At 38.1% G+C, this 134385-nt stretch overlaps 1 protein-coding gene and 1 pseudogene across 2 annotated transcripts; both read left to right on the top strand.

Annotated features, from left to right (window-relative positions):
- Positions 1 to 10700: 10700 nt before the first annotated feature.
- On the top strand, positions 10701 to 14583 carry LOC306863260 (patched domain-containing protein 3-like; annotated as a pseudogene). Its single transcript has 6 exons — positions 10701 to 10918; positions 11539 to 11634; positions 12249 to 12394; positions 12654 to 12666; positions 12776 to 14140; positions 14536 to 14583. The product of its transcript is annotated as a patched domain-containing protein 3-like (transcript).
- A 5024-nt stretch (positions 14584 to 19607) lies between these two features.
- Positions 19608 to 131950, top strand: gpr158a (G protein-coupled receptor 158a; the record flags this gene model as incomplete). Its single annotated transcript, XM_079406478.1, has 12 exons — positions 19608 to 20452; positions 35803 to 35914; positions 73387 to 73489; positions 76450 to 76679; positions 80018 to 80086; positions 116657 to 116766; positions 124074 to 124312; positions 125457 to 125595; positions 129007 to 129112; positions 129203 to 129349; positions 129500 to 129583; positions 130010 to 131950. The coding sequence occupies 12 exons, from the start codon at positions 19608 to 19610 to the stop codon at positions 131948 to 131950; spliced, it is 4125 nt and encodes a 1374-aa protein (XP_079262604.1).
- Between the last annotated feature and the right edge of the window lie 2435 nt (positions 131951 to 134385).

Here is a 134385-nt window from a genome sequence, read left to right as displayed (position 1 = left end):
CATGCCGACAAATCTCTTTTCTCTTTTCACATCGTGAAGAAAACTGGCCAACCAGTAAGATTTGCGCTTTTTGTGGCATGCTTATAGCTGCTTCTCTTACATAAAATGGTGGCACTCTCAAACATTATTTTGCTAAATGGCATTGAATCCCAGGTGAAAAACAAGTGCAGGTCCATAATGTATTTTCACGCACTAATTTTGTACTTAATGTACTAAAAATGATTATTTACTACTTTTTAATATAAATGTAGGTTATCTAAGTGTACTAAACTGTACTATTTTGGGACACCATGAATATGAACTAAAATAAGAATCCGCAACCAGCTCTATTGTCTCTGTATTCGGTTTTGTTAAATCAACACCATAGCAAATACAAAAATCTAAATGGCTGTTGGAAAACTTGTAAATGCTATTTGATTTTCTGTCTCTGTGACAAGCGGGTGTCAGAAAAGTTGGACAGTGCTTTGTGTATCGGGGTCATCAGGGGGTATTTCTGCTTTTCTATAAGCACCTGTCAGAGAGTGAATTTGCATTTTCATTCAACCTGTCTGCAGTTTGTAAGTTTAGGTCTGAAAAGACGAATTGTATGTGAAAATCAGGATGAATTTTTGTGCCAAACATGCATGTTGGTGTGAACAGGCCTTAAATTGAATGAATGTCCTTAGAGCTAAGATTTCTCCACTTTTATTTTCCATCCCCATGTCTTTTTTAAAAAAAAACAAAGTATATATAAATATGAATATATATATTATAAATATAAATTGTATATATCTATATGTATAGGCTTATAAAAAAGTAACTGGAGTAATTGTAACAAAGTTAGTTTTCTGACTCAATGTTTTTGGATCAGTACTGGAGCTATTTTCTTGAAAGCTAGTAATATATGCATGACGGTGAAGTGGCCTGATATTCAGAGGCTGTACAATACCAATGTATACTGACTGCCTCGACAGCACAATTTGTCTGACTTTGACAGACATGCATTTGCAAAACTTTTACTGAAGGATACTAATATCAAATGAAAAAAAAAGGCATCTCGTCCAAGGTTAGGTTAAAATAAAAGAAAACTCCTGATGTTACTTATATGAAGAATGTAATATGCTTGCTGTTATATTGACTAACACGTAAATTGCTTGTTGCAGTTTTCATTAGTGAAAAAATTTAAATAATGTCTGTACTTGAAGTATTTTTTTGTTTATTATTATTATTATTTTGAAGGTTAGCCTTGATATGGGCTGTTTTCTGAGCTGTGCGCTGTGGAATTCCCTTTTACAGTGTATCATAACAGCCAGACATAAACGTGGAAGAATTAAATCTTTTTATATTTCTACAGGATTGTGAAAGTAAGTGCTAAAGTGAAAGCACCAGTAGCTGTACCAGGCTTACTGGTATTGTCATGTTGAACCATTTTAATGCAAAGTATAACCTAACAGCAAATAAGTAATAAAATTACAAGGAATTCTGTTTCCTCACAAAAAAAGTGCCTCAACTGGTTCTGGTGACAGGAAAGGTGCCATTTCTTAATTTTGTCATTTGTTAATATGGAATATGTATTGTGAATGAACGACTGAATTTTATTAGAATAAAAAAAAAGTGTTTTATACAAAACGATGCAAAAGCAGACCCAGAGCTTCCACTGCTTCATCAGTGAATAGTCAGAAGTCATCTCGTGCTTTGCCACTGGATTTATTTTTACCCTGGTATTTTAATGTGGCAATATCTTAAATGTGTATATTTCTTTTTTGTATGTTACCTTTGTCAAAAAGTCATATTTTGTCCGAGCTGACCAGTGTAGTAGCCAGCATGTGATTCCTCGGGAGAGTATGCATGACTTCATACAGATTTCATCTTACCTCTGATAACTCACATGTGTGACTCCCAACTGCAAAAAAAAGAGAGAAAAAACAAAACAAAAAAGCACTGGAAATAAATGGTCTTTGTCAGCTTCTTCTCATTGTCATTGGTAATCTATGTAATGTATAGACTCAAGGTCTAGCAGTCACTCAGTTATTATTTCCCCCAACAGTATCTGTTTCAATTTCAACATTTTAATTTTAGTTTTTTAAAGAGATTTACAAGTAGGTAAAATTAAACTAATTTCAGCATTTAGCCTCTAGATCAAAAGATTTATGTCATTCAAGGATAATTTAGATCATGAGAAAAAAAATTAGACCAGCAAGTCCAAAGCTTTGGTTGGTAAGGTAAATGCTTGTGTAATTTTTTATTAAATATATGTTCAATGTTGTTCACTTTCTGAACAGAAGAGGGCATTGTGCAATCATAAGTGCCTCGATACAAGGAATGTGTTGCATTATCATCTAGCAGAATGGCCTATAGATATGACAGTATATGGTTGTTGTTATTATTATGTGGTTGTGGTGTTTGGGTCATCCCATTTAAGTGGAGATCTGACTGGGCTAAGTCCAAAAACACCTTGCAGGGTGGTTATTGGATAACATTGTGTAAACCCTAGTTACTAGTAAATGTTTATGTTGCCTGATAATTTTTTTTTTACAGCTTGAATACCAGTTTAAGAAACTTTTGAAGCATGAAGGGCAGAGACTTGATTCTTATGAACTTCCTGGACCTGGTGGTGCCAGTAAAGGGAATTACTGTAACGCCAAAGTGCAACTATTTCCTTATCGACATTCAGGCACTTCTAACATATAATAAAATAGTTTGAGTGCATTATTTTTTTTCAGCTGCCTGGGCAACAGAAGTATTTTTCCAATTAATTCTCTGCACAGGCATTTCAAAACAATATTCAGTTATTTAATTTAAAGAGCACTAAACCTTGAACCAAACAAACACTGAAATAAATTTGAAACAAGCCAAAACATCTGAAAAAGGCTGATGTTCAAGACATTGGTAACACTTTATTTTAAGGACCAATTCTCATTAACTAGCTGCTTATTCACATGCGTATTACTAGCATATTGACTGTTTATTAGTACTTTTATTCTGCATGACCATTTTAAATCCCTTATCCCATACCTAAATTTAACACTACCTTACTAACTATTAATAATTTGCAAATGTGGAGTTTATTGAGGGAAAACTCTTAATTAATAGTGAACATGTGTTCCCTATTCCAAAGTGTTACCATTTAGTTTGTTGTTTTATTAGGAAAATAATTATTTTAAGAACAAATTATCACTATTAAATAGCATGCATAGTACTTATAAAGCACATAATAATGTCTTATTCTGCATAACCATATTTTAGATCCCTTAATCCACCCAATATTTAACTACCTTATAACTATTAATAGGCAGCAAATTAGTGAGGCAAAAGTAATAGCTTGTTAAAAGTGAGAATTAGGCCTTAAAATAAACTATTATTTTGCTATTAAAGCCTTTTTCACTTGTAAGTCACTACTGTAACCAGTAATTTTAGCTACTGATAAGGATGGTTTGATTTTGGTTTGGTTTATTTATATAGCACAACTAAAAGACCATGCGGGTTAACCACAGTGCCACATAAAAAGCTGAAAAACAAAAAAAAACAACCGCACACATATTGACAGATCAAACAATCACATACACCATGCTATAGGCTGCCAGCACAAAATGAGCTGTCAGCAGATTCTTAAACACTGACAGAGATTTAGCAGACCTAATATGTAAAGGCAGCTTATTCCACAATCTCAGCCCCTTTACTGCAAAAGCTCGATCGCCTTTTGGATGACGGTTTGTCCTAGGCACTAGCAGAAGTTTATAATTTTCTGAACACAAGGCTCTGGGGATTATAAGGTATCAAGAGGTTTGTAAACTACAAAGATGCCTGATTATTTAAAGATACACATATTAAGATTTAAGATGAACAGGGAGCCAGTGCAGATTTGCTATACCGGGGAATCGTATTTCTTTACTCTTTTTAAAAGCAGATGCGGCGGAGATGCCACCATACAGCGAGGTACAAACATTAAGGTGTGATAAGACTAATGTGTGAATAACCTTTTTTTTTTTTTTTTTTTACTGTCAGGCAAATCTGACATCCTTAAACTTGGCTAAATTATTGGTTTTATTGTCTTTTAAATAGGCCTATTTGTTTATTACTGTGGGAAAAGCTATAAACCATAATGTACTGTATATCTGATTCAATCTTTTTCACACACACATACTATATATATATATATATATATATATATATACATAAATATTTTATTTATTAGTTTTTTCTAGTAATCGATCAAATCAGTTACAAGCGTTCTTGTTTCTTTAATTTTTTTTTCTTTTTTTTACACCCACCACAAACTTGAACATATTTTTAATAAATGTGATATTTATTACCATAACACAATAAATGAACATCTGCTCTTTCCTGCTGAATGAACAAGATATAATGAATGAACCAGCTCCGGCTCAATGGGGACAGGAACAGAAATGAATCCGTGCATAGAGATATGAATTCCGGTTGCTAACTCAGCAGTTGTGCGCCTAGAGGAAAGGGGCTTTCGTAGATCTCCAGGACTGCTTATGACAGCAATAATATCTGTTAAAATAACTCCACATTTGTATTTTTAAACGAGGGCGTCTGGGTGCCCTTCTTAGTATTTTAGACAAATATAGCAGAATATATATTCAGCAATTATTTAACCAGTTATTTTATTCCAATGCATCCTGACTGGGCACTGCAGTTTTAGCATGGTAAGTACAATGTAGCAATGCAGGGAACTTTTGTGATATTTGCAAGGTATTGGCATGAATAATTAAATGCTGCATGACATTGTGAGGCTGTCTTTGTATATTAGGCTTGCATGGGAATGTTAAAAAGTTTTGTGTGCTTGTTTGTACAGGTCTGTTAGTCATAGTATTTAACCTTTACTGGCAGATGTGTGTGTGTGTGTGTGTGTGTGTGTGTGTGTGTGTGTAAGGAGGAGTGTAGTGTAGGGAAATAGGCCCATGGCTGGATGAACATGGATAATTGCAGGTGCCAGTCTGTCTCCTGCTCTTTAATGTAGACCTGCGGGATTAAAGCAGAAACTGCAGAGAAGACTGGACTGGACACAGCTGCCAATAATTTGTTACTGTTATTAGGGACTATAAATTAGAGTGCCAAGGCCTGAAACATAAAAGTTTCTCTCAGACTTTATTTTGTTTTCTTTTTGAGCAAAAGTGTCAAAAGCTAAATGGAAAAACTAAGCTAAACACAATTGTCTTTCGAGGAACATAAAATGAGTTCTTGTTCAGTCAGTCATTTCAGCGTTGTATAAAAGTCTGACACTATGTGTAACTCTTGGGAGCCCAGACACCTCTGACACTATTGAGAAAAGGCCAATGAAATTGGCGAGCAAAATTTGTAGAACTTGCCATGGAACCAGGGAACAAATCTTGTTGGTGGCTCCATATTTCCCAAACAAGACTTGGTTCTCGGAAAGGGGGGGAGAGGTTCAGGGCCCCTTCTATGAGGTGTCTATACGACCTGAAATGGCGCATTTCCATGAATTGGTATTCTTCCCATGGGAAGGATCCCCGGAGTTGTGGCATTGGGTCTTTGTTCTCCTTCACCCGAGAGGGCCTGTCTACATACTCTCAAGGTGTATGTGGCCACTATTGCAGCAAACTATTTTACACTTTAGATGGCATATCGGTGGGGAAGCACAATCTGGTTATCATATTCCTAAGAGGTGCCTGGAGGTTGAATCCTTCAAGGCTATGCCTCATCCCCTCTTGAGATCTCTAAGTGGTCCTTCAGGCCTTTCAGAGAGATCTGTATGAGGCCTATCAGTCAGTTGGATTCAGTGCCCTCTCTATGAAGACTTCCTGACTGCACTCACTTCTATCAAGAGGGTGGGGGATCTCCAAGCCCTTTCCGTTGACAATATAATTTGGGCCTCGATATGTGCCTTTTTAGTGCCTTCCTTCTCTCTGAGGTGGTAATTTGCCCTCATTGAGTCCAGTTCAGTTCTTTCTCATGAACCCTGGACTACCTTTCCATCACTCAAGCACTCCTTGCATGGCTGAGTTTAGCAGAGTAACTCTCTACAAGAATCCATGACGGGGAAGTATTCCTTAAGTAAACTCTTGTAATGGATAAGTGCTCCATATGTTGTGGCTCCCGCTGGAAGCCCCATACAGTATGTGTATTAATCCCCTGCCCTGCTCGTTTTTTAGGATTCAGTGTTTTTCCGGCCTAGACAGTCAGTCTGTTGCTTGCTTCTGTGTTTGATAGCTCTCCCCTTATGTGGGGCCCACCACAGAAACCATTCCTATATAGTACTCCCTTTCAGTAAGTCCATAGGATGTGGTCTCCATAGTGTCCTTTACCCATTCAGGAAATGGACGCTTCATCTGCACCCTCATGGACTTGTATCACAGTTCAGCGGCTGTGGCATTTAGTATAGGCATTCCTAGTGTCAGACTTCAACAAAACATCGAAGTGACCGACCAAAAAGGAACTTTTTTATGTATGGTAACCCTCATTCCCTGAAGGTGGGAACAGAGACGTTGTGTCCCTTATGCTACATCTCTGAACTGACACCGAATGGGCTGAGACGCTTCTCAACTTGTCAGGACAAACCAAGTGAGCAAATGCCATGTTGGCCTATTTATACCTAGATGTCCAGGGCATGGCCAGCTATGCAAATTTTGCTCACCAATTTCATTGGCCTTTTATCAATGAGGTCAGATGGGCCTGGCCTCCCAAGTGCTACCCTCCATCAGGGAACGAGGGTTACCATACATAACCGATACATTTTCTTTCTTTCTTTCTTTCTTTCTTTCTTTCTTTCTTTCTTTCTTTCTTTCTTTCTGCAGAAAAAAAAAAAATAGATAGTTACCTCCTCAAAAGAGCATCAAAGATTTTCTAGAAAGGTTTTAAGGCTGTATTTTGGGTGGTGTTTTCTTTTCCTTTTATTTCTCTTTGACGAAGAGTCCATTTCTTATATTGCATCTGGGAAATCACTGACCCTGAGCGGGTTGTGTGTGAAATATGATATTAGACTGTTCTCTGAGGGCCCATATGGGCCTGGACTGACAGCTGAGTGACAGGGGCCTGGAGGGCTCAAAACCACGGCCTGTTACAGGCTGGAACAACACTCAACCATGCAGGGAATAAAAAATCTTGGAATGGGTTAGAAGAACTGAGCATTTTATGAGAAAGTAACAGAGGCAGAAAGCTTTGTCTTCAAATTGCAAAATTTCCTAGTGAGGTGACACGGATGCTCAGGATATGCAGCACAGTTGTGGGTTCCACTTCATATTTGGTGTCCTTAAAGAGATAGTTCACCCAAAAATGAAAATTGTGTCATTAATTACTCACCCTCAGATTGTTCCAAACCCGCAAGACCTTCCTTCATCTTCGGAACACAAATTAAGATATTTTTGATTAAATCTGAGCGCTTTCTGATTTTGTAGTGCACTTGCCGTCCAATAATCACAATATGCTTTGTGCTCTGTTGACTTTAAATTAGAAAATACAGTACAGTACAACTTACTTAAATGTCTCATGTAATTGCTCATTTTATTGTTTCAAACTGCGGAAAATGTGTAAAACAATGCTACCTCAGAATAACCATTTGGCGTCCATGAGCTCATTAGTCAGAAAAAAATAAATACTATAAAGCGGAGTGTTTTGCTAATATGCATGCTATATTGCATATTCATATTTCTACTTAATCTGTTGTCTACATGATAAGAAAGAATGCAAGTAGCTAAAGATAAAATTCAACTCCTTCTATATAATTTCATGTCACTACTGAAGAAAAACAGACTGGATATGTGCCAGACATAATGACAACATTTATAAGATGCATTGAGGAGGAGCCCAAACTACACTCAGTGGCTAAGTGATATTGGCACAGATTCTGTGTAATAATTCTTTGGGACTGTTTAGTTCCTACTTTAAGTGAACCTTAGTTCCCAGGAAATCTACACAATGGATTAATATGCTGATGCTGTAAAATGAAGGGAGACATAAACACAATAGAGCATGACTGAAATGCTAAAGTGTTAAATAAAATAAAATAAAACATGTTTATTCTGTGGCACCTAAAAATATAATGTGGAGCCAGTGTTTTTTTGTTGTTGTTGTCTGGAGCACTGACTGAAAGATTGGATTTTTTTTTTTTTTTTTTTTATTTAACTTCAAACTGACTCAACTTTTGTCATAATTGCATGCTTGGTTTTAATTATGTTCTTGATGCGAGTCATACAATAATTACAGTTTTTTTTCAACTGCTTACACACAAAATCTTTACTTGTCACACAATTTCTGAAACCTGACACTCAAAACCATATGCTAATTCTCGGCCTTTGACTCAGTTTTCAATTTCATAAAATCATGCATTCAAATATACACTTACACCAAAAGAACAATGTTTCTTTTCTTTTTCTTTCTTTTTTCTTTTTTTGTGTTTGTGTGTGTTTAATGTCTTAAGTTCCTTTAACTGTGACCTTGCCTAATGGCCAGTCAAAAATATCCCAGTAACCATATTCCAATAATCAAAACACAAAATATGATATTTCCATACCTTAAATAGATTATTAATTGTGCCAAATTCAAAATTTGGAATCATTCAAATTTCCCCCTCAGATCATTTCATATGATCAATATCTAGATCTAGTATTTTCTTCTAGGCCTAATCATTTTAGGTACAAATAAGTCTTGATGTTTGAAAGTTTAAGTAAAATTATTCTATCTAATTGATTTATTACCCGTATTAATAGATTCTATTCAGACTTATACTCACTCATTATTTTATTGCGTTTTATCCCCTCATTCTTCCTGTTTTGGTTATAGATTAAGCCACTATTTTTATTTACTGATTTCCTCCTTTATTTAATTTAGATTTTTTTGTTTATTTTGCCATTTATTACTTTTAATTTGACTTTTTCTCACCTGAGCCTTATTAGGAAACATTGTTATCCCTCACTACGAGTTCAAATAAATTAAAGAGAAATTTATTTTTGTTGATTAGCTGTGGAGCAACTGACAACAACGCTCTACTCGTAGTCAGGCATAACTGCTTGCTAGTGGACCCGATCCACTCAACTTACTGTCTCTTTCTCTTCTCTCCTGTTCTCTTCTGCTTTCTTTCCTCTTCACTTTTCACATTTGTGGGGACCTGTAAGGACCATCAATCAATTCTAAGTGAATGTGATACACAATCTTGTCAAAAAAGACTAATCATCTTTACGAATTTGATTGTAATCAAACCCTCTTTCGTTCTTCCTAACCTCCCTATATTAAAACGCAATCCAAATTTTTACATCTCATGCAACGCTGAGATCAATTAAGTGTTGAGCAACTGTCGCCTTCGCAATCCAACTGTAAGGTGCTTTGTCAATCCTGTCAGACTAAGAAAAGAGATATCAGAATTTGAAAAAAAAAAATGGAATTATTTTAATTGAATTTGTTTTTCACCTTTTCTCTCTTTTCCCTCTTCCTCATTAGAGTGATGAAGTCTTCACATCTTTAGTCTACTACCTAGACACCGAGACCAACACAGTCATCACCACGCTACACTAGTGGTTCAAAATCACTGACACAACACTTAGTTGTCGCACCACACATAGGCTTTTACTCCACACAGATATGCAAATGATACATTATCAAATTAAATATGCACTAACTGGCATACATTTTCAGAAAAAAAATAAATCCAGGTTCAAAATTCGGTCACACTTTAGAATAGGTAACACTTGTTAACTATTAACTACGACTTTTCCCTCAATACATTCCTAATTTGCTGCCTATTAATAGTTAGTAAGGCAGTTGTTAAGTTTAGGTATTGGGTAGGATTAGGGATGTAGAATAAGGCATTAATATGTGCTTAATTAGCATTAATACATGGCTAATATTCTAGAAATATGCATGCTAATAAGCAACTAATAGATGTAACCGTAATATAAAGTGTTACCCAAAATTCTTGTTTCATGTTGTTGATAGTGAATGATTTTTAAAGAAAAGAAAAGAAAAGAAAAAAGACAAAAAATAAATCTTCACAATATTTTAGGAATAAAATGTATAAAAGCAGCCAAATGCAAAAAAAACCTTCTGAATATAGATAATAATAAAACTGTGAAATCTGCTGTAAGTGCTACTGAAGTTGATATTTCTGTCTCGGTGCATCATAAATAAAATATTTTTTATATGTATTGTAATTGTAAACTACAGATACAAACAGATAAAGTGGAATAAAATAAACACTTATGAGTGTATTTGAGCCAAATAGCCCAAAATCTCAAAACTGACCAGTGTGTGAAACAAAATGTTTTTTTTTTTTTTGCCATAATGTCTTGCCATAAGTATACTAGTAGTCTGCAACTCGCAAATATAATTAGGGAAGTAAGCCCACACCAGCCTCAGTTTTTCTGAGGTATTTTTTTTACTGACTTCAATATATATTTTTAATAATCAGCCAGTCAGAGGCCTGAATAACACCACTTTCACATGCAACTTGGTTTATCATATTGCATTTACCTTCAGATGTTTAACTTTTACTAACTGTTGCCACCAACTGATTCCATAAATACAAACTTCCTCCATTCATAGTTAAAATGTACTGGAAATTCCAAAAAATACCAGTATTTCCTCTGGATAATTATTACAAAATCACCCTCCTTATACTGTATGAACACACCTCTGGGCAGGGTTTCAGCAAATGTGTAGACTAATAAATAGAGCAGATGAGAACATCATTCAGAACACATCACATTTGAGTCTAAAACTCTGTTTTTCCCCTTACCTTGAAGACTATGGCATTTTATCGCACAGACTGCATTGAGAAACCTGTTTCTAAGCTTTTTGAGAAACTTGGCCATCTGGTTGGTTCTTATCCGGGTTGGTTTTTTGTTATTCCTCTGATAATGTCTGCTGCTCTGGGAGAAGGACTGTACTTCCTCAAAGACTGCGAGAACAATGACGTTGAGAAGCAGTTCACACCTATCAATGGACCTTCCAAGCAACCCAGAAAGTTTGTAAAATAAACTTTTCCAAGAAACGATTCATTGTTTTCAAAACAAAGACTCTATGCTGAGGGAAACTATTCAGTGATAATATTTTCCGTTGTGGAAGGAAACATTTTAACAGGTGCCCTGTTTGAGGAAATCAGTGAGCTTGATAAGCAAGTGCATGATCTCTCTGTTAAAGTCAATCACACTCAGACAAGTTTTAAATATATTTGTGCCAGAGAAAATGGGGACTGTGTCTCAAATCCCATACTGGACATTATTGATAATAAATTCACCAATTTATCATTTCCAATAAAAACATGGAAAGGGAAAGATATTTTTCTTGGCTCTACTGTAGGAGGTGTTGAAGAAAGAGGAGTCATGATCCAGCAGGCACGTGCCATCAGACGTTTTGCAGGATAACAATGGAACCTCTGAATGGCTTCAACAGTTCCAAAATGTTCTATCCAAAAAAACATTCAGCAAAGGACTCAAGGTAAGTAGCCTGTGAAGGAGTTGTTCACACATGCAGATATATTGTAGATCAAATTATACTATATACGGTATGTACTTACTCCATAAGTAGCATATATGTAGATAATTTTCTCAATCTGCAGGTGTCTCATTTTATGTCGCTCTCCAGACAAGAGGAGATAGAGAAACACACAACAGATGGCATTCCTCTCTTTTCAATAACTTATTCACTCGCGATCTCCTTCTCAGTGTTATCTTGCATGCGGTAAGCAACAGACACTACAGGGAGTAAACATAAAAACAAATAATAAAAAATAATACAAATATGTTTAGATATATATAGATACAAGATCAAAACTATTTAAAGACACAGCAAGTGACAGTCAAATATATTAACATTTTAATTTATTAATTAAACAGTCTTACTGTTTTACTGTATTTTTTATTAACTGCAGTCTTGGTGATTTAAATTTTTAATTACGTGTGTGTGTGTGTGTGGTATTCCCTACGTTATTGAGGATCAAATGTCCCTATAAGAATAGTACTAGTTACTTTTTAGCTAATAAAAATAGCTTATACTGTAAATCATGCAGAATTAAATTTTCTGAAAATCTGAAAATGACGTTTTTTGAGAGAAGTAGGTTTAGGGTATGTGGATAGAAAATACAGTTTGGAGAGTATAATCCATTACGCCTATGGAAACCTGTGTGTGTGTGTGGGAAGTTTTATAATTGTAATACATTAAAACAAATAAATGTGTTCATGTCACCTTAAGTGGTAGTAAGCAAAAGGGGGGGCACATTTTGATTATATATTTCTATGGAATGAGAAAAAAAACAAATCACTAGTGGTTATGAATTATTTTACATTTGATTTTAGTCGCGATAATGTGAGGAACAAGGTCTGGGTTTCTTTCGTGGGAGTTCTGTCTGCGGGTCTGGCTGTGCTCTCCAGCTTTGGCTTGCTGCTCCTTTTTCGAGTGCCATTCGTAATAACAGTGGCTCATTCACCTTTCCTGATTCTGGGTAAGTGTGTGTCTGTACAAATTAGAATATTAATTTAAGTTGAATTACATATTTTTATATACACTTCAAAAAACGAACATTTTCCTTAATATTGTTGTCTTGTTTTCGATTAACACAAAATAAGATGGTCATGGTGTTATTTTTCATACAATAAAATTAGAAGGGAATGGGCGCTGTCAAAAAAAAAGAAAGAAAGAAAGGAAAAAGCTCTATAAAGGTAGCTCAACTCTTGTTGTAATTTCATGACTTATTCATTAAGAGTTGTTTTCAAAGTATGCACCTTTCATAAGTACGCTCCCAATCAAAAACGTTTGTTATTTTAAATAAATGACTTTTATTCAGCAAGGAAACATTAAATTGACCGTGAAAGTGACAGTAAAGGTACACCAGCACATCCATTATTTTCTGTTACGTTTATAACATCCTCTTCTTTGGAAGTGTTCTAGCCCTAAACGGCAGGAGAGAGCAGAGGAACAGACACTGGCTGACCTGCTGCAAACTCCCAACACAGACTCCTGAAGGAAAGTCGTTGGCGTATCGCCTCTGCTGTGTAGGTGGCGACTATGACCAAAGAAACGGTGCTGAGAAACAACAGCCCATAGCACACTTCTTCAAGTTCTATTATGGTCGGTTCCTGACCAAGCCCTGGACCAAAGTCTGTGTGATGCTGCTCTATTTAGGTTATTTGGCTGGAGGCTTTTATGGATGTTTTCATTTACAGCAGGGCATTAATATGAGGGACCTGGCAGCTGATGATTCGCATGTCGTAAATTATTATGATGATGATCAGAAATTCTTCTCCAGGTATGGTCCAAATGTCATGGTTGTAGTGACTGAAGAGTTGCCATACTGGAATAAGAGCAGCAGATCAGAACTAAACCACTGCATGGAAAATCTCTACAACTTGACATTTGTCAATCAAAATCTGTCTGTCTCCTGGTTAGACTTTTACTTACAATTTGCTCAAACCCAAGGCCTAAATCTAAACAATGAAAGCATCTTCATGGAGAATTTATCATCTTTTTTCCTGCACTATCCAGAGTTCAAGCTTGACGTTAATATCGCAGAAGGCAAAGTCAATGCTTCAAGATTTTTTGTCCAGACTTTAAATATTTCCAATGCCAGTATGGAGATAATGATGTTCAATGAACTCAAAGCTGTAGTGCAGCTAAACTAATAGTGTTCCACCCGTTGTTCATCTACTTGGACCAATATTTGGTCATAGTGACCGGCACCATTCAGAATGTGGGCTTCACCACAGCTGTCATGTTGGCCGTTTCCTTGTTATTAATCCCAAACCCAATCTGTTCCCTGTGGGTCACGTTTTCCATCGGCTCAGTCATCACTGGTGTCACTGGTTTCATGGCCTTATGGGACGTTAACCTAGATTCCATTTCGATGATCATCCTGGTGGTGTGCATTGGCTTCACTGTCGACTTCTCTGCACATATTTCATATGCATTTGTTTCTAGCAAAAAATCGACAGCCAATGAGCGAGCAGTTGATGCATTGTTTTCTCTGGGTTATCCGCTGCTACAAGGAGCTGCCTCGACAATAATAGGCGTACTCGTTTTGGCTGCATCCAAGAACCACATCTTTAGGACCTTCTTTAAGATCATGTTCCTCGTTATGGTTTTTGGTTTGGCTCACAGTATAATCTTCATCCCAGTGTTTCTGACCCTACTGTCCTGCAGTTCAAACGAAGATAAGAAGAAAACAACAACTGTGCCTGATGTTATTCCAAAAGTCATTATGATTGAAAGCAAAACCACTGCATATCATAACTATGCATTTACTAAGAACAATTTCCACATGTGTAGACAAACTGTTAAAACACAGAGTACTCAAATATATTTTATTACAAATAATAAGATGCTGTGACCCGGAGTGTACTTTTATTATGTAAATAAAATAGTCTGTATTAGTTTCTTTGTGATGACAGGTTACATGTTCTTATCAGGTTCATTTAGCAGAGAACGTGAGTATTATGTATTGACACATAATTATGTATTGTGCCATGTGCTCTCATGTCTATTGTCTAACGCCACCCAACTTGTTACCTGATTTGGTTCAGTTACCCCACCTGTTGTCCATCATTGCCCTTCTTGTTTGCTCCCTGTTTATTCTCCTTTTGTTTGCAGTCCTGTGCCAGTTTGTTGTCAAATGTACCCCTGCTGTTTCTTGCCTGATCCTGTCTTGCCTTGCTGTGCTGTGCTCTGTCCTGACCTGCTTGCCTGTTGTCCCCCTCGGGGTAGTTTTTGTTGGTTTTTGTTTTATTTTTGCTATTAATATAAGCCCATCATTTCTGAATCACTGAGTCCTCGTATGATCCCTTCACACAACCCTGAATATATATATTATGTTTGTTGTTGTATGTATCATGACAGTTTGGAAAATAAAGGTCCAGTAACTGGCGCTGAAAGGTTAATGCTCTATCACACAGAAAATAATGCAGCACATAAACTAAGCCCTACCGTAAACCCAGTGTTGGGAAGGTTACTGTGGAAATGTAATAGGTTACAGATTACAAGTTACCCTATTTGAAATGTAATAAGTAGTGTAACTGTTTCAATTACTTTATTAATGTAACTAATTCCATTTGATTATTTTTTATTACTTTTCTAAATGACTAACAAATGTTTTAAACTGTTAATCATTTGCAAACATTTAATTTTAAAGCACAGCACTGGGACGCATTTTTATTATTTGCCATGGTTGCAACTCTTCAACTTCACCCTTATTTCATGAGACTCGTTCCTCAGCTCTCTACATCCCAAGTGCAATCTGTACCAGGCGGGCTACCGATTAAGTTTGCCACATCAGAAAGCTATTAATTTGGTTGTATGATAAAAACACTGAAATGTATTATATAACATATCATGTGCTATGGTAAACCATGCAGAAATAAATTGATAATCTGCCAAAAGTTTAACCATGGAAACAGCTTTCCTGCCTCTAGTGTTCATTTTAGCTGGAAACTGCAGTGAATTGCATCTATAGGTATGTTTTGAAGTTTTGCAAAATGTAGGAAGAGTCATTTCTCAATTAGTGTGTTTACATGCACCCTCATAATGCGATAATAATGGGAGTTAGGCACCCTATAGGATGTTAATTAGTGGTCTCTGCTAAGAAAGCATCATTCATTCAAGCATTTTATTGAGAAATTTAAAGATAATGGACATTAAGAATTACAGACTTCTGAAAAGTAAAATTATTCAAGGTTTAGATTAATCTTTAGAAGTTTAAATCTGAATGGAATGGAAATTTCACAATTCACTTAATTTAGAAAATGTAATTAAAAAAAAAATATTACTTTAACCCAGGACATTTGTAAATATACCTCAGCAGCACAAGAACGTTGTCATATGACATAATAAAGATAATGTAAATATTGCAACTTTGTAGTGTGGGATAACCCATGTAAACTCTAGATTATCAATAAACCGAGTGGTTGCTTTAGAAGCTGTGACTTCCTAATCTATAAAAAGGTGGCTATTTGCAAATATAACTGCAGGGCACTTTGCCAGATAGCTTTTGCACACAAACCTAACATTTTACAATAGCAGATATCAGTCATTCCCAGAACAAAACCCTTTAGAGAGTTCTGAAATATAAGAAAGTCCTAATCTGAATGTATCCCTTTTACAGATCCTTTCAAGGCAGGTCAGTTCACTCAGCGGCCAACTTGGTCAGCTATTTCGTGAAATACAGCTCCTATCTGTTTGAATAGGCAAAGTCTGAAATCTCTGACTCTGTTTGTAAAGATTACTTTTATTCTAGAAGGTCACTGGAAGAAAGTGTAGCAATCACTTCAGAAATTAAGACAGAAAGTTCAGTATAATTTTATAATTTTTTTTTACTGTTAACTAAAACAGAAATAAAAAAGGCTCCTAACAATATTCACTGATTGGTTCTGGCTTCCTAAAGTGTACACATTCAGTGAATATGTTGTTTAATGAAAATTCATATAAAAATGTACACATTTGCTAAATTATTGTATAAACTGTTCCTTATTAAAAAGTGTAAGGCACAGCAGATGTTACAGCAAATGGACATATTCTACCCCATAGTTGCCAAATGCACCTGATCAGGTTGTTTATAAGGGTCTGACACATCCCCTCTGTGACCACACACTCCAGTCAACCCTGGGCTCGCCTGTCTTCTCCCTGCATATGATATGATGAGACGCCATAAAACTCCTAAAAAAGACAAAGAAACAGAGGGAAAAACTCTGCTTTATAGAAGTGCAGTTTTCAAGACTAAACTCCCCTGAGTCAGTCCACACAACAGTGACATACGATCATTAATGCATTCATTTTGCTTTGAATGGATCATGTGAGAAGCCCATCACCTCAGAAGCTCGTCACAACAGGAAACACTGTGACAACCTATTAATGCATGCCACCACACACTGTAAAAAAAAAAGAAAGTTGAGCCAACTTAAAGTTTTAAGGCAACCAGCCTCAGCAGATTTTTGAGTTTTCTCAACTTATTTTTTTAAATTTCTCAATTTAATTTTTTTTTTTACTGTGTATACTTACATGTCTGTTAAGAGATATATGATATTAACATGGTACATGGGCCATATTTGGACAGAGTGTATAGGCACAGTTTATATTCATGTACAAAAATAATTTCTTGGCAAAAACAACCAGCTGCTAGCTTAGCATTCCCTGGCCACAGGCAAGCAGCTAGGGGAAACTGTGAAAATTTCGTCATGCAGAAAATAATATTTTTCAATGAACACTTTTTAAATAAATGAAAGCAATATAATAAATTACATACAATGTTTTTTTATTTTTTATTTTATTTTAAGTATGATCACATTAGAGGCATTTACATTAAGTACACACATCGCTTCTTCACATTTGCAGCAGTTGTCATTTGAAATATTAACTAACTAACTAGCAAACTAACTAACTAAAATTATTCCCTCTGTATTTTACTTCTCTATTTGGCTTTTCATCTATGAAACACAAAACACTTTATTTGAATTACCCAAGAGCTACTATATTCCAAAATTGCAGAATTGTTCATTCTGTAAATAAAATTTAAATAAGGATAACATTTCTATACAATTAATTTAGGTTCATACAACAAGACTATAGTGTATAGTGCTTTCCCATGTGACAACAAGCCCGTGTTCCCCTTTTATGTAATTCCTATCAGGAGATAAGTTATGCTTGGATACATCAGTATATTAAAATCAGTATATTAAAACAACACTAAATGATTGTGTCAGGTTGAGATTTATTAATAATGTACAAGTATTTCCATTCATGAACATATGTTTCAGAGACATGAATTTTTATGAGGGGCTTTGGTAAACTTGAGTCGTGTAGCTACCTCTGGTGGCATCACCGATTGTTTGCTCTTATGTCCCATTTCAGTTCATTTAGTCGCCTGAGTCATTTGCGCCCCAGACGCACGCGTTTAGACTTCGTTCTGAACATCTCATTGTTTATAGATCTGGATTAAGCGCTCGTGAGGTGATGATGACTCATATTGCACCATGATTCACATCGCATGCATTCATCCTGTGCTGTTCGCAACACTGCAGTATTTCCCCCAGTGCGCGCACTCCATGTCTCCTCGAAGCAAACAGCTCGGTCCAGCTTGTATATGTTTAATTCAAGAAGTCATTCTTGATGGGAATCGCAACACTGACTTGTATTTAGATCAGCGTTATGGACCGTTCGCACAGGACGCATTCTTGCGTGGCGGAGACGCGTTTTGAAACTGCTTAAAACTTGATACGGCGTACTAAGAGACGCGTGCTGTGAGCGAGAACGCGTTCGGATGTATGTCAAGACTCGTTTTGCGTTCAATACCAAACAGACGGAACGCAACGGGATGGGAAATCACACAATTATCCCGAGACGCCGTTTTTGCTACTATTTTAATTGGACTGGCGACTGAAAACAAAAAAACAGAAAAACGCGACTCTTTTCAGGCGAGAACGTAACAGGGGGACACGACACGACGCGACGCAACGCTACCAAAGCCGGTTATAGACTCACTATATAAAAAAAGAGCGCAACCGGGCGCTCTGCAACGAAACCGAAGTTACGCTACGCTGGGGTTTTAAAGCACGTTTTGAAATAATAGCCAGACAAGACAACGGCGAAAAACATCCGTTATACTGATGCCATAGACCAACAATTAAAAAAACAACGCAGACGGAAAACAAGAGCGCGATCTGTTTATTATGATAAACAACCACAGCAATTCGTTTTTATTGTTACTTCTCAATTTTAGCTCATAATTCAACCTCTTATCTCAGCGCATGTGCCTTTTAAACAGCGTCGCCCTGTTAATGTTTATGCAGTAGGCTACGTTTATAGCCGAGCTGTTATAAATGCACTCCTGGCCATCGAGCGTCTATTTTTACCGAAACCCGAACCCTTAATCGTTGTTTTTTTCGATGTATGTTTTTCTCCTTTCAGCACTGGATAGCTCCTTCAGTTTTACAAACACGCCCTCCGTCAGATGACTGACAGCAGAAATGACCATACACCAATCAAGGGCACTTTCCTAAACCCTATAAGGTGATGAAGAAGACGGGATGTTAGTAGCGTTGGGAAGTCCGACTCATTTCCCCGAATCGGTTCCTTCGAACGGTTCAGTTCAGTGTAGCCGATTCGCAAGCCGAGAACTGTATGAGCGCTCTGACCGAACGAGTCTGTTTTGCGAAATAGTTCGTTGAAAAGAACCGACTCAATGAACGATTCCTAAGCGAATCGGACTTCACTAGATGTTATAGCAAATGGTTTCTGCCGTTCTCATGCTTTAAGACTGGAGTGGACGAAAGAGGGCGGAGTGTGTTTGTCATCCAAGTGTGAAGTACTGACTCCGTGCCTCCGAAAAATAGGATTTTCTATCTCTCTCTCTCTCTCTTACTCTCATTCGATCACATCTGTTGTGGTCCAGCATCACATTGGGAGGAGAGCGTCGGGAATCCTGTACATCTGCTGCGCTCTTGCAAGGAGATACAAGACCGAATCAGCATCACTTACACAAACAACACCAATGCACCTGAGGGGAAGGGGATTACCGATGCAATAACTGTCTTCTGGCCAGGAATCGGGTGTCAGAAATGCGTGACAATCCACAGGTGAAAATGCTGTGCTGATTTGATTCATCCCAGCTGTGATTTCTCGCATCAGATTTGGTGAACTGAAGCTGGTAAGGTAAAAGAGCGGGCTTGAAGGATATGGCCATAATCCGGATATCGTTACTCTTGCAAGTGGGATTTGTTATAGGATCAAATTATAGATATGTGGAACATGATCGGGACCTAAACGCAAAGCTGCCCATTTATAATACGCTCGGCAACCAGCAAGCGCACCTCCGGAAGCCCCATTCGGGTTTAGCGCAAAAGATTGAGGAACAGGTACCCAGAGTGGTGAGTGCGTTTCTGCACACGGGGGATTCCTCCACCTTAAAACACGGCAACTGCTCCAGGAGATATGAGCTGGCGGTGTTGCGGGGAAGGACGCGCGGAGGCGCGCATCACTCCATGCGCAGCGTCCTGGACACGGTCCTTCACGCCACAAACTTCCTCAACATGATCCTACAAACGAACAGGTCCAGAGATCACAGCCCCAGACGCGATATGGAGTGGTACCACGCTCTGGTCAGGAGTATCCTGGAGGGAGACATCAAGATCCATCGAGCAGTGGTCACCTTGAGCACCGAGTCCCCTCCTGAAGGGCCACCTGTTTACCTTCAGGCCACACGGGAAGGTGGAGAGATCATCCTCCAGGATTTATCCAGCACTGCCCACCATGTATTGAAGAACAGAACGGCTGATACGGAGTGGTACCACGAGCATAAAAGTAAAAAGAAGACCCATCTCCAAAAACGAGTGCTGAGTCAAGATTTTGCCTCTTTTGACGCGTCTGTGCGTAATGGAGAAAGTTATATTACCGACAAAACTCAGATTCACTGGTCAGCTCCGTATTTGGAGTGTAAAAATGGGAATTTCATTCCCAGATGGCTCATGACACTGTCTGCTGGCTTCTATGGCCTTAAACCCAACCGGAATCCAGACTTCAGGTAACATGGATGGATTGTTCAGTTGTTCATAATGCACACTGAAAAATGTATGCCTTAGAAACTGTTTTTGCTCAGAAATTGCCAAATTTCACAAACAATTATAAAGAAACCACAAGTAAAACACTGAATTATATGTGGCATTTCAAAGTAGAATTTTCTTGTAAAACATAATATAATAATCTTTATTTTCAATTTTGAAAAATTATATTTTTACAGTGCAGACTATACACACATAATCTGTTATTATGATGTTGATTATGTTTTGTTTAGTAGGAATTATTATTTTATTTATTTATTATTTTGAAAATTAAATAATTACTGTAGAATTAATTCAGGTGTATTTGTATAACGTTTATATATATATATATATATATATATATATATATATATATATAAACATGTTTCAGTGTGCATTTCAGTGTGGAAGTATTTTGTTATCGGTTAGAGATGAGTGTGTCAAAGCAATTTATTACAACAGAATTGACACGTTACAGTAACTAATGGTTTTTCATAGTCTTATTGTTCACGTTTTTATATTTTATACCACGAATGCTGTTGGTTAGTATGGCAAACCATCACTGCAGGTTTAGAGAGTGCTTCTAAAAATAGTCAATGCTGGTTGCATAGCAAGAAACCTCTTGGCCCCCAAACAATCAGCTCGCTTCTCAATATACAACCGCGGTCATTGGAGATGTTTAGACTGATCAGGCTAACGTGGTGGAGATGTTGTGTACAAGGATCCTCGACTCTGTTCAAAGATAAGTTAAGGGGTGCCAGTAACACTGGAGCTCAGAGACAGGAATAGGGCTGTTTCCTGTTTACTAATTAATCCCACAGGCACCAGCACCATGGACTCAGATTTTACAGCCACAATTGTTCTTTAAAAGCTGTAACCGGTCCTGTAGCTTCTTTCTGGCAAATCCTTTATGTGATTGCTTTAAATGTGTGTAACAATTCAGGGACCGAGCTCAATTTGCTTGCGTATAGCAAAATGGTGTTTCCATTTATATCTGCCATCGTCAAATTCTCCAGTCTATCGTCTAAATGAGGAGAGCCAGCGGAAGCCAGTGTCTCACTGGGTTTGTTCAGTAGTTATGCTGTAATTTGTAACCTCTCTGCACAGGTCGATATTTGGCCAAGGCTTCATCTTATGATTGCTTGTATCTCCTGGGTAATGAATTCTGAAACACTTGCTGGCCATGACATTAAGGTAGATCCATCCTGTTGTCTTTAGGCCCACTCTCTGCCACCTACACATATTTATAAAGGGGCAATGGAGGGGGGGAGGGGTGTTCTGTAACGCAATGTCTCCAGTCTTCATTCTCAGGATACCTTTCAGTCAATATATTAATGAATAAATAATGAAAGATGTACAACAGCAACTAGAGGCACCTCTCATACATCTGCAGACATTGTTAGATTAATTTTGTGTGTCGGAATGTTAAATTTAGACTTCTTATTGTGACGGACAACCTCATATTTGTGTAGCGAAATGTCTGGGCCATGCAGGCGAAAAGTTAATTACATCTAGTCGAGTCTTTCTTCACTTTGAAAAGTTCCATTATCTAGTGTAGCTTGAGATAAAGGACATGCAGAGCACACGTATGATGAATTATAAATATATTTGTGACCCTGGACCACAAAACCAGTCTTAAGTCGCTGGGGTATATTTGTAGCAATAGCCAAAAATACATTGTATGGGTCAAAATGATCAATTTTTCTTTTATGCCAAAAATCATTAGGATATTAAGTAAATATCATGTTCCATGAAGATACTTTGTAAGTTTCCTACCCTAAATATGTCAAAACTTAATTTTTGATAAGTAATATGCATTGCTAAGTACTTAATTTGGACAACTTTAAAGGCGAATTTTTTCCACCCTCAGATTCCAAATAGTTGTATCTCGGCCAAATATTGTCCTATCCTAACAAAAACAGACCCTTATAACTGGTTTTGTGGTCCAGGGTCACATTTGTACTTTTTTTGGAGGACATTTGAGCACATGCTCATTGCCACAATGCGAGGGTGTTGTGGCTGGTTGCTAGAATATTGCTATGTGGTTACTAAGGTGTTCTAATGCACATTGCTATATGGATGGCTAGGGTGGTTTGATGGTTTCTAGGGTATTGTTAGGTTGTTCTGCGTGGCTGCTTATTGGCCCAAGGGTCAATGATGTGATGTTCATTACTTTGTTTGGATCTATTCAAATTTAATATATTCAAAAACACATTAAAATGCAATTCATACATACAGTGACTTGAATAAATCTCTTGCAAAATTTTATATTGATATTTTTTTGTCAGTGTGGTACAATGGTCTGATATTAGAATGAAGAGAAAAAGAATGAAATTAAAAGTCTTATGGTGCAACCGACATATAGAAATATGAAGAAAATAAACTTAAGACAGCAACGTTTTATGACAAGAAAAGGTTAGTTCAAGTTGTAAAATGTCATGTCGTGCAACTCTCCAAAAATGTAGTATTATAGATGATATTGATGAATTCATATTTTTTATAATAATTATAATAATTAAATATAATAATTATATAATTAATTAATAAAATAATAATTTTATTTGTAAAAAAATATTTGGGGGTCTCTGAAGGTTTTAATCAATTATTATGAAATTAATAGATTAATAGCATCTGAGGCTGCTGTTTGTTTTAAATCATGTGGAAAGGAGTTTGTTGATTATAAGCATTCGTCTGGTATAGGACTAATTATCAAATGAGAAGTGCTCATGAGACAATGACACGCAGTGGCAAAACATTCTAGAAGATTGAAATTCATTTTATTTCTTGGCTTCTGATGAGCAACAATAATTGTCTGTATGGTGAAGGCTATGTCTTTCTCTCACAGATGCTGCTGTTTTATGTAGCTGTGCATTTATGCATTGATTTCTCTCAAGTGTAATGGAAGATTTACTTTTGAACTTTTAGAAATGCATTTCTCAGTTTTTCCTTGACTGCTACCATGTAGACCTTGATTTGCACACTGGAGTACTGTCCCCAAAATTCAGAACTTCACAATTCTTTAGAATGTCAGTGTATGGGGTAACATTAAGATTTGCCCTCTCATACGTTTAGTTATTTAGTGTACTTTCGTTGCATATTTTGTATTTAAATAACTGTACATTAAATAGATCTTAAGGTACCATAGCATGCAATCTTTATCCTTTGTCAGGTGTGAGTGAGGTGTTGGATGGAGAGAAAAGTGAACTCTATTAAGGCTGTCCAGTCTGCCAGGGGCATCTGGGGATACACAAATCCACAATGTCCTATTATAACCCACATGGGCTCTAGGTCCTCTGCCCTACAAGCTCCTGCCAAGAGCCCAAGGGAGGCCGAGTTTGGAATAGGCCAATTACTACTGGCATGGTAGTCTTAAAGAGACAGCGCCATTTCGATAACATCATGTTAAGCTTTAATTTTTCTATACATTAGAATATTTTGCCATACATAAGGATGTGTTCCATTGTATGTATTTATTTGAAATAAAATAAAATATTTTTTTTTTCCATGACTTACAGTACACATCCACTAAAATGTAATTTAGTGTAGCAATAGTCTATACAATAAAAATCCTGTGAGGCATGTTTAGAACAATAATCATTAGATGATATTAAAAAGAGCCCCCCAAAATGAATTAATTTTAAATCTTTACCAATTTTTGCCTCTCTCCTTCAAACCACTAGGTTTTTACCAATTTGTCATTTTGTAATCATTTTAAGTGTAATACAATTTAGTTTTACAATCTTTTATTTTCTATATTTTAATAAGTACAGGCAATGATGAGTATGTTGTTTCATCTTTACATAAATATATCTGCTATGCTGAATAATGATGGAACATTATTTTACCCATAATTTGACATTTTATTTTCACAAAAGTTATTTGAAACATTACAGTAGACACTTTACTTGCATGAAATATTATTTTTATGTATACAAAATCACTTTTGTAAGTTTAATTTGATGCAGACAACAAAAAAGGATGTCTCACCCAATTTTGACGGTAACACTGTAATATTAGATTTAAAATATAAAATAATAAGATCCATCCTTTTCCTGTGTTGGCTGGAATTAGCGTGGACACGGTTTCTTGCTGTTCTGCTCTATTTGAATTGAATTTCAGTTTGGCATAAAAAGGGGGAGCTCATTAAAAATAAAACTCATGGAGACGGATGTCACCTCTTTTCATCCAGCGCGAAGCTGGATCTCGCCACAAGCGCTGTTATGCTAATGTAGTCCAAAAAGAAAGGAAGACAGTTAGATAAAATTCAATTTGCCAACAAAACCTGCACAATGAAACAGGAGACAGCTATACATACTCTCTAAAGAGCAAACTGTCATTCTGCCGTGGACTTCATGAAATATGGATGGACGAAGCGTAGAGTAATTTTTAGTATTTGTTCAGGCAGCGACAGAACCTCAGCTAGCTTCAAGGCACATGTCTACTGAATGGCAGACGGTCTTAAGAGCATCCTCTTAATAAATCAAGTGCACTGAAGCATTATGTTTTAGTATGATCTCAATGTTATGTTGTGCTTCTATTTTAAGGAAACAAAATGAGGGAAATGTGAGGGAAATGCATTAGTTTGACAGGACGAGTTTTGGCTTATGTGACTCAAGGCCCTGCTTGTCGTCTGTACTGTGACACTGGGGTCATTCCGTCTAGTACTGTCGGCCGTTATCAAAGCAGACAGCCCAGCGATCTTTAATGTCAGCTTCTCTTTGTACCCTCACATTTCACCCCTTACCCCACTGCCATTACACAACCCCATCAGCAAAAACTATCTCCTCAGATATTGTTCCTTTACAAGCCAAACCTAACAATAATTTACGTTTAGTAAACTTCTTCTGTTTTCATCTGTGATAAGATATTTTCTGATATATACTGATGACTTAAGCAAAGGGAAAGCACATGCAAAGTACTAGATTATAATTTTGACTGAGGTGTTTTTTGATACTATATTTACAGTTTTAAAATATTTTAAATGTACCAAATTGCAACTTCTTCATTATAAAAGTATAATTGCAAATATATTTAAGTAGGTGATATACAAGTTTCAAAAGAAATTGCATGTTAGTTTACCATAACGTCTTTATGGTATTCGGCAGTATTTGCATGAGACAAAATAAGTATAATATAATTATGAAATTACTTATAAAGATTACTTAGTCCGACTGAAGTGGGTCAGAAAAGCACTCTAGAGTTCAACTGCATTTAATATAAATTTAAATTATAATACATTTTCATTAAATTGCAATTAACATTGCAAATAAGCATTGGAAAACATTTTCCGTTCATATTTGAGTATTTTCTTTTAAAGTATTTGGTTGTAATATGTACTAAGTATGTTAAAGTTTGATTTATATGTTAAAATGCATTTGTAATACAATTTGATTTTGCAGCACTGACACTAACTGCGTCTGTTGTAAAAATGAATGAATTTTAATTAAATTAAATCTTTTGAATTTTAACTGAAGTGTTATATAACATTACATAAATACCAATTTAGCAGTTGCAGTAAAGGAATAAGTTGCAGCAACCAAATAATTGTTTAGCAAACTTTGCAGGGTCACAGTAAATGATTGTTCATTGATAATAATGCTAGATTTGCATAGCGACTTTTAGCCTTCACGATTTGAAGACTGCTTTGTTGATAATCAAACATCTGAAAATGTTAATATCTAAATTTCCTGGATTTATTTCAGTCAGAAATATTATTAATTATCACTGACTCAATGCATATACATTCATTTATACCACCAAAACTACTTTACATTGCTTAAATCAGTTAGTAATTGCAGTGTAGGATTAATATTTTGTATTTTCAAACCATGGAGCAATGAAACATCCAGAATTAGGAGATATCATATCTGACATCCAGCTTTAAATGGAATGCAACATCGTTTGCTATTCTCTCTGATCAGCTGTTTGGACATACAGGGCCCAAAATAGTCCTCAGAATAGAGATCTAATTAACTGCATCGTCTGGGTGCCATCCAGCGAAGACATGTCTTATCTTATTTGGCCCGATCGCTGATATTTTGCTTCATTCCTACAAACAGGATTATACAATAAAAAAAAGGATATATTTGAGGACATTACGGGATTATAATCTAACTTGGATTAGTAGAGCAGATGGCTCTTGGTCACCACTATGTGACATGGTATTACTGTTATGACAGTCATTGCGATGGTAATCACTAAATGCAATTTAGACTTATTACACAAGTCGTTTGACTAACCTTTGCCAACACTAACAATAGCCTAAGAATAAATAATAATAATAATAATGCTTCTTATAATAATGTTTGTAAGAAGACAATTGTACTGTAACCACTGATGATAGCTGTGTAACGGAGTAGATGATTCATTATGATAAAAGTACACTTTTTCTACAAATATAGGTTAAAATTGGCGTCTCATTTAAGCAATAAAAATGCATCTTTTTAATCTAATTTACATTTACATTTAGTCCTTTGGCAGACGCTTTTATCCAAAGCGATTTACAATTGGGGAATACAAGAAGCGATTCATCTTGAAGAAGCAATCAGACAGAGAAAGTGCTCGTAACACCAAGTCTCAGTCATTGTTCAAATAAGTACAAGCTAGTAAGGGAGGAAGAGAAAGATATAGGGAAAGATTAAGGTTTTTTTTTTTTTTCAAGTCAAGTACTGCCGAAAGAAATGAGTTTTCAGTTGTTGCTTGAAGATTGACAGGGATCCGGCGTTCCGGATAGGGGTGGGAAGATTATTCCACCAGCCAGGAATGGTGAACGAGAATGTTCTGGAGAGTGATTTTGAGCCTCTCTGTGATGGTACCACAAGGCGTCGCTCACTAGCAGATCTCAGACTTCTGGAGGGGATGTAGGTTCGTAATAGTGAGTGGAAGTAGGAGGGTGCTGAGCCTGTGGTAGTTCTGTATGCAAGCATCAGTGTCTTGAACTTGATGCGAGCTGCCACTGGTAGCCAGTGCAAGGAGATGAAGAGAGGTGTAATATGCGCTCTTTTGGGCTCGTTGAAGATCAGTCGTGCTGCTGCATTCTGAATCATTTGTAGAGGTTTGATTGTGTTTGATGGCAGACCAGCCAGAAGAGCATTGCAGTAGTCCAGCCTAGAAACGACAAGGGCCTGGACAAGAAGATGTGCAGCATGCTTTGTCAGAAAGGGCCTGATCTTTCTGATGTTGTGTAGTGCAAACCTGCAGGATCGAGCAGTCTTTGCAATGTGCTCTTTGAAGGTCAGCTGGTCATCGAAGATTACACCAAGATTTCTGACCGAAGTTGATGGGGTAATCATTGATGAGCCTAACTGAATCGTGAAGTCATGCTGTAGAGTCGGAGTGGCAGGGAAGACAAGAAGCTCCGTCTTTGCCAGGTTGAGCTGTAGGTGATGTTCTTTCATCCATGCCGAGATGTCCGCCAGGCAGCCTGAGATCTGTGCAGCTACCGTTGGGTCATCTGATTGAAAAGAGTGATAGAGCTGTGTGTCATCGGCGTAGCAGTGATAGGAGAAGCCATGTGCATGTATGATGGGACCCAGTGGTGTAGTGTATGTGGAGAAGAGGAGGGGTCCAAGAACCGATCCCTGAGGAACTCCAGTGACCAGTTGATGTGGTTTGGATACCTCCCCTCCCCAGGCCACCCTGAAAGATCTACCGGTGAGATAGGATTCAAACCAGTGAAATGGAATCCCAGTGATGCCCAGTGATGAGAGGGTAGACAGGAGAATCTGATGATTGACAGTGTCAAAAGCAGCAGAAAGATCCAGCAGAATGAGGACTGATGATTTGGAATCAGCCTTTGCAATTCGCAGGGCTTCAGTGACTGAGAGTAGCGCAGTCTCTGTTGAATGGCCACTCGTGAAACCTGACTGTTTAGCATCCAGTTTGTTGTACTGTGAAAGAAACCGTGAGAGTTGGTTGAAGACAACTCATTTGAGTGTTTTCCCTACGAATGGAAGGAGAGAGACAGGTCTGTAGTTTTCTAAAAGAGAAGTGTTTAATGCAGGTTTTTTGAGCAGTGGCGTTACCTGAGCCTGCTTGAATGCTGTGGGGAAGATGCCTGTGAGGAGAGATGTGTTGATAATGTGTGTGAGTGCCGGTAAGAGTGTGGGAGAGATTGTTTGGAGAAGGTGTGAGGGCATTGGGTCGAGAGGACATGTTGTAGGATGGCTGGAGAGGAGAAGTTTGGATACTTCTGCCTCGGTGAGGGGACAGAAGGAGAAGATGGGAGTTAGAGCAGTGGATGTGGTTGATTGGAGGTCTTGTGGAGTTGAGAACTGGTTACTGATTGTTCTAGTTTTGTCTGTGAAAAAAGTGGCAAAGTCGTCAGCGATTATCGAAGTGGTGGGAGGTGGAGGAGGGGGACAGAGGAGAGAATTAATTGTTCTCATGTTAAATGAATTCATCAGTCTCAAGTGTAGCTTTACCAAAGGTAACACAATGTAACAAAAATTTGTTTAACTTATTTTTTTTAAATGTTTCTTATGTAATTGTGTGGTGCTAATCATTATTACACTATTTATTTTCATGTAGCAGCATCAATATTTTGTTATATATTTAGGTCAGATACATTTTTAGAAGTTCTATGATTAATTATGAAACATCAGTTTATTACAGATACGTTTTCGTACTATTTTTGCATGTTTTTTTAAAGATATTTAGCAAGGATGGGAACATTCTAGAAGTTTCGGTGACATTCTGTATAATATTCTTGTGCTTTCTGGAACATTCCAGAACATTGTGGAACTAGTCATAAGAAAAAAAGAAAATCATCCAATGTAAACTTCTGAAGTTTTAGACAACTCACTTTTGGTAACTGTTTATGTTAAACTGTTGTTAGGTCAGTATTATGCATGTACAATGTCAGTTTTATGTAAGAGTAATAACATATAGTAGATTTTATGGGCACTGTTAATGATAGACAAAAAGAAAACTAAAAAAAAATTGTTTGGCACTGTAATGTGAGAAAAAGCAAATATAAAATATTATTTTTCTTGATTTATGCACTGTAAAAAAAAAAAGAAAGTTGAGCCAACTTATAATTTTAAGGCAACCAGCTTCAGCAGATTTTTGAGTTATCTCAACTCATTTTTGTAGGAGCTTCTCAACTTTTTGTTGTATAAACTTAAAACAACAAGCTGAGAAAATGCAAAACTCTGCTGAAGCTGGTTGCCTTAAAATTTTAAGTTGGCTCAACTTTTTTTTTTTTTTACAGTGTGGTAAATATAAATGTATCAATTAGGCATGTACCATCTCTCATCTAATAGGTCAATCAGTGCTTCAACCCCAGAAATTATGTAAATATTAGAGCTTGTGAACATGGCACTTAAAGTAAGGTTATCTCAGGAAAGTTATTCAGTGTTTATAGTTCATTAGTTAGCAGAAAAAAAATCACTAGAGGGAGCTTATTTATGGTTAATTATTTATGTGTGTTTAAATAAGTAGATCATGAAGTTAGGTTTATATGCAAATTACCTGTGTTATTGAAATGATTGGATACAACTCTTTTTAGATGACGCAAATACTGTAAATGAAGATGATTAGCCTATAATATCTGAAAATGAATAGCATTTGAATATAAAAAGTTTAGTCTCTGCTGTTAATCTATAATATTATTGAAATGTACCAAATGAGGGGTCTCCCTGTTAGGTGTGCAGCAATAGTCATTTTCTTAAGAAAAAAACTGACATGCAGACCTACATGAAATTTTTACAAGTTAATCAGTATTGAATTGAATTGTGTAATACTGTATACCTTGATATTTTCTAAAATGCTTACCTTACTGTATGCACTGTAGCTTAAGCATTCAACAGCGTAAACAATTGCAAGCACAAAAGTACAAGACATTACCATAAAACTATTTATTTGTATGTTCATGTTATTTGCAGGGTTGTCAAAATTTCTAATTTATAACAAATAATAAAAATAGTAAATTATAATAATAAATATAGTGCATTTAATAAACTGATAACAATTTGTTAAAAAAAATTAAGAATTAGTCCTATTTGTAAAGTATAAAAAGTAAATTACAACATTTTATGTATTACTTCTCACTCTATAATGTATTAGTCAAGCAAGCTAATGTGCTCTGAGAAGTCAGAGAAAATTGTTTACAATTATGTTGTGCATTTTAACAAGATATAGATGTCTTGGTTGAACATTGTTGATTAAGATACAAAAAAAAAATCTCAACAGATCTTGTCAGCGTCTCCAGATCTCATTTCAATCTCAGGGAAGACTGAAATACAATCCGATGTCACATAGTCTGCCACAGTAATTACAGTCAATTTATTACTAATCACAATAATCATCAGGCTTTTCATCATCAACACAAAATGATAACAGCTAATGTCTTGCGAGCTAATAACGGCAGTACAGAGCCATAGGTCCTATTTGACCTTGGCCGAAGGATGTGGCGTTGTGACGCTTGATGAACACGGCTGCTAAAATTTAGCACACTTGCTTGGCCAAGGCTTCAATTAAGGCGAGCAGAGGCTATTCCATGACTGCACCTTCTGTGTCTGTCTGAGAGGAAGAAAGAGAAAAAGACAGGAAACAGATACAGTTGGGCAAAAAAAGTATTTAGTCAGCCACCAATTGTGCAAGTTCTCCCACTTAAAAAGATGAGAGAGGCCTGTAATTTTCATCATAGGTAAACTTCAACTATGAGAGACAGAATGGGGGGAAAGAATCCAGGAAATCACATTGTAGGATTTTTAAAGAATTTATTTGCAAATTATGGTGTAAAATAAGTTTTTGGTCAATAACAAAAGTTCATCTCAATACTTTGTTATATACCCTTTGTTGGCAATGACAGAGGTCAAACGTTTTCTGTAAGTCTTCACAAGGTTTTCACACACGGTTGCTGGTATTTTGGCCCATTCCTCCATGCAGATCTCCTCTAGAGCAGTGATGTTTTGGGGCTGTCGCTGGGCTACACGGACTTTCAACTCCCTCCAAAGATTTTCTATGGGGTTGAGATCTGGAGACTGGCTAGGCCACTCCAGGACCTTGAAATGCTTCTTACGAAGCCACTCCTTCGTTGCCCGGGCGGTGTGTTTGGGATCATTGTCATGCTGAAAGACCCTGCCACGTTTCATCTTCAATGCCCTTGCTGATGGAAGGAGGTTTTCATTCAAAATCTCACGATACATGGCCCCATTCATTCTTTCCTTTACACGGATCAGTCGTCCTGGTCCCTTTGCAGAAAAACAGCCCCAAAGCATGATGTTTCTACCCCCATGCTTCACAGTAGGTATGGTGTTCTTTGGATGCAACTCAGCATTCTTTCTCCTCCAAACACGACGAATTGAGTTTTTACCAAAAAGTTCTATTTTGGTTTCATCTGACCATATGACATTCTCCCAATCCTCTTCTGGATCATCCAAATGCTCTCTAGCAAACTTCAGACGGGCCCGGACAGGGGGACATGTCTGGCACTGCAGGATTTGAGTCTCTGGCGGCGTAGTGTGTTACTGATGGTAGCCTTTGTTACTTTGGTCCCAGCTCTCTGCAGGTCATTCACTAGGTCCCCCCGTGTGGTTCTGGGATTTTTGCTCACCGTTCTTGTGATCATTTTGACCCCACGGGGTGAGATCTTGCGTGGAGCCCCAGATCGAGGGTGATTATCAGTGATCTTGTATGTCTTCCATTTTCTAATAATTGCTCCCACAGTTGATTTCTTCACACCAAGCTGCTTGCCTATTGCAGATTCAGTCTTCCCAGCCTGGTGCAGGTCTACAATTTTGTTTCTGGTGTCCTTCGACAGCTCTTTGGTCTTGGCCATAGTGGAGTTTGGAGTGTGACTGTTTGAGGTTGTGGACAGGTGTCTTTTATACTGATAATGAGTTCAAACAGGTGCCATTAATACAGGTAACGAGTGGAGGACAGAGGAGCCTCTTAAAGAAGTTACAGGTCTGTGAGAGCCAGAAATCTTGCTTGTTTTTAGGTGACCAAATACTTATTTTACAATTTACCAATTAATTAATTAAAAATCCTACAATGTGATTTCCTGGATTCTTTCCCCCCATTCTGTCTCTCATAGTTGAAGTGTACCTATGATGAAAATTACAGGCCTCTCTCATCTTTTTAAGTGGGAGAACTTGCACAATTGGTGGCTGACTAAATATTTTTTTGCCCAACTGTATAGTCGCAGACAGAAACAGAGAAATCTCTGTTACCTCAGGCAGTCCTTCTTCTCAGTGTTTTCTGATCTATGTTTGCATGCCTGCAGGACCAGCGTGCACCACAGTATAGCTTATAATGACTTTTCACCTGCAGTACATGAGAAAGATGGAGTATAGAGGATTATTATCATTCTCATATGCCTTTGAAACTATATATCCACATCGAATTCCTTAACCCCCACAGACCACAGCATCGATACGATTTATGGAATTTTCATAAATGGTTTCAGGAAACAACTGGTTATATAAACCATCATATTTATGCAGATTTTGAATTAGTATTTGATATGTAGTATCTTCCATATCAAATTGTTATAGGAATAGTTCACCCCCAGGAGATCCGATATGTAAATGAGTTTGTTTCTTCATCGCAACAGATTTGGAGAAATGTTGCATTACTTCACTGCACCTAATGGATCCTCTGCAGTGAATGGGTGCCGTCAGAATGAAAGTCCAAACAGCTGATAAAAACATTATAAATAATCCAAAAGTAATTCACACAACTTCAGTCAATTAATGTCTTTTGATGTGAAAAAATAAAAAAACGACTGCATCTGACATTGGTTATGATCACTAATATGACAAAGATTTCAAAGGTTTATTCTATTTATTTTTGAATGAATGAACAAAAAACAAAATATATGTTAGAAAGTGAGGTAAAATAATGTAATTTTAGTATGTTATTATTTACAGGTCAATTGGAATTTTGCAAAATTTGATCTGAAACCATCAACAATGGTTTCAGTAAGCAATCAGCATGTTTGTGTGACTTTGGCTTGCTGGAAATTTCAAACAGAAAATATCTTACTGCCAAAACTAATGCTATGATACATTTATTTTAAGTATATTGTGTTTTAAGTAGAATTTAATGCGACACAGGTATGCGATTAAGCAGAAATGGGTGTTCAGTATCTGATCTTTACGGTTATTCTCTTGCTGGCTTTCTATGTTATTACAAAGCTCCACAACCACTTCATCAATCAGAGCCAAAACACAAGCATGTGTGATGATTGGTTTACTGTAGCTAATGTCCCCTTCTTCCTGAAACACATTGGAAATGTGTGTTTGTTAAAAGTAATATATGAGTATAATAATGTCATTAAATTAATATATAATAAAATCTGACATGTTCAATTTACAAACACGTTAACTACCCCTTGGCTCAGTTCCAAATACCAACAACCTTGTCCAGAGGTCATCAATTAGCAGACTGCAGTCTAGATCAAGACACAAGATTTCTTCCACCCAGACAGCAAATAATTTATTATTTTTTATTATAATTATAAATGAATATAATTTATTATAATTAGAACTTAATATAATTATAAACAGCTATTAAAAAAAAATAATTTATACAATGAAAGGAGTTTAGCTGTCTGTCTCACTAAGGGTTTGCAAGGCATTGCGCAATAAAGATAATTCGTAGAGCAGCTCTGGAATGAACTGTATTTGGAAAATATTGAAAATGATGTGTTATTCTAGAGAAATTGTCAGTCTGAGAGACTTTGGATTAGATGTATGATTTATTGCTGACAACATGAAAATGTATATTATTGTCTTTCAAATTCATAAAATTGTATTTTATATCATCAAGATCACTATACTCTGTAGATATCAAAATCAGGCAACTTCACAGACAATAATGATATTCTTTAATTCATATTGTCGCTATATTGGTATTTATGTTTATACAGCCTACAATATTGTACTGAAAATTAACATGTTATTTATTTCCCCTGTGTATGCATAGAACATGTAATAATTTTGATGCATTTATGATTGTGTCAAATTAATAATAAAGACGCCTATATTTATGTTTGCAGTAAATTGGACAATGTCCTATACGAAGTAAAGGAATTCTGTCTAAATCCTTTCTGTGTTGTGAAAAAGCTATGCTAAGGCAAGACTGTAACAGAGAAATTAGATCATTTTCTGAAGAAATCGAGAGTGGTGCCTTTGCAAAGCACAATACTGTACTGGTGGTTGCTTACTGGTAAAAGCTCTTGTTTCTTATTCAGACCATGTTCCATATACAAAGTAGCCTATTTACAGTACATTTTCATGAATTTAGTGTTCCAAATTCAATACTATGCACTTATTGTATGCATTATGTACTCTACTAGTATATGAAGTTATTTTGTCATTCAACATCAGTGTATAATAACCAGTCCCATTCCGGTACATAACTGAAGCTGCAACCAGAATCAAGCCATGGCACAGTATCGGTATCTTAATTTATGCTTTTTCTTAAGTGGCACCTTCTGCCTGAGAGTGATTTGCATATGTATTCAGCCCATCTGAACAGACAGATCGCATGAGCAAATCAAACCAAATTTGTATTGGTGTGAACAGGCCTTTAGAGCACGTCTGTGCTTCATAATGTGATTTCTCGCAACTGAGACTAGGATTTTGCACAAGCCTGTTCTTAATGTTCCAGCACGTTGACAGCAGATGTGAGAATGCTGGTGCAGACAGCTGTGATGAGAAATAAAACTAAACATGTTGAAGAGAGATGCCATCAAAGATCATTCAGTGTCAGTCAACTTCATTCTTTGAGTTCTTAACTCAAAACTCCATTCAGCCAAATGATGAAGCCATCAACAATTATTTTCTGTAAGAATTTCTATATCTGATTTCATAGTACAGGTTATTTGTTCAGGATGCTGCCTCTCTATGAAGAGAGACTATTACACATTATGTCTGTAAGGTTCTGGATGATTTGATGTTCTTTTCTTCCCTTTATGAGTGCTGATGAGAATGCAAAAGCTTCCTCTCCTCTGCTGACTGAAGAGGAAGACCAGACTGATAAAGAGTGTATTGATCATCTTATTGATGATTTGTTGTTTACTGGGTGAAAATATCAATACGGAAAATGCTTAGTCTTAATGGATCCGTGTAGACACACATCCACATTGGCTGTTATGTCACTTAGAACAAAGACACAATTTAGGATTTGAATAGACGTGTCAATCAATGACTTTTCTGCTTAGCAATCAAAGCTAAAGAATCATTTTAGCACACTTTTAGCATTAAATGTACATGTGTGAAGTACTGTAAGTGTATATCTAAAGTGCCAGTGTTTTACTTTAAACATTTACAGTTATCAATAGATTAATTTCTCTTTTTCTCTTGTGCTCTATCATATCATATAGGGGTGTTGTTCGAGTGGATGTCAGCCTGCAGGATGTGGATATTGATCAGTGCTCTGCAGATGGCTGGTTTGCAGATGCCTGGCCACACAGGTGCAACCTCACCACTATGGAGGTGAGTCCAACTTCAAGCTTTTGCTTCAGTGTCATGATTGCAAACACTAAAGTTTTATTTATTTTTTCTTATTTAATACCAGTCACACTTCAGTGGATTACAAATATAATTAGAATATAACATTAAAGGAAAAGTTCATGTGGCAGCCTTTGTGAAAATAGATGCACATGATTCTGTTGAATGAGCACCTGTAGTGTATTTCAAAATGTAAAAGTATAATATAGATATTATTTATAAAATAAAAGGCCACTTAAAGGGTTACTCCACCCCAAAATGAAACTTTTGTCATTAATTACTCACCCTTATATCGTTCCAAACCCGTAAGACCTCTGTTCATTTTCAGAACGCAAATTAAGATATTTTTGATGAAATCCGAGCGCTTACTGACCATGTACTTGGTAATTATGTCAAATTAAACAAATTACATTTTAAATCATTATAATATTTTGTTGAGCTTTAAAGAAGTACATGTATTTTGATGTGTTGACTAACATACATACATCTAAAAGCACGTTACTGTAGTGTGCTATTTGATATTCAGTATTTTAAATATTCAGTATCTAAATTCCAAACATATAATTCCAAATATACATGGCACGTTTCAATAGAAATTACATATATATATATATTTGTTAGTATTTCAAAGATAATAGTAATAATGATATTATATAAAAATGTACATAAGTACGTCAAAAAGTCACTCTAAAGTTCAGCTAATTGCATTTATAATATAAATTAATTATATATTTAATTTAATCAATTTAAAATATAAACTATAAATTATAAATTAAACTATTTAAATTATAATTACATTTTCATGTAATGCAGTTACAGGACAGTTAATTGTCAAAAAAAAAAAACTAACAGCGGGATTTACCTGGGAGCCCCGATCACCTCTGATAAGAGAAAACGCCAATGAAATTGGCTAGTGGATTTTGCATACCTGAGCCACTCCCCGTGCATACGGATATAAAAGGGCGACAGGTGCATCCACTCATCAGGTTTTCCACTGAGGAGCCGAGAACTTGTCCCTGCCAACCAGCGATGATTCAAGATTGTGGCATGGGGACATAACGTCTCCGTTCCCTCCATCAGGCAACGAGGGTTACGTACGTAACCGAGACGTTCCCTATCTGTCGGTCACTACGAGTTATGTCGTGACGACATTAGAGGTCTATGGAAAGCGCTACAACCTGAACCCCGTCACAACCTTGTGGCATGCAGATGTTGACAAGCTAGCGCGTGTCAGACAAATGCCATGCAAAAGGTCGCAACCTTCCCATCGCCCCAGTGCAAATTTGCTGACCTTGGTACCCGCAGGGACCAGAGGTGAGTACATCACTGCTGGAGATGGCCAAGCCGCTGTTCCTTTCCCCACAGAAATTGGAAGGGATTTTGACCTTCAACGAAAGATAGCTTCAAGTCTTTCCTATTTGTTGTTACAGCTTGGCAGTAATGACTGGGAAGTGGGCCTTCCGGAGAAGGGTGCTACGAAGGCCACATCCTGCCCGTAGGGAGGTGACATGTGGAGACACTGATATGGACTGACCCAGGCCTGGGGCAGTACTACATATGACTGGACTCTGTGGCAGATCCTACCTAGGTGTAGGGAGGAGGGCTGCCAGCAGAGCCTGACAGAGTTCTCTGTCAAAGGGAAGACACGGGTTTACAGAGAGGGAAACCTTACCGTGGAAGAATACACATATGGGATTACCCGAAGGGAATCAAGCCATATGGACACCTAGCCCAGTCCAGGGGCTGACCGGAGACCCGGGCAAGCTAACACCAGTACTGGGCCTGGCGTCAGACTGCTCCGCCCAGCCTGACTGCCGGGGGTGCTGGAGGAACTCCACCATGTTCGCCGTCCAGGGAACTAAACTGGAGGAGGAAAAAAGCGCTTGTATCCCGGGTGAGGGGGAATGGCGCAGCAAGCGTGACACCGGCCAATGCTTCCCGCCACTTACCTGTTACCCAACACACGGGAAGAAACTGGCTCAACGCGGAGACTGTAAAATCTCGTGAAGTTGTTCGGTGTCGCCCAGACCGCGGCTCTACAGATGTCTGCTAAAGAGGCGCCGTGCGCCAACGCATGGGATTGGTATGCCAAGGCGATGGCATCCACTATCCGGTGGGCCAACCTCTGCTTGGAGACAGCCTTCCCTTTCTGCTGATCTCCATGGCAGACAAAGAGCTGCTCAGAGCTTCTGAAGCTCCGTGTGCGGTCCACATATATGCGCAGCGCTCTTACGGGACACAGCAACGCCAAGGCTGGGTCTGCCTCCTCCGAGGGCATTGCTTGCAGGTTCACCACCTGAACGCGGAAGGGCGTGGTGGGAACCTTAGGCACGTATCCAGGCCAGGGTCTCAGGACAACGTGAGAGTAGACCGTCCCGAACACAAGGCACTCTTCGCTTACCGAAAATGCTTGGAGGTCCCCGACCCTCTTGATGGAAGTGAGCAGGATCAGGAGCGCTGTCTTAGCAGACAGGAACTTCAGCTCAACTGAATCCAGCGGCTCAAAGGGACCCCTCTGAAGTCCAGTCAGGACGATAGAGAGATCCCAGGAGGGCACCTAGGAGGATTTAACCTCCTGGCACCCCTCAGGAACCTCACGTGCTTTCCCAGGGACCGGCCATCCACTGCATCGTGATGGGCCGCAATAGCAGCCACATACACTTTCAAGGTGGAGGGCGACAGCCTGCGCTCCAACCTCTCTTGCAGGAAAGAAAGCACTACTCCAATCGTGCATCTTCGGTGGTCTTCTCGACGAGAATAACACCAGTTTGCGAACAGACTCCACTTCAGTGCATAGGCTTGCCTAGTTGAAGGAGCTCTAGCCTGAGTGATGGTGTCCAACACAGCCCACTCAAGTCTGCCACGTCCCATCCAGGAGCCACACATGGAGGTTCCACAGATCTGGGTGCCATGTGGTGCCGAGCCCCAGAGAAAGGAGGTCCTTCCTCAGAATGCGCCAAGGAGGGGCTGTCGCGAGGAGCATGAGTTGTGGAAACCAGGTCCGGGTGGGCCAATATGGCGCAACCAACAAGACCTGCTCCTCGTCCTCCCTGACCTTGCACAGAGTATGTGCGAGCAGGCTCACTGGGGGAAACGCATACTTGAGCAGAGCCCGAGGCCAGCTGTGTGCCAGTGTGTCCGTGCCGAGGGGGCCTCGGTCAGGGAGTAATACAGCTGGCAGTGGGAGGACTCGCGGGAAGCAAACAGGTCTACCTGAGCTTCCCCGAATCGACTCCAAATCAGCCGGATCGTTTCGGGATGGAGTCGCCATTCTCCGGAGAACGTGAGCTGTCGTGAGAGCGCGTCGGCTGCTCGATTGAGCTCCCCCGGAAAGTGGACGGCACGCAGCGATTTGAGCTGTGTCTGACTCCAGAGGAGGAGATGGCGGGCGAGCTGTGATATGCGGTGTGATCGTAGACCTCCCTGGCGGTTGATGTATGAAACAGCTGCAGTGTTGTCCGTACGGACCAACACATGCTTGCCTAACAGCAGTGGCCGGAACTGCCTCAAGGCCAGATGCACTGCCAGTAGCAGTAGTTGATGTGCCAAAGCAGTCGAGGCCCTGTCCAGAGCCCCGAGGCTGCCTGCCCGTTGCATGTAGCGCCCCAGCCCGTGCTGGAGGCATCTGTTGTGACAACAACATCCCGGGACACTTGTTCTAAGGGCACCCCGGCCTTTAGAAATGCAAGGTCCATCCAGGGGCTGAAAGAGCGGCGACACGATTGCATGATGGTCACACGATGTTTACCGCGGCGCCATGCCCATCTCGGGACTCGTGCGTGTAACCAGTGCTGAAGTGGTCTCATATGAAGCAACCCGAGCGGCGTGACTGCGGCTATGGATGCCATATGCCCCAGGAGTTTCAGCGGAACCACTGTCCTGCCTCTGAAGGAACTCAGGCAGTTCAGCACTGATTGGGCATGCTCGTCCGTGAGACGTGCCGTCATACTCACGGAGTCTAACTCCACACCGAGAAAAGAAATTCTCTGCACAGGAGAGAGCTTGCTCTTTTCCCAGTTGACCTGAAGCCCCTCTTTTCCCAGTTGACCTGAAGCCCCAACTGGCTGAGGTGCCGGAGCACCAGGTCCCTGTGACCACACAACTGTTCTCGCGACCGGGCCAGGATGAGCCAGAGATGGCGCTCTTGGGCCACGAGAGTGGACATCGCCTTCCTGAGGGACCGTGCCGTGACTTTCGTCGCCCGGAGGGATGCAAGGTAGAGGTGGCCTGGCCCGCAGCACTGTAAGCCTTGGCCGCGAGAGGAGCCGTTAACTTACAGGCTTTAGATGGGAGACGCGAACGATTCCTCCAAGTGGCGGCGTTTTGTGGGCACAAGTGCCCCGCAACCGCTCTCTCCACCTGGGGAATGTCCACGTACCCCCTAGCCGCCCCGCCATCGAGGGTAGTGAGGACGGAGGAGGGAGACGAGCGGCTTCTGGCCGTGAAAGGGGCCGTCCACGACTTCATCAGCTCCTCATGCACATCCGGGAAGAAAGGCACCGGGGCAAAGCGCAGTTCTGAGCCGCGTCCCGCCCCGATAAACCAATCATCCAGCCGCGAGGGCTTGGGACTGGGCGCATGAATCATCCATGAACGCATCTTCAGCGTGTTGGATGCCGAGACACTGAAGACAACAATCGTGTCCGTCATCCGCGGACAGGTAACGTCCTGCAAACAAGAGACCACACGGAACGGCATCTTTAAAAAGACGCGAAGCATCCGCGATTTGGTCTTTTAGAATTTGCTCTTTCAGTTGAAGTGCCCAGGGGAATCGCTGCTGGAGGGACACCGCTGATTGCACCGTAACGCCAACCGGGAACAAGTAGAGGTAGAAAAGGCTTAGTGGAGATCAGCAAACTTCTCATCCACTCGGCTCCGAAGCAAAAATCTGATGAGTGGATGCACCTGTCGCCCTTTTATACCCGTATGCACGGGGAGTGGCTCAGGTATGCAAAATCCACTAGCCAATTTCATTGGCGTTTTCTCTTATCAGAGGTGATCGGGGCTCCCAGGTAAATCCCTAATGTCGTCACAACATAACTCGTAGTGACCGACAGATAGGGAACTATACATTCAGGTCTTTAAGAACTTTACAAAAAAAAGCACACTAAAACTATTACTTTATATTATTTTATATTATTCAAAAATATCTTACTTTTTTCACAGAAAATCAAGAAACAAATTGTCAACAAAAGTCATATGATAGCTGCTAAACAGCTCAAAACTTAAGACCTAAAATTAAGTTATATGTAGTAAAAATGGTGCCATTAACGCTAAAAGGCATTGTTGATATATTTACTGCTTTGATTCTTAATTTTTTAAGAAAAACTATTCCTTTAATATCCCCAGTTTGCAGTAGAACATAAATAATTTGAACTCTTCAGGACCTCTTACAAAGCAGTCCAAAAATCACATCAGTGCAGAGCAGCATGCCAGCTCACATTGTGATTTCCGCTCTTGATTCATGGCGTTCATCCTGCTGTTATTTTGAATGACAAAATACATTTTTATATGTATCTTTGACCTTCTGGCTCAACAGTGAATGATTTTGTTGTGTCTTAATGCTGTTAACCTGATGCTTGGAGGATTGCAGTTATAAAGAGAATAGATTTTTAAGGTCTGGCTCCTTCATAATGAATGTGATGTAAAGATTGCACAGGGTGCACTGAATAATTGAAGAAAGCTCTTTGTGTGCTCGGCCTCCTGATGGACACTGCACAGTGTGCGTGTGCGAGACATAGTCGAGCATACCGCACATAGCAACACAGCATCTTCACTATATTATGCAATTGAATTGTGACCTCTGTCATAATAGCTTTCATCCACCCCTCGTAACAGGTCTGTTGACGGTGACGCTGACTATAAATAGAGCTCAAAACTGCATTGCAATCAAGAGTTTTAATGTAATGTGATATAGCGGCTTTGTACCAGTGGGCCCCTTGTATGCAAAAAATCTGTAATTCACTCTCATTATCTTGGATGTTTGACGCTGAAACTGCAGCCCACATGTCACTGAACCTGTTTAAGCCAAACCAGAGATTTCCGACTTCATCAGATTAGGGCTGTAGTACTCGAGTCCGGTCTTGAGACATTTTTCTATCGTCTCGGACTCGTTGGTGTTTGCACTCGGACTTGTCTCAGACTTGGCTATTGGACTCGCCAAATGTTCTCGTTGGACTCGACCGAGTCCAGCATTATGCTTTTTTTTCTCCTTCCAAATAAAACCATATTCGCATGTCGCGCCTAAAAACGCGTGGAAAAAGCTAGGCGCGCGGCTTTCTCCTTCTTTCCAAAGCACTTTGTAGCCTACGCTCTATGCTCACGCTCCTGTGGCGTCTGCCATTGCTAAGCAACCATGACCTGTGTTCTCCATGAAGACGCGGTTTCAGCAAAGGATAAATGGATTTCCAGCACTAAAAATCCCTTGCAGTAGCTCTGCAACTAAATTTATTTTAAAAATGGCTATCCTTGTACAGCTATGATCAGCTGTCTCTCCATCTTGTCTTAGCTTTCAATTTTGTTACGGGAAAGGATGGAATTGTATGTTGTAACGCTCACCGCTGTTAAAAAAAAAAAAAAGTTTTTTTGTTGGCTCTAATATGCACAGTTAATTATTCATTTATTTATCACAAGTAATCATCATTGCAAAAAAAAAAAAAAAACTCCACTGTTACCACACATCACAGAATTTCCTCATTTCATGCAGGACTATTATTACAAAGGCAAAATCAATGCAAATCAGTGGATATGTCTATGTTATACACAATTATTATTATAAAGCAGTATAATACATATAATATTGTATAACAATACTGTTACACTATAATAAAAAGACTGAAAATGTGAAGTTGCACTTCAGCTTGTATGAAATAGTGAAATTAACTCTCGTGGGAGTACATGTGAGACCACACTCAAGAGTGTGAAATAAGAGTGTTAAATTAACACTGAAGCAGAGTTAAAGTTAATGAGGTAATTAAGAGATTCATTGAGTGGTGATTGACCATTATTGAAGACACCTGATGTTAACGAGCAGAATCACCAAAGACGAAAATCACTCTGGCTGTGTCCAAATTCAGGGTCTGCATCCTCCTTAGGATCCTTCCTACCCGGTTGAAGGAGGAGGGATCCTCCGACGTCCGCAAAACCCGGAAGTCGGTGTTTGTGAATTTGGACAGCCTACCCTTCTTTCAGTTCCCTCCCTTACCCGTTGCTCATATCCTGTCGCCTAGCAACCGTGACAGCGCCAAGCAAGAAGTGGGAAAATGGACAAACAAAGAGTTATTCTCCTCATTTTAATTCTTTTGGAAGAAATAAAGCAATTAAATAAATTAAATACTTTCTTTGCTCGTTGTCGGAGAGTTTTTTATATCAGACTACAAGACAGTCACATCCAGGTAAGCCATTATAGCCTATTTTTATTTGTTTTTAAGTATTCTACTAATTTCTCCTACAAATTCATTGACCCGAAGCATAAACTTTAGCTTGTTTTGTCAGAGAAACTCCTCTCCCACTCCGCTACCGCTCGCTTCGTCCGCCATTACGCTCTGCCGAAAAGAATTATGGGATAGGTAGGACGGGAAAGGATCCACCACACCCATCCTTCCAATTCGGGGAAAAGGAGGACGTATTTGTGGGCCGCATTTGAAGGATCCTACGAATTTGGACAGCCTTCGTCGCGGCGCTGTGACGTAACATCCTTCAAATGAGTACTCCGAAGGATGCAGACCCTGAATTTGGACACAGCCAATGTCTGTGTCACCATTATAGTGGTCAGCGTTTACTTTAGTTGGGCTCTTGACCCTTATGTGTTCTCACATGTACTCCCAGGAGAGTTAATTTCATCCTGGATTTTTTGCTGTGTACCTAAAGTATATAAAATGTAAATAAAGTAAATAAAAATAATTTGATCCTACAGCTCCAAACTTGGTCCTAGAGGGCCGGTGTCCTGCAGAGTTTAGCTACAACCCTAATTAAACACACTTGAACCACCTAATCAAGCTCTTACTAGACACACTAGAAACTTCCAGATAGGTGTGTTAAGCCAGTTGGAGCTAAAGTCTGCAGGGCATTGGCCCTCCAGGATCTAGTTTGAAGACCCCTGTCCTACAGAGTTGTTACTTTGCACATGCTTTATGATCATTACAAATAATAATGCAAAATAATTTTCTTAGAATAGAAGATATGCTGTCTCTCGCATCACATACATTATCAATAATTGAGTATGTGGTCTTGAAGAGGATCCTTTTTTTTTTCTCTCATTTGGACTCGGTCTTGACTTGGACTCAAAATTTTTTGACATGGACTTGAGCCTCTTTGGACTCGGTCTTGACTCGGTCTCGACTAGTCCTGGTCTTGGACTTGTCTTGGACTCGACAAAGCTGGACTTGACTCCAGCTCTACATTAGACCAAGAATATCATTAGCAAAGACTTCCGGAATGTGTAATACTCTACAGCATATGCATTTAGCCATTGTGGTTGAAGGTTTGGTTTTGGTTTGACTGTGGATGCTAAAACATCCTACTGTGTAAGACAAGCATCAATCGTATTTAGGGTCAGTGCAAATTCTAACCCTCAGTAGAAAGCTTTGATGTGTAGCGTTCATGCATAACCCATGGCCTTGCTAGCACCATACTGTGTGTGTACAGTGTGAGCTACAGGAGTGCAGTCCTTTGGTAACCTTCCAGAAGCCTAGAAACTTCAAGAACATCCTAGCAGCGTATTTAAATGCAAAGCATTATGAAAAGCTGGAGCCATTGGAGAGACCAGTATAAACAATGATGACCAGGAGTAGATTTTCAATCAGATGAGAGGGTTTACTGAAGACAGTGGACTCAGCACTGACAGTGGAAGAAGTCAAAGTCAGCAATACAGCAATGATCAAAGAATACTTAAAATTAGAGAAATCTTGATCATCATTGACCCACTTTGTTCTTCAATCTGTCATAGGTTGGTCAGAGGTTAGTCTTAAATCCATGAAGATTTTTCTTTCTGACATCTCTAAAGTTGTGTGGTCTCTCATAATAGCAAACAACCTCTGCGATTTTTTTTTCCTATTCAAAGTTTTGTCATTTTGATTTTTGGACGAACTATCCCTTTAATTCTAAAAAGGGTTTTAAATGCTAATGTATGTGTTACTGGAAACGTGCATTATTGTCATTTATAAGAACTGATAGCAAACACACATCTTCTGAAAATGTAAAAATGTTGTGGCATTTGTGGTTTTTCTGTGCTGTACACCCAACCAGACAAGAGAAAACAGCTCATTCTCTAGTGTTTGTAGAGTTATTCATACAATCAGGCCAAAATTAGACAAGACAGACAAATATCCGCCAGGGTATAAATAGTCTGTAGAAAAGCAGACAAACATGCATGATTCAAAGACGTGCACACATTGTCTATTGGACTTTCCATTTGGTTATTTTGGTGAAATAGCTGTGCTATTTTCAGCAGCACTTTGAATTGATCTTTTCTTGGTGAGTCACACACCTGCTGTTTTGCATTGATCATACACTGCTGTTATTGCTACTTTAAGCCACTGAACTTAACAGTGTGTTTGAACCCCCTCTGAAGTTTGATATTTAGAAATACATCCACCGGTGGAGTAATTACTTTTCCTTCCATTTATGTCTCTCTGTAGGTTGTGTTAAAGAAAAAAAAGATTTAGTGTGAGATGAAATATCCGTTTAACTCGCTCGCTGTATGACAGGGATGTATGGTTTCGATAGGCTGCGGTACTAATGAGGAAACAAGGCAGAGAGAGGCTCAGAGGAAGTGGCATTAAAGAGAGCCATCGTTTATAACCTTGTGCCTCTACAGGCCTGATATTCCTTACAAAAATCCCAGTATGGACGCTATGAGGAAACTATGCTTCCTTATGAATTCTGCTCTAAAAGTAGAAGCACAGATTGAGTTTGCTAATTCATAAAGGACGTGTGGGAAGAAATTCTCGGGTTTCAAAGAAGCAGGAAGAAGTGGTTTTAAAAGTAGATAAAATATGTGAGTGGTTCTTGCTAAACTTGCCCTCACAATAACACGATAGGGTGTTAACAATGGCTGCCTAAAGATGTGGTCACATTAGGGTCATCATATGTCAAAATCAACCAAGTTTCGGTAGCTTCCCTGGCTCAAAGTTTTGATTTTGTCAGTGTTAAAAAGACAAACATACATAGTTATGAAAGACAAATATTAAATGTCATGGATGAATATTTACAGAGTAATCCACTATTTTGTGGAGGGAGTTTTGACAGTTTTCACCTGAGATTTGGAGCCGAATTACAAAGGGATTAAAAATGACTTCTGAAAGAAGGCAGCGTCTTTATGTTGTCTTTACACAGAGATTGGTTGGTCTATTAGTAAAAACAATTGACTTAAGCAATCTTTGTTGTATTATATGTTAACAGTGAAATCCTTATATCTCTAAAAAAAGATTGGGTAACACTTTATTTTAAGGTGTCATAATACAGAGTAATTATCTAATTAAGTACTTAGTAGTAGCCGTTGTACTTACATGAATCAAAATGTACTTAACATTTAACTAAGTTATGGAACAGCCTGTAATTACAATTTGTATTTATGTAGCTATAATAGGCAGCTACTGTTACACATATTTAACAGACCGAGTCTGTTACACAGCTACTTGTACACTTAAGTACAATCTTGATACACTTTATTTTAAGTAGCGTATGCCTATGTAATATTCTGTAATTCTAATGTAATTAGAAATGTATTACATGTATTTTAGCTGTGTACTGGCGGGTTAAATCAAACTAAAGTGCAGCTAGATAAGGTGTAAAGTATAGATACACATAGTACACTTAAGTACAATCTTGATGCACTTTATTTTAAGTAGCTTATGCCTGTGTACTTACATTTTTAATTACGTTGTATAATGTGTGCAACACATGTAACAATCTTTTGGTTGCATAAGTTGCTGTGTAAACAGACTCGGTCTGTTGCATATGTGTAACAGTAGCTGCCTATTACATCTACAAAATTACAAACTGTAATATTTAAGGTATAAATATATGATATTTTAAGGTCCTTATATATTTTTGGGTCTTTTTTGTGGTATGTTCATTTTTAAGGCCCTATATATGTTTCAGTTCCAGAGATATACATAAAAAAAATTATTTATGGCACTCAAACAGGTATATTCTACGCAATTGTTGTGATCGAGGAAAAGACAATGCATTTCTAGTTTTAACATTATTTGTTCTTCAGTCATTTCTTTTTAAAGTTCCACTGGAGTATCGTGAAACAGCTTTTATGCAATATGTTGACATACTTTCAACAAAAACAAGAAAACAGGGCAGGACATATCAAGCGATCCCACCTTTTTTTTTTTCTTTTTTAAAGCCAGTAACATTTCACTTATGTCACAACTCAGCCAGAGCTGTTGATTCAGCTTGGTTCTTGATTCTTGTCACAGGGGCCGGTGTTGGGAGTTCCTTGTCGTCACGTAACGTTAACGGCAGATGCGTCCCTCACTGGTTGGGGTGTGGTCATGAGTGGCCACCCTGCCTGTGGTCTGTGGAGCGGCCACCATCTCAAGTGGCACATCAACTGCCTGGAGATGCTGGCTGTGGTTCGAGCGTTAAAACACTTTCTCCCAGTCCTAAGAGATTGCCATGTGTTGGAGCACACCGACAACACAGCGGTGGTCTCTTATATCAACCACCAGGGAGGTCTGTGTTCGCACCCCTTGTAAAAACTGGCGTGCCAGATCCTTGTGTGGGCTCAATGGAAACTCCTTTCAATCAGAGCAGTTCACATCCCTGGGCATCTCAATCAGGGAGCAGACAACCTGTCGAGACAGGGGCTGAGGCCCGGGGAATGGAGACTCCACCCAGAGGTGGTGTGTCAGATTTGGAGAATGTTTGGCCAGGCTCAGGTGGACTTGTTTGCGACTCAGGAGACATCGCACTGTCCCATCTGGTTCTCTCTGACTCATCCAGCTGCTCTCAGGCTGGACAGCATGGTGCAGACTTGGCCAAGGCTTCGTCTATACGCTTTTCCCCCAATTGCTCTGCTCCCGGATGTTCTGGAGAGAGCGCGCCAGGACGGGGTCCGTCTGATGCTAGTAGCCCCGTTCTGGCTGGGTCAAGTATGGTTCTCGGACCTGATTTCCCTTCTCAACGACTCTCCATGGGAGATTCCCATCAGGAGCGATCTCCTCTCACAGGAGGAACGTACGATCTTTCACTCCCGCCCGGAGTTGTGAAAGCTGTGGGTGTGGCCTCTGAGGGGGCACAACTCGTAGCTTCAGGTCTCTCAACTGAGGTTGTTGAGACCATCCTCCAATCCAGAGCTCCCTCTACGAGGAAACTAAATGCCCTGAATTGGAAACTTTTCACTTCCTGGTGTAGAGATCGCTAGTTTGACCCAGTTAACTACCTGGTCGGTTCAGTGCTAGAGTTCTTGCAGGCTCAATTCTCTGCAGGGTTGACCCACTCCACCCTGAAGGTGTACGTGACAGCTATAACTGCTTACCACGCCCCTCTCGGTGGCCAGTCTGTGGGAAGACACCCCCTGGTTACATGTTTCCTCCGCGGTGCGCTGAGACTGAGGCCTCCTATACGACCTCATGTTCCTCCATGGGATCTGGCCGTGGTTCTGGAGGCTCTCTGCAAACCTCCGTTTGAACTTATTGAGGAGGTTTCAGATCGAGTTCTGACACTTAAGACTGTCTTCTTGTTAGCCATCACTTCTTTGAAGAGAGTCGGATATTTACAGGCCCTGTCAGTGGCCCCCTCCTTTCTAGAGTTTGCGCCAGGCCTGGCCAAAGCTTTTCTGAACCCCAGGCCAGGGTACGTCTCTAAAGTGCTCTCCTCAGTACCACGGCCACGGCCTGTCGTAATTCAGGTTTCTGTCCTCCTGCCTTTAGGGAGCCTGACCAGCAGAAGCTTAATTGCATGTGCGAGCACTGGACACATACTGTATGTCAACAGAGCTGCCATGTGGAGGAAGTCCGACCAGTTGGTTTTATGTTATAGTCCTTCCAAGAGGGGTCTGCCTGCTACTAAGCAGACCCTCAGTTGGTGGATTGTTGATGCCATTTCTATGTCATATGAGTCCTCTGGTCTCCCCTCACCCTTGGGGGTCAAGGCTCACTCCACCCGAATGAACTGACCTGAATGACCTGCATAGCCACACCCGACAGGAAGGCCTTGGAGGACGCCAAGGCCTTCCTGTCGGGTAGCCTTGGCGTCCTCCAAGGCCTTCCTATCGGGTGTGGCTATGCAGGATATATGTAACGCTGCGGGTTGGTCTACGCTGCTCACCTTTGTCAGGTTTTACGACCTTGACGTTCGTACCGCTCCTGGTACCTCCGTTCTCTTGCCGTAGTTGTGCTCAGTACATACACTACGCAGGGACTTGTAAGTCTGGCAGCATGGGCATTCTCGTTCCCAAAGCGTTCGACGCAGCTCGAGTTCAAGGTTACATATGTAACCCTAGTTCTCAGAGGGAACAAGACGCTGCATCTCCTGCCATACTTCCGGCATCCCTGCGAGCGCTTCCTTCATTCTACCAGAAGCTGCCGCTGCCTCCACCGCACAGGCTTTTATAGCTTTCTGGTCACACAACACCCTGTCCGTGACGTTGCGCCCATCCATTGGTCTGATTACACACGTTTCAGAGCGTGGTCACACTGAAGGCGTTTCCAAAGCGTTCAATGCAGCGTCTCGTTCCCTCGGGGAACTAGGGTGACATTTCTCAGTTCATAACCCCTTTAAGGCTAACATATTCATACTTAAAGTAAAAAAAAATATAACATTTTGATTGCATGGGGACTTTAAAAGTAGAAAAGGGATCAGCTGAATGCAAAATTGGCCAATATTTGGTTTTTGACCACTGAAAATGTGTACAATTTAACAGTTTATTCATAGAGACACAGTGAAATCCCTAGGCTATATCTCTGAAAACAGACCATGCAGGGCCTTAAAAATTAAGATACTGAAAGAAAAGTTTGATAAGAACTAAGATATAACAAGAAATTAAGATATCTTTAATAGTTCCTATATGCATGCAAACTTCAGAAAAAAAAAATGTCACCATTGGCATTTAATGTGACAAATATAGCTAAAGTCAGCAGAATTTACTAAAAGGCCTAAATACTTACTAAATAAAAAGTCATTTCTAAAGTCATTTTTACTGCCCATCCACCAAATAGTGGATTACTCAGTAAATATTCATCCATGCCATTTAATATTTTTGGATTTCTTTGCCATTTATGTATTTCTTTCATAAAACATAAAATTATTAATAATAATAATAATAAATAACAACATAAATAATCTGAGCCAAGGATCTCTGTTTGACTTGACACATTAGCAAAACGTTAGCATGGGGGAATCTTTCACCCTCACATGTGATTGGGCCCTAAAATTCTAGGGCTTTGTTCAAATCAGTGATCCTAAGTATGAGAAATACTAAGAGTGATGATTGCTTTACTTTCCGAATAGGCACTAGGCAAGGTTTTGTTTTTTATAAATATTTTTTTTTTCCTACTTATAGCCATAGGGTCATCATTTCACATTATATTTGTGAGTTCTGGCTGTCATGGTGATCATAAAGTATCATGTCAGCTTCTGCTTCATTCATGATAAATTGATCTCCTTTTTCAATCTGCTGTGATAATGTCACTATTTATAGACTGTAAATGAATAGGATGCTGATATGAAAGAATTACAGAGAGTGGAATACAGCTCCATTTATAGAGAGCACGTGAGGGAATGTGTGCCAGAGCTATAACCAGAAAGACTCATGAATCACATTGATTTGGTCATGGCAAAACTACTGCTGCCACACTCAATATGACAATCAATTCTATCATGATGTGTGGCAACAGGCCAGCAATACCATTCAATGGCTGTGCTGTTTTTTTGGTAACTACTTAGAGCAGTTTCCTCTCGTGTAAATTAATTAGTCCAATCGTAAGTAGATTTGATATGATGTGATTTTTGGTGGCTGCTGTCCAAAAATTAATAATGGTATCACAAAAAAACAAAAAAAAACTAAATAAAATGTGTCAGCTAAAATGAAATATTAGAATAGTCACCAAAAACCTTAGATGATTTATGTATTGCTGTAAATGATATATTAACAAAGTATATGTTGTACATATAGTTTTACTCTGAAATCTGATTGGAAAAAAGTCTACAAACCAATGTTATAAAAGCAGACTATTGAGAGGTAAAAAAAAATTATAAATTAATTAAACCCAAAAATGCATGTAACAAACAAATACACTTTTAAAGAGGAAAAAAGAAAAGAGAAAAAAAAAACTGCATACATTCATATACTTACTAAGGCCAGTTTTTACTTGTATTTGGCACTTGGCGAGCATTCATTTTAGGCCCTGAATATACACACAACTAGTCAAGTATCATTTACTTTGTTTAAGCACCTTTTGCTTTTATAGCAGCCAGTTTTTTTTTGAACAAGAGTCTGCGGCATTAACTTAGCACATTTTGATTTGTCTTTTTTTTCTATACTCTTCCTTGCAAAACAGCTCCAGACAAATCTCTTCTAATCATTCCACGTTTCTTTGATTGGAATTAGGTCTGGTCTGTGAAGCTGTGTTCACACTGCCAGCAACTTTATCTCTCCATGTCGCTTGTCTCCGTACGTCAAGTCGCTTGTGGGCATTCCTATAGTGCTGTTGCTGTAATGTTATCATTAGACTACATCTCTGAAATTATCTTTAGAAAATGCGATCACAGATGATATATATTGATGATAAAACTAAGATATTATAATTTGACAAGGAAGTAGTTTTCTCGATGTTAAAGAAGTAATATTTTGCTGTTGGAAGATTCATTACATAACTGTAAATTGAATATGTTTTGGTCAACAGCTAAAATACTAAAAATTGTGCCTGTGTCCAAATATATATGGACTTAACCGTGTGTGTGTGTGTGTGTGTGTGTGTGTATATATATATATATATATATATATATATATATATATATATATATATATATATATATATATATATATATATATATATATTAGTGCTGTCAAATACTGTCTATCGTGATTAATCGCATCCAACATTTCTTTTATGCCAAAAATCATTAGGATATTAAGTAAAGATCAAGTTCCACGAAGATATTTAGTAAATTTCCTACAGTAAATATATCAAAACTTCATTTATGATTAGTAATATGCATTGCTAAGGACTTAATTTGGACAACTTTAAAGACGATTTTCTCAATATTTAGATTTCAAACCATACATCAATGGAAAGCTTATTTATTCAGCTTTTAGATGATATATAAATATCAGTAAAAAATTTACCCTGATGACTGGTTTTGTGATCCAGGGTCTTGCACACACACAAACGCAAACACATATACTGTATCTTACAATGGCGTTTTAGTATAAAATAAAATAAAAAATAATATAAAATGTAAAAAAATCTAAAGTGAAAAAATTGTCAAAAAAGTAAAAATTACGAGAATAAATATTTAAATATTTATACTTTATTCCCATAATTTTGACTTTATTCTCAAAATATTACGACTTTAATCACACCCATATTCAGTTGCCAGTGATCACTGTTGCTCGTGTCACTGCAAGTCGGCAGTGCTCCATTGAAAAAAAAAATACAGTCATGTCATTTTGTTGCTGTGTTGCTGGAAGTGTGAACAGCCCAATTCCAAAATGTTCTTCTTATTTTGAAGCCATTAATTTGTTGACTCGAACGGCTCAAAAGTCATAGTCACAAGTGGCAATGTGATGTCAATATGGAGCTTACAAAAAGCAATAGAAATAGAGCAGACATCCTGTATTTCAGTTTATCTGAACAGGTTTGTGAGCATGTGTAATGCTAAAGCTGTGGAAACACGAGAGAGCATCAGTCCTCGTCACACAGCGACTGCAGCAGTCTGCGGCTCACACGGAGAGCATGAGTTTTGAGCGTGACTGATCACTCAGCTGGCACACACTCCACTTCTACCCACACGTGGGACACACTCCCACACTGCTGGCCGCTTGTGCTGCCAAATAACTTACACATGGCAAATCCCGACTTCCTTCAGCTTATCTGAAGAACCACTCACATTGTAATAGACAGATGCTTAGAGCCAAAATCTACTTTTTCACAGTGTATTCGTAGAAGATCTGTTTTAAAGTTGAAGCGTGTGAATTTTTACTTTTGATGAAATGTATGCTAGTTTACTAAAATGCAAAAACATGTCCATGTCTGGCTCAACATGAGTCTGTAGTGTTTGGAAAACATGAAACAATTTTTTTCCTACTTTTGTTTTGCATTTTGGTCACACTACATATCTATGATTTGGCGGCTTCAGTTTTTTCAAACGTTTATAATATTTTAATGGAATTGCTTTAGTGCAATAATAATAATAATAATTATAATAATAAAAGTGTCTTCATTATGATAACAAGACAGTTACGGATATGTAATTAATTAAAAATATAATTACATCACTGTTTGTGTTTTAAATACATTTCAGATGTATTTTGAATAAATTAATAAACCTGGACAAAAAGAGTTGCTAAAGTAATAGGGATGCTAGGTTAATGGTGGCACAACTTTTTGTTTACGTTTACTATTGCTCATACTTCGTTAACCTGAACCATTAAGTATCTGCTTGTAATGCCTCAAAATACCCAGGAACTATCAATGCCATGGCAACTGCAGTAATGTGCAAAAAAATCACTCAAACACCTTTGCATCTGCGCAGCAATGCCCTGACAACCACCTACAAGTGGCTGGTGCCCCTAGTGGAGTACAGATTGCACACTTCACCTTTAAGCAGTTGTTTTGTCTGCTGTGCGTGATTACCGTGACCTCACGCTCCGCCAGCTCGCTCTGATGTTCCCGTCCCATCCTCAGATCGGCTAGTGACGCTGATGTAATGAGGCGCTAGAAAATAGCCAAGGATAAACATGTTTGTTTGCTCTGGGCTTCAGTCCGTTTGACCGAGCCCCACTTAGCCAGCTTAATTTCCCCCTCTCTTCCTCATTTCATTGGTTGCGCAGCTGTCTGGCTGTAATGGTGAATGACGGTGTCCTCGGCGAGTGCTAGGGCAATTCATCTTCATAGAGGAGAGAGAGACTTCATCTGCTCGATGGCAAAGGCAGCAGCTGCCCCGGCCGTATTAAAAAAGGTGTCAACAGAACAGCGTGTAATTGAATAATGCTGTTTCAATCTGATACCTGCTATCTGACTGACCACCCGGATGAGAGCAGTGTTTCCTGCCCTCAGAGGGTGGGAAGTTTAGGGTTTGTAATTCCTATTCGTTTTACTTTTTATTTTTAAACCATTATAAACAGTGTATATTACATTTGATAATTTAAGAAATTTTTAATGTAATAGTTATGTAATATTTTTAATCTGTAATTTATTTAATTTTCTTATAGTTTTGCCAATATTAATTATGTAACACACACACACATATACAGTCATGGCCAAAAATATCGGCACACTTGGTAAATAAGATCAAAGGCAGCTGTGAAAATGAATCTGCATTGTTAATCCATTTGATCGTTTATTTAAAATATTCACAAAAGTCTAACCTTTCATTGGATGATAAGAATTTAAAATGGGGGGAAATATCATTATGAAATGAATGTTTTTCTCAAATACACATTGGACACAATTATTTGCACCCCTAGAAATTCTTATGAGTAAAATATCTCTGAAGTATACTCCCATTCGTATTCACAATTTTGAGCACTCCAGGGTGATTATGAACATGAAATTATCCAGCCATGGCTTGATAATTTGGCACAGAAATATAAATAGGAGGTAAAACAAAGCACCAATTCCCTTAATCATCCATCACAATGAGAAAAAACAAAGGATATATTTCTGATGTGCAGCAAAAGATAATTGAGCTTCACAAATTAGTGAAGTAGCTTTAGGAAAAGTGCTAGAGCAGTGAAAATTCCCATTTCCACCATCAGGGCAATAATTAAGAATCTCCAATCAACACATTTTTTTTACGAAACTGCCTGGAAGCGGACGTGTGTCTATATTGTCCTAATGCACACTAAGGAGGCGAGTTTGAGTGGCTAAAGACTCTCCAAGGACCACAGCTGGAGAATTGCAGAAAATAGTTGAGTCTCTGGGTCAGAAAACCTTAAAAAAAATTGTCAAACAGCACCTGCATCACTTGTTGTTCGAGAGGGTTTCAAGAAAAATTCTCCTAGCTCATCCAAAAACAAACTCCAGCATATTCAGTTATCAGACACGACTGGAACTTCAAATGGGACTGGCTTCTATAGTCAGATGAAACTAAAAAAATTGCTTTTTAACAGCAAACACTCAAGATGGGTTTGGTGAACACAGGGATAAAAAGTACCCCATGTGTACAATGAAATATACTGCTGTAATTTTGATGTTGTGGGCCTATATTTCTGCTGGAGGTCCTGGGGCCTCATTTATAAAGTGTGCGTACGCTCAGATTTGATCTTAGAGTGTGCGTACACTTAAATCCACGCCAACGTTCATATTAATAAAAACGATCTTTGACGTGGAAAAGTGCTTAGCGGCACGTCAGGGTCTGAGCAGACGTACGCACATTTTATTGTCAGTGTATTGCAGGTTTTTTTTAAATATAAGCTGTGCTTGCAGCTCGCTGTTCTAAATTATGATGATTGGTGATATTTTATATGTTAATGATATTAATTAGGAGTCATTTACAAGGCAGAGAGCTGAAACCATTCAATTGCAAACAAGCTCAAGATCATTTGCGATTTCATAGATTTCACATCTGAAAGAGACGCGTACGCACGTTTTCTGTTCGTACGCTCATTCTATGAATCGCACGTACGCCTATCTTAGAAATGATCGTAAGATCAAATTTAGGATGGTTTCTGTGCAACATTTTATAAATGAGACCCCTGGATATCTTGTTTAGACACATGGCATCATGGATTCTATCAAATCTATTCTGTCTCTCAGACTGCAAAGAGAATTACACTTTGGCATATTTAAAAAGAGTACTAATTACAAAATGTAACTGCTTAAGTGTTCATTGAAATGAAAATATATTATAGTTTAAATGTGTATTTAATGCAAGTTTTTGACTCAATGAAGTAGAATTAAAGTGCATCATTATATGTGTCACGGTGCACACAGCAGGGAGGAACAAGGAACACGCATACGAGGATGTAAACTCAAATAACATATTTACTAGACATCAGGCAGGGCAAGACAAGGCAGACACTGACAGGAACACCGCGGAGTAACGAGTAGACCAGACAAAATGGCACAACACAGACAGGACTATAAATACACAGGTAAATTAACAGACACGGCTGGATTCGAATAAACTACTAATGACATGAGACAAGGACAGGAAACAAACCAAATATGGGCACAAGAGGCAGGAACACATGACACACACACACAACAGTTCTCTTACATTACTCCCCCCTCCCGAAAGGCTCGTCCCGAGCCTTAACAGTTCCATCGGGGAGGGGGGGTGGGCGCTCTGGAGGCCTCTCAGGACAGACACGGACCGGAACACAGGACAGGGACCTCCAGAGCGATACAGACAGACGGAGACATCGGAGAGCTGGACGAGACCAGCGGAGACACAGCGGAGCTGGACGAGACCAGCGGAGACCCAGGAGAGCTGGACGAGACCAGCGGAGACCCAGGAGAGCCCAGGAGGCCATGGTGGAGCCAGGGGCTCAGGTGACCATGGCGGTGCAGGGAGCACAGAAGGCCAAGGCAGATGGTCTACGGAGCCTTGGCCTCGGACCCCTCTCGGCCCGGCCCCTACAGCCGGAACCCTACTACCCCCCCAAAAATTTCCCTGGGGATGTTGGGGGTATCAGGAGCCCTCCAGGGCTAGACACAAGTTAAAAAGTCCTCGGTCACTGGTCAATACGGCGGCAGCCGGCTGCCACTACCACAACGGTGGCAGCCGGCCGGCTGACCATCCCAACGGCAGGGACCGGTGGGCTGGAGGCAGCCCCAACCGGTGTCGGGCCGAGTGACCTCGGACGGCGGGTTGGCTTTCCCCGCGAAACAGTGGCCAAGGTGAGCCGCGAACGGCGGCGTGATCTCCCGCGAACGGCGGGGTCCTTGAGCCGCGGACGGCGGCATGATACCCCGCGCACAGCGAGCTGGAGTCAGCGGCGATCCGGCGGGCATTGAGTCAGCGGCGATCCGGCGGGCATTGAGTCAGCGGCGATCCGGCGGGCATTGAGTCAGCGGCGATCCGGCGGGCATTGAGTCAGCGGCGATCCGGCGGGCATGACTCAGCGGCGATCCGGCGGGCTTGACTCAGCGGCGATCCGGCGGGCTTGGCTCCCGCAAACGGCGGGTAAAACAAAAAACACAGGAACAAACAAAACACTGGAAAAACTGGACAAAACAAAACGCGGTGAAGGGACGACGCTTACTGTACTGGTCTGGTCTTCTGTCACGGTGCACACAGCAGGGAGGAACAAGGAACACGCATACGAGGATGTAAACTCAAATAACATATTTACTAGACATCAGGCAGGGCAAGACAAGGCAGACACTGACAGGAACACCGGGGAGTAACGAGTAGACCAGACAAAATGGCACAACACAGACAGGACTATAAATACACAGGTAAATTAACAGACACGGCTGGATTCGAATAAACTACTAATGACATGAGACAAGGACAGGAAACAAACCAAATATGGGCACAAGAGGCAGGAACACATGACACACACACACAACAGTTCTCTTACAATATGCATTCATAATTCATAATTACATCTGTTGTCTTTGAAATATGTTTAAAGTGTACTGTCGCACTTGGAAGCATCTATGATAAATTAAAAATAGTTTATTTTATTTAATATATTTTTAATTACATATTTGTTATTTCAAGTTGCAATTCAGTACATTTAAAATACCTTAAAATATAATAATTAAACATTTTCTGAAAAATATTATCTGCAAGTACACTTTTTTTAAACAAAATATACTTTTAAAATGTTTAATACTCTACAAGTGCACTTCTTTTTTTAACAAGGGGGGAAGTTTAATAACATTATACTACTAATATCAGTTTTGATTTCAAGACCTTAAACTGACATGCTTAGATGCAACATTCATTGAAACTGTCTTCATATAGTTTATGTTCAAAAAAGAATAATGCAAAATGATTGCAGTTTCATATTGATCCTTGATACTGATTCTTGTATTGGGAATCTGATCCAAGGCTGTCAAAGTAAACTTGAGTTTTATTGCACAGCCAGCCCGGTGAGTTCAGTCGAGTGTTAACACAGGAATCAAGGGAGAGAGGTCAGGAGAGGAGAGATGTAGAAAGAATCCTCCAGCGACACGAGGATGAGAAATGATGTCATCTCCCAGCATGAGGTCACATCACGTGCAGAAGAAGAGCTCTGCTGTAGCAGTGTTAGCAAGCTAAATAAATAAAAACATGAGCCTCAGAAATACAACAGACAGAGGACGGATGTACACTTAAATCATCAAATCACTGCATCCTGTATGTTTCAGGTTTATCTAGATTTAATCAGATTTTCTATGCGTAATCAACATGTTTTCTTGTTTGAGAAGTAGAGGTTCAGAAAATTCAATAAACAGTTGTTAACAAAAAAAATAAAATAATAATAATTGTTTTCTATTGGAATATTATATTAAAATTACAGTTATTCATACAGTTATAAAAACGTTTGGAGCATCTTTTGTTCATTAAATACGTTTTTTTTTTCTTTCTTAAAGTAACGACCAAGCTGCCAGTGTCAGACCGAGAGGCAGGTTTGATCAATTTAGCCTTCTCAAATCATCATGACTTGCCTAAAATAAAATCTATAGATATACTAAAACAGTTCAAGCATATAACAATTTTTAAACGTTAAACCTAGATAAATGTGCGCTGCATCAGTAGTTTGTGCGGAGAGTGGAAGCTAAAGCGCAGGACATGGAGTCACCAGTGCAATCAAGTACAATTTTTTTCAATGGAAACAACTTACGCCGTAATTTTTGCTCATAAAAGTAAGAGTAATACATCATTCTGAACTGTAAAGGGTCTACTTTTATTTGCGTGCACTCAAACGTTGTGCTTTTATCTTGAACAGGAGCGCTTCACAGAAATGAACCTAAAGTCAGGAATACATGCCTCACATACATGATAAATATATCTATAGAAAGCTTTAAATTACTACTTAACTAAATAAATCAAAACGAAAACAAAAACTATTTAATACAATCGTTATCCGTGAAGATTCACTTCTCTCTAAAGGCGCGTCTAACGAGGAGATGGCGAATCCTTACTATTTTCCCCAGTCACATTCATGGTAATTACTTTTGCTTTATTGTGTGTATTTGAAGCAGAACTCTTCATCTGTGCTGACGGCTCGCTGCTGCTGCGGGACACTAAACACAGTCGAGCCGCTCTTGACAGTCTCGGTAGCAAGGACTCATGTTGTTTCCACCAGCGTGGCAATTTTTTTCATCAATAATTGACGGATGTCTAAAATATAAAGATAAGGAGAAGCCTAAAACAAGCCCGAGGACCGGCCCGCGTCTGAACTATGACGTGAATATTGGCCCGAAGCCCGGCCCTAGGGACATAAAAAAGTCGGATCCGACTTTAAATAAAATTTTAAAAATAAAAAAATCTGGGGCTAAAAGTGTGTTGTAATGCAAGTGTTACTGAACATGTAAAAGCTACAATTTTTTTTTTTTTTTTTTTTTATAGCAACCCTTCAACTATAGTACCAAGTGTGTAGAATCAGTTACATTTTTGTATGTCTCTGAAGGAGGATCTCTCATATTAGCTTTCATGTGAAATGTGTTCTGTATATATAAAGTGAGATCTGCTGTTAGTGTGAGTGTCAGCTGCAGGTCTGGCAGTAAAAATAGCCTGATCTCCTCCATCCCCATGGGAGGCTTCCACTGCTGCAAACATCACAGCATATGTCGTCCGGGGTTCCCATATGGCCCAGTGTAATCATGACACACATCCAGCAAACCCTAGCCTTTGAACATTGTGAACACACTCAAGACATGATGATGCTGTGCTGTATTTCTGATGTATCCTGATAAATTATGCCTAAAGGAATAGTTTAACCAAAATTCATAATTTTCTGAAAATTGACTCACCCTCAGGCCACCTAAGATGAGTTTGTTTCATCACTTGCTCACCAGTGGATCCTCTGCAGTGAATGAGAGTCCAAACAGCTGATAAAAACATCACAATAACTAACTTTATACCATTATTGAATGCCTTGTGAAGTGAAAAGCTGTGCGTATTTAATAAACTAATCTATAATTTAGGCATTTTAACTTCAAATCATTGCTTCTGGCCAAAATATGGCCATAATCCATAATAATGCTTCCCCCAGTGAAATTCCCTGTTGTCCTCTCACATAAAATCCATTCACATACTGTATTTGTTTAGAACTGTTTTGGACTGTTTTCACTTGTAAACGGTGCATATTTCTCTTTTAATTCAGATTAGACGACTTTTTCACTGGATAAAGAAATTGTTAGAGGACTTGCATGTGTTTCAGCCAGATGGTTTGGTTTAAAGTAGTGCTGTCAATCGATTCAAATTTGTAATCGCGTTAATGGACTGTGATTAATCATGATTAATTGCAAATTTTAAATACTAGGATTTACCTGTAAATGTGTTGAAATAAAGAAATGCATGACAAACTAGTTAAAGGAAACAACCTTTCACACCTCCGCAAGGAATGAGACATCATTTTTAATTTATTAATTAATACATTTTTTTAGCCATTATCAGCCTTTATGTGGCAATAAAACATTTACCAAGCCACATCGCTTTAATCCCAGTATACATTTACCCAAATATTATCAAAAGTATTTCTAAACAAAACATTTTCTTGCGACCTTACATGAAGGATTATGACAAAATGCATTATGAAGAAGAATTGAACCTGTTCTGCAGGTGCATTAGAGATAACATTAGCATCATGCTACATAAGACAATTTATGAGATTAATAGTAGACTTTTACTCAGAACTCACTTTAAACCACCATCGAGTGTTTGTAATAACTTCCTTTTGCGATCACGTGTACACTTTGGGTGGCCGTGGTACATTATAAAAGTAGCCCAAAAAAATCGCAACCCACGGCTCTGTAATTTTTACGCGACTGTATTTTCAAAATAGCCCAATTGTGCAGGAAAACCGCAACCCTGGCAACACTGGTTCGCTGTACCCTTATCACATATGAGTATACATCTCTCTCTCTCTCTCTCTCGGACACACTCGCTCTCTCTCTCTGCGTTCGCTTCACTTTTGTCTAGCCTCATAATCACACAATCCCTGCGTCCCAATGTGCATACTATCCACCCTATCTGCCCTAAATAGTATTGAAAATTACTAATATCACATAGAATTTAGGATGGATAGTGTGCACATTGGGATGCAGGCGATGATAGAATACCAATGAATGATAGATACCTTCCGTACTGCGATGACGGCAAGAAGTTGTGGTCAAACCTTATCAAACGTAAAAAAAATATTAACGTGTTAAGATTTTTAGATTAATCGCATGCGTTAACATTGACAGCCCTAGTTTAAAGTAAAACATGCTTTTCGATTTACTAGATGTTAACTGATGGACTGGAGTGGTGTGGATTATTGTGATGTTTTTGTCAGCTGTTTGGACTCTCATTCTGACGGCACCCATTCACTGCAGAGGATCCATTGGTGAGCAAGTGATGTAATGCCAAATTTCTCCAAATCTGTTCAAATAAAGACACAGACTCATCTACGTCTTGGAAGGTCTCAGGTTGAGTATATTTTCAACAAATTTTCTTTTTCGGGTGAACTGTTCCTTTAAGTACGGGGACTGTCAAACCATCTTATAATTCTGTTTGTAGTCTTAAATTATTTTGTATATTTATTCAGGAAAATCGTGATGTTACAATGAAACAGTTATACAAAAACCTAAAATCACTGTATATGGTTATAGATGTTTGATATTTGAATATAGATATTTATAGACTGATGGTCAACCATGTTCACACTTGAGTCAGTTTTATTCAACTTCATTTAAGGACTGTATTCTTTTCATGAATTTTTTTATTTACATATTTCTTTTGCTATTTTGCTTAAATAAAATAATGAATTTGTAATAACACAAATGCCCCAAAATAAGCACTTGATTATAGCTTGTAACAATTTCTGGACAACACACTCAGTATATTATGCCTCATTTTAGTATTGATGAAATCTCTGTGACATTTATGCTCTGACCTGATAATAATCCCAAACAATTAATAGTGCTTGTCAGTGAAATACTAACCCCCGCTCAACCCAAATGCAGGGTCATCACAGCTGTGGCCTGATGCTGCAATTAAAGAAGACGAGCTGCCTAATGATGTTTGTCAGACAGGCAGACGATGTGTCTTTGTTAAAGTGTAGCCTCCAGTCGTGTCTGTTCAGCCCTCGGTGTAGCAGTGCTTGCTTTAATTGGGTGCATAGAGAATTAATCTGACTATGACTTGAAGATTTAAATACGTGTGGCTAGAAATACATTTCCTTTTTTAAGCACATCATCAGGTGACACTGAGGCAGAATTAATTCATCTAAAACACAAAAGTTGATCTTTAAGGAATATTCTTTTGTTCTCATTTGATAGTGTCAGTGTAGTTAAATAGATCATGTTAATATTCATGATCATCACAGACAATTATTTTGACTGATCATTTTTTGGAGGAGTCATAACATTAATAAAAATTTCTAAGTTTTCATTTTGCATATAAGAGGTCATTGTAGTATAAATAAAAAAAGCATTTGTTAAACCAGTTGTCTGAAACGACTTGTTTTCTACTCCTGCCACAGTTTGGTTGTCACGCTGTGGTAGATATTTTCACGTGACCTCCACCGCAACAACACATCATGTCTACTTTACCTTTCTCATATCTGTAGTCCATCCAGTGGTGAGCCAGTGACATGACAAAGAAAGATATTCAATGATTCATCATTACAAATATTACTAGGGCTGTCATCGACTAAGGATTTTTCTGGTCGACTAGCAGTCGTTCATTTGAAGCATTAGTCGACTAATCGCACGTTTATTAATAAACCATTTAAATCATTATTATGAGCCTATAATTGCCTACATAGCCTGTAAGCGCTCAAGCATACGCATAAAGCTTGCCACAGCGCACCGGCAGAAGTAATGATTACGAATGTGTCAGAGAAAAACAGTAAGAAGACTGCATTAACATTTTAATAATTTGATAAACTAGTGCTTTGTTTGTTTTCAGAGATGAAGTCGGCGACACGACTCATCATCTCTGAAGTAGTGGTCGCAACATGTTTTATACGGATGACATAATCTGAGAATATTTGTTTTACATTTGAATCGGTTCATTTGAAAGTAGGTATTTCACTCTCTATAGATATATTTTAATTTCTGTAAGGCAAAGATATACACAGAGTTTTGTGCTCAAGTTCACAGATCGAGACGGCAGGAAGCGCATCCTGTTTGCTTTCATTATTTTACAAAAGCACGTTTTGTTGTTATTTTGAGTGCACACAAATAAATGTAGAGTCTTTACAGATTTGAAAGATGTATTACTCTTATCTGTATGACCAGTATTTTAAGAGCAAGTGAACGCACTGGCGCCTCCATCTGCCCTGCAGGCAGACACTTGAACAGCGTGCATTTCTTTAGGTTAACATTAGGTTGAGCGGCCATGTAAAGTTGCTAATACTTACATATTTCAGATGATAAACCATATTTTAGGTTGATGAATGATAGGCGAGCGTTTGGATGTCCTGCCCGATGTATTGTATTACCACACGATCTGTTCATCACGGACTGCGTGACTTTACCTGTGGATTTGTTTTTTTTTTTTTTTTTTTTTTGCGACTAATGCAATTTTGGTCAACCAAGCCTCTTCTGGTTGACTTATGATTAGTCGACTATTAGGGGCCAGCCCTAGTAATTACTAATAAATGTAAATACATTACAAGTTTCAGTAGATATGACTGTAAAACAGTTCCTTTATAAGGGAGGAAGGAGGCAGGAACTGGATTGAAATAACATACTTTAATTCACAAATGAACCAAAACAAACACGACCAACTGCCGCACTACACTGTCCCTCTGCTTAAATAAGTCAAAAAGCACTCTACTGTTACTCTAAACTCTAAACTTAAACTATAACACATATTAATTCATTTGCAATTAACTTGAAATTAAGCACATGAAATTATTGCACACAGTTTGCACTTAAGTATATTCTTTTAAAAAATATATAATTTCCATATTAAGTATAAAGGTATAGTGTATTTATTTTCCCACAGGAAAACTTAAGGTGAAGTGTGTAATTTCTGTGTGGCAATAATAAATAATGACTGCTTCAAATAGGTTTCCAGAACAGTTTCTGCCAAATATATAGCCCCACCCCAAACTCATACTATTGGTTGATTCAGTTTGACGGTCACACTTTAGTTTGGGGACCAATTCCCATATATTAACTACGACTTTTGCCTCAATAAACTGTTAGATTAGTAGTTAGTAAGGTAGTTGTTAAGTTTAGGTATAGAGTATGATTAAGGAATCTAAAATATGCAGAATAAGACATTAATATGTGCTTTATAAACACTAATAAACAGCCAATATGCATGGTAATAAACAACTAGTTAATAGTAATAACTGGTTCTTAAAATAAAGTGTTACCAGTCTGAGATATTTTTAAAGCACAACAGAGACAGTTTTTACACTTTTCAGGGGAATCAACCTGTAGATGGCTTACTTATAGCTGTCTCTACCTATTAAGCTGAAATAGGAGACAACACTGAAAATCGAATCATCGACTCCACAGAGACTTAATGAGCAGACAGAAACATGCTGCACAGACTGGGGAAGCTGTAGGAAGACACCCAGAGCTCTATTTCCTGTTGCGATGCACCTTTTGTTTATATTACCATCCTGGAAGCTGCTAGACATCAGCATATGGAGCAGATGGGTTTGGATGTTTTGATTCTCACTCTCAGCTTCTGTAGAGCCCACCCGAGTACTCGCATTAGCTCCAGAGCTGATCTGAGGCCAGATCTCAGGAGGCATTGTCTCTTAGTACGGCCAGTGTTTGACCCAACATGCTGGCTAACCCCTCTGTCCCGCTGCACATGTCAGCTTTACTCTGTTCCTAGATCTGTCGGCCTGCAGAAGCAGGAGTGATGGGCTGCGTGCTTTGTGCTGCTGTTCTATGTTTAGAAGCACTTTCAAAGGCCCTCCTGCTGGTTTAGACCGTCACAAAAATAGATCCACACCACAGCGTTATTGTTTCTCTACTCCCAGGCCAATTTGAGGTAGAGCTGTTTGCTTATGCTGGCATATTCTCCAAATTCTGCCTGTGAGAGAGCATGAAAGTTGTCAAACAAGCAATGCAAAGCTAATTAAAGCAACCTGCTATGGGGATAATAAATGATGGGATAGTTAATCGGCCAGGCATTTGCACTTGGAAAGTTTGTTTCGCTTAAAGCAGTCATGGCCTAATGGATAGAGAGTTGGACTTGTAACCTGAAGGTTGTGGGTTTGAGTGTCAGGTCCGGCAGGGATTGTAGGTGGGGGGAGTGAATAACCAACAATTTCTCCACGACCTCAATACCACGACTGAGGTGAGACCCTTGAGCAAGGCACAGAACCCCCAACTGCTCACCGGGTGCCGCAACATTGGCTGCCCACTGCTCCGGGGGTATGTTCACTATTGTGTGTACACTTGGAAGGGTTAAATGCAGAGCACAAATTCCGAGTATGGGTCACCATACTTGGCCACACATCACTTCCCTTTCCCTTTCCCCTTTAAACTCTGGAGCGATTGTTCTGTTATATGGTTCGTTTGAATAAGTGTTAATGCTAAAATCTGAACCTTGGTGCACACCAAACAAGCAGCCTTTTGAGGGAATCTTTGTCCACTTCCAAACGAACTTTGGTGCAGTTCGACTGATACATGAATGCATCTAAACGAGCCAAAAACATGATGTGTTGTCCTGATGTAACCATACAAAAGGACCGTTATTTTGAATTCTTCACAAATTTTATAAGGTCTTCACGAAAATACCAGCATTTGTACATATGTACCACGAGTGTAACAAGTCCAGCACACAGCATTGTTTTGGATGTTCAGTAAGTTCACAAAATATATACCAAAACCTATATACCAAAAGTATTGGAACAGATAGAATTAACATAGATTAAAGTGAAAAAGACTTAATATTTAGTTGCAAATCCTTTGCTTTCAATAACTGCATCAAGCCTGTGACCCATTGACATCACCAAACTTTTACATTCTTCTTTTGTGATGCTTTTCCAGGCTTTCACCGCAGCCTCTTTCAGTTTTGGGGGCTTACTCCCTTCAGTCTCTTCTTTAGCAGGTAAAATGCATACTCTACAGGGTTTAAGTGTGGAGATTGACTTGGCCGGTCTAAAACCTTCCACTTCTTGCCCCTGATGAACTCCTTTGTTGTTTTGGCACTATGTTTTGGTTCATTATCTTGCTGCATGATGAAGGATCTCCCAATCAGTTTGGTTGCATCTTTCTGTAAATTGTCAGACAAAATATTTTTGTAGACTTCTGAGTTAATTTTGCTGCTGCCATCATGTGTTTCATCATGAATGAAGATTAATGAGCCTGTCCCAGAAGAAGCTATGAAAGCCCAAGCCATTGCATTACTTGTGTAATGTGTACTATAATGTACACCTGTGTACACTGTGTTTCAGATGAGCTTGTATGTTTGGGATCATGAGCAGATCTCTTCTTTCTACAAACTTTAGTCTTTCCATCACTTTGGTCCATAAAATCAGTCCATAAAACCTTGCCCCTGAATTTTTGAGGCTCGTCTCCTATTCTTCTTGCTAATGAGTGGTTTGCTTCTTCTGGTGTAGCCTCTGTACTTTTGTTCATGAAGTCTTCTGCGAATAGTAGATTGTGATGCCTTCACTCCTGCCCTCTGGAGGTTGTTGCTGATGTTACTAACAGTTGTTTTAGGGTTTTTCTTTACAGCTGTCACAATGTTTCTGTCATCAACTGCAGATGTTTTCCTTGATCTACCCGTTTGATGTGTGTTACTTAGTACACCAGTGGTTTCTTTCGTCCTCAGGAGATTCTCAGCTTGTTGTTTAATTTTTTTTTTCATGCAACTTACCCACATTAAAGTGTTGATAAAAAAAAAAGGTTGCATGAATCTAGAATAAAACGTGTTTTTGTCAAACATCAGTAATCCTTGTTCTTTTGTTCAGAAAATTGTATCTACGTTCCTGTGCCCAAACAATATTACATAGCACTAGCAGCTTTCTGTTGGTCAGTACAACAAATTTGAGTGACCAACTTAAACCTAATGTGAAATTTTCACCCTCATACAAAAGTAGATATTGTGCAGATTTGTAATCACTTTATTTCAACCATGAAAATTTATTCGAACAACAGTAAACGTGGCTGCACCTTAAGTGTAATTTGAGTCAAGTTAGATATGTAAAACCATACTTTTATTTGGTTAATTTGGACAGGATCGCACTGGTCTATGGTTCTGGCCAAGTTTTACAGGTCTAAGGACGGTCCACCATCTAGACCAGCACTATAAATCAACAAGTCCAGGCGAATAGTGAAATTTTGCATTGGTATAACTTGGTCGACTCACATTGTTCACAAAACTTTTAATATGCTTCTGGAGTAAGGATCATAGGGAAGATAAAAGAGTGTCAGACATCAGTCCAGTTGGAGTCCTATTATTGGTCGAGGTGTTTGTTGGGACACAGGCATGTGTACGCAGATGGACCTCCTGGCATGACAGTGTGACACCGCCATTAAAAACCTCTAGCTCTGAGTGTGAGCAGTGTCACTGGGCCAATTAGCCTGTCACACAGACACACACACACTGACTGACAGCTGCCACAACTGTGCCTTTGACATTCACAAAAAGACTAAAAGAGAATGAGAGAAACAGGGAGAGCATGCAAGAAGCTGGTGGATGTCTGAGGGTCACTGTGATCTATGGCTGGAAAGTTAGATTGATTTCACCTCTGCAAGCTGCCGGGTCACTGTTGTAACGATATTTAGTTTACTCTATTAGTTTTGGCATAGCATGGCCGTTTCAGATGACACAAACGAACATCAGTGACTGCCCATTTTTATCAGCAGCTTCTATATTTTCCATTCATTTGATCAAAGGCATTTCAAAATATTATTCAGTAATGTACTAAGCTTGAGCCAAACCAGCTTGCTGTGAGATGAATCGCGTTGTCAATCGATACAAAGAAAAAAAGGAGTTTGGAAATTAGATCAAAAGGTAAACGAGAGTATACTAAACATCCTTTGTTAAAAAAAGAAGTAAAATTTAGCATACTTTTAAAAAGAGTACTTATTAAGGAAATAATATACATTAAAATAATATACACAAGTGCAAACTGATTACAGAAAACACAAGCAGGTAACTTACAAAGTGCACTGTTTAAAACTGTACTTGTTGTGTGTAAGAAACAGTCATAAAAGCATACTCTCTTTAAGTACGCCTTTTATTTCATTAATATCTGCAAGTACAGTTTTTAAAAATTAAGTACATCGTAAGTAGACAATCCTCATTGTGGCTACCATTGGTTTTTCAGGAAAAAGATGGATACTTTCTTAAGTCTTGTGCATCTGGACATAAGTGAAGACTAGGGCTATCCATTTAATAATTTGAATTAAAAAGATCATTTACACTCAATATGTTATTATTTCATACTGTTTTATAATGTACTACAATACTGAGATGCAGATAATTGCCACTATTTGCAATAAGTAGTATACATAGCAGAAAATCCTGCTAATTTTACATAGTGTAAATAGAATCTATCGCTATTTGGACTATTGCACTGTTGCATCTATTGCTATTTACAATTAGTACAAATGACGGCTGCACTTATATAACTTCTGTTTTAGGCGAATATTACGGCACAATTTGAGTGCAAAGCTTTGTTTACAAAATAAATATAAGGTAAGCAATTAAATGTTATGTCACAAACATAGAAACATTTGTGCTGAATTAGAGAGGTACACGAGTCCATAAATTTAAGCTATATTTCAGCATCGTATTGTATTTTGCAATCGGGTCAAACCTATATCTTTATTTTACAATTTTCTGCTTGTTAGACTTTAGTAATGCACGCCAAGTTTATTTGTATAGCACATTTCATATACACACACACACACACACACGCACACACAGTGGTAATTGAATTTCACTTTCTCTGCCAGTGGAATATCAAATATTGCCATAAATCTTTCTCTGACAATGTTTTTTTTTTTTTTCTTCTTTTTGAAAAACGTCGCATGTCACCTCCAGCATTTTTCATCATTTTCACACAACTTTCATGGCCCCAAGAATATTTTGTTATATGAATATCTGAACATGTAATAATCTAGCTTCATGCATTCTTTTTTATCAACACTTGAATGTGGGAAAGTTTCATCAAATAAAATAAAATGGAACAAAGTCTGAGAAAATGACATTTTTAGCAAAGACTATTTTCAGATCAGATTCAGAACAACGATCAGAACATAGATGGTATCACTTCCATCAGCTCTCCCAAAGCTTCCACAGTCCTATACTACTTTGTCGATATTTCATTCAGTAATATTTGGCAGTTTTGATTTAAATGCTGTTTAATGTTAGAAGAACTCATCATCTGCTTACATATGCGATCGCTTGTTTCTGCTTCTTCTTAACCATGTTTTGATCCAGACATTCAGCACTCTTTCAGAAGATTTATAATAGCGTGTCATATCCATATCACGAGTAGACACACCCCTTACTGCTGATTGGCTACAAATTTGTTTTGGTACTCGGCCCCGACTCCGTTTTCTAAAACGTTTTTGAAAAATGACATACCCTGCCTTTAAATATCATAAACGTGTGACTAGTCGACTACATGAATGATTAATAGTTGACTTAGAAAATCTTTAGTCAGGGCAGCCCTAGTGGAGATGGAGCTCCTTTATCTAAAGCAATCCCTATATCCCTAGTCTTAGTCAATCAAATGTTCTTTCTAACTCTCTCACTCTGATTAAAAGTGAACAGTGTAGATGTGTAGCACTACTGAATTCATCCTGTGTCCTCCCAGCGGCTTGGATGTGCCAGTGTGTGTGTCGGCGATGTGTCTGTCTGGCTTTAATTAGGATAGAGTGTTCCCAGCTGAAGCTCTCACCTGCTCAATACCCGCCGTCAGCTCGCGCTCTATCAGAAGACCCTGTCCCTTCCTCTCAGCGTGGGCCAGAGACTGTTTCTCTCATTTCGGGCAGAAGCTGTTATCAGTTGTGGGATTCCTGAAGCTTTTATTGCAGGAAATGACTGAAGCTCAAGGGGTCAGTTCCTGGACAATGAATAATATTGGGAGTGTTGCTGTCTCTTTACTTGAAGTCAAGATATGCTTGATCTCGGCCTGGCTAAGGATAAAAGCCATAGCTCACAATGTGACAGCTAAATGGAGAATACATGTAAATTCTAAATATTCAGTACAGTCATAACCATAATAACCAGATTAATGACAAACCAGTGAACAGTTTTTGTTTTGAATCTCCCAATCTTGAATATTTGCTAGCAAGCAGTTGATTAAAATTGTATATTCAACGCATTATGAGGATATTTATTCAAAATGCCTTATAAAACCACAATTGCATATTCACTGTTCTCATAGGCTATTGTAACCACATTTATATTGTATTTTGACGCTTACCTCTTCATGTTATAATGGATTATAATGTGTTATACTTTAGAGTAAGTTCTATAACCACAAATATGTTCTTAATATTTATACTTGTATTTATGGAAAAGTGTAACATCTGTTTAAAGCATTATGAATACCTTTATAATGCATTATATCTGCTTTATAGAAAATATTATAAATTGTATTAATGTGCTTATTTTAAATTCAGAAGGATGGAGGGGTCAGTAAGATGTTTATGTATTTATGTATGTATTCATTTATTTATTTATTAATGTAATTGAATTAAATTGATCAAAAGTGACAGTAAAGACTATTATAATGTTACAAAAGATATTCGTTTCAAATTAATGATTTTCTTTTGAACTTTCTATTCATCAAAAAATCCTGAAATCATGCAAATACAACTGTTTTCAACATTAATATAATAATAATAATAATAATAATAATAATGACAATAAAAATCCTAAGCAGCAAATCGGCACATTAGAATGATTTCTGAAGGATCATGTTACTGAATGCTGAAAATTCAGCTTTGCATTACAGGAATAAATTACGTTTAAGATATATTAAGTAACTGAATTCTTTTACATTTACATTTCATTCAAATGTTTTAAAATAAACACATCTATTTAAATAATATTTAATATTTCAATATTATATCTGAACAATATTTCATATTTAAATAATATTTCACAATAATATTGTTTTACTGATCAAATAATTGCAGCCTTGGTGAGCAAAAAAAAAAAAACACTTACCAACCGACTTTTGAAGTCATGTATTTTGGTAATGCAGAATAAGTAACTCATATTTTTCTATGAACATGCATTGCTAATTACAGGTGCAAACATAGCCATAAATAAAATGAGATTTTAAGCCAAATAAATCTCACTGTGCATCATCAACAAAAACTTCTCACTCCAGATAACCTCCTTCTGTTTACTGCATACTGAGTGTACTTAGGTCATTAAAACACTTTTATGCTACAATGTGCCAACAATATTTTACTGTTACTGCCAAAATAGCCTCTTCAAAACATGCTGCTGAAAATGACTTGTAATTTATAGGCTATATTTATAATTTAGCTGTGAGCCCATAATGCTCTCTGGCCATTCTATCTGTCTTCAAACCCTGATCCTATAGAAGCATGACAGACACAAATAGAGTCCTCTTCTCTCTAAAGATGGATTTGTGGAAGTGTTCTACCATTCTGTGCTACATTAAGGCTGATGTCGCTGCTGTTCTGCTCAAATATGAAGGCTTTGGCCCTTCATAGCTTGTTAAGTGTATGCTGGAGTGGATCGGTATTGAGCTGGGGTCAACATGTCTGCTTTAGGCCCTAGACTGCAGTCATGAAACACTAAGGCCTGAAATACTGAGGATTATGATTACACACTCCCGCTTTTGACCTATTGTTTCATGAAGGAAACCTCTAGATACTGAATTAATTTTCTTTTTGAATTCAGCAAATGAGTCAGTCTTTAATTCAGATATTAATTATGTCTTGGCACACGCGGGGAGATCTGTGCCAAAACTGTCCTTGTTTGAATATTATATTTCAGAGGACTGTTTAAATCAGTCCAGTCTCACACTGTTCTTATATTAAACCTGCTGAACAGCCTAAAGTCGGCAGCCCAGCCTCCCTAGTGGCTCTTTGCTATTAGTAGAAAGTTAGTCCTTTGTCTTTATTGACAGAAAATAATCTGTGTAGATCCTATAATTAAGCAATAAAGTACAAGTTATATAGGCTCTGAATTTTCGCTCTGTTCCAAAACCAATGAGCTGTCTTGCAAGCATGCGCTAGATTTGGTTTGTAACTTTGCGATAAAAATTTGTTTTAGTAATATCACTAGGTACTATATTTAGTACTGCAATGTCTCATATTGCTAGTAGGTACTACTGTATATGTGACCCTGGACCACAAAACCAGTCATAAGGGTCAATGTTTTGAAATTGAGATTTATACATCATCTGAAAGCTGAATAAATAAGCTTTCATTTGATGTATGGTTTGTTATGATAGGACAATATTTGGCTGAGAAACAACTATTTGAAAATCTGGAATTTGAGGGTGCAAAAAAGAAAAGAAAATCGCCTTTAAAGTTGTCCAAATGAAGTTCTTAGCGATGCATATTACTAATCAAAAATTACGTTTTGATATATTTACAGTAGGGAATTTACTAAATATCTCCATGGAACAAAATCTTAATATCCTAATGATTTTTGGCATTAAACAAAATCTATAATTTTGACCCATACAATGTATTTTTGGCTATTGCTACAAATATACCCCAGCAACTTAAGACTGGTTTTGTGGTCCAGGATCACATATTTGGTTTGAAACCTCATTTGCAACTTTAAAAAAAGACGTTTCCCATTGTTTATAAATTCATTTATTTTAGAGGAATATTGATCCCTTTATAAAATGTCCAAAAACGTATTTAATGCAACATCAAGAGTTTTTTGTTTTTGTTTTTGTTTGTTTGTTTCATCTCCAAATAAATATATACACTGAAAATGAATGAATGAATGATGAAGGATTTACATTTGAAACAAATTTCACTTAGAAATTGCTAGTAAATTTCACAAATTATTACGAAAAAACTACAGTTATTCTTTACTGAATCAAACCTTTAACCTCTATATTGAATCATATACAAACATCCTGGATAAATGTTTTTTTATTTCTGTACTTCTTGAAACTCTTTTTCCCGGGTATATATATGTTTTGCCTCCTAATGGTACGGTTTTGATATTTCCATCCTCTCTCTTTTTTTCAACAGTGTTTGCCCGTCCCAGGTCATGGATTTGTGCTGGACAAATATAAATGTCACTGCAAAAGCGGCTTTTATCATCCAAGCAGAGTTGCAGTCAATGGCTTTAAAAGTAAGTTGTATGTTAAAATTTTATGGATTTCTGTATGTGTATTGTTTTTGAAGAAAACATGTAATTTCAGGCAATCTACATTACACTTCTTATAGCAGAGGTTTTTATAGTATAGCAAGTGCTATGCTCAGAATATGGACAGAACAAGATATGAACTTAACAAAATTTATGTTAGATGATAGGCTTCCACCACATTCTCATGAAAATGTTATTGATATCCTGTCTGTCCATATGTTTATCCATCTATTCGTCTACACATATCTGTCAAATACAGGGGGTCCAAAAGTCTACTTCTAAATATATATATAATTCGATTTTAAATGCCAGATTTTCAGTGTGGAGCTGCTGGGCAGTTTAGATGCAATATCTTGTATAAATATTTTATTCTACAGTCTCAGACATGCACAACAAAGTTTTTGAGCTCTTAGCATGCATGATGTCATTTGCCTCTAATCTTATTGAGGCACTACAAGACCACACCCCTTATGTTTAATTAATTAGTTCTCTGCACAGAAACCCCTGTCACTCTAGGGTTTCCCCACAATGAACACTACAAAAACTTGCAGAGGCAAAAGAAAAAAGAGAGAGTGTGAGAGAAAGAGAGAGATGTGATCAACAGTATGCTGGCAGTATGGCCCTCAGCAGGGGCCCCAGCACAGTTAACACCCACAGGGCCCTCCTTCACACCTCCCTGAACACATTATCTAATACTAATTTGTTTTAATTTATAATATTCTATACTACCATCACAAAACTGTTACTTTATACACAGAGGTTAATTTATTTTCCATTGTTTGTCTGGCATTATGCTCTAAGAAATCTGGCTATGTAAGACTACCCAAATTGTCCTGGAGCACTGAATAGTTTTGCTATAAGTTTGCAGTTGTGGTGGAAGTCAGAAACATTGATCTGCTTTAAGAACAGATTGTAAAGCTATATTCCTTCCATACTGTGCAGAGAGAGGTAGAGAGGCAGACAGACATGTGGACGTCACCACAGGTCCTCCATCTGTGATAGCTCATCTCTGGATCTCCTCCAATGATCTCTGATAAGTGTGTTCCTGGGAGAAGTTGGCTGTCTTCCGTGTGTTTCTCTTTTATCTGCTCTACTGAGCCATCATCCCTTCAGTTTACTGGATAAATAATGTTGACATCTTATAGGCCTTCATTATCCCGTTTTATGTTAAGAATGCAATATTTTGTGTATGTATAGTCTCATGTCATTAGTTAGATTTTTATTCCATATATCATAGTAAGATAATGTTAAAGGAACAGGTCACCTAAAATGAAAAGTCAGGCCCTCATGTTGTTCCAAATCTGTATGACTTTGTTTCTTTTGTGAAACATATACAAAAAAGGGGTCAAACCCTGGGTCATTCGAAATCACAGGTAACAGAATTCTGGGTTATGGTGTTTCACGTTTCACACTTCTCATAATTTACTCAGGGTTAACCATTAATCCTCGGTATAAATTCCAGTTTATCCCTGTAACTTTTTTGCATATTTGCACTGTCAGTGCCTTTGAAAGAACAAATGCAGCATGCGACCTGTTTACATAACTGTAATTGACTTGTTTTCCTTCCCCATTTGACATTTTCCCCCTCAAATGCTGAAACAACTGTTTAAACAATGTGTCGTGATTCTGTGACTGTCTAAAACATGTGATGAGGCACCAGATAAGAGGATTTCATAACATCGGGGGAAAAGTCCCCACTATTAAACTGCAAGTGTGAAATGCTTCTTTACCCAAGGTTAAAAGCTGGGTTTAGAATTACAGTAACCCGAGAAAAAGTGCAGTGTGAAAAGCCCTAAAGATAAGTATAAAAAGCACCACAGAAATATCATAAATGCAATCCATACAACTTGAGCACTATATTCAAAGTATTCTACACGTTTTCTCCAACACAGCCTACTTAGTTACCCTTGTACACATTCAAAATTAGGTCATGAAGAGAGGTCACACCAGGTTTGAGGAACTCACAATACAAGAATGAAATTTTGGATGTAATAAACCTCTGTCAATCTTTGTGCTGTTTCTGGCTGTGTGTAGCACCTACTGCTCTGTAAATCCTTCTTAAGAATCCTGGTGTCAATAAAAGTTTTAATAGTGAATTTAAAAAATATAATAAAAAACTAAATCTTTCACAATTTAAAGCAACTTTACAAAAAGTCTGCTATTAAAGAATGCAGCAGATAAAAAACTATTGTTGGGCTGACAGCAAGCCTGTAGCCTGTAAGTGACTGTTATTGTTCACATGTAAAGGTTTTCTTAAAAATTACCTGTTTGATTTGAATTATTGAGAGTGGGTGTAAAATGATTTGAGATAGCAGAAAATACCTCTTGATCTAAAGCAACTTACATTGTATTCAAGGTATACACTTTTTCGGTTCATGCATAGGGATTCAAACTCATGACCTTGCAACATATTGTAGCATAGGAAACATTATACACTTCACCATTACAATCCCACTGTTGGTGCCACCAACTACTTATTCTTTATTATATTGCAGTGTTGGTAATCACTGACTGCCATTAAACAGCTAATAAAAAAGAAGAATATTTTGAAATTATTTCTTAGTGATACTTCACATCACAGCTGGATTTTAAGAGAAAGTACAACTATTGAATACCATGAAATTGTCATCATGAAAAGATGTGAGATTTGTAACTGAGGCAGAAACAACTGGTGCATCAAAGTGACGGCCCAGATGGTGTGTACACACCCATCCACCCTGGCTAGCACATGAAACGGTGTGAGTTGCCTACTGATGAGACCACCAATGACTGGAGGGGAGGGTGGGCTGGACCGCTTTAAATGTCACGTCGGTGCTGCTAATTTCACAATTGTTTGCACTTTTTTGTTGGTTTGATTATAATGTAGTGTTAAGATAGAGCAACTGAATTGTAATGCAGAGTTGTTTAAATGAACATCATGTAATATTATTTTATTTGTTTTCCAGGGAAATCAACTGGAAAGGTCAAGGAGAGTTTGCCACATCACAGGGATGTTCCAGAAAGTTCCAGTTACTGTCTGTCCTGCCAAGAAGGCTGTGCTTTCTGCAAGGACGACGCGCCCTGCGTGGTCCGGGGTGAAGGCGCCCTGCGTATGGCGGTGCTCTCTTTCCAGGGCTTGTGCATGCTGGTGGATTTCATCGGTATGGTGCTGCTCTACCATTTCCGCAGGAACAAGGTGAGCGTGTGCTGCCGGAGGGAGCTAATTAAGATGGCAAATGTTTCCGTGAAGCACATCCTGTTCTTATTGACACCAGGGTGTTTTCATGATGAGTTACATTACAATTAGTTACTAGTACGCCGAGTGTACAGTATTATACGTGTTCGGTGACATTTTATTCCCTGTTAAATTAGAAAGCAGATGGTTTTGAGATACATTAGAGTTGCAAGTGTAATCTACAGTAATATAGTGCAAGGAACCACATTAAAACTAGTCTTACTTAATTGAAATTTCTGTGGCATTTTACTTCCTCTATTGTTCATTTCAGATGTAAACCAAAGTGAATTGTACGTACAGTATAGGTACGTTTTTGGAGTTTTGCCAAAATGTAGTTAGAGGCACATATTTCCAGTGAGCCTTGGTTTTCATCATGTTTCAACATCTTTGTTTCCATCTGTCAACTCTGCTCTGTTGAATGTGTAATTAGATTCAACATAATTGCAAAAGTACAATATACTAATCACTGCAGGTTGTAACTTTGCACTTTGATTTTTCTTCAAAATGTTAGGCAGTGTGTCAAGGAGATAAGAAATGGTATATTTTAAGCTTACATGAGTTACTTAAGGAGATATTTAGAGCAGAGACAGGTTGAGCCACAAACAAGGTTGATAAAGGACAGAGAAAGAGACTACAGAGAGTTTCTAGGAGACTAAATGAATGGATTGCACCATTAGAGAGAAAGAGACAAAATTTGCAGAGGAAGGAAAAAGAGGTGTTATTTGCTGCAAACTATTACCTTAGGAAAGGAAAGGAAGATAACGGTCTAGACGTTCTTCACATACAGATCTTATTTATCTACAGTGTCAAGGTGTTTTCCATTGCGTCAAACGTAAGGGGTATGTCAATCACTTCTCAAGCTTTAGTTTAGCTCAAACGGACTTGCTTGACTCACAAGAAAGAACCTCATTGGTTCTCGCATGTCAAGCAAGCATATTTGAATCTAATTTTGGGTAAATTTACCTTTTAAGATGTATAACATTTTGGGCCAGTTTTACTAATAGCTTTGCACTTGTCAAATTACTGGTATTTACGCCATTATTTAACGCCCCAAAAAAGCATCTCTTAAACTGTTTTGCACTTGAAATGGCTGCAATTATTGTTGCTAGGAGGCTGCACCGCACAGAAGAGAGAGCGCGTGGTAGAGAGAGGAATTTTTTACACACATATTAATTTATTTGGAATGCAAAAAGAACACGAAAATATCGTTTGCCAAGCCATGTTATTTTTAATTTGCTTCAGGAAATAAAAGACGACTTGGAACCCTCAACTAGGAGTCACGCAATAGCTCTATCAAAACGTCTTGCAACTTCTAGCTTCATTTTTTTTTACTGTGGCTTCTTTATTTTTTTGATTCTTTATTTGCGACTGCTCTAATTTGCACTGTGCTTACATTGCGTTGGTCAATATGTGAACGAGATGTCTGTGTTCTTTAATTTGCGCACTGTTAGTAAATCACCCACAGAATTTTCTACGCCCAATGGTACTTTTTTGGAATTGCTCTCTCGCACTAATTTGCCCTGTTTAGTAAAACTGGCCCTTTATTTCCTAATTTTGTTTTATTTTTAAGCGTTACATTTGTAAAATGTTCAAATTGACCTAAAACTGAATTAAAATTAAGCTTGAAAATGTTCTTGACAGGTTTCCTCACCCATATATTTGAATAATTTTAGCAGGTTTAGTGATTTCTGTCACTTAAGGCAAATGCCAGCATGATTCAGTTCGACTTGTAATTTAACAATGACCTCTTCAATGATGTCACTTAATACTCGTGATTGTCTCTCTGTTAATTATAGGTTCATTAAGATTTTTTTTTCTTTCTTTCTCAGGAGGAGCCTGTACAGATTAAGAATCCAGACAGCTACCTACTATAATTAGGACATTATTAATGTATATGGAGAGTATTTCAGTAGCGTATGCCGCACATGCTACTGTCTCAGCTTGAGCAGACATGCAGACTGTGGCCTGAGTAATAGTAGACTGGATTCACACTGACTGCGAGGAAGGTTCGTTAATCCCTGCAGTGAGGCGCCGTTTAGGCTGTCGATATGTGTAGGGCACTCAGTTTTGATAGTGCCAGCATTTTAATTTACTCTGGAAGCATGCTTCATCTGGACGCTGCCTGAAAGCGATCCATAAATGCTGGAGAAGTCTAAATGAAAGCGACAGAGTTAGGATTAGAAATTTTGTTCTGTTTCAGCTCATGCTGTCAAGTGCTTTCTATTGGCCGTTTGATTTCAGAAAGCATTTGACAGCTCAACTGTTGCCTCTTAATGGAATTCTCATTTTCTCCGCTTTAAGGGAGATGTACCTAAGCCAGCTGCCCAAACGAAATATGCATGCCACAGTGCCACAAAAAAATAAAAAATAAAAAACGGACCCCTGAGGGTCATGTGACCCCTTTTCGCATTTATACTGATTAGTATTTGAGTTTGAGATAGCATTTACAAATTAAATAGGTGTCTCGTTTTATTTACACGGTACCATAAAGGGTTAACACATCAATATTGTAACTTATTTGTAACATTTGAACTTTTACTTTAGTGCAGTATTCACTGTAACTTTGTAATTGCGACATTGCCATTAACATGTTTACTGAATCTATGGCCACACTCAACAAAACTATAAATATAAATAATTGCGAATTCATATATTGACACTAGACACCGTAAATGTATCAAAAATCATTATGTCATATCTTTATGTTAACATACTTTTACTAACCTTTTGTTTTGGGAGCTTTGATGCAGCCATCATCTTCTCATGGTGCAAACAGGAAGTAAACTGTTCTGGTCATGTGACAATTTGCACAAACCATGTGACACTGCTCATATTTGAGACCCTTTATTTTTTCCATATTTGCAGTGAATGCACTAAAACACCAGGCAGTAACATTTTTAGAGCTTTATAAATGAAAACCTTCACTATTATGACTGCTGGGATTAAATGGTTAATATGTAGTTACTAAGTTACATACGGTTAGTAGATTGTCTAAAGTGGACTATAAAAAATTGTACTATTGTTTTTCAGATATTGGGACGTATACACAATGTGGATTAAAATTAAATCAAGTTGTGAATGTTAGAGCAGGTTTATTCCAGGGAAATGCATCAGTCTGAAGAGAACAAAGATAAATCAACCCCTGTGAACACATTAGAATAGTCCAAGGAGAATGCATTTGTGCGCAAATAGTATGCAGTAGTCACAAATGAATGGCTTTCCACTGACCCATTTTTAGCTAGAGAATAGTTTAAAGAGAGAGGTTTTTCCAGTGTGATGTTGTTTTTGATGTGTTTCAGAGTATCAGGGCATCAGGACTCATCCTGTTAGAGGCCATCTTGTTTGGAGCGCTCCTCCTGTACTTTCCGGTAAGCTTTAATGACCGTAATCATTTTTATTATGTACTTTATTACTTTAGGGTGTTAAAATTAATGGCACTTTGGTGACTAATATCCTTAGACTTGTAGTGCAATGTAATGTTGCCATTAGATGGAGAATGTCTTTTTAAAGGCACTAATTTAAGCATTAAAGAAATGTTCTGGGATCATTTCGAGTTTAGCTCTATGGACTCCTGTCATGATCATGTAATGCTGTTAAATGTGGTAATTTATGCATGATATGTGTAAGAATACGAATGGATTTTTACATGGCGAAAAGTCAGTCCACATGAATTACATCAATGCTGCATTCACTGATGTTACAGATTTGTGTTAGTGCTCAGCTTGTGTTGATCCATGAACATAAAATACAGCAAAAGTCACATTTGCAAAGGCATTGACATCATAGAACCATACAGATGTTGGCACTGCACATGGTGCAAAATATACACTGAAGCAAGGTAGGATAAAATAAGGGCTGAGATATTTCACCGATGGACAATCTCTGCTGTCTATGTGTCGATGAAGTATTGATTTAGACACATGTCATCGTGTGCTTTATTCAGCAAAGCCTTTTGGCTCACAGTAATTGCAGTTTAGTGGCATTCGCAGGAAGCTATGGGCTTGTTTTAACATGGAAGGGTAAATGCAATTAAAGTGAACTGATTTAGATGCTTGTAATTAAAGCAATTAGCACATACAAGGTCATGGAAAGTAATAATCTTTGAGATGATGTTGGAGGAGCATTTTAGCCATTTAATCGCTCTTTGTGTGACCGTAATTCCCTGTTCTCAGAAAGCAAGTGCCTTTATATGTTTTTTTTTTTTACGTTTAGAAAAGTACCAGTTTATGATTGTTTAGCATCTGATTTGGGCCATTTGCAAATGTAAAGGGTGATTAGGGTTAGTTATTCAAAAATACATACAAATTTGTAATCACATTAACTAATCACAATTACATATTTTAATTAACTGATGGCTCTTGTTTAAAGTGAATATTATCAGACAGGAAAAAGATATCAGCCTGGTGTCAAAATATTAGATCTGTACATTAGGTTTAGCAGTTTATATGCAGCCTATGAGAATGTGTCTGTTCTTTTAGAGCTGTCGTTTCCCTCTGATTCAGTTTGTGGTTTAATCTTAAGCTCAGAGACAGATAGAGCTGCCCGCTCACGGCCCACCGTGTAGCTCATCTGAAGCAGATAGAAGCTCCGCCTGTCTGTTCTGCTGCAATTGCTCCCAATCTAAATATAGACTGGAAAATATTATCCACTCCTTCTCCCCCTCTTCTACTTTAAATAATTCTAGTGTTATCAAGAAGCAGAGATGTATCTCATCTTGTTCCCCTGGCATTCTGCTTTGTGGAGTAATGCAATTTTTTCAGCTCGCACCCCTCTCCTATGTCACATGCAATAACTTCAGTCTACAGCGACTCAAATAAGCGGGGGATGTGGAGCGAGAGCGAGGAAACTGAATTACATGTGCGCACACACACATGCTTTTCTGGCTGCTTGTTCATCCCTGGCCATGCAAAAGTAACGGGGTATCTGTGTTGGTGAACAATTTTGAACAATCCACAGATTCTCTTGATACTCCATATTTGATGCTTGTTATTTTCTAAGTCGTTTTAGCTGCCAATGCCTGACAGCTTCGTTTTCTGGTAACTTCTCAGGTTTTACATTGTGTAACGTGTAACAAGGACACATTAACTCTTTTCCTGCCAGAGTTTTGTTTTTAAGTTGCCAGCTTACAGTGTGTTAATTTCAACATTTACTTTTACTACATTTTTTAATTTTAAAGTTTTAATCTGTTAACATTAGTTAATAAACTATGAACTTTAATGAGCAATATAATAATTTATGTTTTTTATTAATTTACCAAGTATGGTTCAGTTCTTTTTTTAATAGTAAAGCACTAATTTAGTTTCCATTGAGCAATTTGTTCAGTATCATTATGCTATTTTGATTCAGATGCTGTTGAATTTTTAGTGATCATGATCGTGGTCCTTCTGGTTTACACATCATCGTCTTCACGTGTATTTCAGAATATTTGTTCAGAACAGTGCCCCCCCCCCCCCCCCACCACCACCACCATGTAACAGTGAAAACACAGATTGCTGGAATAACTCGTCAATGGCAGGGAAGTGTTTTAATGCAAGGGAAAGAGATAAAATAGGCTACAGACAGTTTTTTTTTTGTGTGTGTGATTTATGACAACTTCTAATGAAATTATGTTCAACTAACAAACTAAATAGGGTTAGAAGTACTTTATAATTTGTAACCTAAACACATATTTTTAAGTTGCTGGATTTGTGGGCGTGGAACCAATTTATATTATCTTTTTTTTTTTTTTTTTGTTAAAATCCACAGCTATCATAGCACATGCTAAATGTAACTTATTTAGCATGTATATGTAATGAACAAGTACAATTGTACTTGTCTCTAGCATTAGCAGAACTCTTTAAAGGGTCAAACATAACAGCATTAAACACTATCAGGTCTTTCCCTTCACTAAAAAAGACATAAAATTATACTTAGAAATTTGTGTTTCAATTACGCACAATATTAAGTTGAAATGTAATGATCAACATAATTATGTCAACACTCAACAAAACTCAACAAAATAATCGTTTGCAAGTTAAAAGGTTTAATGAAATTATTATATTAGAAATGTTAAATTGCAACCACACATTTAAGTTGTGGCAACAGGTAATTTTTTAGAGTGTATTTGTTAACAAGTTTAACACAGAGCAACATGATAATTTGTCTGATTACTGTTGGCCTAAATGATGGTATTCCATAATTGGCATAGTTGCATTATTTAGCCAGAAATTGAGAACTACTGGAAACAAGGTCTTAAGCGCACAGTTCATTTGGAAAAAGAGCTGCGAATAAATTCTTTTAAAAAAATAATTTTGTGTTCCACTGAAAACAAAAACATACTGGTTTGTAATAGCATGAGGATGAGTAAATAATGAGAGAATGCTAGTTTTTGGGGTAATCTACTCCTGTAATACTTGCTGTCCTAAAATCCTGGAGGGAGCAACTGCAGATCTCCCCATTTTCAAGTATCTTTCTCATCTATCTCCATTGGGATGTGATTCTTCCCTTGTGCCTCAAGTCCCTCATACGTCTTACACACCTTCCCTCCATGCTGAGCATTTACACCCTCCATCAATCTGTGTGTGAGCGTGAATCCCCCATAGGTACAGTCTTCACCTTAGGCCCTCTTTCTTTTCCACTAGCAGTTTCTACCTTTTATTCCTCCTCCCTCTCCAGTTGTCCACTTCTTTCACCTTCGTATTCAAATGGCCTGCTGCCATCTTGACCCTGGAGCCCGGCCCATCGGGAGGCTAATGACAAACACACTGCTGTTTTCTGGTGCGTTCTGACTGGCACAGGATGGGGTGAGGCCTTATGCTTTTGGTCGGTCCAAGTCACTGCCTTTCTGTGGATTAAGTGGATCGCAGAACACCCGTCGATCTCCTGTCTGTGCACCTGGCTTCACAATCTTAAACCAATCTTCCGCCTTATGTTACCGACCCCTGCGAATAAAAGAAGTACACTTTAGCATAATTTTAAAAGGTGCACTTATTACTGGAATTATATTCTTCAAAAGAATATACTTAAGTGTGAACTGAATGTAATTCAGTTTACTTTATATTTGTAAGTACACAAGAAAATACCCTCAGGCCATCCAAGATGTAGATGAGTTTGATTCTTCAACACAACAGATTTATAGAAATGTAGGATAGAATCACCAATGGATCCTCTGCAGTGACTGGGTGCCATCAGTATGAGAGTTCAAACCGCTAATTAAAAACATCACAATAATCCACAAATAATCCACATGATTCCAGTCCATCAATAAATGGATTTGAGAGGAAAATCTGCAAGTTTATAAAAAAAAAAATTTTTAAGGCAATTTTAACTTCAAACCATTGTTTCTGGTTTCTGAGTCCATGTCCATAATATTGCTTTTTCCAGTGATAATACATCTCGCCTGAATCAGGAGAGAAATATGCACTCATCAAGCACTGTTTACAAGTCTAAAACAGATCTAAACAAATATATTGGTACATTTTGATGTGAGGGGACAACAGGGGATTGACTTTTTCACTTGAGGAAGTGATTTTGTACTGGTATTTTGGCCAGAAGCATAAATTTAAATGTAAAAAAATGCCTTAGTGATGGATTTATTTCTTACAGACACACAGCTTTTCACTTCATAAGATGCTAATTGATGGACTGGAGTCATGCGAATTTATTGTGATGTCTTTATCAGCTGTTTGGTCTCTCATTCTGATGGCACCCATTCACTGCAGAGGATCCATTGGTGAGCAAATGAAGTAATGATAAATTTCTCATCTACATCTTTGATAGCCTTAGGGCAGAGTTGGGGAGTAACGGAATGCATGTAACTTAGTTACAGTACATTTGTTACATTACACTCAGTATTTGAATTTAACTTTTTCACTCACCAGCCAATTTGGCTTCTAAATCTTTAAGTTACCAGCCATTCATAACTTCTACTAGCCCAAAAAAATTATAAAAATTACCAAAATAAACCAACAGCTTGTGGCTGTCCACACTGGATGTGACAAAGCAAGCATTGCAAATCACTTGAACTTTGTGTCAGTAAGTCATAAATGAAACGAAGCATCAGTTTACTGTCAGGGATTTGTCGTGCCGCATCCAAGATGGCATCACTGATCATAATGGTTTCTATATTGTATTTTGTCATGCCGCTCACGTCCGGTGTAGACACGTGTGAGTCTTCAGTCGATTTTCGTCTCCTCATTAGTGTTTCAATGCAAAGGAAACCAGTGCGCCCATTGCTGCGTTATTTGTCGGGTATGTTCAAGTAAGCTAGACTCAGTTCAGTATTTGCGCTAAATCTGTACAGATTTGGCTTAAGCGAACTTGGCCAAGAAATTAATGAGAGAACATAATTTACAAAAAGTAACCCACCAAATTGGCTAGTGATTTGACAGCGTTACCCGCCACAACTGATGTTTACCTGCATTTGGTGGGTTGGCGGGTGTTAATTTCAAAACCTGATTACAGTACATCGCAATACATTAATGTAAACTGTAACAGGTAGTTAATGTAAAAATCAATTGATGATTCTAATTTACCCTATTCATCTAATTCAAAATTGTACACCCCCCAGCTCTTATTGCATTACCGTGTTGAGCATCAGTAATGTTTTTTTTCTTCAAGAAGTATTGTGGGGAATATATATATTAGGGATGCACGATAATGGATTTTTGCCGATATGCCGATATTTTTCAGCGAATTTTTGCTGATACCAATGTCGATAAAGATATATTTCATTTTGTTTGGAAACCAACACCAAGTCCCTCCTGTGCAGAGATTCTAAACAAATTATTTTTAATTTTGGTTATTTTTTAACAAAAACGTATTTGTTAGAATTAAATAAACAATAATGAAGTTCTTTTATAATGAGAGTACATTTAAAGCTTTGAAAATAATTATAAATCAACTATAAATAAACCACTTTTTCTTTAGACAGATGCAGTGGTAACCTTAACATTTTATTTAAAGATTTACACACATTTGTGGATGTCTAAAGAAAAATAGTTTTGAAAATCTTTCAGAGCTCATAATATGTTTGAAAAAAATAAAAATTAAACATATTAGATACTAATAAATAACTAATATATAATTATTTAATTTACAGGTGTCATGTTTGTTTTTTATTCATGCAAGCTATATCTTCTGACCTTTAAATCAAAACATACTTGTGATTTTACAACATCAGTTACTGCTTTATTTTATCAGAAATGCAATCTTAATGCTATTTGTGTATTTTACTTTCATTTTATTACAAGTATGCCAACAGCGCCTCCTAGGGAATTAAAACTCCTTACCTGACGGGGCATTAGGACCCGTGGAGGCTGCCGCTACCGCTGCTGCATGCGCTAGTGACTGTTGACTGTATTGCGCACAAGACGCATTATTCTGTTCATGCATTCTCAGTTTAAATGCAGCGATTAAAACAGTGAATCTAATCACCATTCAGGCAAAAATTCGCTTCAAGAATGACCTCAATGCTGACTTGATCTTATCGCTAGCACACCCTGAGCACATGTGAGTTATTAGTCTTATCGGCAAGACATATCGTCATAATTGTACATGCATGTTTACATTTTAAGCCATTATCGGCCAATTCCGATATTGTTCAGATAATATTGTGCATCCCTAATATTTATATATATAATTTTTTAAATTTCAACTTATATATATATATATATATATATATATATATATATATATTGAAGCTTTATTTTCACACTTTTCGTGTCTTTCAGGCAGCCACTTCCTGTGGTTCTTGGCCAGAATAAGGTGCAGTGTAAACCACACTTAAAGCTGGCGCTCAAATGTCTGCTTTCCTATACACATCCATACACTAACAACACAAACATGTCTCTTGCTGTATTTCCCATCTTTTTATCTCTCTCCCAGACAAAGCACAGGTCACATCCCTATTAACCTAATGTTATCAGAAATATCTCGGTGGATTTGGTGATGACAGGGAAGGGAACAGTGCACGGCTCTGACGGAGAGAGAACTCTTGACTACGTGGGGGCCAAACTAGATGTAATTTACACGCCTCAAGACTCAGAGGACACAACACAAGCCATTACCTCCTATTGCTGCCCTCGAATGTGGGAAAGAGGAGCCAACTACTCCCCACACCTAAACCAGACATGTCCTCACAGACATTCTCACAGATTACAAACCAAATGGGATAAGAAGAGAGAAAAGCTGCCTGTTCACATTATCACCATTCAGATTAATGTTAGCTAAGCCTTGAAAAGACTAGCACCTCTCACCTCTTAGAGAAGCTGTTGTTATTGCTGTTAAATTGCTTTATGCTTGACCCATGACAATCTTAAGTATCTTGTTATAGTAGTTAGCCTCTTTGTAAACTTTTCCATCAATTAAAAAAATGAAAATTGTCATAAATTAGTCTCCCTCATGTCGTTCCAAACCCGTAAGACCTTCATTCATCTTCAGAACACAAATTAATATATTTTTGTTGAAATCCTAGAGCTTTCTGACCCTGCATAGACAACAACGTGACTACCATGTTCAACACCCAGAAAGGTAGTAAGGACAAGAAAAAAATGTTGTGCAATAAAACAAGAATAATCACTTTATTACACAATTTCTTCTCTTCAGTCTTTGACGCGTGTTCACGAAAGATCCACAACGCATATGTGTGGTGCTGCTGATGCAGAAATCGGCATTCTGACGTAGAATGTCCATCTCTCTTAGTTCATCATCTGAATATTCTGGTTCGAATAAGTTAGGCTGGGAAAAAACTGCAAGTCATCCTCTTTATCAAAATCTTCAGACGTTTTTGAAGATATGTTTTATGTATTTTTAAACATATTTAAACGTCGTTATTTTTGTTTTCTTTGTGCACAAAACATATTCTTGTAGCTTCATAAAATTACGTTTGAACCACTGATGACACATGGATTATTTTAATGATGTCCTTACTACCTTTCTGGGCCCTTGCTGTCTATACTTGCAGATTTAATAAAAAATATCTTAACTTGTGTTCCGAAGATAAATGAAGGTCTTACGGGTTTGGAATGACATGGGTGAATAAGTAATGAAAGAATTTTCAATTTTGGGCAAAAATTCCTCATCTTATTTTGAAAGATAAAAAAAAAAAATCTTTTATCATTAGAATCAAATCAATAAAAAAAAAATAAAAAAATCTAACTACCAAAGATACTGAAATATAACTGTGTAGGCCAGACTTTTCTCACTGTGCACTTTCAAACCTAAAGCATGCTATTGCCATGCTTGACGTTTGAGCGTTCGATTTGGTCAGTCAAACTTTTAAATACATTTGAGCATTTCTGTAGTAAATGTACAAATTCACACTCCGTGTACCATTTAAGTGGTTTTGCTATGATCACACAGAGCAGCAGCAAGCATGTGAGGTTGCCAAGGCAACCAGATAGTTTGAATTTTACTTGTAAAGGCTGCGCTGTCTATTTTTGCTGCGCTAGCAATAAACACATGAAATAGAACACACTATTAACATGTTTGTCAACAGAATCGTAAAGTAGACTTTAAGCAAATCAACAAGTGATTTACCCACTGCTTTAAAACAGATATCTATTGGACATGATTCAATTTAAACACACAAAAGCAGGCACACAAACATAGTGTAACGTTAAATCTTACAAAAAAAATGGGCGATTAAGCAGTTTATATTCTGTAATCTATTTCTAGCTCTTGTTCTATGTGCATTAAATTACATTTGGATGTAAATAGTCCTTTTCCTGACATTGAGCTGCTACAACGAGCATCCTGCGGATCACCTTTATTAGATTGTCCGAGTCTGGAGTTGTCTGTCAGGATCATGGACCTGTTTTTGTTGTGTTTTGCTCCCCATGTGTTCTGTGACCCAGTTTTTCCCTCATGTTAATTTGATCCCAGGTGTGTCTCCTTAGTTCCCTCGTTATCCTGTCTTTAAAAGCCCCAGTCCATTCAGTTAGTGTTTGTCGGTCCTTGAATTGTCTTCCCTGCCTGTGATCTGTGATCTTCTGGATATTAAAGACTCTCGTTTAGTGAATTCCTCGTCTCCTGGCTTCCGTGTTCCGTGCTTCCCGAGAGTTGTGACATCGTCAAGCGTCGGCATCTTCATCTGACTTTAATTTGGTTAGGTCGAGATTCCTCTGCAGTTGTTCAATATTGTATGTTTTAAAAAACACTAAATATCCATTTACGCCATGCAGCAGGCAAGCAGTATCTATTATCCACCAAAATGCAGATTCGTCACGCGACAACTTCTTATGCAAATGAGATTGGGGAAGCCATTATTAAGTTTGATTTTATTAATTTATTTACAAAATAACAAATTAAAATATATCAAAATAACTACATTATGTGCATGTTTACTTTTGAGTTGAAAACATTATTAATTAACAAATATTTAGTAAAATCTTTCAATAGTTAGGAGGGCCAGGCTATGGCTATTGCACAAGAGTTTCTTGACTCGCACATACAAACACACCTGGTGAGGTTGTGTTCTCGCCTTCATGGACCAGAAACTACCAGTCTCCACGCTCCATCTCCATCCTTAATTAGACCTGCTCCAGGAATGACCTCTGCTGGCGCTCAATTATTTATGGTGTTTGGGAAAAAGGTGCATGCTCTCTAATCCTGCATTTGTCCATCTGGTAGATGAAACCATAGAAGCTTTCCAAGGGTCAAGGATGGATGGCATAAGGTCACTGCTATGAAACAGGCATCAGATCACTCAATATAGGACCTTTGAATGCAGCTACACGAGAATCTCCGCAATGATTGATTGAACACTTTGGCTAGCATTGTTCATGCATAAAATGCAAATGTTTACGATGTTTCCTCTAAAGGACAAGAACCTCTTGCATTATTAATCGCGCTATAATGCGCACCTACACACACTTCTCACCACGCCTTCAAGAACATAAGGCAATTTCTTGGAATATATGTGGGTTTTCATGAAAACTAATCCAGGATCAATAAGCAGATGGTCAATGTTCTGACCTTGAGCTGTCTGTCTCATTGATCACTGCCTTAGTCAGCTTTATCAGTCACGCTTTCGAGCAACAAACCAATAACATCTTGTCTACCAATAATAAAATACATTTATTCTAAACACCACTATTGTACACTTTATGGGTTAGGAGCTTATCAAATGGCACATCATGAATATGGGCCACTGTAATGTTCCATTACTTTTCTTTAAACGTAAGAAGCACAATTTGTTGAGACATATTTATTTGCTACATTATTATATAACATTAAAATGAACCTTTACTTGAAAAGTAGCTAAATATTTAAACACTTCATTAAATGTCTTGACTTTCTGTATCTAACAGTTAATTATACAATGAATATGACAATTCGCCCAATCAATCCTTTAGTCAATCAATCACTCAAACAAACAATAAATAATTGTGACAGCTAAAGTAAAAATTGACATTAATTGTATTCTTTGTACTGCATGATGGATAAATTAATTGCATTTTCACAATTTTCTAATTTACACATTATTCAGACTCAAGTATTCAATCATTTTGTCCATGTTATTGTAAGAAGGAAAGATCAATCAAATATTTTCTTTAATTTATGGCAAATATTAATTTGTAAATAACTACAAAACGGTCCCAACTTAGGCTAATCTTTAATCAAATTTTGTGTTAATTTTATTAAATTTATATTCAGTCATGAAAAGAAAATAACCTAAATAAGACTGTATTGACAATAGAAATAATTAATTAATAAAACTGAATAGAAAATAAAAAGTACCTACTTTCCTGTATCTACGCCGCTATTATGTAAAAATTAAAACAAGAATTCCAATAATTATAAAAAATGTGCATGACTACCTGAGGTTATCCTTTCACTGGCATTTACTGAAGAAAATTTCTTCAAGCTCTTCAAGCCATATTTTGTGTCCAATTCATGGAAATGCTAAATTGCAAACTCAAGATGGTGGAACTTCTGAATCATGCATCGACATTTGCATGGAAGCATTTAACGTCAGTTTGAGCAATTCAACGGCGTGATCCGTGGCCTTTGTTACCAAGTGCCTGGAGATTGATGTGGGGGTGGAGATGAGGAACACGCCAGCTAATGATCATGCATGACTGTAATAAATAATAGCATTCAGCTGCATAGAGGGCTTCGGACGTCATCTCATCTGCTCGAGCTTTCACAGCCCAGCTGTTGGAGCCACACCACTCCACGGAAACGGAAGTTCTTTATTAAAGCACATTGTGAAAGTGCTGCCTTGGTGAGGCGAGAGCGCTTGAGAGATTGAGTCATGCTATCTCAGCATCACTGCCCGGCATTCATTCCTGAACCTGTTAAAGATGTCCTCAGTACGGAACATTCACAGATTGATTTTCAGAAGACATGTATGGAATGGTGGAAGTGATGTCAATTAACCAAAAATATACCCTTATGAAAAAGAAGTACAGTGTTACATACTTTTAAAAGTAGTACTTATTACAGAAATAACATACTTAGTTAAAATAGTTAAGTGAGAACTGAATGTAATTTTTTAGACACATAACTGCATGTTAATTTCAACTGAACAAAAATGTATTATATTTAATGCAGTTAGAGTCCTTTTTTGACCCACTTAAGTAGTATATGTAATTTCATAAACATTTATATTTATATATTGTAACAATTTATAAGATCAAAAGGGAATTGTATATAATTAATTGATTAATTACAATTAATTATATCGGCTGACAGTAATAACTGTCGCAGAATTAAATTGCCATCAGCTGATCTGTCCGTCCAGCGAACATTCAGTGTAAGTTCGTATCAACGCTAAGAAAGGGTATTTCCTTGGCCACAGAAAATACTTTCCTATTAATGCATTAGAGCATGTAGCGAGGGTCAAAATCGTAAGGGACATTTAATATGCAAGGGAGAATCAGAAACTCATGTAATTTGTGCACACAACTTTTATTAACTAAACACTAACGCAGACTAGTCTAACAAACTAACTAACAAACAAACATGCAATCACTCATACATGGGAAAGGCTAATGAGAGTTGATGGATGAAACCATCAGGAAAACCAGAGAATGCAGTTATGGAGAAAGTCATTTAACCACCTGAGTAAGACCATCAGCACCATTTATAATGGGGTCTATAACATACTAAACCTCTGTTTCGTTTAGTTAAATGTTATACTTGCACTGCCTTTGGTCGGGGCGAGTGTCTGGAATGCAGTCTCAGATGAAAGTCTTAATGGTTTCAAAGTTTTGGACTCGTTCTTCACGTTCTTCCGGGTTGAAGAGTGATGAATTCCAAAGATGTTCTGAGGTAGAAATGTTCTTCCAAGTATTGAATGGAAAAAGAGCTAAGAAAGAGATCTGCTGAGCTCCAAGGAGCTTGGTTGAATGGAAAGACAAGGCTGCAAGGCCTGGCACAAAAACTTAGAGGGTCCAGAAAAAGTTCTAGCTCACATCCTCTTAGGATCTAACAAAACCGTAGACTGCTAGGGCGTCTCTGAAGTGAGAGCTTATCTGCTATAGAGGTCACACCCCTGGGGTATCAAAGAGCCAATGGAGTCATGAATTTTTGGAGGGAAAGTTTTACAATTCTTTGTCTCTGGACATGGTAATTTGCATAGGTAATTCAGCTGGGTTAATGCACAAACTTCTAATTCTTAAGACACTAATATGTTGCATAGGTATCAACATGTAATATTCACTCTCAATTAGATCATCCGAAGACGAATTGATAGAGACTAAACATGATACAGCTAGAGTAATATTAACTAGTGATCTATCATAAGCATGCATAAAATGGTGTACATTACACAAAAACATATACAAGAACAGTAATAATATCCACAATGACCTGAAGATATGTGTGTTCATTCAAATAAAGTTTTTTCTATGAATTAATTAGAGAAGATTCCATTTTATGACGTAATGTCTTTCCTAAGAGGAAGTGTTACTCTACCCGCATTCCACTGAGCAATAAAACAAGTGTTATCAGATGGGTTGCCATGAAACCTGGGGCCTGGAGTCATTGATAGACATACCAGCACCAGTATGTGTATTAGGTGGGGGGTCTGTAGCCATTAGTTAATCTAATAACTAATTGATTTGTTAAATCAAATGCAAAATTGTGTGTCTGATTGGTCAAAATGCTACATAAATCCCCCCCTTTCGAACGTTGTTATCCATCCAATAGACAACAGCGAGCGACGTTAAAGATGCAGAACAATCAAACACGCACCTGCCACCCACGGCTGGGAGACAGTGGTGGCTCTCTGGCTGTTGGTTGTCTCCAGGAGTGGTTGTGGTGCCGTGGCAGATGCTGTCAGGTGGTATGCTGTGGGGATACAGGCTGTAGCAATGTGCGGGTCCTCGAGCTTGTGCAGCAGGTGTCGAGGCAGTGTCACCTGTTGTTCAGAAGTGAGTTGGTCTGGGTCAGATGGTTGTTGATGTTAGCCAGTAGGCTATCTGTGGTACCCGTGGTGTGGAACAGCCGGGTTAGACTCTCACTGGTGAGAGTGCAGGTGGGTCCAGGGGTTGCAGGGAATTGTTATGGAGATTTTGTAAAAGAGTTTCAGACTGACCTAGTGATGATGGCAGGAGGGCAGCAGGTGATTGTTAGCACTCTGTTCTGCTGGAACGTCACCAGAAGTCTGATGTTTGTGTGTCGCTTTGCTCTTGTGGCGGCACCGACTTGAGCTTGCCTGAGTTGGGTTTGTAGAGGTTTCGCTGTTGAGCATGTGAGCCCTTTGCTCAATAGTTGCTCCAACGTTGTCTGGCTGCATCTGGGGTGTCGACTGGTTTTAAGGGATGCTCCTCCCTTGGAGGGGTCTGATGATGCGTTGCATCAGGCAAAGAGTCAGAGGTTTGTCCTTTGCAGTATTCTTCAGTTGAGTTTTGTTCAAGGAGCTCTTTTGCTAGATACAGCAGCTCTTGTAACTCAGAAGTAGGCGTGCCCAGCTGTCCTTGTGCAGCATCCGTTTGGCACCTGTGTGAAGGGTGTGGAGGAGGATGATGTGGCAGACTGTCGTTGGACATGCTGTGGTGTTCGCAGGACGAGGATGGCCTTATCCATGGGCTTTGCCAGTGGTTGGTCTGGAACCTGGGTCTGTTGCCATGGTCACAGGTCTGTCCTCCGCTGACTTGTGGTTTTCTGTAGAAGGGCCTTGCATTGTGGCAATGCTGGGTGCCTTCTGGTACCCGTTTTGGATTCTGGGTTGTGCAGTTCAGAATCAGTGGGGTCTTACAAACACCTTTGGTAGAGGCCTTGTGCTTGTTAAAGGCCTTTTGTGTCAGGTCACGCAGTCGTTGAATAGGCATTGTGGGGCAGGCCATAATGCCTAAATGGTGACTTACAATGGGGTGGAGGTTCCGGAGGAAAAGGCTCTTGAAGCTGGTGTCCTCCTCCATCCCAGGTTCACTGCGAGCTCCAAAGTAAGCTCGTCGAAGTCTGTGGTAGTAAGCATGGGGAGTTTCATGACGGCCCTGTTCAATCGCTAGGGCAGCGATCAGTCCGTGTTCAGACTCTGGGTCTGAGAATTCCTTTATGATAGCTTGTTTCAGCTGCTGGTAGTCCGATTGGATGTGTTCTGGCTGTCGAGCCAGGAAGCTAGCGGTGACCCAGAGCAGATAGAGTCTATCTTGGTGTTTCACACTGGTCCAAGACTGCAGGTGAAAGTCAATTTCTCTTAAGTAAGCATAAACATAATTCTCTCCTGCAAGTTCGGGTGTGAATGCAGGGATGTTTCTGGCCATTCGGTTGAGGTCTTTGAGTGTCACTCCATGTGCCATTTCAGCGCTCGCCTGAATAAATCCCTTTCTTTCTGCAGCTGGAGAGGTTTTCAGGAGGCTGACTTGTGAAATGTCAAACAGAAGGCTTTGGCTCCCCCCTTCGTATCTGTGTACAGGAGTGAGGGGATTTGCACTGCTGGCTGTGTGACGTGCAGCAGGGTGCCTTTGACTTGAGTCCATGCACAGTCGTTAGGACTGTTTCAGTTCTCTCTGAGCCATGTCAAGCTCCTCGTTAATGTTGCAGAATTGCTGAGTCAAAGTTTGGACTTCATCTCTGGCTGCATGTAGATGGCCTTCTAAGGTCTTAGTGCTGGTGTCCCTCTCATTAATTTCCACATACATTGTTTTTAACAGTGTCTTTGTGTGAAACAATTCTCTTTCCAGGTCCTGTCTGGTGGCTTTTTCACTCTGTGCTTGGTGTGCAGCAGCTGAAAGAGCCTCCTGAAGACTGGCGATTTCCTTCTGTTGCGCCATTCTGTAAAGTTCTTTGCATCCGTTCTGTGCCTTCTCTCGCTGAGCGGGTGTCAGTTCCCTGTAGAACTCTGTGACTTGCAGGTTCAGTTCATTTACCTCCTGTCTGAGGCCTTTGACGGTGCAGGCCAAGGAGATGATGATGCTAGTCAGCTCCTGGGGGTTCAGGCTGGGTGTCAGGTGTCCACTTGTGTCGCAGTCTCGCTGTTCCTTTCTCTGCCATTGCAGGTCAGTGGCTGCTTTGGGATGAAGGATGTCCATCACAGTGCTCTGCCGGGTTTTCAGGCAGTCCTGGTGAGCTGGCCAGACTGGACGTCTGTGGAATGTCTGATACACACTGGCACACTTGGGGAACACCAGAGAGAGAGAGGCAGAAGGCAAGTGCAAGTACGTACAGATGCGTTAGGCTATCTGTATGGGGAACGGCTCTGTAGGCCGTGTAAGGTGTGAATAGCTGGTGAGGGGCAGCTAGTGAGGTAGGGTGCTACCTTTTAGTATTGGTGAACAGAACTAAGGACTCTGAGTATCTTCATTGACGAGGCTATATGCAGGGGTCAGCTGATGACCTGGCTATATGTGGGGTCAAACTATTACTCAAGGCACTGATAGTTCACAGGTTTGGTCACTATGAAGGTAACAAATAAAAAAAAACTGAAATAGAACAATAAAATTAAATCAAAAAGGAAAAGGAAAAAAGAGGATTTTACCTATTTAGTTTTGCTAGGAGATATGGCTATAATATAATTGTAATTACACATTTGTAATGAGTTGCAATTTAGCAAAATAAAAATATATTAATTAAATGTATTAATAAATGTAAAACTACAGTTAAAATTATAATCACATAATTTACATGTGGTTTAGTTTGACTGTCAAAAATGCTTGTCAAAACAATTATATGAATTGTACAGTACTTTACAGTAAAATGTATAATTTGACATTATTTTTAAAAGTATGTTGAGAAACATAGTCATGAAAGTTTAAGTACACTTATATGGCCTTTTATTTCATTAATATTATAATATCTGTAGGTACAGTTTTAATAATTACTTTTTTGATATTTTAGTTACTCTAAATGTGCACATGAAGTACAATTAAGCACATCTCATTTTCACAAAGGGTAACATGGTAACACCATGTTTTTGGATACCTTGGAGTACATGAACTTAAGAAAGTACCAAAATGTAATATGATATTAACATGGTTTTCTAGACATGGTACCATAGAATTTTGTATTTCTATACATTGTATACATTCTATAAAAATTGGTACCTTGCAAATGTCAACTTAAAGCACTATTTATAACTGATTTAAGACATAAAATAGTTTTGTTTTTATAAATGAATGCATAAAGGTTCTGTAATGTTAAATAACGTATTTGACTTGAATACAAGTTATTTTTGATAGTACAAATTTTTTCAGAGTATGCTAATGACATTTATTTATTTAGTTGGTTTTGTTACATTTTTAAAGTACCTGGAGGTGTCACCAGTCGGTAAAAAAAGAAAAAAGAAAAAGATATTTAAAAATATAAATATTGTTTGGTACAGTAATTTTGATTAATTCATCTCAATGGAAATAAAGATTAAGATGACTTGCACTGTTTCAGTACTCAGCACAGTTTACTGTGGTTGTACACAGCATATTTTGCAGTAAGTCATCCACGTATTCCATGCATACAGAAATATTTTGCACAGTATACATATTATTAGTATTTCTATTTCTATTCACGTTGCATCTCTTTTCTGCTGCCTTTGTGTTGTACACTCCCTCTCTGCCACTCTCTGTTTCATGTGTTCCTCTGCCAATCACTGCTATTTGTGAGTTTTGACTGACAGCACTAATAGGGTTTCTCTGAATTCCACCACATGAGTCTGATGGCATCGTGATTGACTGCAGTGTTATCAATATCTGCCTTGGCGCTCTGAGAGTGTGTGTGCGGTTATGTGTTTGGGGGAGAGCATGTGTTCAAACACTCTTTGACAGGTCCACTCCTACTCTGCTTCTTTCTCTTCGTCTTACACAAAGACTCAAAGATGTGCAGAGAAAATGACATGTTACGTAATGGGGTGCTTTCTTTGAGAATGACGAAGAAAAAAGGGAGCTGCAGGGGGGTTGAAACTCACAAAAAAAGAAAAGAAATGCAGGAGGCATTAAGAGAAATCTTCCAGGACTATTATGTAAAGGTAAACAATAAATGCTTTTTTGGCGTCAGCTTGTGAGTGGATGAAGCCCCTGAAGGGGTGTAATGAAGTGTGCGTGAGTGAATGCCCATGCGAGCTTTGAAGAGGAGTGTGTGTTTTTGTGTGGATGTTGCGTGAGGGATGAGGAACACACTGTTCTCAGGTTTACACTCCAGAGGCTAGTGCCACAGACACAGATGAGCCGGACGGCATGACAGTACCTCTCACACAGTTTCACCGGGGAAATGTGTCTTTATTTTCCTGCTTTTAAAGGAATAGTTCACCCAGAAATACTCGTACCATTTATTCAGCTTCATCTATTCATCCTAATATGACTTTCTTTTTCTTTAAAATACAAAAGAAGATAGTCTTGTTTGTGTTTAAGTTGTTTTGTGCTGAAAATGTTTTCCTTTTCTGCAGTTTTTTTTTATTGTACAAGATATTGTGGCCACAACTGTCATGAAAAAAAGTGTGCTTAATTGAATGTGCACTTGTAGTGTACAACAGATATAAAAATAAACTACCAATATGTATTTCTTAAAAAACTGTACATGCAGATATTCTAGTAATAATGAAATAAATGTGTACTTGAAGAGAGTACAATTTTAGGTTACACTTTATTTTAAGGTGTCATATAATATTTAGTGTAATATTATATTAAGTAGGCTATTGAGTAATATTAATTAACTACATGTACTTTCTATATGGTTAGAGTTAGGATTTGGTTTCAAGTAATTTATTGTTATTATAATAGTAAGTACATGTAACATGTATAACAAGGACACCATCAAATAAAGTGTCACCCAATTATAGAACTGCATGTACACACTTAAGTACACTTTTAGAAGGTGCACTTTGTAATAGCATATAGTTAAAAATTTGGTAGCGCTTTATATTGAGGTGTCCTTGTTACAAATTACATTTGCTTATTATATAATAACAATAACTTATGCATAATTACATGCAAGTAACCCTAATCCTAACCCTAACCATATAGTTAATTAATTTTACACAGTACTTAAATGTATAATTACACTGTAACAAGGACACCTTAAAATAAAGTGTAACCAAATGTTGTGCTTTAAAGAAGTACAGTTATTTAGTTTGTTGACTTAACAAACTAAAGCAAGCTCTTGATTATAATTTGAACTCTGTAGTGTTATTTGATATTACATTAAAGTTTATATATTTTAAATGGACTAAATTTGAACTTAATTTACAAATTTGTAATTTAAAATATATTTAATACATGACATACAAGTATTAGTAGAGATTGCATTAACGCATACTTTAGTTTAGAATAAATGCTTGTCAGTTCATTAAATAGTACATTTTAACAATAATTCAAAGACAAGTAATAGAAGTACTTACACAATTATATATAAATATGTTCTTAAGTCTCACTTAATTGGGTTGAACTAATATTTTAAAGTGTGTTAAAGTGTACTTTTGCACAAGGGAAATTAAGAATTTGTTACCTTATTTTAGTTAAACCCTGATCTTGTTTTACAGATTTGTTTGTGTGTTGTGTAGGTAAATCAACATCTAAGGTCTTTCATTAAAAATTCTGTTTAGCAAACTGATCATAATTGCAGCGCACATTTAGAATAAATACAACATTATCATTCATTGTTGCAGTTTAATTTATAAAATAACATAGTCTATTGTTCTAAAAACAACAGTCCTTAATTTTTTTATGTTTTATATGCATTGTAAGCATATATTGTAAAAACAATAAGGCACTTGAGACCCTGTTGTATTGGGAAAAATACTTTAGATCTAACTATATTCATTAGAATGACCTTATTGCATAATTGAAATGTTGTTAATAGCCTTTATAACAATTTTGCGTACTTACTTCAGGTCATGGTCTCCATGGTACATATAAAGTTCCGTAATGGTACAGCAATGCATTAATAAAATATAGCATTTTATAGCATAATACTATATATTTATAATCAATGGCAATTTCATGTTTTGTTCAATTATGGCGCCACCAAGAGGCACAATCCCACCAATTTTTTTATTGAAAATATCACATTTTGTTTTGGAGTTATAGACATATTTGTGTGTAAGTAGATGAAAAATGACTGACTGCTGACTTTGTTTGCATTTTTCTGCCACTTACTATCAACATTTTGGCAATTGGGCATTAGTATTTAGCTGGGATGCTAAGTTTTTGAATTTCCTAGGGTGGTTTCGTGTCAATCGGAGTAACGGTTTCTATGATATTCTCAAATGTTTTGTAAGCGTTTCAATGCAACACTGCACAAACCATACGCCAAACTCTGGCAAGTTTGATATCACTGGACTCGGCAAGGATTCAGGAGTCTAAAAATGTAATTCTCGTAAAAATAGGTCAACCTCACTCAAAGTTATAAGCATGTGAAAAATTGATTTTACCACTAGGTGGCGCTGCCTTGAAACTTCTCAGGCTCCTTCAGGGCATTGTGCTGATGACCCATACCAAGTTTCGTAACGATATGTTAATGCATTTGTAAAATATAGCATTTTACTACAATATTCAACATGGCCGACGCCCAAAATGGCTGACAAGGGATTGGATATGGTTGGACTCGGCATGATGTACGGAATCTAAAGAGACCATTTTCATGATTTTTGGCCAAACCATTCACAAGTTATAAGCAAAAATATGCATTTTTCATATCTCCTGACCACTAGGTGGCATAGCGCCGAAGCACTGCAGGTAGCCTCAGGTCATGCTTGTTATAACAAACACCAAGTTTCGTCTCAATCCGTCAAACCCTTGCAGAAATATAAGCTCAGGTCCATTTTTGTGTGCTTTTTGGCGAATTCCTTAGTGTGGTATTGAAATCGAATTTGGTATTGAATCGACTTGAATTCCATAACTTTTTGCCATCATGGTCTGTAGATGATCTGAGCCAATTTTGGTGAGAATCAGATGAACCGTCTAGGACGAGTTTGACAAAGTAAGTTTTACGAACAATGGAAGATAGCGAAAAAACTAAACCTTACGATTTTTGAATTTTGGACTTGATTCGACTTGGCTTGAGCCAAGGATTCAGAGGAAAACAATATTTTCATTTTGTGGCTTATGGTTCAAAAGTTATTAGCACAACAAAATAGAAATTTTGGACTAGTGGTGGTACTAGATAGTTTGAGTTAGAGACTCCAAAATGTGCTGTGATTACTATTGACACTATCATCTATCAGTGTGCCAAATTTTACAACTTTCCTGCAAGCAGTTCTATGGGCTGCCATAGACGCAATGGCGGAAGAAAAATAATAAGAAGAATCCTAACGGATATAATAGGTGCCTGCGCACCTTCGATGCTTGGCCCCTAAATATACGTCTTATATAGAAGGTGCATTATAGAGACCCACTGTAATTCTGCAGCTTAGAGAAAGGGTGAAAAATTGTCATGAAAAACTGAATTATAACCATTCGTGTTGCAAGAAAAAAAAGTCTTTAAAATTCAATGCTATAGTTTTTGTTAAGCTGTTATACTGTATGTCATTTAGATGTACTGATTCATGAATATGCAGTAACATAAAATTAGTAAGTGCTGACAGTGCATGAGTGTGCTGTATAGCAGGTGTGACCCAACAGCATGTTTCTCTGATGGATGAGATCTCTGTCAAATCCCCAAAGACGAAAGTGTCAGCTGCTCCTCTGTGCACCTCTCTCTCTCTCTCTCTTTCTTTGAATAAGATTCAGTTTTTCTGGGAAGAGGGAAGGTCTCATCATTAAGTTCCTCTCATCACTAATATTTAGAGTGGATGTAAGTGCCCCGGGCAAACTGTCGAAATGTCAGAGCTGTCTCTTTCCTTTTTTCGCTTCGTACTGCCCTGACATTCAGTTAAACCCCTTCACGTCAAGAGTGAGGTTTCGGGGGGGGGTTTAAATGTTGTTTTTGTATTTTTAAGGTGTTACTGTTACAATAGGTACTGTGATGTGCTGGACATTATATTTCCAATATTTAGTATTTATAACTATGTATTCAATATAATTTTCATTAGTGATGTAAAATAAATCTTTACCTCTGTGTGCCTGGAATATTTCAATCATGTTACAGTATTTTGAGTCAACTTGGCAACAATGAATATTTAGTTGTAAATATAGTTCTTTTGATTTAATTTTTTTTAAGTCATTACATGGTAAACATACTGTATAACAAGATCAAATATCATGTAAAGGCTGAAAAATATGAAGGTTTAGCGATATCGCTGCACTAACGTGTAGTATTAGATAACTCAGTGTTTTTTCTCAACCTGGTTACCGTCTGGCTCTCCATTGTCTCTCGCCACGGCAACTGCGTTTTGTTTGTGTTCTCAAGCCCTCTGAGGAATCAGCCACTTGAAGCGCTATTTTTTTGTAATGCTCCAAGTGCGGTGAGACTTCCTTGCAGCATGCAAAATACAGTCTCGCCTCACCGATCCGGGCAACGTCGACTTCTGTTGCCTCCTCTCGGCTTTCCCCCCAAGAGTTGCGCCACATCCCTCGTCTGACTCGGAGCTAGTGAGCCAAAATAACCACGTGCCTGCATCTTTTTCCACTGCTGTGGGATGACCATTAATGCCTCTGCTAATCGGATTAACACGAACGGTCCCGAAAGGGGGGTCGTGGCACATCTGCAACACACTGATAATTACGCAACCTCAGATGTTTGTTCTTCTTTGTCTTTCATGTTTTGGATGGGGCTCTGGTGCTGACACACATCACACACACACACACACACACACAGAGGTCAGGTTACATTAATTCTCATTGATCTTTGACTGATGTACGTGTGGATCAACTTTCAATTGGTCATCAATGAAAATCCATTATGCATAGCTGTGAGTGGCGTGTAGGAGATGATAGGTAACATTCTTTTTTCTTTTTTTGGTTTTCCTGTGTGTATACTGTGCACAATGTGTGAATTTTCTATATGTATGGAGCGCTTGGATAAGCTACTGCTATTTGCAAATATGTGCTGTATACTACCAGAGTGCACTTCTATAATGCACCCCAGAATGCAATTTGCTTTACTTGACCTTCAATTTTCAGTGTGACAAATCAGAAGTTCCTGCTAACAAACATTTGTACTGAAAACATTGTGCTAACTTTCCCATTAAGTTATAAAAACATTATTTATCAAAGTTCTCTGAACATTCAAAACGTCCTATTTTTTAAAACATTTTAAAAACTTTGTTTAAAACCGTTGTGAACATTCAATTGTATAATTTTGCAAACATTATGGGAACATTACTTTTAAATGTTCTCTAAACATTCTAAAACAAAAAAAAAACATCCAACTAAAAAGTAATATTTTTGTGCATTTTGAGAACATTACTAAAGACCAGATAATGCTGAATGAACATTATTTTAATGGATTAATGTTTTTTCATAAGTTTGAACAACCTTGCCAGAATGTTAGCAAAACGTCTGAGAATGTTCTGCTGAACATGGTAGCTGAAGTAGTATAATTTCATCACTTGACATTTTTACACAAAACTGGATTTGAAAGGCAAAATAATTGTTGATTACTTCTCTACATTTCAATATTCCACACGTCCTACTTACACTACTGTATGACGTAAGCAGTGTATCAAATTAGTGTTATATCCAAATATGCAGTATCATGAAAAAGTATGCAAAAACACTCGGATGATGTATTATTTCTTGCAAGATTCTTAAGTGCATATCAGATTTATTATTCTATGAGCAACATACAGAAGGCTCATTAGAAAAATGTGCTTCTACCTACATTTTTGCAAAAGTCCAAAAATGTACATATACATTAAAAATTCACTGCAGTTTCCAGCTGAAATGAACACTAGAGGCAGTAAAACATCAATAACTTTTATTTCTTTTGACACAAATTAAGATTTCAGGGGACAAATCATGTAAATTAATTACAAAATTACATTGTTCCTTGCACAATGCCATGTTAGGACCTCAAAACACTAATACCATTGTGCATTATTTGTAATTCAATGCATTTCCACTTTGCATTATATAACCAGCTACATATGTATGACTTTTCTGTTGCAGTAAACTTGCTCGGTAGCTCACCTGGTACATCATTACACTTGTGCAAAGCAATCGGGTACAAGTCCCGTGAAACACAAGTCACAAAAAAAGAGCTCAAGGACTTGTTGAAACTATCTAAAATATCATGGTTGCTTCAGTAAAGACATGTTTTTTATCTGTTTTTGTTAAAGGGATAGTTCACCCAAAAATTCTGTCATTAATTATTCACCATCATATTGTTCCAAACCCGTAAGACCTTCGTTCATAATTGGAACACAAATTAAGATACTTTTATGAAATCCGAGAGCTTTCTGACCTTTCATACACAGCAAGGATCCTACCACGTTCAAGGCACAGAAACATAGTAAGTACATTGTAAAAATGGTCCATGTGACATCAGTGGTTCAACCGTAATTTTACAAAGCTACAAGAATACTTTTTGTGCGCAAAGAAAACAAAAATAGTCAAGTGAAGTCAAGTCACCTTTATTTATATAGCGCTTTTAACAATGTAAATTGTGTCAAAGCAATTGCATAATATCAAGAAAGGAAAATAGTGTGTCAATAATGTAAAATGAAAAGATTAAAAAAAGATTTTCAGTTAAAGGCATTTCATTATTGAATTCAGTGATGTCATCATCCAGCACAGTTCAGTTTAAATAGTGTCTTTGCAATCAAGTCGACGATATCGCTGGAAATGAAGTGTCCCCAACTAAGCAAGCCAGAGGCGACAGCGGCAAGGAATCAAAACTCCATCGGTGACAGAATGGAGAAAAAAACCTTGGGAGAAACCAGGCTCAGTCGGGGGGCCAGTTCTCCTCTGGCCAAACGAACCAGCAATTCAATTCCAATTGCAGCAAAGTCAGATTGTAAGGGCTCAACTGGTTCCAGTGGTCTTTCCCGATGGCTGTCTAAGTGGCGGGGTCCTCACTGGGGATCTGTCTCTGGCGCTCATCTCGGTGTCCTGGTCTCCGCTGATGTTCAGGGCTGTAGAGGTCGTCTCTGGGTGCTGATCCACCATCTGATCTGGAAACGTACTGGATCTGGTGACTGCAGTGACCATCTGGGCTGGATACGGACCGGATCGGGTGGCTACGGTGACTAGGGATATGTCCCTGGGGCTCATCCAGGTGTCCAGCCTCCGCGGACGATCAGGGCCACATACATCATCTCCCGGCGCCGATCCACCATCTGATCCGGACACGGACTGAGAAACAGAATAGAAACAGACAAATATTAGCCTAGATGCCATTCTTCTTTTGATGTAACGAGTGCATCATGTGTTATGGGAAGTGTTCCCGGTTCCGGTTGATCTAATTAATGCAGCCTAACAATCCTTTAACGGATTTGAATAATAGAAGTGTATTAGTGTGTTATGTATAAACCAGGTTAAATAAATGTGTCTTTAATCTAGAGTTAAACTGACAGAGTGTGTCTGCCTCCCGAACAGTATTACTTAGATTGTTCCAGAGTTTGGGTGCTAAATAGGAAAAAGATCTGCCGCCCAAAGTCGATTTTGATATTCTAGGTATTAGCAAATGGCCAGAGTTTTAAGAACGCAGCAGACGTGGAGGACTATAATGTGAAAAGAATTCGCTCAGGTACTGAGGAGCTAAGCGATTCAGGGCTTTATAAGTAAGATTCAAGATTTTTTTATTTGTCACATACACAATTATACAGAGTATAACCAGCAGTGAAATGTAAGTAATTAACAAGATTTTAAAATCTATCAAACGTGCAGAACAACCACCCAATAAAGCATTACAATAGTCTAACCTTGAGGTCATAAACGCATGAATTAGTATTTCTGCATTTGACGTTGAGAGCATAGGTCGGATTTTAGATATGTTTTTGAGATGGAAAAACACAGTTTTACAGTTTCTAGAAACATGGCTTCCAAATGAAAGATTGCTATCAAACAGCACACCTAGGTTCCTAACTGATGAAGAAGAATTGACAGAGCAGCCGTCAAGAGTTAGATAGTGTTCTAGGTTATTACATGTGGGGTTTTTAGGTCTGATAATTAACACCTCTGTTTTTTCAGAATTTTGCAGTAAGAAGTTACTTGTCATCCAGTTTTATATATCGACTATGCATTCCGTTAGTTTCTCAATTTGGTGTGTTTCACTGGGCCGCGAAGAAATATAGAGCTGAGTATCATCAGCATAACAGTGAAAGCTAACACCATGTCTCCTAATAATATCTCACAAGGGTAACATGTAAAGTGTGAAAAGTAATGGCCCTAATACTGAGCCTTGAGGTACGCCGTACTGCACTTGTGATCGATATGATACCTCTTCATTCACTGCTACGAACCGATGGCATTCAGATAAGTACGATTTGAACCATGCTAATGCACTTCCACTAATGCCAACAAAGTGTTCTAGTCTATTTAAAAGAATGTTGTGGTCGATAGTGTCGAACGCAGCGCTAAGATCCAGTAGAACTAATAAAGAGTTACAACCACGATCAGATGATAGAAGCAGGTCATTTGTAACTCTAATGAGAGCAGTCTCAGTACTATGATACGCTCTAAATCCTGACTGGAATTCCTCACAAATACTATTTTTTCTCTAAGAAGGAATATAATTGTGAGGATACTACCTTCTCTAGTATCTTTGACAGAAAAGGGAGATTTGAGATTGGTCTGTAATTTACTAAATCTTTGGGGTCAAGTTGTGGTTTTTTAATGAGAGGCTTAATAACAGCCAATTTGAAGGTTTTGGGGACATATCCTAATGACAGTGATGAATTAATAATAGCCAAAAGAGGATCTATGACTTCTGGAAGCAGCTCTTTCAGTAGTTTAGATGGAATAGGGTCTAACATACATGTTGTTGGTTTAGATGATTTAACAAATTTATACAATTCTTCCTCTCCTATAGTAGAGAATGAGTGGAATTGTTCCTCAGGGGATCTATAGTGCACTATCTGATGCGATATTGTAGCTGACGGCTGCATGGTTACAATTTTATCTCTGATAGAATCGATCTTGGAAGTAATGTAGTTCATAAAGTCATTACTGCTGTGCTTTTGGGAAATGCCAACACCTGATGATGCTTTATTTTTCGTTAATTTAGTGACTGTATTGAATAAATACCGGAAGTTATGCTTGTTTTCTTCTAGAAGAGACGAAAAGTAATCAGATCTAGCAGTTTTTAATGCTTTTCTGTAGGACAGGTTATTTTCCCGCCAGGCTATACGAAATACCTCTAGTTTTGTTTTCCTCCATCTGCGCTCCATTTTCCGGGCTGCTCTCTTTAAGGTGCGAGTGTGCTCATTATACCACAGAGTCAGACTGTTTTCTTTGATCTTCCTTAAGCGTAAAGGAGCAACTGTATCTAAAGTGCTAGAAAAGAGAGAGTCCATAGTTTCTGTTACATCATCAAGTTTTCTGCGCTTTTGGATATGCTGAGGAATTGAGATAAATCAGGAAGATTACTTACAAAGCAGTCTTTTGTGGTAGAGGTGATGGTTCTTCCGTACTTGTAACAAGGTGTATAATTTACAGTTTTAGCTATATGGAGTTTACACAAGACTAGATAAGGATCTGAGATATCATCGCTTTGCTGCAGAATTTCAAAACCACTAACATCAAATCCATGTGACAGTATTAAATCTAGAGTATGATTTTGACAATGAGTAGGTCTGGAAACGTGTTGTCTAACCCCAATAGAGTTCAGAATGTCTATGAATGCTGATCCTAATGCATCTTTTTCATTATCGACATGGATATTAAAATCACCAACAATTAAGACTTTATCTGCAGCCAGTACTAACTCAAATAGAAAATCAGCAAATTCTTTAATGTTTGTGTGGTGCCCTGGTGACCTGTATACAGTAGCCAGTACAAACATCACAGAGGATTTATCACTAACATGTGTTTCTCTAGATAATGTTATACACAGCACCATAACTTCAAACGAGTTATACTTAGGGATGGGTATCGTTAAGGTTTTAACGGTATTACTACTCTTACCGATACTGCTTATCGATCCGGTACTTTAACGGTATTCTTATCGGTACTTTTTGTTTTACTTTGTTTCTTTGTTCATATTCTTACAGTATCTTATCTTATGTATATAAAACACTAAAAATGCCTGCACTTCATCAATTTGTAAATGCACCAGTGTGCAGGTATTTTTAGTGTTTTATATACATAAGATAAGATACACTAACATCATGAACAAAGAAACAAAGTAAAACAAACTGACAAATACAATAAAACAAACACACAAACGAAATGAAATAAACAGTGCTTTCATTTTTCCATGAAGGTCTACTAATATTAATGTTCAGGTAAGTAATAGTTACAAAAGTAATCAAATGTAAATGAGCACTGCATAGTTTTCACTGTATGTACTGATAGATTTATGTTTATTAAAGATATAACGTTGTTCAGATTAAGAGCTGTGGGTGATTTTCTCTTTGCATTTTGTTCTTTGATTAACATTGATGGCTCAAGCTCCAGTCTGACACTTTAAGACAATATACAGACACGCATCGGATTTTCTCCCAACTGTTCTCGTCCACTTAAAACATAAAAGTGAAGACTCTCGTAACCGGCCATTTTGACACATTGTGTGTGTATTTGTTGGCCAATTTTTGTGTGTTATTTCGACGCGCCCGAAGCTCGTACTTTGCTTGTCCGCTTTGGAGCACGCCGCCGCGCAGGCACACGCGCGCACACACATTTCAGCCTGGGGAACAGCATCACTTGTTCAGATTGTAGGCTACTTTCAACGTTTTACTATCAAATATGTCCTGCAATGTAGCAACAGTAAAGACGGCATTTTATAACAATCACTGATTGAGCTGATTCAGATGTTAAGTTTTGGTTCGGAGGAAGGAATCCGCGCCGCTATGAAGGGAAGGGAGTTGTGAAGAAATGCGGCTATAATCCTTGGAAGCCAAAATCGAAAAAAAAAAAATACTTAGCTTAAAGTGTGAGCAGATGTTTGAATAGTTGGTTCTCTCTTCTATCATAATTAAACAGGACTTTCATGTTGCGTGTGCTGAAGCTCCTCCGCGTGAGCGCGATTTGGCTTCTGAATTGCGCATAGCAAAAATACATCATAGACAAATGTTTGAATATTATTGCACATAAAAACAGCTGGCGACATTATATATATATATATATATAGAGAGAGAGAGAGAGAGAGAGAGCAACAATAAATGTATGTGTGTTTTCTTAATTTCTCCAATACCGACAGAAGTACCGATAACGTCAGAGCTTATCGATACTCCGGTCTTTCATAATTTAGCCCCGAGACCGATTTAATACCGAGTTTCGGTACCCATCCCTAGTTATACTTAAAGCCTGCCCTCCGAGAAATACTGAGAATATTGCTATAAATTGTAACAACACCTCCCCCTTTACCTTTCAGACATGGACAATTTTTATAGCAGTAATCTTGGGGGGTGGACTCATTTAAAGTAATGTATTCATCTGGTTTTAGCCATGTTTATGTCAAACAGAGCAAATCCAGATTATTATCATTGATCAAATCATTTACAAAAAGTGCTTTTTTAGAAAGGGACCTGATATTCAGTAAGCCTAGCTTTATCACTCACAGATCTGGGTATAGCAGGAAGGGAGAGGAAGGCAGCTGTTCGTAGGTTGGGTGAGGCAGCAGAGAGAGCGTCTTGCCGGCTCTGGAGTAGGAGGGAGGAGTTGAGCTGGGGGCCAGGAGGAGGTGGGCAGTGACTGGCCACCACTGCCGACCCGCCAACTGGAGGGTGTTGTGGTCCAGGGTCGAAACACCCTGTGAAAGTTGGTTGGACGCCACCTGACGACATCTCCTCTTGGCTGAAAGCTACAGTCTTGCAGTACAGCCAATGACTGAGTTAGACAGCATCAGTATAGATGTATTCAATAGTCTCTGTATTGTAAACATTTTTTATTTGTTGAACATCAATTAAATTGTTACTCTTAATTTGGTTTGGACATTTTCTGTATTTTCTAGTTTGGGGAACAGACACAGTCTCCATAGTGTGATATCTGGGTGAAGGAGTCTCTATGTGCTGAGAATTAACTGACTTCTGTGACGTAAGGCGGCTAGCAGGTGGTCGATTTAGCCAGTCTGTCTGCTTCCTGACCTGGGCCCCAGTTAGTCAAGTACGAACTCTAAGACTATGTGCCATATTTCTAGAGAGAAGAGCGGCACCACCCCAGGAGGGATGAACACCATCTCTTTTCAACAGGTCATGTCTGCCCCAAAAACTCATCCAATTGTCTATAAAGTCTATGTTATTCTGCGGGCATCACTTAGACATCCAGCCATTGAGTGATGACAGTCTGCTATGAATCTCATCGCCACGGTAAGCAGGGAGCGGACCAGAGCATATTGCAAAATCTGACATCGTACTTGTAAGTTCACACACCTCTTTAACATTATTTTTAGTGATCTCCGACTGGCGAAGTCGAACATCATTAGCGCCGACGTGGATAACAATCTTACTGAATTTACGTTTAGCATTAGCCAGCACTTTTAAATTTGCCAAGATATCTCTGGCTCCTGGTAAACATTGGACTTTGGTGGCTGGTGTCTCTATTTTCACGTTCCGTACAATAGAATCGACAATAACTAGAGCACTTTCATCAGGTTTCTCAGTGGGTGCGTCACTGAGTGGGGAGAACCTGTTTGATGTTCTGATCGGAACGGAAGAGCGGTGTTTTGACCCGCGACTAGGCCGCCTTACAGTCACCCAGCTGCCCTGCTGCACGGTCTCTACCGGAGCCGAACAATGTACAGGACTCCCTGAGCTAGTCCAAAGCAGTATCTACAGCCCTCACATTCTTACTATACTCAACTAAAGTTTGGATGCGTGTCTCTAATTCTGAAACCTTCTCTGTCAGCCTAACTATTTCCCTGCATTTATCACATGTGAATCCCTCGTCGCCGACAGAGAGAGATAAACTATACATGTGACATGAAGTGCAAACAACAATAGCAGGAGAAGAATCCATTACTCACCGTGACTGATGAATGATACCAACTTAACTTACCACTTACCACTGTTGTTTGATGAACTCGTGATAAACGGAGCGAGAGAGAAATGAAAACGGAGCGAGAAAAAATAAATCAATTATAGGCGCGAATAGAAATGTGAATGGAACCGCGAGTAACAAGCTAACCAGCTGATGCGCTGCACTTGCGGTTTTAAAAAGCGAACGATCAAATTAGTTAGATTAGTTTGATAGATAATACCAGAAATATGGTGGGAATTAAGTTATTTATTATCACTTCAGACAACAGAGAGTGAAAGTAAGGTAAAGATTCAATAAAAAAGCGGAGCTACAAACGCAAACCTCTCAGCAGCACAACAGACAGGGACAGACTGAAGCAATCCGATAAAAAATTTATAAAAATAACGACTTTATTCAACTATTTATTCTCTCCTGGGATAGTCCTCTGCCATTATCAAGGGCCTTATTATGGAGGTTCAGAGAGCTCTCGGATTTCATCAAAGATATCTTAATTTGTGTTCCGAAGATGAAGGTCTAACGGGTTTGGAACAACATGAGGGTGGGTAATTAATGACAGGATTTTCATTTTTGGGTGAACTAACCATTTAACACTAACGGGTTAGGGTAGGGTTTAATGTAGGTGGTGTGTCATTTTCAAATGTGATAAAATGTTATACTTTCAGCACCACAAAACGAACATTTCATTTCCACACTTAGCATAACTAACTAATAAAACAGTGCCATATTCATGTTTTTCTGTTTGGAATAAAGCTAAACATGATTTATTAGCCATTTACTGAATATAGCATTTTGAAAGTGTCACAGACTGTGCAAGAAGCAGTGTAATAACATTTTGCAGAAATGTCACCACAGGCATGTTTTTCCAATGAGCCTGGGTTGCACAAAAGGTAATGAGAGAAGTGAAGTGAAGTGACATACGGCCAAGTATGGTGACCCATGCTCGGAATTCGTGCTCTGCATTTAACCCATCCAACGTGCACACAAACAGCAGTGAACACACACACACACCGTGAACACACACCCGGAGCAGTGGGCAGCCATTTATGCTGCGGCGCCCGGGGAGCAGTTGGGGGTTCGGTGCCTTGCTCAAGGGCACCTCAGTTGTGGTATTGAGGGTGGAGAGAGCGCTGGACATTCACTCCCCCCACCTACAATCCCTGCCGGCCCTGCAACCTGCAACCTTTGGATTACAAGTCCGACTCTCTAACCATTAGGCCACGACTTCCCCACGAAGTCGCCATATTCATAAATTAATATTTATAGAAATGACCAACTAACATGACATAATACTGTAGGTCACATGACAATGACAACATGGAAAATTTACTGTAGTATACTGTTTGTATTCATTTTTATTAAATGTATAAAATCGATGATCATCATTAAATCCTGCACACGCTTTGACAGAATGCAAATTTTACCCTGCTGGACTATATTATGTGAAAACATTGTAGCACACTATTGTTTCAACTGCGTATTGTTGCAGACTGTGTACTGTTCAATATACAATTTGAAAGTATGCAGTATGTAGTATACAGTGCCTTGCGAAAGTATTCATACCCCTTCATTTTTTTTTCACATGTTGTTATGTTGCTGCCTTATGTTAACTGTTTTAAAATAATAATAATAATTTCTACATCAGTCTACACTCCATACACCATATTGACAAAGCAAAAACAGAATTGTCACAACTTTGTAAATTAATTATAGATAAAAAAAAACTGAAATAAGTACATTGCATAAGTATTTATTAACTAAATATGTAGCTGAAGCACCTTTACAGCCTCAAGTCTTTTTTTGTTTGATGCGACAAGCTTTGCTCATCAGCATTTGGCAATTATCTGCTATTCCTCTCCTCACCTCTTCACCTCTCAAGCTCTGTCAGGTTGGATGGGGGCAGATGCACATTTTCAGGTTTCTCCAGAAATATTTGATTGGGTTCAAGCTCAAGGACATTCAGAGTTGTCTATAAGCCACTCTTGCTGTGTGTTTAGGTCCATTGTCCTATTGGAAGGTAAACCTTCTGTCTGTCTGAGGTTCTGAATGCTCTGGACTGGGTTTTCATTAAGGCTATCTCTATATTTTGGTGCATTGAGCTTTTCTTCTACTCTGATGAGTCCCTCAGTCCCTCAGTGCCACTGAAAAACAGCCCCACAGCATGAGGCTGCTGCCAGCACACTTTACTTTTGGGATGGTACTCTGCATGTGATGAGCAGTGCCTGCTTTTCTTCAAACATGATGCTTGGAATTGAGGTTCATCAGACCAGATAATATTATTTCTCACAATCTGAGGGTCCTTTAGGTGCTTTTTTGCAAATTCTAAGTGTGTTTTCATGTGTCTACACTGAAGAGAGGATTGAGTCTTGCCACACTGCCATAAAGCCCAGATTGGTGGAGTGTTGCTGTGATGTTCGCCCTTCTGTAGATTTCTCCTATCTGCATATACGATCATGGAGCTTAACTAGATTGACCATCAGGTTCTTGGTCACCACTCTAACCAAAGCCCTTCTCCATCAGTTGCTCAGTTTGGCCAGGAGGCCAGCTCTAAGAAGAATCCTGGTTGTTTCAAACATCTTCCATTAAGGGTAACAGAGACTACATGCTTCTGTGACCCTTAAAGCAGAATTTTTTTCTGAACTTTTCCCCAGATGTGTGGCTTGACGCAAACCTGTTTCTGAGCTCTACAGACTGTTCATTTCTATAAAAACCAAGCCGTGACTCCAGGGCTTGGTTTTTGCTCTGATATACATTATATCACACCTAGAAGCAATATGAATGCTCCTGAGCTAAATTCCAACTGTCCCAGATAAGGGTATGAGTAGTTATGCAATGGAATCATTTAAGTTTTTTAATTTGAATAAATTTGCAAAGATGTTAAAAAACTTTTTTTTTTTTCATTATAGGATGGAGTGTAGATTGATGTGGAAAAAAGTGATTTAAAGCAGTTTAACATAAGGCAGCAACAAAACGTGCAAAAAATTAAGGGATATGAGTATTTTCACAAGGCACTGTATATAACACAATATGCACTATGCAAAAATACAATTTTGAGTCTTTAATTGTAATGAAGCAGTGTCCCAAAAACACAGTGCATACTCCAAATATACTTTCAGTACACAGATGCAGACTAGCCCAATGTGTTGCTAGCGTGTTGTCCCGTTGTACAAATTTTATGTATTTTCTTTTATCTGTCTGGCAGATACAAACTTCACTGCTGAAGGGGGCGATAGAGTTACCTTCAAATTTCTGTGTCACTACATTGAATGCGTTATTCAATACCCATTGACAGTTGAACTAACTTTCACTTGCTCAGCAAGATTCTCTTCAAACTTCTGCTTCACATTAGCTGGCCTGAAAAGGGAAACTGAATGTAGAAGAGGACAGTTTATGCTAATGCTCACCCTAACTTCCCTTTGCAACAATGCTGAGATGCTGTGCATACTTGCATTGCGTTATATATTGTGTTTTGACACATTACAGGCCTTTGAAACACTGCGGTTCTAGTGACTCCTGTAGTACATTATGGATATTGCTGACAGGGTACAGGTTTCAACAGTGATGTGACTTTAGTTGAGATGAGTATTATGCTGACAATGAAGTCATTTTGAGAGGAGTGCTGTTTACTCTGCATCAGATATTTATGAGGAGGTGTAAAGTGTTAGTTTTGCATGGTTTGTCAGTGACTGGTTAAAGCTGTTGAGAGTTCTGCTGGAGGCGTGTGGTACTCCCAGTTCTAATTAAGAGCTGGCCGACTGGATGCTCCCCTGACAAGCACAACACACACACTTCTGCCAAAGGATCTTTGGCAGCTATAACACACACACACACACACACATTACATCTTAAACACATCCCTGCCCCACTGGATGTTAAAACTGCATTTAAAGGGGTCATTGCATTTATCTGAGTTTAGATTTCCACATCCATTCTCCACCTTCTCTCTGACCCTTACATTTGTGCAGTCATTTTTGTCACTGTGCCTTTAAGAAACATCCCTTTTTATGTTGGCACCCTAAACACTTGCAGTCCTTGCCCAAGTGCACACTTTGGTGACCCAGAGTAATGACCATCTATCACAGTAATATACACATAAAGAGTGTTGGGGAAAGTTACTTTAAAAAAAAGTAATGCATTACAGTATTGTGTTACTTAGTTACTTTTTATGGAAAGTCATGTGTTACGTTAATTTTGTGCTACTTTTTCTCATCTGGGCTGGGCTTACTTGTTTGTTTTTAATATAAAAAATATTTTTTGAGCAAATGTAAAAGCCCTTTTACACCTAAAGTGAATTGAATAAGCCATGGGCCACAGGAAATGTAAATTCAGGTCAAACAAACCTTTCAGCTGTGCTGCTATTTTGGATTGCATTAAGAATAGGATGCAGAAGAAGAAAGTTCAACACTCTTCACCAATAAAAAAAAAAAAAAATGGATATTTTTGCTATTAGTATGGTTCAATTGGATCATCGAAGGTCAGCAGTCAGCAACAAAGACATTGGATAATACAATAGTAATCATACTTAAAGGATGTTTTTTAATTTATTTTTTATCTTTAATTATTGCTGATTTGCATCATATTCTGAGTTAGCATTTCACTGTTTTTATTTATTTTAAGGAATACTGAATCTGTTTTTGTTCAAGTGAGATGAGAAATGCATGTTCACATTTAGACTAGAAGTACAGTAACCTTAACCATCATGTTTACACAGTGCCTCTGCACTTCCGATTTCTCTCAACATGCGGACAGGAGAGATGTCAGTCAGTATAAGGGTCAACAAAGTAACTGGCATTACTTATTTGAAAAAGTTACTCAGATATTTTCTTTACTTCACAAAATGATTCACTGCACTCGAAACACAGAGGACATCTGCTGGTGACACAAGTAAATGCAATGGAAAAACTTGAGATCAAAGCAACTACAATAACACAATGCTTTGAGAATTACTTCCATGTATTTTATTTAAGAGTTAATAAATGGTCTTCTCGTGTTTTTTATGTTGTTTATAAAAACAGTTATCTATGAAAGGGCAATTGAATGTCTATAACTGAAGGATTCAAACTTCCAAAAAAAAAAAACAAAAAAAAAACTTGATATTGCAAATTCATCTTATGTAGACCATCTGCATGTCTGTTTTACCTGTTGTATGTTTTGGTGGTAAGACTAGTAGTTGAATAGTTGTCTATCTCATTTCAATTGGATAAAATATAGTCTCACCCTTAAATGAGCTACCAAAACAGCTTCTCGTGTTGACTTTAAATCGCAGAATAAATATTTGATGATGTGCAATTTCACTATTCGATCATGTCAGCCTCTAAGATTTGTGTGGTAGCTGTAGAAGTGTGTTAGAGAGCTGTGGGGGTCTGCAGGAGCCCCCTACGGATGTGCCTCGGTGTATGTCATTAGTTTTCCTCAACTTAATTAAGACAGAAGAGTCCGTGCTGGAGCAATTCATCCGATCAGAATCATTTTTCCATAATCAATCCAATAATAGAGCTTCCTGAGAAGTGAGCAGACTGTTGTTATTAGATTACACACAGAGCGTCGCATCGCTGTTTGCACATAAAGAGATTGAGCGGAGGCCAGCGCACGGGGGACAGAGGGGGGTGGCACAGCTGTGAGATTCTGCTTCAATTACAGTTCACCTTTAGTGTCTCTCTCTCACTCTTTCTCTCTGTGGATGCAACGGAACTGCAGTGATGTGCTGGAATTCTCAGTTAGATTCCTTGGCATCTGACAGGTTTGTTTGGAGAGCTATGACAGATAAGGATGATGGATGGAAAGATCAATGAAAGCGCACATCACTGACACATCATAGAGATTCTTTATATTCTGTAATAGGTTTAAGGCTTGCTGTAAGTCTGGATGGAGTTATGAGCAAAGAAATGAAAAGTGAATTTCTGATTTATGCACCTTCAGGTGTCCTCAGGAGAAAAAAAAAAGCTGCTGATAGGATATTAGGTGTCCATTAGTTCCTTATATAAATTCAACAATGAAAAGATGTTTAAGTGTGTCATTTTTGTTTGTTTGTTTATTTATTTGTAAATTATTGTGTGTATATTTGAAGTATAATCAATTAAAAATAAATTAATAAAATAATTTAATTAATAAATGCAATGGCATTTGACAGCTGGACGGAGCATAACAAAATGAAACATAAAGTGCTGCTTATGGCACAATATGCTAAAAAACAGTGAGATATTATTTTGCCTCAAAAAGGTTGCAGATGTTATTATATACAGGGCTTTTCTCAGCAAATATTATCATATATAGCGATTAATTAATGAGCATATGTAATTAATTCGATCTTCTATCGCTGCTTATTAAACTGTGGTTATTTAGTTATGACGTTCTTTTATGGTAACACCTAGACTATATATTATCCCTTACTTACACTTTTTCTAGTGGTTTTAATTTATAAAATAAAACTACTTTTTTCATCCTGTGACCATCAGTCAAGGACAAAACAGTCGGGGTCTCATATCAAACATCATCTTATCTGAATAAATAGATATCCAAATATTAAAATAAATGCATATTCCATTTAAGTCCTTATTAATTGTCTTCTAGGTGGTGATTCTGTACTTCCAGCCAAGTGTTTTCCGCTGTATCCTACTGCGATGGGTTCGTCTGCTCGGATTTGCCACTGTCTATGGAACAGTCACCCTCAAACTCTACAGGTACAACATTTATTACATTATAAAAGATGAGACACTCTTCCAGATACCTGTAGAATTTGCAGTATTGTTGTTATTTTGGTCACAGTCTTAGTTAGAATGAATTATTTTGATTGATAAAAATCTTAATCCTAGGAATGGCTAGAATGAGATATTGAGAATGACTTATGTGAGCGGAGAATGACACACTGCAGTCCGTGATCATTTTGAGATTGATGCCTCTGCGAAATAGATAAGCTGCTTCAGACACACACACACAAATACGCATGCACCTGTACACACAATAACACACCCACATACGCTGGATGACTCACAGACCACGATGTTATTAAATGTCACAACTTGCACTTTCCTAATATGGCCGATGAGGTGGAACCTGCTGAGATCTTTGCCATTTCAGAATCAACCCTGAAAAAAACAATAAGGCTGGATGGGTGTCAGGTAGCAGATTGGATAGTGGGCGAGAGAGCCAAAGGCTTGGCTACAGAGACCGAACAGTTAGCTAGATTACATCTCTTCCTCAAGGGGTTTAACCATTACTAAACCAAAATAAAAAATATTGACATCAACTTAAAATTGTGCACACAGTATTGTATTACAAAACTGTTCATTTTAAATTGTGAACACTATACACACACACACACACACACACACAGTATATATACATGTACAGTATGTATGTATATATACTGTGTGTGTGTGTGTGTGTTTGTGTGTGTGTGTGTGTTTTTTTCCCTAAAATGTATTTTTAACTTTAACTTTTTTTATAAAAACTATAATGTAATTTAAATATTCTGAACTGCATGACTTTGTATATCATTGTGAAAATGAAATATCCTCAGTTGTATTGAATGTGCTTGTACTTAATTGTAATTTTGTCATTCCAAAATTACATTTAAAGTTAAAATTTGAAATGTACTACATTTCCACTTCACCATTACATGTGTGTAGAGCTGCACGATTCTGGATAAATTGAGAATCACGATTTTTATAATTCAAATCACGATTCTCCTATGATTCTGAACTATGCAAAATAACGTGGCTGTAACGAGGCTGTAACAAAATATTAATTGCAGTCTATTTAAAAATGTTTAATTAATTTGAATGAATTGTTAAAAAAAAACATTTTTTTTTTCAATTTTTTCCAATTTTTTTTTTTTTTTTAGTCACTTGTCGTCAGTAGCGAAACAATGTAATCAAAACAGACATTATTTGAAGTGCCAGTTTGAATTTGAAACGTCAAAGGTGATTTGCTCTATTTTAATCGCTACCATAGACAGTGTTTTTATATCAAAACTATAGAATTTAATCCCAGTGAATCTATGATAATATGAATGTTGTAAGACAGAAATTATATTATGTGGTTTAAAAGGCAAAAAAAGCTGTTTCATACCTAAACATGATATCTACTCTCTCTGTGTCAGATCGCGTTGGTGTTTGAATCGATATCACAATATTTTTTTATGATTAATAGTACAGCTCTACATATGTGTAATTGCAAATCTATATTTAAACACATGGTTAAATTTCCATAGAAATTGCATTAAAGTATATTTTAGTTTCAACATAATTATTCTTGTTTATATTCTTGTCAGAACATTAAAAAGGAAACTTTAACCATATTTCAAAACAATTGAAGTAATTATATAAAAATATACATATAAGGTCTTACATGGGTCAAAAATACTCTTAACTGCTTATAAATTAATAACAACAAACACAGCGTTTATTTATAGAGCACATTTAAACACAACCGAGGTTGAACAAAGTGCTTTACAATGAATTAAATACAAATAAAATAAGAGTAACAAGGAAATCAACAGACAAATAAAATCAGTATTGAGGAGCCAGATTATTGAGGGCTTTGTAAACAAATAATACAATTTTAAAATCTATCCTATACTTGACAGGAAGCCAGTGTAGAGACATTAAAATAGGTGTAATATGTTCATATTTTCATTTCCCTTCAAGCAGTCTAGCAGCTGCGTTTTGAACTAAGTGAAGACGAGAAATTGAAGACTGAGAAATACCAGAATACAAAGAGTTAAAATGATCAAGCCGAGATGTTATAAAGCAGGACTATTCTATTGGCAGCCCGCGGGCCCAATCCGGCCCGCCAATCATATTCATCCGGCCCGAGGAAGAGTACGCAGGTTGCACATTCGCCTTGAATTGTTCTTGCACTAATTAGTTTGTCCACAAGGTGGCAACACTGGCCCGGGCCAGCCAAAAAGAAAAGGGAGACACACAATAACAACAATCTACCAGAGACCACAACATCAATAGATGGCAGCGTTGACAAGCGCTTATGTGAGGGAGTTATGAGATATCCACAATTCTAATGTTAGTTTTAACAAGTTTAAAGACTGTTATCGGTGATAACTTCTGGCGAGAAATAGCGCTGACACTGGACGAAGATTTTTATCAAAGCAGGAAGTATAGTTTGGCTGTACTCATAAGCTGAGCCGCTTCGGACAAGCGCTCCTGTGCTTCAATGGTCAAAAACCACAGACAATGATGTAAAAATATGTGGTTTTTAGCACGACGTACCTCATAAACACAGTCTTACATCAGTTATAAAATCCTAAATGACCGTAAAGAGTAAGGAGAAAATTGGATATGTGTCACATCCGCGTCATGTGCATCAGGTTTTATTAACAGCGCTGTAGTCTGTAATTGATGTAAATCAAAGAACTAAAGAAAAAGAGAAATCGCTCGACTGTTCTGCTTTCTGGTTAACTTTTGTAGTTTGAATAAAGAATAATCAATATAGCTTATGCATACAATTTATAGTTTGTGAAGATTGTTTTAAGTTCACTTATAAAAAGTTGTTATATTTTTCAAAGCCTATTAAATGTAAAAAAAATAATATCATAACATTTCAATTATACTGTAATTGTAGCCATTAATTATAGCCATTTAAAGAAAAAAAAATGGATTTAATAGTGACATTATTTGTATCAACGATACTTCTTCATTAATAATAGGCTAGTAAAAAGATGCCATTAAACATATTTTAAATATACCATTTATATTTTGTTTCTATATTAATTTGGAAGTTCAGTGTGAAAATATGAAAACACAAATATAATAATATGCGTTTAGTCACATCTTTTGAATTAATTACTGAAAAAAAAAATTGATTATTTATTTAATTGAATGGCAGACAGCACTAATGTTAACCTTTTATAGATGTTACTGTTGGTAATATTAGTTAATTTTACTGCTGAATATGCATTTAAACTTAATTTCCAATTGTATAGGCCCCCAGAAAAAGATTGGGATGTCCCCCCAGCCCCTTGGGCCCCTTCAAATGTTCAATTTGATAATCCAGCCCTCAAATGAAGTTAATTGAATAGCCCTGTTATAAAGGCATGGATAGCTGTTTTAAGATTTTTCCTCGATAGGAAGGACTTAACTTTACTGAGAAGGCGAAGTTGATAAAACATGACTTAACTACAGCTGAAATCTGTTTATCAAACTTTAAACTGAAGTCAAATAAAATGCTCGAGTTCCTGGCACACTGTGTATTATATGGAGTAAGGAAACCAAGATCAAAATTAAAAGCAACATTTTCCCTAGGACCAAACAAAATAAGTTCCGTTTTGTTTTTCGTTAAGGTGTAAAAAATAGCTTGAAAGACATAGCTTAAGCTCGTTTAGGCAATCTAACAATGGTTGAAGAGAATACTTATTATTATTACGCTGTAGAGGAAGATAAAGCTGGGTATCATCAGCATATAGATAAAAGGAGACACCATATTTAAAAAAAAATGGAGGCCAAGGGGGACAAATACATTGAAAACAACACAGGTCCAAGGATCGAACCTTGCGGAACACCACAACCAAGAGGAATGTCAGTAGAAACGCAATGGCCTATTTGAATAATAAAATAAATGTAATAAATAAATGTAATAAATGTAAATGTAAATAAAACACCTATTTGACAAATAAGAACGTAACCAATGTAAAACCATACCACAAAGTCCTACACAAGACTCCAGGCGTGACAGAAGAATGTTGTGGTCGACTAAGTCAAATGCAGCGCTTAAGTCTAAGAGGACAAGAGCCATGACTCTGTCATGAGAAATATGTAATTTAAGACTCTTAACAGAGCCGATTCAGCGCTATGTAGAGCTTTAGAACCTGATTGAAACACTTAATTAATGGAGATTTCTGACAAGAAAGACTGTAGTTGAGCCAGTACAACTTTCTCCATAATCTTTGAAATAAAAGGGAGATTTGAGATGGGCCGAAAACTGGAAAGAGATGTAGGATCAAGGTTCGTTTTTTTTAATTAAGATAAATTAAAATCTTCTGCATTGACGATAGTGATTATAACGATAGTGATAATTAGAAGACTGTACACTATGGCCATTTTTAAGTTTGTTTGATGAGACAGACTTTGAAATCAAAAGTTGGTCCACATCCAAATTTAAGAATTTATATAGATAAATTAAATCTATAATGTATGCAAATTTTATTGCAATTAACAGGCATATACAAAAACATTACATTTGATTTGCACTTCAATATATTACATATAATTGTTACGTGTTTGTGCCTGTTTTTCCTTATTTGGTTTGTTTCCTGTTTTCATTAGTTCATTTGTCTAATTATCATTCAGTCTGATCACCTGTGTTCTATTAATCATCTCGTTTGCTCCTTTGTTTCCTGTCCTTTAAAAGCTTTCAGTTTCTGCATGTTTTTTGTCTCGGTTTGATATTATTTGATTGGAATAAGTGTGTTGAAGATTCAGTTCTCCTGTCCCTTGTTCTGTATGTTGGAATTAAAGACTTTCTCCGTTTACTCTCTCGTCGTACGTGTTACTACAACCACGTCCCGTGACAGAAACCGAGACCAAAACAGAAAGTAAGCAGCGTCCTTTTTCCCCGTGTTTTTGTTTTAGTTTTTTGAAAAGTGTTTTGGTTTACCTATTTTTTTTCCCCGCGGCGATGGAAATAGCCGCTCGTTTCTCCGCCATAGCCCGCATACGGTGCTGGATGACGTCACACTCAACGCCCTGTGGACCTCCCAGACACCACAGGACTGAGCTGAAGGGAAGGGATCCTCCGGTGTCTGGAGAGTGTCCAGCCCCGATCCAGAATCACCATGCCATCCAGTCCATCCGCCATTCCTCACTCAAGTCCGCCATCTGTGGAGAAGTCAAGTCTGCCATCCACGGGGAAGTCATGCTCGCTACCGTCCGCAGCTCCGAAGTCAAGCCTGCCGTCCGTCACACATGTGCATCTGGCTATACTCGTCGTTTATAATGGGATGTTTTGGAGTCCAGAATGCTCCCCAGAGCTCGCTCCCGTGTCGGCTCCAGCCCCAGAGCTCGCTCCAGGAAGCTCTACTTCGTCTCCTGAGTCTCCTTCGCCTCCGCTGGTCCCGTCCAGCTCCCCATCGTCTCCATTGTCTCCCATATCTCCGCTGGTCCCAGCCAGCTCCGCTCCTCCCGAGCACCCTCAAGTGTCCGCTCCTCCCGAGCCCCCACCAGAGCCCACTCCACCAGAGAGCCCCCCCCCCAATAAAAAAATAAAATAATTATTTTATTTTTTTTGCATATAGCCATGGCTATAGTGGCCGTGCCAAGGCCACAGAGTCTCCTGATACCCCATGGCTTACCGAGTTTCCTGGTCCGCCATGGCTCCCCGAACTCCCTGATCCACCCTGGAGGCCTTCCTTGTCTTCTCGCTGTTCCTGCCCTGCACCACCAGTGGAACGGTTACGGCACGGGATGCGCCACAGGGTCTCCTGATACCCCATGGCTCACCGAGTTTCCTGGTCCGCCATGGCTCCCCGAACTCCCTGATCCACCCTGGAGGCCTTCCTTGTCTTCTCGCTGTTCCTGCCCTGCACCACCAGTGGAACGGTTACGGCACGGGATGCGCCTTCCGGGAGGGGGGAGTAACTGTTACGTGTTAGTTCCTGTTTTTCCTTATTTGGTTTGTTTCCTGTTTCCTTATTTTGGTTTGTTTCCTCATTAGCTCATTTGTCTAATTATCATTCAGTCTGATCACCTGTGTTTTATTAATCATCTCGTTTGCTCCTTTGTTTCTTGTCCTTTATAAGCCTTCAGTTTCTGTATGTTCTTTGTCTCAGTTTGATGTTATTTGATTGGAATACGTGTGCTGAAGATTCAGTTCTCCTGTCCCTTGTTCTGTATGTTGGAATTAAAGACTTTCTACATTTACTCTCTCGTCGTGTGCGTTATTTCAACCACGTCCCGTGACAGTAATCAGACTTAAATATTGGTTACGAGGGTACTTGAGGCACCTAGATGAATTGTTCTTTTGATTTTAGTCATCAAACATTATACTTTAACTTTGTTATCCCTATCATATTTCATAAAATGTTCAGATTCAAACAGACTATTATTTAATAAAGACTTTAGATGCTAAAGAAACAGGTCAGGATAGAGCGGCTCTCTAATGCACTTTTCTTACAGACTTCATTTCCTGTGTGACCTTGCAGCATTAGCCTCTCCTGATTTAGCTGCTGTGAAATCCTTTTAAGCCCAGTTAAAGTTTGTATTATCCCTAATTTCCAATTAAGGTAAACATCCTATAAAGTGTCAGAGCTGTATGTTCTACGACTAGTTCATCAGGGGTAAAGTACGTTTTAAAAAATATTTATTACATCGTTAACCTACACGCCAAAATGTCTGCTTAAAATCGTTGTGAGAAAATAAATAACAGGAGGTACTTAGACCAAAATGACCACAATATATTACAATTTACTGAATGGTTTGGACAACAAAAGAAGAAAATGAACAGTGGACAGCCTGTGTGGTGGGTTCTAAGGATCTGGGATGCAGAAGAATAGGATGAAAGAAAATCTTGCACAGAACATGCACAGAAGGAAATGTCGGCTAGATGGTATGATAAATGCTGGAAATGCCAAAAGACTTAATGGCATTTGTAATTAGGCAACATAAATTAATGACTTCTGTTCAGATATGGACAGAAATGGGAGGATACTTCAAATTAACATATTGCTTAGATATTTTTTTTTTTTATTAGACACTCATTAAAGGGGTGTAGATGACACTTAATGTGACACAAAGACAAATAGTGATAATGAGAAGACTGTACGCTATGGTCATTTATAAGTTTGTTTGATGAGACAGACTTTGAAATCAAAAATTGGTCCACATCCAAAGAGAAGAATGTTATGAATAATATTATGCCGAATGAAATAAAAATTGGCCTTTATATTAAAACTTTTTTTACTTTTTTTTTTTCAATTCCATGTCATTTCCAATATGGAGATGATAGTGATACAATGGCTGTTGTCACTGTTTTCCAGGGTTCTCAAGGTGTTCCTGTCACGTACAGCCCAACGGATCCCCTACATGACCAGCTGGAGAGTGTTACGTCTTCTGTGTGTCATCCTGCTGATTGTGTTATGGTTCACAATAGCCTGGACCGCCGCTGTTTGTCAGAATCCAAACAGACATCTCGCTCTCATCAGTGTGGGCTTCACCACTGATGGGCTACAGTTCAGCATGTGTCTGTTGGACCGCTGGGACTACATGATAGCTGTGGGTGAGTGAATCTGTTACCTAAGAGTTTCCTGTATGAGTATTTGGCATTTTAATGAGCACGGGCTGGAATAAATTACTTTTGTAACAGTCTGGATGAAATGCTCCCAAATGTGGATGTTTTTTAATGAAAGAAAATACAAATAATCTCTTCAAGGCACTGCTTAAAGGAATAGTTTAAACAAAAATTAAACTTATGAGTTTAAAGTACTTATGACTTAAAGTAGTTGTTTTGCATTGTGTTAAAATGCCCAAACAAATAATGAATCAAGCAATATTATACTATCCTACTACCTTTTTTATAATTATTATTATTATCATCATTATAATTATCGTATTTGTATGGAGTGGGTATTTGAAATAGAAGGCCAAGTCAAAAGCATTGCATTATGGGATGCAATATTACACACAGTGAGTGCACTCTGTTGTGCATACTACTCAATTTGACAAATGTCATATGTCATTGAGGTATGATTTGCATATAAAAAATAACACACTACCTGCATTGCGTACATACTCTTTACTGCATACATTGTAAGTGCAGAGTATGCTAATCTAAACATAACAACTGCGGTAGACCAATACAGGTCATCTTGTTCGTAATACAAGCCAAAAAAGTGATGAATCAAGGCTGCCTTGGCACTAATTGCAGACAAATAGCGACTCTCACAGGAAACATCAGTCGGGCTGTGACGAATCGAATTCAGCACAAATGTTTATCCTGAGGTCTTATCCTCAAGCATGGCAGATTGGAAAGTGCCCAATCTAACACCTGGACCAGTAAGCGTCACATTGATGATTACAGATTTTCACCGGGGAACACATGTTTACTGATGTCAGGCCAGCTGACTGGCTGACATTGTATAGGATGTGCCAATAGGGGATGAGGAACTATAAAACTTTGGATTGCCTTCCACAGCTTCATTTGCAATTGTCTGTCAAGAGGCATCCAGAGAATACAAGCAAACTAGATTGCATTTATTGAATGTCTTTTTTTCTCTATCATTCTAGTATTTTCAATCTAGTTCTATATTTGTTTGTAACAGGAAGGTTTTGACAGCCATATAATTCTCGGGTTGATCTGGGAACTGGTAAGTCCCAGGTACTAGTCAGTTGGGTATTAACTCTATACTACCTCTCTCAAACAGCTGAGTTCCTGTTCCTCCTGTGGGGTGTGTATCTGTGTTATGCGGTGAGGACGGTCCCCTCAGCGTTTCATGAGCCACGCTACATGGCCATCGCAGTGCACAATGAGCTCATCCTCTCTGCCATATTCCACATTTTAAGGTGAGTGACTGCCACTTCTCAGACTCCTTAATTTTAAGCCCCACCCACATTAAAAGATATGGTAACACTTTAGAATAGGGAACACTTATTCGCTATTAACTACGACTTTTTCCTCAATAAATTCATAATTTGCTGCTTACTAATAGTTAGTAAAGTAGTTGTTAAGTTTAGGTATTGGGTAGGATTAGGGATGTAGCATAATGTCATGTAGAATAAGACATTAATATGTGCTTAATTAGTGCTAATAACTGGATAATATTCTAGTAATAAGCAACTAGTTAAGAGACCCTAAAATAAAGCGTTACCAAAGATACAAATAACTTGCAATAGATACAGATATTGCCTTCGCTGCACACCCCTAATAATAACTCACTGGTCGCTCTTTTCCATGCAATTACAATGAAAGAATCAAAAGGATACAATGACTTATGTGGTTTATGTGAAGAGCCGATCTAAATATAGGTTGCTATTCTTTAAAAATCTCCATCTTCAGTCGAATGTTAACCACTATGACGGGATCATTGGGTCTTAAGAACCATTAATATGTTTAATTAAATGGAAAATCCTCCAAAGAATCATTTGAATAATTCAGAGGTTAGGATTTCTTCAAGCTTTGATGGAATTTTATTCGTTCATTTGCTTTGAGATCCTTTAATAATCAGAACTAATTTGGATACTTGGCAAAACAGTCAACAGTCAGCATTATTTCAATAAAAAGATACAGTAGCTTAGTAGTTTGAAAGGTTTTTTTTCTTATTTATTCAGCCATACTATTTTAAGGTCCAATTATCACCATTGACAAACTGTTAATTACAACCTTTTCCTCAAAAAACTCATAATTTGCTGCTTATTAGTTAGTAATGTATAGTTGTTAAGTATTAAGTACTATTGGGTAGGATTAAGGATGTACAATATGGTGATGCAGAATATGTGCTTATTAATAGACAATATGTTAATAACAGACTTGCTAATACACAACTAGTTTAGAATAGTAAGAATTGGTCCCTAAACTAAAGTGTTACCATTTATTTTTATCCCTTTTGCCATTTCAGGCACACTTTTGACAGAAACCAATGATTTTACATATTGAATATTCATTCTGAATGGTCAGTTTACTATTTATATTTTTGATTAAGCTATCAGCTCTGGCATTTGGGCAGTGGTTAAACCCCCTTGTGCTATTTAAACAATTGTATTGCTTTTTAGTTCTTATGATAATTTTAAGGCAGCGGCTATTTACACTAAGTGCAAATAGCAATTAGATGCTATTTACACCAAGTGCAAATAGCATGTTTTTTTGTGACAGATGCTATTTACACTAAGTGCAAATAGCAATAGATTCTATTTACACTATGTTAAAATAGCAAGATTTTCTGCTATTTATACTACTTATTGCAAATAGTGGCAATTATCTGCACCTCAGTATTGTAGCACATTATAAAACAGTACGCAATAATAACATACTGAGTGTAAATTATAATTTTAATTCAAATTTTTTAAATGGATGCCACCTTATTGGGACAATAAAGCCCTCCCTACACCTACCCGATACTTTATTTTCAACTTTTTGATTATTTCCTTCATTTTTATTGAAAATAAATGCCTTTCTTATGCGATATGAGATTTGAAAAGGGAGAAAAAAATGTTTGGCAGAAGGTGGGCTCGAACTCGGGTCGATCGCGTCAAAAAGCATGCACCTTACCATCTACGCCACTGAAACTGATGTTAAACTAACTTCTTTTCTTAATGTTGACTAACGCAATCACACGTTAGTGGGCGGAGTTAGTGTAAATAGCCTTTGCCAACAAGATGGGCTATTTGCACTTAGTGTAAATAGACACTCCGTAATTTTAAATGAATATTTGAGGCCCTTGCCCAATGGACTGACAATGCCTTCTAAAGAGTCGGTTTAGGGTTGTGGAGCATGTGAATAACTTCAGCAGTAATGAGGCACTCATTCAGGCAGGAACTTAGCTTGAACTCTTACACAAGATAAAGGCAGTTGACTTCAAAGGCAGGGCATGTGATTTTTAGAAGTGCTGCATCGCTTGCTGCTCTCTCCACTGTTTCTACAGTAATTAATCACAGTACAGAGCCATGGGATAGTGTTACTTAACTATCTGTATTTTGGTGTAACAGCACCCATGTCCTTTCATCATAAACAGTAATTAGTGCATTGTGGCAGCCAGAGTTTTTAGCATACACAGGTCCTTTCTAGCTTACCTCAGGAATTTCAGAAGGTAATGTAACAGCAATATGAGGAAACCTTATTTTATGCATTTGAACGGACATGTCCATGCTATTCCATGTAGCAGTGCATCTGTCATCTCAGAGGGACCGTCAGTTTCCAACCAGATTAAAAGAGCCGGAAGCAACAGAGCTGAAAACCTCACTGCAAACATGGTGAAGGTGAACACAGTCTCCCAGCAGATCAGTACAGATAAACCTGAAGAAGAAAAAAATAAGACCAAGCACAGATAAACACAGCTTAAATCTAAAAATAAACCTGCTGTATTGGAGCTGTTCACATGCTCTGACATCATTGTGTGACTGCAGGTTCAATTACATCTTGTGTCATTTGCAAATGCCATTCTATCTTCACAGACTAAGCCAATAATGGGTGTGGCTCAAACAGCTCCCTAGCTCCTGAGTTCAGGAATCAGTATATTGTGTACACAAATCCAGGCACTTGTATGGATCTGGCTCAAAGTTTAGTTTAGCCTCTTAAATCACTCAATTAGTAGGTTTAATTTTAGCAAAAATCCTGTTTTTGTAGTTGCAGTAGGTGACCATATACTGTAAACATGCAATGGTTCTATTTTGTTCAGTCTAACACCAAAAAAAGTAAAATGTGTAGATGATTGTTCACTTGGACTCTGTAAATCCACCCATAGGTTCAAGCTATGAATGAATGGGGTTTTCAGAATGAGTGCAATGATTAATGATGCTGCATAGAAGTATTTAAATCAGAGTAATAGTGTAGAGTGTAAGAGTGTGATAAATGCATGCTGTAGATACTACCAAGGATTATGGGGGAGAAAAGTGAGCAAAACATGTTGCATTGCTTCAAAGCTGGACAAAGTTTTCCATATTACCCACTTTGCTGATACCATATATTGAAAATTATATTAATATGTTTATTTAATTTTATATGCATTCATAAAAAAGTAAGTTAAATTATTGAAGAATTTGGTGTAAGAATTTGTGTAAATAAGCATTTCGGAATGCGACCAGATCCACATCTATAATGCACACATACCAGATAACTATATAATATTGTACTGTATTGTTTTAGGAAGTACGTAAAATTGTAAAATATAGAAACTGCAATGGTTTTATTTTGTTCAGCCTGCTGCCAAAAAAGGAAAAAGTGTAGATGATTAGTATTTTTTTCTGTAAATCCACCCACAGGTTCACTCTTGCCCCTGAACTGCACCCGGACTGGATGTTGATGCTATTCTTTGCTCATACACACTTGACAGTGACTGTCACTTTGGGGTTACTGCTGGTGCCAAAGGTAAACCCACCAATCCTCTTTCACCCTCTGAATCATTTGTTGGCTAAAATCTAATTTTACAGAACTTAAGCACTCATGTCTTTCCCACAGTTCTTGTTTGCGGGTACGCATCTAAGGGATGACATTGCTACAGAGGCCTATGAAGATGAATTGGACATGGGCCGGTCTGGGTCATACCTGAATAGCAGCATAACGTCCGCATGGAGTGAGCACAGTCTGGACCCAGAGGATATTCGGGTAGGTGCCCTGATTTCTTTAAGGCTTTCTTTTCCCCTTGACTCTCTCGTGCCTTAGTAATTAAATGAAATTTCATAATCTGCAAATATCTCTTGACCCCTTGTCCTGTAACTGGCAAACATACTGAGCCATGGCAGTTTTTTATTGCAGACACCAGAGGAAATGGGCCAGCTAAGTTCTATTAATGGCTGTGGCATAAGGTCTTGCGACAATCTTTGGGAAAAACGTACCAACGTGAGCAGAGGTTTTCATTTGTTTGTTAGAGCTGAAGAAGTCTCTCATCAAAGACTCAAATTTTGTTCATAGAAAGGGCATTTTGCTAATGGGAAAAATTTCTGCTCTTGGTATAATTGTCGTTGATGACTTCAAGACACAGCTGCACGAAATACTTTGATGTTCTTTCAGACCTAACAATAAAACATTACATTTTCGTATTTGACACGTCCCAGACTGTCCTGTCTCTAATTAGTGTAAAACAGCATGTTGGTTTGGTCTAACGTCTTTGAGGCACTGTCTGTAGTTGCATATAATGACTAGTTCTGCATGCTTTCTGTGCAATAGAGCGTCTGCTTCACTGTAACTACAATCATTTCATTTTTATGCTTCTACATCCAGGCAGATGTTGTGAGTTAATGGCTCATTTTGTCTTCAAATCCACAGGAAGAGCTGAAGAAACTCTACTCCCAGCTGGAGATATATAAGAGGAAAAAGATGCTGGCTAACAATCCTCACCTGCAGAAAAAGCGCAGCTCCAAAAAGGGCCTAGGTCGCTCCCTCATGCGCCGCATCACTGAGATTCCAGAGACAATGGGCCGCCAGTGTAGCCGTGAGGACAAGGACCTGGGTGAACATGGAAGTAACCGCAACAGCATCTGTGTCTTGAGAAAGAACACTTTCGACCCCTCACACTCTATTAAGCCTGCCAAAGATGAATCCTTGAAGAGCAAAGTTTTCTCCCTTAAAAAGTCCCACAGCAGTTATGACCATGTTCGGGACCACAGTGAGGATTCCAGCAGTTCAGTTACTGATAAGATGGAAGTCACAAACACAGAAGGCTCCCTTCTCGAAACCCTAATGGGCAAGAAGCTGGTCAAAAAGTCCTCTGAGAAGATTGATGCAGCCAGTGAGTCAACAGAGTCCGTTCCCTTGGTGTGTAAGTCAGCCAGCGCTCACAACCTGACAGCTGATAAGAAACCTATTCACCCTAGAACAACCATGCTGCAGAAATCTCTAAGCGTCATTGCCAGTGCCAAAGAGAAAACTCTTGGTCTAACAGGAAAGGCCCAAGCAGTGGAGGATCCAACAAAGAAAGTTAATCAAAAGAACAAAGATGCCAAGACCCCAGCTGAAGCTGACGAAATGGAGGGTTATCCAAAGATGATTGTCAGTCAGTCAGTGGAGTACAAGCAGACAGCTGCCAAAACTGGTATAATGAAGCCACAGATGAGCGGAAGCCAGCCCTCAATTTGCTCAGAAACAGCCAAGGGGAAAGACCTGTATGACCTCTCAGAGGTGTGCCCTTGGGAAGTGGAGGACTTGCCGACTCCCTCCGAAAACAAGGTCCAGAAACATGTGTCTATTGCCCCTGAGCAGACCACCACAGTCCATGGAAGTATCAACAAGGCGACAAAGTCGCAACAGCAAAAGCAGAAAGGCACAGAGCAATCACCCTCCGTGGCCAGATGTCCAACCCAGAAAGCTGCTGATAAAGCAGACATATGTCCATGGGAGGAAGGAAATGAGAACCATGGTCAGGCACTGGGGCCAAAACCTCACTCCAGTAGTAAGCCTGCCATGTCCAAACCCCAGGCATCTGGAGAGGTTGCCAAGGTTCTAAAAGCTGAGGTCTGTCCATGGGACTTTGAGGACGTGTCGAGCAAGCCAAAGGACTCGGATTGCTCCCCTGATCAGAGCAGACCAAGAAAGGACACCGCACTCACTGAGATCAAAGGGAAAATAAGCTCCTCGCCTGCTGAAGTCAAGGGCAAGGGTACAACGCCCACAGAGGGCAAAGCAAAGAGCGTTTTCCCCGAGCCTATTAAATCCACAGGCAGCACACTACAGCCGCCCTTTAAAGTAGAAGTGTGTCCATGGGACTTTGAGACTGTGTCAGGTCCCATCTCTGAAAAAAACCCTTGTTCTTCTCAGGTTTCTAAAACAAAGGAGACTCTTGCTATAAAGAAGGGAACTTCTCCTGTCAGAATATCAGAAATGGAAAGAGAGAACACAAAGGGTCCCGATGAAGACAAAATTAAATCAAATGCAAAAGACAAGTTAACCTCTGGAAAAACGAAAGAAAGACCTATCAGCCAGTCTAAACTGGCTGAGGTTTGTCCATGGGATACTGATAGTAGTCAAGAAATTGTCTCAATGGAAAAACAAAAAAGTCCAAATAGTGCATCTGCAAAAAAAAAGCAAGCAGAGGTATGCCCTTGGGATTTTGAAGATGCGGCCACTAGTAAAGAAGTCAGCCGGAGCACCAGTTCATCCACTGGCAAACAGAAAAGTTTGAATTCCAAAGGCAGAGTTACTAGTGGTGTTAAAACTTCAGATGTCTGCCCTTGGGACTTTGATGACCAAGGATCAACAAAAAAAGCATGACATTTTACCTGAGTGAACCATTAGCTAGTCCTCATTATATGTGCTTTTTCTTTCATAAATACACAATGGAATAAAAACTTTAATAGAATTTATGGTGATTTGGAGAAGAAAATCAACATGTCGCACAAGCTGCCTTTCTCTTCAACCTTTTGTTTTCCCTTTGTGTTTTTTGGAATAAAAGAAAGAAAAAATAAATACTAAAAAAAAAAAATAATAATAAAATGCAACAACTCACCAGGCATTCCAGATTTTAAAGTATTGGTTGAACCTTTAAATAGAAATGGTAGTTTACAATTATGCAACTCTTTATGTGCAATGTAAACAAGATGCCTACGCTCACCACATGTATCCTCATTAACATTTGAACTATCATAACAGCTGCATCTGTAGCCTCTCCTTGACTCTGGCTTCCACAAAAGATAGTACAAATTCTTCTTACATATGAAGGTGTGGACCATGCATGAAGTGTCATGGAGTAAGCCTGATCCATTTCCTTGTTTTCGTTTGTTTCATACATTATCATCTGGTTTGAGTAAAAATTAATATTTGCCAAAGATAGAGGTAAAATCCAATAAATCTAAGAACTCAAACCTCAACAGCAGAATAGAGACACAACATTTGTACAGTGAGCTGAATTCATGCGGCTGCTAGAAAATTAGCCTGTAGCACTTTAGTAAAGAACATGCTTAGAGAGACAGACGTAAACTGGACAGAACTCCATTCATATTTGCCCTTGTTTGTTGTTTGGCCTTGCTGTTTTATGCCGTTCTGCGATCATATGTGCATATCTGCAAAAAAAATTTTTGAGTTATCTTGACTAGAAAAAAATTTAACATTTCCAATGCTTCCAAATTTGCTTATATATTATACTGAATGTGCCTATTTAAATAGTCCTGTACCAGTCTTACTTTGTATTGGGAGATGTGAAAATTCGCATAGCCCATGTTACAAATACTTATTGAAACACTTGATGAAAATCAACATCTTATTTTTGAAAATAAATTAAATTTAGTTTATGTATTAGTAATGTTGCAAAACTGTAAATGCTTTTTGAATGGGGTATGCTATGGAAAAAAAAAAGTCCACTACTCAGTTCATGGGACTATAGATATAATTTTTCTCAGCGTAGGGCACAATCATTAAGGTTTCTGCCTCTAATGTCTTTCCTTTTTATCTTTTACAATTAGAACACTCATGACAATATAGGAAATATCAAATTCCAGTCTATCTCATATTGAATTCTAACCCAAGCCTCAAATTCTTTAATATGTATCTGGTATCCTTTAACATTTTATGATGATTACATCAGTTTACAAATACAATCTTGCTCTTACCATATTGATTTTTTGGAAAATGTATCGATTTCTTAGAAGAAGATTCTGAAACATCCCCAGTGTTCGCTGATGTGAATTCAACAATGTATCTAAATTACTGTTGGAATGTTAACATATCTTGTATGCCTTCTCAGCACATGGTCATTGGTAATCTGTAATGATGTCAAGGTACTGGTGTCACAACACGAGGCATGAACTGTTGTACAGGTTGATGCCTAGTTATGAAATGTTTGTATAAATGTTGGCATATTGCGATTGCAAACTATTTTGACCCAATCCTACAGTAACTAAATAGTTTTTAAATGTATTGACAGATTCTTGTGTTTTGTATGTGCACAATATGAATTAGCAAGAATACAGAATAAATGGTTTTACCATGTATATAGGTTATAGCAACCAAAGAGGTTAAAACAAATATGTACCTAAATATATCATTCTTGGCATTGTGTGAATCAAATGATGTCACAATCCCGTTTCTCCACAGTGGGGTAAATTTATCAATGACCTCTGGTCACAATTTTACGGAAGCGTATTTCATTCACTTGAGGAAAAAAATCTACTCTGTCTTTCTGAATTAACGAGTTAATTATCTCAGAATTACGAGATAATTTTTCATTAAAAAAAGTTTTTGCTCTGTTTTTCTGAATTAATGACTTAATTATCTCGTAATTCTGAGATAATTAAGTCATTAATTCAGAAAAACAGAGCAAAAACCTTTTTTTCATTAAAATTATCTCGTAATTGTGAGATAATTAAGTCGTTAATTCAGAAAAACAGAGCAAAAACTTTTTTTTTCTTTACAAATTATCTCGTAATTCTGAGATAATTAAGTCGTTAATTCAGAAAAACAGAGCAAAACTTTTTTTTTCTTTAAAAATTATCTCGTAATTCTGAGATAATTAACTCGTTAATTCAGAAAAACAGAGCAAAAACCTTTTTTTCATTAAAAATTATCTCGTAATTAAGTCGTTAATTCAGAAAAACAGAGCAAAAACTTTTTTTTTCTTTAAAAATTATCTCGTAATTCTGAGATAATTAACTCGTTAATTCAGAAAAACAGAGCAAAAACCTTTTTTTTCATTAAAAATTATCTCGTAATTG

The sequence above is a fragment of the Barbus barbus genome (genome assembly GCF_936440315.1).
Source record: "Barbus barbus genome assembly, chromosome: 44".
Classification (NCBI taxonomy): Eukaryota; Metazoa; Chordata; class Actinopteri; order Cypriniformes; family Cyprinidae; genus Barbus; species Barbus barbus.
This window is presented reverse-complemented; position numbering and strand designations above follow the sequence as displayed.